Consider the following 102706-nt stretch of genomic DNA (forward strand, 5'->3'; position numbering starts at 1 on the left):
AGTTTAGGCTCTCCAAAGAGGAACAGTGGAGGAGACAAAAAGCTCTGCTACCTGCGTTATCTCAAAATGAGCTGTGTTCAGACGAAGAGCGAGCTGCTGCTGTAGGCTGCACATACAGGCCCCAAAAATTCTGGGAAATATTCTCCTCCTGTGGCGTTCCCTGAAGATTTGTGGTATTCCTGCCCACAATATCCCCAAACCGCTTTTGTGGAATTTCCTAAATGGATGAAAAGCAGGTTTATTTAAATTCTTTAGAAAAATGAAATGCAGATCGGCCTTATCTCTGCATGGCTGTATTATTTTACTGAATTTACCAGACTATGAGAGAGAGAGAGGATAAAAATAGTAATTTTGTGCTGCATGGTTTTATGAGAAGAAGATTGAGCAAAGAATAAAAACTGCCCAGTGTAACACATAATGTGGGCGATTAACTCAGTACAACATCCTTCCAATCCACAAGGCAGGATCATCCTTGTATTATGTACATATATCACATATATATATATATATGTTTAAAACAATGAACTGGGGTTGAAGTCTACACAATTGTGTTCGATTTTTCTTGGCCTACGCTGAAAAGGAACTAATTTCACAAAAAGACCCCATTATATTAATCACATTGTCAGCAAACTCCAACTGTCTCACTGTAAGAGACTCATAGGATATATACTCTAATTAATCTGCCCCTTCTAATGTTGTGGTGCAGATTATTTAATGGGATAAATAAAATATATTTACAAGCCCATGAAAAGATGTGGACATTGGAATCACTGCACAAAGCTGGGTCATATTTGGGACAATGCACCCCAGCAGTAGTTTTAAATCCTCTGCAGATCTTTCCCTGTTTGTTTCAGCATCTGACTGCTGTTCCTCCTGCATAGTCAATACAGCACAGTTAAAAACCACTATATAAATACAGTTAAGTTATCATATGTTGCTTGAAACTTCCCATATCAGAGTGATGATAGCCAGACCTCTTTTATCACAGACGAGTTGTCATTCAGCCTAAAATAACACATAGTAGTAGAAGTATTTGCACTTTTGACTTCAGTTATTTTAAGTCCTTTTCTTTGCCTACAGGATACAGCTTTGCTTTGTTATTATTTCGTTTCCTCACTTTTAATAATCCTGTGGCCAATTTGCAGAGCTGTGTTGTAGTATCAAAGTCTCCTATCATCATCATGTGGCTTGTCATTGTGTCTTTTTTACATTTTCATACAAAATATCATTGCGAGGGCAGCAAACTATCCAAATTATGTCGTGTGACTAATGTTCTGTGACAGCAGTTAGTGGTAGCCCACAGGAATGCGCACGCAGCACTAGAATGACAGTGTTGTGCACCAGGAAGTGTCCACTCTCTTCCTCCTCCTGCCACGACTGTGACTGTGCGGCGGAGGCTGAGGTCATGGGGGACAGGGTTGTGTTAAGTGGAGTTTGCAATAGCGGCAGCCAAACACACTTTTCCCTCAGGCGAGTGGTCAAGGCACAAGTGGTGGCACACACACACACACAAACACATGCAGACACATGCATGCACGCACACACAGAACCTCGACCTATGCATGGACTCACACATCCAAAAAAACGGTTGATTCTGAAGTAAACATCTTGCCCCATCGATACACACAATGCCTTGGGCTACTTGGCCCACTGGCCCACACTGGTGACCCTTGTTACTGTGGTGATTAGATATTGGGAGGCCTCATCTGCAAACATTTAGCCAGTGTCACCCCTAATCTACCCTGTGTCACGCTGCCACTACCGGCTCAGCAGCAAAACACACAGAAACATGCAAACACACACAATGTGGCACATAATTAACAGAACTGATAAATTGTCCCTGTGCCACCACTGCAGAGAATGAGATGACTTGCTACTTGGTCTGATATATCTTTGCTTTTATGAGACAAATTGACACTTTGACTCAATTATATCTTTAAAATAATAAACAGTCACCCATGCTTAACAAGTCCAGCTTGAACCCAAAACTACTCCAGGTTATTTTATTTGTTGGAATTGAGTTAAACATTGCTGCAACATGAAAGCAGTGAATTAAACCTCCTTTTGTGTTGCTTATCTGTACTTTATGCTGCTTTATATCTAAACATCCATCTAAATTTAAAAAGATGCATTTTAATTATAACTTTAGCTTCCGCTGAGCAATTTCATGCTCTCAAGTTTCACTATATCTTTACAAAACCCATCAGGCAGAAGGTACTGAGGTGTTTTTCTTTCAACATTTTCAAAAATGTGAGGTTCCCAGGCAGCAACAAAAGTAAAAAACCTATAACGTGCATTTCCTTCGTCATTAAATTACCAGTTGCTGTCACATTCCACTTCCTGACCTCTGAACTATGACACACCGGTCGTCGTCGTCCTCCTCCTCCAGAGCCCGACCATCACGGACGCCATGCCTCAGGTCAGTCATTGGCTTCCTAAACAGACAAAGTGAGTGTGTTACCTCTGGACATAAGTCAATGACTCCTTTAAGTGACAGATGAATTTTGAGTTGTTAAGCACCTTGCTCAACATATTTTTTTCTAATGAATGTATGCACTGTAATATTGTGTCTTTATGTCTATTGTGTCCATCAAACAAATCATATGAATCCATTCTTATCATGCTTGTGTTTAACTTTTACTTATTATTAACCTCAACGAAGTTTCAAAATCGATCACTGTGTCTGCTCACACTCATAAGAACAACACAGCCTCAAAAGGCAGTGGGCTTGAATTCACTCTATTACAATGGCTTGCAATGGTACATTTTTAGTTTTTAGGGTAGAAAGAATGTTGAAAATGCCCATCAAAACTCTGCTGCAGCCTCTTCCAGTCGATATATTTGAAGATCGGAGAACACTGCTTCCAATGGTTAGATGGTGACAAAGAAACAGTTTGTGATAACAATCTTATTACTTTAATCCTATAAGTGATTTCTGCACATTTAATCCAACATATTTCCTTGCTGTGCTTTTGTACACAGGAGCGGGGGTGCATGAAACTAGTGGCAATGCACAAATTGATTTATTTGAGACATTCCTCTAATAGTTCTCCTCAGACCAGCCACTCTCCAAAACAACTATTCAAGATGGATCAGCAGGGACCTCTAGTGTCTCAGATCAAGCACTGCGGGTTGGAGGCCCAATAGCTGGGCCTTCTATGAAAACTCACACTTTGCTTTGGAAAAAGAACCAAATGGTGCCAAGATGAGCACACATGCACAACTGTTTGATCAGAAGTCGCTAGTATATGAAAAAAATCACTAAGACTTAATTGTTATAAATACTTCTATATAAATATTTTTTTTTTGTACGTGTATTGCTCATGACAGGCTCTGAGGCAGTACAGTAACTAAGTGTGGGTGTAAATTCCACTGTCATAATTTGCCTGTGTGTTTCAGTTGGGTGTGTGACAGCAACAGACTGACAGAGAAAGTTGTAGGAAGACAGAGGGAGGGAGAAAGAGAAACAAGAAACATGAGAAGCCTTTTTCGTGAGCACCTCTGGGTGACCTGTGTGCTCCGCTCACCTGGATGTGGAGAAGCAACAGAGAGAGAGAGAGTGATCTCTTGCAGCTAACAATCTTTTACCATCTGCCTCTTTCCATGCCCCCCTCTTCCTGCTCGCTCTTTGCCAGGCAGTGTGAGGTTCAGCTCAGGTTAATGAAGGTGCCACTGGGCCAGTGCATAATGCATTATCACCAGGTTTGCCAGATAGCCACTGGTCACCCATGTGATCACACTGCTCTCTATTCTCTCCTGCTCTGTCTCTTAATGATACACTTCCTTCAGCCTGTGTGACTAATATCGAGGAGCTACCTTATTATTAAAGCATGTATTAAGAAGTATTGAGATTATTCTCTTACTACTGTATAAAAATTACTTACTAAAAAAAATTGATCTTTTTTCAGATGTAAAGGGAATATTCCCAAAAATGTATTGAAAGTAAAACATTTTATAAGATGCATCAAAATTGATCCTGTGAATGTTGCAATATTTATTTTTTTGTTATTGATGGCAGCAAGTTGGTGCCATTATTTCCACTACTTAATTTTTTAAGTGTAGTGTAATCTATGATCACAAAAATACTGATCATATGAAACTGATCATATTTTTTGTGTGTAATAATTTGTATCAGTAAAGTAACTAATTGGTAATTAATTGAATAGTGTAAAGTAGATAGTTGGTCATAATATTTCATGTTGGCATGTAATAAAGTGTAAAGCATGATGAAAGTACCAAGTAAAGTACTTGTGCTTAGGGATGTTCCACCATTTGGTGAGTTGTGGCTCCTCTGTCCCAATTCCGCCAGATACTCAAATACAATACATACTGCAAATACCCATATGCATATGTGTATATATGTATATATATTCATCCATTAATTCTTATAGTTATTTTGACCATGCGAATAAAAAATAGAAATTATACAGAAGTGAGAAAAAAGCAAACAGTACAAACAGTGATGAGGAAAAAATATCAAAGACTTAATGATTTAATCTAGATTCGAAAAGGAGTGAGAAGAAGTAGAAACTTATTTAATCTCACCCATTCCCGATAAGTTATTTATTAATAATGATCTTATACTTAACCAGCTTCCAGTTGTTTACATGTACTCTATATTGTATATAATTTACAAAAATATGTGTTATAATAAATTCAATATAAATAATAAAAATAAGGTGTATGTATATGTATATACAATGTAGATGTATATACAAAACTCCAACACTTATATACGCATAAATAAATTTACATTGTTGTTTATAGCAAAAAGAGGAGGATAAACTCAGGAACAATATATTATATTATATTATATTATATTATATTATATTATATTATATTATAGTAGATGACGATCACTCTCACTGCACATGTGTCTGTCAATCAGTCACGGGTGTGTTTCTGCGTCATCACTTCTCAGCCAATCACACGGCGACGTCCGGAAACGGGGCACCAGAGACGTAAACCTGGCAAACATGGCGACGTTCCGGGGAGAGTACGGAGATTGGAAATACGAGCGCTTTTAACACGACTAAACAACCTCCTCCTCGCATGTTACAATGTGGTGGGGTTAGCCGCAGCCTCCGCACTAACAGCCTTTTAGACGATGCTCGCAGAGGTAAGCCAGCGCCGGCGAAACCGACGCGTGTGTCCCCGCAAGTAGTTTGTTTTCCAGCGGTGGGCTACACGGCTAGTTAGCTTGTAGCCGCTAGCGTCGTATAGCGCTAACCCCGCAGGTAAACACTCAGCCTGTCAGCCGGGGAGAGGACGGGACGTGGCCGCGCTGCTCGCCTGCTATTACTGGCGGTCAGCCCCGGGATTACACGGCTAATGCTAAGTTAATACGATGATCTAAGGATGTGCGCACTGTCAACACCGTGCTGGAATTAGCTCGACACAGGCAGTGTCGGTAGTATGCGTTTAGATTATGTGTAACGACCCTCGAGAACGAATTTCTACATCACAACAAACACAGGTGAGCTGGGCGTTAGCTCAACGCTACTGAAGCTAACACCTCATGTTGAAGGCAAATGAAAGTGATCTGTTTGGTGCTGGCATGGTTGTGGGTTAACTTGCTACTCCACTGATTTCTCCACAGTTAGCTCACGTTTCACACCGCTAACACGCATGCTGAGCAGGCTAATAGTCTGTGTTTTGTCATCTCCTGCTCATTTCACTCAAACTTCAGGGAAGAGTCAGAGATGTTTACACACAGGAACACAGCCAGTCAGAGTCAGACTAGTGTCCTTCTCCTGTCGGACACAAACAACCGGCCTAACACAGGCCTGTCTTATAATAGTAAAAGTCTTTGAACCATTGCAGCTCGTCAGTGGTTGAAGAGATTAGCTTTGGCTCTGTGGGCACTCGTGTGATTTGCTGTGACATTGTAGTTTTTATGCCACAGCGCTCACTTGATGCACTTTCTCAATGCATGCACTGTTCCCGACTTTCAACATACCCTGGTCATGACACCTGCTGACACGTACTGTAACTCACAGATCCTGTGAGTGTAGCAGGCGCAGTCACTTTTCTCACTACAGTTTCCACCTCACCTGAGCTACAGGTGACCTCCCCACACCCAGGCACCTCTCCAGCAGTCTGAGCACAGGTTTAGCCTCTGTAATGAGGCTTCAGCTGCCTCTGCACTGTTCTTTGTCTCTGACAGGCAGTAGTAATGTCTCTGTGAAGCTCAGTCAGGTGTTAAACTACAGTAGCTCTTTGTGAAATCTTGTTCATGGCTAACCTTTAGTCTGAAGTGAATGATTGTCTTGTGTTGGGTTAGTCCTGCGATTAAGCTATGTATTGTCATTGCTATTATGGACATAGGATGCAAGATTGCAACACTATTGTCTTCATCATCAACCAAGCTCCTGCACAGGAATGCTGTTGCCTCTCAGCTAATAGAAACTCTGTGCTCTGTCTGCTTCACTTCCTAGATTTTGAGTTTCATTTTGTTAGCTTCCTGCTAGTATTTGTATCTATAGGTCATTTGAGTTTAAAAGCATATTTGCACTGTAATTTGTAGCTCAACTGTTGCTCATGTGTTTTTTACTCATTGGCTTGTATGACCTAGCTTAGTTGTAGTCATTGGTATGAACTTTTTTTCTGTCTGGTTGTGATTTACCTGTGAGAGTGAATGGCATACCTGCATAGCTTAATGAATACACTTCTTCAAACTGAGATGGTTTGTTGTAGGGAGGTGTGGGTGCATTGTGTGTTCAACCACGTGCACGCAAAGTTATCTCATTGCCTTTCACCCCAGGCTAAATCTCATTAAGGTGTCTTAATCAAAGCTCGGTGGACAGCACATTGTCGCCTGCTCGACATCTAGTCCACCTCTCCCTCCTTCCTTCTGTCAATAGAAGTGGCCCCTATCAAGAGGTGTGTCACCTTTCATGCATCATACATCTCTCATGAATTAAGCCTTGTTCAGACCTGTGTTTTTAATCCAGATAAATCCTCATTAAATTAGGTCATGCTAAGACACAGAATGCAGCTCACATTGGGCATTAGCATTTGCTGCTAAACTAAATGAACAAATACATTTGGTGTGGCCCGGGTGATGCATCTGCCTACTGTTACAGAGGTCATGGTTGAATTCCCAGTTGGTACATCTTGCTGGGTTTTGTGTTCCAGTTGGTGGGATTTTGCAGGGTGTGTGATTCTGAGGATTTGGCTAGGATCTTTGGTGAATAATAAAAACCTCCACATACGCCCTCCTGGATCCACTTCTCACTAGAAGATGAAAAGAGAAAGCTGGGGAGGAGGCTTGTCTCTGCGGAGGCATGTGGCTGACTTCATCCTCCCCAGGGTAACATGATGGTTAACACTGTTGGACTACAGCTGAAGAGAGCAGTCCATATAAGACTGGATGGAGAAATAAAGGGGTTCAGAGGTCCCAAAACAGAAACACTTAAATTCTGACTATTCTCAACAGCACATTTTAAAATTGTGAAGAAAGATCATAGTTCAGTCTGTGTTGATCTTGATTGTGGATTAGAAAGATTGTTATATGATTTTGTTCAGAAGTAGCCCTTTAGTATGACTACATGTGTTTATATGCACACATTAACACATAAGAAAATCTAGGACTTGTCGGTATAGCTGTCCACTTGTGATCAGGTCGTCTAAGATGCATTGCAAAGTGTAGCAAGTCCAAAGATTACAATCTGGTCAATGTGCTGGTCATAAATGTTTCCATTTTCACTCTGAGCTTTTTGTCCCCACCTCCTGTAAATAAATGCCGGTGCTATGCGTGTGCATAAACTTGCACACTCCACTCGTTACATTATCAAATCTGTTGAAGGTGAAGTACTCTGCTTGACAAACACAAGTGGTTTTACTGCGATTAATGAAGAAGTTTAGTTTAGCAAATTCCCCCAGGTTTTGTTTTTATCAGGTGAGAAGTGCTGGGTTCATCATGAGATTGTTGGAGAACTGATCACTGAGGCCTTCTCTGTTCGCACTCCTGCAGTAGGACTCGTTCAATCAGTCAAAAGGTAGCTAAGGGCTTGTCAGTAGGGACAGCACAGGTTTGGAAATAATGAGCAGCTTGATTTTCCCTGTGTCTACTCAACTCATTGTTATGTTGTCAGTGTGGGATGTAGAAAAGACAGCAGAAGGCTGACCACCTTCAAATGACAGAATAGGTTAGACATGCTAGCAAGTAGGATTCCAGCCAACCTGCATATATGAGCACACAGCAGGGCAAAATCTTCAGCAACATTTGTTTGTGATGTATTGCTCTGTTGTTAAAAGTACCACAGCCTCAGAAAGTGATATCTGTTCTTTAAAAGAAATGAAAAAAGAAAAAAAATCCATCTATGACCGTAAAATATTGCCTCATTTGGCATTTGTGGATCTATCAAATGTAAACTAGCCCCACCTCTATCTTAATCCACCCCTCAGCCACTCACCCGACTCTGTTCATCAAACACATAACCCTTTGTTTGTCTTCTTTTACGAAACTAAGGGTATCAAACGATATAAAAAAGCTCCACTCTGCAAGGTGACTGATACAGTATTGAATTTGGATACCAGACCCCAGCCCATCAAGGCCTGCTGACCTGCTTCAGACAAACATTTTGAAATTCGGTTGCGCTTGCTAAGTTTTCTCTCAAGCTTGAAGGTCCCCGTCCATACTAACACCTGAAAACGCAGGAATAGGACAGCATTTTGCACTAAAAACACTGGAGTAGTGTGGATAGCATTAACATATCAGTAAGGATGTTTTGTAAAGCTAAAATATAATAGTGTGTATGTAGCTGAAGTGTAAAATGTCTCTAGAAATTAACCATCATTAGTATTGCAGTTTTACGAGGTTGGCATATATCTTTTAATTCCAAAGTTTCAGTTTGTATTCCCCTTTCATTCTAGAGATTTCCTCTCAAGGTTAAGGTGGCAGCTCTTTCTATCATTTATTCTGGTGGATTAGGCCGGCATGATTAGTCAGCCCCTCTTACTTTCTCTCCCTCTCTCAGGCATTAACCGCGGATCTCCCACTGGAGAGCTTTAATGGGCTGAGTTAACCTCTCGCCCAGTGACCACACTGATCATGGTTGCATCTCAGCGCTTCAAGCGTGGACTTGAGTGTATGGGTTGCCAAAATAGAAATATCTACCCTTGAGCAGTTTTTAAGTTGTTCCCTGAAATCTGGGAAATGATAAACACTGATAAGAAGCTGTTTGTGAATGCGCCTGGAGTCAAGGACATGCAACAGCAGAAAACACCTCATAAAGCCTTGCTTCTGTGCATATGTAGTCTGCCTCTGAAAATGCTGCTCTATAATGATGTACACTCCTTTCATTGATCATGTATGCTAAGATTTTATTTTAAGACATGGTGTCCAGCCTACACGCCACCCATCCCTTCTTTAGATCAATACTTACTTTTGTGTGTCTGCGTGTGCTCACATTTAGTTTGAAGACTGTAAGACTTCTTGCGTTTACAATTCTATGTGTCTATTTATTGTGGGTTGCGTAAGGATTTGCCTAGATGTTTAGATGTGTGTGTCCGTTGGGCTTTGGTGTTAATCACTGGAACAGATGGTTCATGTTTAAAACCCTGTGTAAGCTGTAATGACTCAAGAGTGTCTGTTATCATGTCTCCTACAAAGCCAAGCCTCCACAGCCTCATCATCTCACCACAAAGCCGTACTGATAGCCTCCTGCTCACTGGCACCATTATTCTCAGACCAGACCTACGTTACCCACCTAAACTACATCCAGATACTTACTCATGGAACTGACTACAATAGACTTGGACAGGATTCATTATGTAATTTGTCACTTTACACTTCTAAAAATGCAAATATCCCCGAAAATGAAAACAGCTGTCTAAACAGTTTTCTTTAGGAATTTTTTCCCTAACCAGAGTATCAGAACCTTAACTCCCCCAGCCTTTATGTTTACAAAAACACTTCCCAGTTTTCAGTTGACTTGCACAAATCCTGCCTACATGCGCTGAATCAGGCTTGAATTAATTCAAAATGTCAAAATAATCTAGTCATCTCTGACTGATGGAACTGGCAGCATGCTCTTAGATTCAGCTGACCAAGGTCTATGGTGTCACCAGATAGGTTTAAGCGAGTATTTGCTGCTGAAAGCTTGTGAACATGGCCAACAGTATAACTGCCCTCTCTTTGATTCCTGTGTGGGTGCTAGCTAAACAGAGTGGATGTGTTTCTAAAGGTCAAATGTTCTTTGAGGTTTGCGTGAAAGTCAGTACCTTGAGTATGTATATATATACATATATACACATATATATACATATATATATATATCATACTTTCTGGTTTCCGGTATGACTTGTACAGTAGTCATACCAGAACAAAGGCTGTAGTTGTGACACACAGCAGAACCACGACGCAGCCTGTGTGGCTCGAGCGTTAGAAGTGTCAGGACATTCCTATTTTTCATAGATGAATCTGAGATTGTATTAGGGTGTACACGTCCTATAATATTAACCTTTGTCTCTACTACTCCTAGCTCAACTGTAATATAAGTCATCTTTGACCAGCCCTATTATCCTCCAGTAGTCACAACCCTACTATTATTGACATTGTCTCAACCTGTTGTGACTTGAGAAAGAGGGTAGTCGAGCCAGTTTGGACACATTCTGCAGCCTGGACACGAATGTTTCAAATATTCTAAAGACATTGGTTACTCTCAGCTGTTTGCTCTAACTGTCTGTCTTTCTTCAACGCTGTAAGATGGGGGGGGGACTTGGTTAACTTAGCTACATTTCTGCTGGGTGGTCTGTTCTCAGACATGTTACATTTTCATTTAACAGGGTCATTAGAAGGGTGGTAAAAGAAATTCAAATGAATATGTCTGAATAAGCTGGTCTCTACAGTGAAGAAAAACTTGGTGTTAGCTCAGATTCAATTAAAAAAAAAAACTACCCAGTCAGTCTGCAACATTTTATACAACTAAATAAAGATGAATTTATCTGTTGGCCAATAAAAAAATTGCAGATATTAGCCTTTGACAGTCATATCAATATCAGCATATATGTTTGCCGACATGTGAAAATATGAAAACACTTTTTTCCCCAGAGTTCTATATATGTGGTTGTATTTGTGCTTTCATTATATTTATAGTTAAAAATAATATATCAATTCACCAAGTAGACTTTATTTGTATTGTGCTTTTTATACAAACAATTAAGTAAGTGCCTTACAGAATAAAAGTAATCAAAACAATACCCACCTACGTCCACACACATAGGAAGCCAATATTGACAGGAGGAGAGGAAATGCTATCGTAAATCTCATAAGTTTGAAATTAGGAAACACCGAGGGCAGATAAAAAGTTTATGGTTAAACTATAAAATGTAGTAATTACATTCCTTTGTCATAAGCATTTGTTTAAGACACCTTAGGAATCATTTTAATTATTTTCTTTGAATATATACATACATCAGCCAATATATCGGTATTGGGACACCAAAAGTTTATATTTATCAGGCTCCACAACTAATATAATACATAAGACCTGGTTCAAGTGGGGTCTAGAACTGAATAATCGTATTATTATTGTTATCTAATCTTACTGCTGAGCAACTAACATGAAGCAACTGATTAGTTTGTCACAAAGTATTCCGAATTTAAAATATTTGCAGTGGATCCTTGTATATGGTCTGGGGTCCGCCACTGTCACAAATAGAATTTCATTGTGTGGGAAGCTGCTGTCTTGTCTCGGCCTGGTCTCAGCCTGTCTAATTGGCTGTGGGCTTCTGGTGAGGAAATAAATTCAAGGTCAGTCGATCCCACTGACAGTCATCAGTGTCAGCTTTGCTGTGTAATCAGTTGTGTGTGGTGATGAACGATGTCACAGGCTGATCTGATCTGAACTGGAGCCAATCAAGTCCAGTGAACTGATATGTTTGAAGCTCTCAAATGCAGAATATAAGGATACCTTTGTAATACCGTTGTAATTCGGTCCCCCCCCACTGCCATACTTTGATCAGCTTGTATCTCTACCACTCATGTTTTTGGAGCTGACAGTTTATCTCCATATGAAATGACCTGAATATGGAGTGGAAACAAAAGACAACTTCATCGGGACATGGTGGTCATGAGGAACGCACGTGTGTGTTGGCAGCAGTTCAGTGTTGCCTCAGATTTTCATGAGATATTCCAAATTGTTGTCATTAGTTTATTAAAACTTAGTTCCTGTATCTGATCAGACATTCAATCAGTGATTAGATTGTTTGTCATCTGCAGTAGCTTTATGCAACAACATGTTTAGTGGGCAATTGTAAGAATGAGTAAAATTGTGGATTTGTATGTTTGTAGAGCCACAGGATGAACTAGATCTGCTTCACAAATAATCCAAATAGTCTTCTCTTCATCACTGACTCTCAATAGCCTGCCTGTGTGCTGTGGTCATGCTGTAGTGTATATAGTGATCTGGCCTTCCCATGCGTCCGACACACTTGGCAGCCAGTTTAATGTGTGTCATCCAATTGTCCATAGTTGGCAGTGGCAGAGAAAACAATGTGTCAATGTCCTGAGGTGGCTCTGTCTGTCCCTATCTGGCTCCATCAGCGGAGGTGCTGAGGAACTCTGGTATGAATGTAGGGCAGCCGAAGATCATCGCTGCTGATAATCATGATGTCTGTCAGTGACACCCCTCTGATGGCTCCACGGCTGAAGTGTGAGAGAGATACAGTGTGTGACTGTCTGACAGTTTTCACATGCCACCATAGTTATGTAGATAACTACATTATTCACATTAGCACGTGACACTGAATATTATAGTACTTTGCCTAGCTTTTCGTAGCCTGGTTTCATTTGTCCAGCCTGTAGCTGTGGGGATGGATACGTTTGTGGAGACTCATCCCTCATGTAACAACCTTAGGACTGTAAAAAGGGCTTCAAATAATAAATCAGCCTATTAGTGACTTATTTTCCAACAAAATTTTTCAAATCATTTTTCTGGTATTTTTGTTTTGTATTTGATAGCAGCAATGAAGATGGACTGGAAACGTGGGGAGAAAGAGTACGGGAATGACATAGAAAACAGACCAGCCGGCAGGCAGTCGAACTTGGGACTCGCTGCTCAGGGCATTTGCACCCATTGGGTACATATAAACATTCATCCATAAATACGTGTCTGTCTGTGTGTGTGTGCGCGTGTGTCCATGTAATTTGTCTTTACCTGCTTATCCTGCAGCATCATAGGGGGCTCCATATATCCAAGAACCTATACAATATGTATAGGGCTAATTCCTGGATATATGAAGCCTTTATAACCTGCTTTCGCTGTCATGGGAGAAAATTAAATATAAAGTCTATAAAGTCTTATCCTCTCTGATGTGAAAGCATCAACAACAGTCATGATAGAGGTCACTTCCAGTTTTAAAACCCTCAGCCGGCACTGAGCTGGACTGAGTGGGTATTAGCTCTGCGGTTTGTGCCAGTGCTATACTTATACAGTGATGGTAGCTCCACTCTGCTCTGTCTTCCTCGACTCTTGTACTCAGATTAAGTTGTCTGGTGTTGTATCATTTCCCTGTCTGCATCAGTGTCACAGTATGGGACTGAAAATGGAACAAGTAATTGGGAAATGTGGGACACAGAGGTGCTAGCAGGAAAAGAGAGTTTGGTTTCCTGCAGTGACAATAACAGGAAAACCATAGGATGTGACTCTCACACACACACACTCACACACACTCACACACACTCACACACACTCCCAGTCTTCATCTGACACTCTCTAACAGTACAGCATGCAACAGTCTGTGTCTGTTTAAATATTGTTTTCCTGTGCTGACATCAAAAGTGTTGAAGTGAGTTTTTGCTGCTCTGTGAATGATGTAATACAATAATAATACAACTCAATATCGATATCAACCAATATTTATTTCCATATATATGCTATGAAGTGTAAACAAATTAAATATATAAATGTATTAAAAAACAGGTTGTTGATTCTACATTTTTCTTTATTTTGTTGTAATTAGTTCATTTGGGATTGCTTTTGATTTTTTTCTTTAATGTGGCTCTTTTCTTTTTTTTCATCTTAATCCAAGTTTACCAGAATAAGATGCATGTTTTTTAAACTGAGGATGTCTATTATTCCCAGAAAGGGATAGGCCAATGTATTGGTGTGACACTGGAATGAGAAATATATGTATGCATTTCTATTTATGCACAAAAAACAATGGGCTAGTTGATTATTAACTTTTCTCAGGAATGCATATTATAAACTAGCAGATCACCATAAAGATCATGCAGCTTGATATCACATGATCACCTGCTCAGCTCTGACGTAAGCTCTGCTTCACGTGCTGAGAGTTTGTAAATATTGGAGTCAGAGCGCACTCTGCTGGACCAATGACGTAATGACACTATTTCAAAATGACCTGCATTTTTTTCTGCATCGGGTTTCTATATTGGCTTGTGTTTGACAATGTACAACTAAACCAATATACACTGTATCTGTGACAAGCCAATAATGGCAGATACAATCAACAAGCTGACATTTCGGGCTGGCTCAAGTATTAATGTAAAAAAACATCTTGATCAGTTCCTTAAAACATGAATAATGTTTGTGACAGGGCTGCAAACTAAAATACTTTCTAATATCAGCGATAGAAAACTTAAATACCTTTATCAGACAGTAGCTTTTCTTTTAACTAACAAATGATCATCACACACATATTGGCATTTATCAACCAGCTAAATTATAAACAGTAGTTCAAGGATTATTCATCCTGTGTTTTGGATTTATGTGCGTTTCAGGCCAGTCTATCCATCTGGGGATGGGGGGGTCTTGGAGTCGTGCTGTTCCTCGTCACCTTTGGACCCTTTGCCATATTCTACCTGGCCTTTTATATCTTCTGCTTTGTTGGAGGGTGAGCATTGACTTTTTGAAGCCATAATTGGATTCTGTCTATAACCACAACACTCTGTACAGAAGCCTGACAGGTGAGTTTAAACTTGCTCTCACTTGTTTTCCAGGGGCTTTGCAGTCACTCTGCTCTATGGAAAGATCAACTCAGAGAAACACCTGGAGAAATGCGAGCACTCTTACCTGCCACCCACACAGATTGGTATAGTGAAGGTAAAAGGAGCTTAAATAAACACAGTTTGGATGTCACCTACACAAACCAATTAATTAGCTGATAATTCGTTTTCTTCGTTGATGGTGTCAGCATGCAGATCAGGCTTTTTGCTGCTATGAGTACTCACATTTCACCACATCTCTCTTGTCATTGTGTATTTCTTTTTCAGACATTGGATGAGATGAAGCTGGAAATGAAGCCTATAAGGATTGACAGGAGATTGACTGGCTCCAGTTTTATAGACGAACCACTACAACAGGTGTGTGTGTGTGTGTGTGTGTGTGTGTGTGTGTGTGTGTGTGTGTGTGTGTGTGTGTGTGTGTGTGTGTGTGTGTGTGTGTGTGTGTGTGTGTGTGTGTGTGTGACTTTGTGACTTCCTGTGTATTAAACACTACAGGATTGACTGTAAATTATAGCATTTATTTTTGTTTTGAAATGCTGTCTGCTGGTGATTTACTCAGTTTAACACAATTGTAACTGGTATGGCCAAAAGTCAGTCCCCTTAAATTCAATCAAGCTGCAACAAATGTCCCCCACTCATTGATATCAGTTCCCTAAATCAATATCCATGAATTATTCCCTGGAGAATAAGGGGAATGTATTAAGAAAGCCTCATGTCACAATGTTAAAGAAAGTGGTTAAATATTCCTGGATCTGCCATTTTGTCTAGATCCACTAAAAAATGTAATGTGTTCTTTCTCGGCCCATGTACCATCCTCGCACCAAGTTCCGAAACCATGACCTCCTTGGCAGATATAAAAAGATCTTGTAAATGATGTCAGGTTGCCTGTCAGTGTTGCCAACACGTACATACAGTTAATTGCTTTTGTCTGCTGGTCACAGTTTCTCTTTCCACCCTGATCTGTGGTTAACGACACTTACAGTAGAAACCAAGCTTTTAGCACGTTCTCCTCAGTAAAAGCCACATGACCGGCAGAGGTACGTGCAGACTCAGCAATTTGAGATGGTCAGATGTTTCTCTACTGTGGTGTCTCTGTTCTCCATTCCTCCCTGGGAATGCACACTAATCATTTCAGCAGCACGTGAACCTCGAGATCTTTCACTTTAACATGACACCATTTATTTGTTTGTTTGTTTGTTTGTAAGCAGCATGACGCAAAAAATACTGGACAGATCACCATAAAACTTGGGTGAAAGCTGTGATATACAGCTTGATTGAATTTGAAGGGAATGTGGGGCCTTTGTGATGGAATGTGATCTGCTCACTAGCATTTAAGTTTTGATCAATGTAATTGAATCAATCTATTTAGCTGCAATCTGTATTGTATTAAACAAATTACATCTAAATCATTGATTTATCCATTCTTTAAACCTAATAGCCCAGTTGTCTTTGGGTGTTATAGACGATGATGATTAACAGGGTTAATTTTCTATCAAAGAAGAGTTATTTACCTTGCATTCAACTCTGTATCATTTATTTAACTTTCCACATCTCTCTATTTGTTGTCCCCCTGAGCCTCTGTTCTTGTTTCCTCTGCAGGTGATCCAGTTTGCTCTGAGAGACTACATCCAGTACTGGTACTACACTCTGAGCGAAGATGAATCCTTCATACTGGAGATCAGACAGACTCTGCAGAACGCCCTCGTCCAGTTCTCCACACGGTACAAGAGGAGCATATTCTGAACCCTTTGACACGTTATGCTTCAATATTTATAGTTTTATACCAAACCTGCTTCGTATTTATTAAACTTTGTGTGTGTGTGTTTATGTGTCAAGGTCCAAAGAGGTGGACTGGCAGCCTTACTTTACCACACGCCTGGTGGACGACTTTGCCACCCATTTACGTGTCTTCAGAAAAGCCCAGGATCGTCTCGCTGACAGAGAGGACAAGCAGAGTACGCACACATTCCTGATCGCTTCCTATCCCTCACTAATCATTAGTATACACAGCAAGTCTCCTGAATTTTCCTAAACACTGATTGCGTATTTGGTTTGATCGTATAAGATTTGATTACAGCTGTAAAAATTGTTTCATAGAGTCGAGCAGAGATAATGACGAGTTATGTCTGAACAGGAGACATAACGGATGAGCTGGTGGACTCGTTCTTTGAAGCCGAGGTGGAGATGGAGAGGAAGATTTGTCGAGACGTAGTGTGCACTTCAAACAAAGACGAAGAAGGTAAAGGCACCTCTTCAATCGTTCTTGTTTTACATTTGACACCAATCAAGCAGAAAACCTAATCACAAGCTGTATGTGTGTGTGTGTGTGTTGTGTTGTGTTGTGCTGTGTTAGGTTTCCTTAGGGACTTGTGTGAGTTGCTTCTGTACCTGTTACTACCTCCTGGAGATTTCCACAACAAGAACATGAGATACTTCCTAAGGGTGAGTACACATACGATGCAATATATAAACATAAAATCTTGAACAATCTCACACACATTCATCACACAGTGTGTCTGTGTTGAGTCACCAGCAAGTCCTGCCAGTTTGGCTACTGGCCACAAGCCTCTCTGAGTCTTACATTCAACAACAGGCTTCTAAATTAGCCAAATTAACACAACAGACAACATGACGTCATGTTTGTAACTGGAAAGTCACTGTGGTGTTTTTTTTTAGGAGGTGTTGGCTCGTGGTGTCCTGCTTCCTCTGATCAACCAGCTGAGCGACCCGGACTACATCAACCAGTTTGTTATCTGGATGGTGAGATTTGACCGTCCATATGATCTATCAATCAGCTGAGTTGAGCTGTTTTTGTGTTAATAATCATAAAAGACAGCTTTCAATTGTAAGTGTGTGTTGGTGTGTTTATGCTTGTGTAGATTCGGGACTCCAGTTGTAACTATGAAGCCTTCATGAACATACTGAAGTTGACAGACAAACCTCCTGAGCTGGAGGCTGTCAAGGACAAGGTGGTGGAAGAGCTGCAGTATCTCCGCTCCCTGGACACTGCAGGAGATGGTGGGCGAACTCACTCACGCACACTCATATGAAAGTATTTCGCCATGTAAGGCACAGAGGACACCTGAAGATGCTCCTGCATTCATCTCCTTTACTGTTTCTTTGTCCCTTAGACATCAATGTGATCAAAAACCAGATTAACAGTCTTCTGTTTGTGAAGAAGGTGTGTGAGACCAGGATCCAGAGGCTGCAGTCTGGCAAGGTGAGAAACAACAAAACAGTTTTCATGGTTCTCACACTGGAGGATTAAATAAAAAAATCTACTTTACTTAATTTTAGTGCATTCAGTTTTGATAGTTGCTTATTTATATTTATTAGTATGATGGTTACATTTTTTCTGCACAAGCATCCGCTGCATTTGCTCAAAGTCTTTCCTGTGTCTGGTGTGTAGGAGGTGGACGCCTTGAAGTTGGCAGCCAACTTCGGCAAGCTGTGTGTCATCCCCCTGGATCACATCCTCGTCCACAACATAGCCCTGCAGTTCTTCATGGGTAATTCTGCGAACACGAGACGCCAATGGATCCTCAAACTCTTTTTGTCATGTTGAAATTTATGTGGCTGTTCTAAATTCTCAAATGTTCGTAATTGAAAGAGTCTGACAAAGCCACAGTTACATTTAGTCATTGAAGTGGCACAATAATTCAAATTATTTATGTAATATGTATTTATGTAACCTTCTAACCTTAGACACCTTCGGTAACAACTGTTATGTATTTGTGTGTTGATCCAGACTTTATGCAGGCAGCGGGGGCGCAGGCCGAGCTGTTTTTCTGGCTCACTGTGGAGGGCTACAGGGTGACGGCACAGCAGCAACTGGAGGCCATGCAGGGCTGGCAGAAAGATGGCAAGAAGCAGCCCAGCGCCACCAAAGGACTGCTGAAGGCCGCTGCACTCGGTGTCTTCGAACAATACCTCTCTGAAAAGGTAGGAGGCGTTTGAATATCACATGTCAAAACTCAGAGGTTTTAACTATTAATTATTATTCCAAAAAAGTAATTTAGAGGTGACACAGATATTTCAATTCACTCTTGTTCATGGTGACCCCCACTGTCTGCATGATCAAGTTTCAGAGGATTTAACTGTAGCATCTTTGACAATATTAAAGGCAAAGTTGGCTACTTTTTAGTTTAGGTTTGGTCCCTCAGATGTTTAACTCTGTATACGTACCTGCTTTGTAGTACTTCTATCCTTATTTAAAAGAAATAATCTACTGACGTACGTCTATTATTTATTGACAGGCATCTCCCAGGGTGCAGGTGGAAGAGGAGTCGGTAACAAAACTTGGGGAGAAGCTGCAGAAGGAAGATCCCACGCCAGAGATATTTGATGAAATCCAGAGACAGGTACAAGAATCTTTTCCACAGATTTGTCTGTGTGACTGAATTTTATGACCCATGCTGACACTTGAAGAAACTTCATTTTAGCTGTTTTCATTGATTAAAGCAGAGATACACATTTTTCTTCTCTCTTCTTTAATTCCATTCTCCACAAGTTTCACACATGATGTGTTTTACCACAGGTGTATGACATGATGCTACGGGATGAGCGCTACTACCCCTCCTTCAAGCAGAGCCCTCTGTACGTCCGCATGCTCGCAGAGCTGGATATGTTGAAAGAACCAAGTTACCGGGGATCTGATGACGGCGAAGGAGAGTCTTTCAACGGCTCTCCCACAGGAAGCATAAACCTAGTATGTTGTCTTCAATGCCTGTTGCAGAGTTCAGAAAAATCCTGATGTGACAGTAATTTTGCAGTTCATCTTCTGGTTGTTTATGATGTACTTGTTCCCTGTGATTTTAGTCTTTGGACGACTTGTCCAACTCCTGCCATGATGAATCTATGCACCTTCATGCCTTCATCTCCGACACAGGTACAGAGACACACAGTCTAAATACTCTTGTTTTTCTGAACGTTGTGTTCAAGTGTCTGTTGGTGAAAAGTTGTGAAGAAATGTAGGATTTGACTCTTACAGTTTGTGTATGCAGAGTGTTTCATACATACCTGTTAGTCTGCTAGTCCGCACCTGCTCCCCCTTCATGTTTTTTCACCTCCCAGCTCTGTTCAGCTGCATGTGTCAGCTGTGTCACTTTCATCCTGTTCCAGTGTTTTCTCTTTATATTTCTTTCATTCCATCACCTTCACTGTTTTTCTGTTTTCTTTTTCCTTCCTCCTCCCCTCCCTCCCCCTTCCTGTCATTTTCCTCCTTTTTTTATCACATTTCCACTCTGTGCATTGCATTCTTTCTTCTGCTCGTTCTTCTTCCCCCACACACACTTTGCTCCTGCACATTCTTTTCATTCCATTCCATTCTTTCTTCTACTTCCATTCACTCCCTCGTACTCCATTCCCTCATGGGATTTATTACCACGTGGCCTAGCTGACGCTTGTCTCCCCGGCTTCTGGGGTGCTGCAGGGGTTTGCAACGACCACGGTAAGACCTACGCGCTGTACGCCATCACTGTGTTCAGACGCAACCAAGATGGCAGCGAGGACTGCTGGAAGACCTACCGCCGCTATTCAGACTTCCACGACTTCCATATGAGGATCACTGAACAGGTGTGTGTGTGTGTGTGAGAGAGAGAGTTTGATAAAAGTTAAAATTTGTGTTAAAATGTGAAGCAGCAACGTTAGTTTGTTTGTCTCCCAATGTTTTGTTTTAGTTTGAGAACCTGGCGTCGATCCTCAAGCTGCCAGGGAAAAAGACATTCAACAACATGGACAGAGACTTCTTAGAGAAGAGAAAAAAAGACCTCAATGCTTACCTACAGGTAATACTTATATACTACTATATATTAGATACATTGCCTTCATCGTTTTGTAGAGTATATATATATATACATGAATAACTTTTTGTGTGTGTGTTCCAGTTGCTGATGAACCCAGAGATGGTGAAGGCTTGCCCAACTCTGATTCCTTATGTCTACGACTTCCTAGAAAACAAGGCCTACAGCAAAGGCAAAGGAGAGTTCGCCCGAAAGGTTACTTGAATTTTCTAAACTATAATTTCACATTTCAGAATCATTTATTTATTACAAGATAACTGCAAATACATTTTGTGATGTTTGTTGCAAGATTTTAAGATTCTTTACATGTTGATACAATACTTTTTATATTATTATTATTAATATTATTTTTATTCCAAGGCACAAATATGTATTTTCAGTCATGAATCAAAGCTTAAATGTTTGTATGGATGTAGCATCATAAAACAAAAGCCTTATACAGGATTGTCAATGTGGTAAAACTAAATCCTGCATCTTCCTCCTTAATTGCATCCGCTTCAAAATGTAATGGGTTCTTTCTTGTCCTACCACTTCCTACAGTTTGTTGAGATATGTTCTGTTGTTTTTGCATAATCCTACTCACCAAAAACTACTCAACCAACAGGTGAACATATAACCTACATGGTGGAGGTAACTAGCACTTCCCCGAACAAGCCTTTCTTTGTATGCGGGTGTTTTGCGGAACATGTTACCAACTTCAGATTTCATCTTTAATTCAGCAGTTATTTGATTATTGTGACTCACTGAGGTTTGTAACTGTCTCAATAAAATACATTTTCGTCTTTTTGTTTCATTGGCCCATCAGATAGACACGTTTGTAAATCCTCTGAAGAGCTCAATGAGGAACGTGTCCAATGCGGTGAAGGCCCTGCCGGACAGTCTGGCTGAAGGAATGACCAAGGTATCTGATAACATGGGCCGCATGTCAGAAAGACTGGGCCAGGACATTAAACAGTCCATACTGAAGGTAACGCCATCAAATACTGACGATATTTTAAAAAATAGATCATGAACCACAAGCCTCCATGTTAGCTCATCCAACCTCTGACCATGTTAACTTTCCTCTGCTCTCCCAGGTGCCTCCACTCCTCCCCAAGTCAGACATCGACCCTGAACACTGTCGAGTCTCCGCCCAGCTCGATGACAACGTGAGTCAGTCAGTCTTGGCTTGGTTGCCACGTTTTTCTTTTTATTGTGGTTTCAGTAAATGTTAAATGTGTGTCCTATGTGTCCAGGTGGACGATAACATCCCATTGAGGGTAATGCTGCTGCTGATGGATGAAGTGTTTGACTTGAAGGAGAAAAATCAGTGGCTGCGCAGGAACATTAAGAACCTGCTGCAGCAGCTCATCAGAGCGACATATGGAGACACCATCAACAGGTCAGAGACACTAGGATATGTATTATATATCCACAGGTACAGCAAGTCCAAAAATATATCTACAATTCATTCATGGATCATTTATTAAGTTGACTATAAAAGTGTTTCTACCCTTATCAAGCTTTATTTTATTTATAACTAATCTCAGCAAAAACATGGTAACAGTCTTGTACATTTTGTTTAAGAGTGATCTGTTGCTTTTGAATGTAAATATGAACTCAAAGTAATTTAATCAAGAGGAGTTTAAATGTTTATGCTGTGTTGAAAAAAAAAAAAAAAAGAAATCACTCACACTTTAAATAAACTGATATCAGGATTAAGATCTTTTGATGATGAATAGAAGTGTTTCCAAAAAACAGTTTGTATATTTATGCACAGTTTGTAAATTTATTACAGTCCCTATCAGCAAACCACAAAATAAGGATTGAAATTCTCAGATGAATATGTGTACAAACCTAATTTAGTGCAGGCAATTTGAGATCTTCAGAAAATCCAAAAGCTTTGAACTCATGCACTGAATAATCTCTGTAGGAAAATCGTGGATCATGTGGACTACTTGACCTCACCAGAACAGGTGGCTGACTATGTCAAGAAGTTCAGGTAATGCCTCCCCTTTTCTTTCAAATCAATCTGATTGGTCAGAGGACTTGGGATTAACCCTGATCAGCTCCTTCTTCATACAGGGATTCCTACTGGCCCAACGGTATACTGGCTGAGACAACGCCCCGCCGGGACAAGAGCATCCGCATGAGGACACGAGTAGCTGCCAAGACCAGCCTGCTGGGTATCATGCCAGGTGAAGGCACATACACACTTAATCATTAGCCAGACCCTGTACGTACAATATAAACTCTAGCTAGCCCTAGGGGGCAGTAATGAGCCCATACTTTAGAATAGGAAAAAGCAGACAAAATAATAGAGAAGTAACTTAAACAAGTATCAAACCATTTTACAAGAAATAATTTGCAGGTATACTCACTTAACCTTCTTTTGCTTTGAGCTTCATATCTCTATTGTCTAACTAAATCATACTATACTTCATTCCCGCCCTAAAGCCTCACACAAGAGGCAAAAATTATCCCATGAGAGTTTTCTTTTTCACCACTTACTCCATATTTCTCTTTCTGCCCCAGATGAACTGAAGCACATCATTGGAGCAGACACCACGAGAAAGGGCATCCTGCGCGTCTTTGACATGTTCCAGTACCAACCCATGAACCGACGACTAGTCTACGTTTTCCTAGAGGGCTTCTTGGAGACAATGTTCCCCCAGTACAAATTCCCCGAGCTCTTTGTCAAGCTGCACTCCCGCTCACCGCGCATCCACAGATACAGCCAGAAACTCAAATCATCCTCTCTCAAGAGGTGACAGGAAAGGACGAGGCAACGGGACCGACTAGACACACACAGACTTGGGAGTAAAGAGTGAGAGCGGGGGCTTGACTTGAACCTTGAGGTGTGTGTGTGTGTGTACTTGATCTCTGCCCTTCCACTTTGCTCACACTCTTTGGTGAAAAACACTCCTACGATCAAGCTGATTGTGTCTTTGAAAACAGAAGGATAAACAACAGACTCTGCCCTCCTCACGCTCTGTGACACACATGCGCAAACACAAGTCCTGTAATTTTGCACCAAGACTGAACACGGCAGTCTTTTCTTTTAGCTTCTATATTTTCACCCTCCTTTTTGGACTTTTTAGTTGTTTAGCTTTATCCTGGTCCAGTCGATGCTGCTTTCACATGGTCCAGAGAGCTGACCACAGATACTGTATTGTTTTTAAACTGCAGGAGTAGATAGCGTAGACCCACACCTTGCCTTACCTTCCCGTTTCTTCTGTCTTTCTGCCAGCTCAGTCTGCCATCATTAGGCTGGCCGTCGTTATAGCCTCCCTCAATGCTGTAGACGTTTGATCTGCAAACTCTGCACACTTGTAAACACTATATTTTGTTTTCACAGCAACTAAATGTCAATATCACTGGGTTGAAGAGGCGCTGTTTTTAAAAATGTGACTGAACAAATGTGGGTCGAAAGGAGGATTTTTAGTTTTATCGTCAGCATTTTTTTTTTTTTCAGCCTCAATGCTTCTCTTGAATCATTTTTTTTTTCTTTTTTTGCTTGTCCGAAGTGTTGCATCATCTGTACCGCCCACCATCCTCAAAGAGTAGACCTCCCCTTTAACGCTAATGTCATGACCTCTGACGACCAAAGCTCATGCTGTTCCTACGTGTGTGTTTGATGACGGGATCCTCTGAACATACTGTGCATCATATCGATAATCGTGTTGGGGAAAGAGAATGAAGTGTTGACCTAGGGGGGTTGATGACACGCTGAAGTGTGTCACAGTAGTTGGAGCTCAGCTTTGGAGCTATCAGAGAATCTAGCTATCAAAGAATGTACTCTCTGGTCCAGTCTGTATTTGGCTTGTGTAGAATTAAGTGTGAGTGTGTGTGTATGTGTGTTTAGCACGAAGATCTAACCCTCTTCAGTCAGAAACTGTGCCAGTCTGAGTGAGTGAACCAGCCTTAAACCTACATCGAGTATAAACTGACCAAGACGCACACTAGAGGGAGCTCTCCTCCACATGACTGAAAGTTACAAGGAGATCGACATAGAGATATGGAGAAATATCCCTAATCACTTTTATTCAGAGAAAATTTAATTTAGTGCAATATTTTTGTTCTTTAATGCATGTGCATTTTGAATCATTGTATACTGAAGCAAGTAATTCATATTGTTTTAAAAGTAAAGAACGCGAGAGAAGCTCCCTGACACGTCTTCTTATCCCAACAACTTAACATTCCGTTGTTGTAAAAAAATACAATGTTTATTTTACAGACTTGTTTTATAAGTCTGATGTTTGGGTGTGAGGGGAGTGTTTTCCACTCATCCCTCACCCACTCGAGAGGGTTTTGGGGTATCGATCTGGGTGGGGGTTTGTGTCACAGCCTGATTGTTGGCTCATCAGGACATGGCTAGCTCAGTCGGAGTCAACTGCTTCTCTTTAACTTGCAAGTGGCGTTTTATGCATTCGAGCTCGTTCTGTCGAGTGTGAACAGGAGTCATGAATGGACAACTGGAGGGACCGCCCCTTTCCTCCTGTCCGACACTCACGGGAGAGCTGCGTTCTGTGACCAATGGAATCAATGCTAATGAGCACTTACCGTAGCAACTGTGTGAGGGCCTCTCCCGTTGGCTGGACGGAGCCTCGTTCTGCTGCAGACGTTAGAAGGGACTCTCTCGTCTGCTGTGATTCGCTTACACCGAGCAGTAATGGTGGACTCTGATTGGCCAAACGGAGGACACGAACTGGAGCCTCTCTTACCAGTAGAGAAGGAGACGTCACCTTTAACTTTCTGCACACCTCTCCATACAGGAAGGCTTGTCGTTTTTTTCCCCCCCTTTTTTTTAACCCCACTATATATGAATCTATTATAAAGAAAATTGTGCATATCTGTGTACAGTATGTGTTAATAGTGTGCCTAAATGTACTGTCAACTCTATTTTCATATTTTTCTTTAACCTAAGAAAAAAAATCAATCAGAATGTCATGATCATTTTACGCAACTGAAAATGACTTTAGGGTGTTTTTTTGCATTATGCTTATCAAACTGTTCCTTGTGAGCAACTGTGCTCAGATCAGTATAACACTAATAAAAAGTTACTCAGACTAACTGACCCAGTGTATCTAGTGTCTTATGTAGCTACAGTACTTGTTCACCTTCAGCTGCTTCAAAACTTAAAGCCACGCTATTTTACTCGATTACCTTAACGTAGCAGCTCCACAGTTAGTTTGATTCCACGATGACTTGGAAGAGGAAGAATGATGAAATGAAGAATGATTCCCACATCTCACCTTGATAGGTCTGCTTGATAGGTCAAGCAGACAGTGATCGCCCTCTACTGGATCAGAGGACAAACTTCATCGGACTGATGAGGTTCGAGACTGTATATTATGAATTTGAACAGGTCTCTACAGTTTGAACTTTCCCACCCACATTCAAATGAATGCTGGAATTCTGAATGAAAAGAGACAGCCCTAATAGAACTGAATTATTCACCGTGTGTGGCTGCAGAGGGCGCTGTCAAAAGGCTCAGTGTGTAGAATTTACTGACATCTAGTCGTGAAGCTGCACGATGTATATCTAAAGGGCTCATTCTACAGTAAAGAAAACAACAAGTTAGATAATTACACACAAGTGAAAACATCACTAGGATTATTTTATATTCAGTTTCTGCCAATAGATCCTTTCACCGTAATCTTACACACTGGACCTTTAAATGGAACAGAGCGACCATCAGTGGCATCAAACCAAACTGCAGGATGTGGAAACTGGTGCTCAGCTGCCAAACATTCATGAGTCATGTGCAAAACATTTCAATGATGACAAACACAACATTGTAATCAAATACATGGCATCTTCCCCTTTTAATTTAAGCAGCTGATAAACTCCAAACCTGCTGGATGCTCTCGGGAACAAAAATCAGACCACACTTATCTGCATAGTTCCGGGAAGCAGTGTCTTATTTGTCTAGGTGCCACATGGTGGTCCTTGTCAGTCTCTGTTGGAGCCATGTGAATACTTTTCTTTAAGTGCTCTGCGTCCTCGCGTCCTTCTCTGTGTTTTTTGCAGTCGGGTCAGCGATGATAACGATGCCCCACGCAGCCAAACCTGAGACACAAATCTGTGTCAGTGAAGTTTCACCTAAATGAACAGAGATCCACTGTGACAGGCTTCTTCCACTCACTTGCAGCGAAGGTGATCTGCATCACTGCGCCAATGGAGGGGGGGCCGCCTCGTCGCATCATGTTCCGGGCCGCCATGAACACATAACCTCCGGCCAGGATCAAACCACCTCCGGAGATGAGCCGGCAGCCCCAGCAGCTCCTGTGCATCAGGCCGGAGTGAGACGCGTGGACAGCGGCTCCTTCCGTCGGAGCCTCCGGTGCTGTTGACATTGTGCTACTCTCAAATGCTAATGCTAAAGGATACCCTAAGTGCTTCCGGGTCACTCGCTTAAGGTTTCCTGTCCTGTAATTTCAAAATAAGGGTTTTGTTTACATTGATTAATGTATGTACATAGACTGCTGCGTTAGGTTGTGTTTTACAGCTTCTTATCGCTTTCACCAGACATGTCAGCTGACTCTGGGTACTTTGACCTGACATTTCTCTGTGATGTAACTGCTCAGTCTGTGTTCCACCATCGTCTCGTGGGAGCAGCCATGTATTTGTCAGTCGCGCTTTGTTTTCTCGTTTTGACGTCGGCTGCTGGTCAGACCGAGTCCGCTCCTGGATCCTCGTACGTCGCCGCCGTGTATGAGCATCACCCGGTCCTGAACCCGGAGCCTCGGGTTCCACTGTCCCGACCCGAAGCTCTGAGACATGTGCTGAAGAACCTGGAGATCTACGAGGAGCAGAGTGAGAGAGCAGCCCAGCTGGTACCGACACACACACAGTAATCATACTGTACTTAGATCTGCTGTATGAGCAGATAACAAAGTGGGGTTGTTGTTTCTAACAGACTGATGAATTTCGTCTCATCTTCCATTGGTCAGGGAGCCCAGATCCTGGTGTTTCCAGAGGACGGTCTTCAGGGTTTCAACTTCAGCCGATCGTCCATCTCTGGTTACCTGGAAACCATTCCTGACCCCCAGCAGGAGAACTGGAATCCCTGCACAGAGCCGGGCAGACACAACAACACTGAGGTGCAGAATCTTAACTTGAATATTAGTCATTAAACAGGAATTTGGGCATTTTTACCTGTTGTGATGAGGTCTGCCCAAAGCCTTCACTCTTCACCTCTGTGCTGCTGTTTCGTAGATTCTGCAGGCGCTGAGCTGTATGGCACGTCGATACAACCTCTACCTGGTGGCCAACATGGCTGACCTGCAGCCTTGCCCCCTGACGACCAGCCCTTCCTCCCCCTGTCCGCCTGATGGACACTGGCAGTTCAACACAAATGTGGTTTTCAGGTGCAGTGGAACCTTAAAGCAACACTATGTCACTTTTGCTAAGCAACAGCGCCCTCTACCTCCACTTAGATATACATTCTCTTTGTGGTTTTCATGTAAAGCTCATCAATGTGTTGACTCACTTAACGTAAACACAACCAGTCCAGTGGATATTCCACGGATCCCCCAGCTTCTTGATCTGTTGCTGTAACAAACACACAAAACTTCTTCATATTTAAAACATTTCTTCCCTGAATATTTGAGATTCGCTGTTTTTTTCATAAATTCTCAAACTTTTTAACCGATCTACAGTTTAGCATTATTCTTGAACTTGCTGAACCCGATTCTAGCAGTTAAGCAATTCAATTTCCAAGCATCAATTTTCTCCTTATTCCCAAAGTTGCCAAACTGATTTTGAAGATGCTCTTTTAGGGGGGAAAAATCACATAGTGTTGCTTTATAGAAGTAATTAAGCTGCATGCACAAATACACACAGTTGATAGTATATTGTTTTATACAGGTCTGATGGGCATCTGGTGGCACGCTACCATAAACAAAACCTCTACTTTGAGAATGCCTTTGACACACCACCGCAGCCTGAGATCATAACATTTGAAACACCTTTCGCCGGGACGTTCGGCCTCCTCACCTGCTTTGACATCCTGTTCCATGAACCCATAATCACCCTGGTGGAGAGGGTAGAACAATGATACTCTCACATTTTGCTTGTGTTTGGTGTTTTAGTTCCTCTTAATCTCAACCTCTCTTGCAGGGTGTGCGTCAGTTGATCTTCCCCACAGCTTGGATGAACCAGCTCCCCCTGTTGGACACGATCCAGTTCCAGCAGGCATTCAGCCTGGGTGCCAACGTCACCCTGCTGGCGTCCAACATCCGCAACAACCATCTAATAATGACAGGAAGCGGTATCTACACGCCTTTTTCTGCCACCTACCACCACGCACAGAGAGGAGATCCAGAGGAGGGCAGGCTGCTGGTGGCCAGGGTGCCGGTCTTGGAGCCACTGGGTGAGGGTCACAGAGTGACGTCAGAGGAGGGTACAGTCAGGAAAAAGTCCACATCATCTACAGATACAGACTCAGGATACTGTCACCAAGAAAGCTGTCTTGATTCCCTTTATCCTGAGGCCACCTCTGCTGTCTCCCCCTCCTCTGTCACCTTCACCTCATCCATGATGTATGATCCGTTTACATTTGTCCTCCTGAATGAGACAGAGGGCCAACTTGACGTGTGTCACGGCACTGTCTGCTGTCACCTGCAGTACCGGCAGTCACAACAGGGCCACAGTAAAGAGCTCTATGCATTGGGGGCATTTGCTGGCACACACACTGTAAATGGACGCTACGCTCTGCAGGTATGTGTAAGAAGATTTTAGATTTGATTTAGGAGACACTTGTCACATTTGTACCTTCTGTCTACAGGTGTGTGCGTTGGTGCGCTGTGCAGGGTTGGAGTCCAGCACCTGCGGACAGGAAGTGGAAGAGGCAGAGACTAAAATGGACTTCCTGTTGGAGGCGATGTTTGGGACCAGATATGTGTACCCATCAATATTGGCGAGTCGTTACGTTCTGGAGCAGCCGGAGCTCCTGGAGAAGACAGCAGACGGCAGAGTGACCATGAAACATTCAAACATGACGGGCGGCCTTGTCACTGCCTGTCTGTACGGACGAATGTACCACCGGGACAACAAATGAACCAGAGCTGCAGGACTTAGTTGGTGGACAAAAAAATATTGTTTTGTCATTTTTAAGCATTTAAAGATGATCTGTCCTTTGCTTCTCCAATGTGAGAGTTGGACATGAATGTAAATAGAATATATTTTAGTTTTAGACAGATAGTTGGACAGATCAAGACATTTCAGGTCAGCTCGAGCTGCAGGAAATTAAAGAGGGAAGTTACATTTTTAAACAAAAAAGGGAAAAAAATTTTAACCAGAACAGCACCCAGTGGAGGATCCCTCTGCAAGGCCCAAGAGTCTACCAGTTCCATAAATATGTTTGATATTTTTCAGCAAGATCTTTGAATTAAAAACAAAAACGCCCTATCTCAAAATGATGTGATAGTGATAGAAAACCCCAACTCATATCAAATTCTTCCACAAATTTTGTGATAATATGTTCAGTAATTTTTACGTAATCTTTTTTACAAACAGATCAACAAATGAACAAATCCTTGGTGGAGGGGACGAAATTCACTTCAAAATTGATTCTTCATCAATAATACTGACAACTCAGCTGCTACACTTTTGTACAAACTGCAATAAATCAAAAACAAATATCTTTATTCCTTTGTTACTTAATCTTTATAAACATTGCACCAGGTAGTTCATCCTCTGCCTGAAAGGTTCTTGGCAGTTTTTATTCATTTCTGTCTCACACACACACACACACACACACACACACACACACACACATACACACACACACGCACACATCTCTTATACACACATTATGCACAGTGTCAGCCACTTTCTCCTGTCTCCAGTACAGTACACAGACATTAAGTAGTTTACAGCATAGCAGGTTAAAAGTTCCTCGGGTCACTCAATTGCACCGTCAATCCGGATTCTTACATCCACCTGCTGTCAGAAACACCTCCTCGAGGATTCGGCCCCCGCTCGGAATAAATTCATATTTTTCATAGGATTCAATAGCGACTTCCTCTCCTCGGAATCAAGAAGTGGTTCGACATCAGTTACGCAGCAATGCGCGGTAGTTAGAGTCTTCGGCGGCTGCCGCAAACGCTCTGAGAAGAATAAAACTCAGAAGCACACAAGAGAAAACAGTTCATCCATCTCCTGGTCCCATAAGATTGTCCGTTTGTTTATTTCTTGAGACAAAATCTGTCCTCTCCAGTTCTCGCTCCTCTGGTGATTGTAGAAGGAAAAACTGTGAAAAGACTTAAAACCATTCGAGGAAGTATCAGCATTTAAAAAGAAAATTACATTGCTTTAAATTTTAAAAAGACACTGGCCATATTACTGACCATGCAGTGAGCCTGTCTGAGAGAAATGCATTTTGTTTTTACCTTATTCTATATTTTAGTACATTATTTCCACCTTAATGAAAACAAACATCTGATACACAGAAATGATTATTATTGAAGAGGTTTACCTATAAAAACTATCCTCCTTTATCTCCCTCTCTGTCCCTTTTCAGTGAACTATTAAGGCTCCTGAGTGTCTGCTTAGCCTGTCAGAACCGCGAGGCTCTGTCCAATAGTTCTCAGTATGTCTCTGAATCCGAGTCATTCATTTCATCGTCTGCAGACACAGTGGACAGCGGGCGCTCTGGCCTGCAGTAGGAGGCATGGTTGGGCCTCAGAGGGGGCAGGGCATCGAAGGCCACGCCTTTGGAGATGTGGTTGGAGGTGGAATTGTGGTTGACGACCGTTTGAGCGAGAGAAAGTGCAGGTAAAGCGGCTATGGTGACAATGGGGGAGGTGGGCATCATGGAGTTGAGGATGAGGGCCAGGCAGTCGGCTACATCACGGTTGGGAGCGCAGGCCAAAGCTGGAGTGTAACCTACGAATGAGAGGAGGAAGGAAGTTTGAGTTTCACTCCAGAACTACATGTGTGAACTGTGAATGTATTGAAACAGTGACATGAAAGCTGACCATTCTCGTCCACCGCTAACACACTGGCTCCTTTCCCCAGCAGCTCCTGGACCACCACCGTCAGACCCTTCCTTGCTGCTACATGCAGCGGCCTGCAGGGCCACAGACAGACATATTGTGTGAACTAATCGTGATTGGTCGAGCAGGAACTCATCAGAGTTGTTTGCTTATGATCAGATCGCCCAGGTAGGAATTTAGTAAATTAATCTGCTGCATTCGGGGAGTATACATACGTCTGGAGAGCAGCATTGGTGCAGTTGATGAGGTTCCTGTCACTGATTTTCTCCATAATCAACAAGGCACTCGTCTCATGACCCTGAGAGGATGACAAATGATCATGTCTTGCAATAAATGAAAGTACAATTGTCAAATTATAACCACTTTCAGATCTATAAAATAAATGCTGCTCACAGATAAGGAAGAAAAAAATCCACTCTGAGTTGTCCACATTATGTTGAAAGTCTTTGATTCGTTACTTCTTTTATCACAACCAACACGTGGGACAAATCTGTTTTTTAATTTGACATGTTGTGACATTGACAAGCTCAGATATCCTTGTTACCTTGCTGCAGGCCAGATGTAATGCTGTGTTTCTGTCTGTATCCTGCAGAGCCATGTCTGCTTTAGCGCTGCTCACCAACACCTCTGTAGCACAAGGAGATGGTTTCACATCAGAGATTTTGAAATCAAAGGCAAACAAAACGTCTATGTGTTAGTGAGTAAGTATGTACTGACCCACAGCGTTGGTCTGTCCGTTCAGAGCTGCCATCATGAGCGGTGTGCTGCGCATGTTTGTGTCGACTACGTTTGCTTGAGCACCATGGCTCAGAAGAAGAGAAACACACTCCACGTGGTCGGAATAAGCTGCAGCGTGAAGAGGGGTCCTGCATCAACACAAACACACACGGGTCACATTAAAGCATCAGAGCTTGAGTTCACCCTGTTTATAGAAACATGACGTCATTCACATCTCTTACCTGCCCTTAGAGTCAGTAGTGTTGACGATAGCTGCGCCCAGGGAGTCAATTAACATCTCAGCCACTCCATCGTTGTCGCTCATCCTGAAACACACAACACACATCGTCACACACTCCCACACCAGTGTCCATGACATTTAAATAAAAGGGTGCAGATGTTGTCTTACACAGCACAGTGTAGTGGACTGAATGAGTTGCTGTTGATCTGCCTGAACACCTCCTGGTCCAACAACACCTCCACACACGCATCATATCCTGGTGAGACAGAGAGATGATAGGTTGTGAGGGTGAATCAGATGTAAATACTGTGACCTCATACAGAACATAAATGTTAACGGGTATCTCAAGAAGTACCGTTATAACAGGCCCAGTGCAGTGGTGTGTAGCCCTGGTTGTCAGTGAGGTGTGTGTCAGTGTGTGGGGTGGTGGTGGCCTGCATCAGGGCACCAAGGGCACCAACACGGCCACAGGCGGATGCCAGGTGAAGAGGTGAGCGGCCCCGGATGTCCTTCACACAAACACTGGCCCCCCGCTGGAGGAGAGCCTCCACACACTCCTCCTGACCTGTCACTGCCTGTGCGACAATTAAAAGCGGAAAACATAAGAAATTATAAATAACTATATATTATGATAAAAACATTTTTAAAAAGATATAATGTCAGTGTGTCTGTGTGTCTGTCGCACCCCTCTGTGTAGTGCCGTCCTCCCCCAGCGGTCCTGATTCTCTACACTGGCTCCTTGACTAAGCAGAGCGTACACACACTCTGTGTGTCCATTCAGCACAGCCAACATCAGAGGAGTCCTGTAAATATGACATTAAACAGTTGTTTATTATTACTAGTTAGGCTAATTAGCAAAATAATAGCATAATTAAGCACTGAAAGCCTCAAATCAAAACCATTTTGTCTATGTACACACATAAACACTCACTGTCCGTTGATGTCTCGTAAGTCCACATTAATGTGTTGGTCATTGTTGCTCATGAGCAGGCGAAGGCACTCTGGGTGGCCATTCATAGCTACAGCAGACACACACAAACATTCCGGGGTGAAACTTATTGCTCTACAGCAATAACATGTTTTAAATGTTTCATTCATGTGATGTGGATGTGCTTCATCTGCCCAGTTAGTGTCTGTGTGTGTATATACATGTTTGTTTGTATACCTGCAGCATGTATGGCTGTCTTTTTGTGTGTGTAGTCATGGGTCATGGGTGAGGCTCCGTGATGCAGCAGCAGGGAGACACACTCCTGATGACCACTGGAGCAGGCCAGGCTGAGGGGGGTGCGGCCCTCTGGGCTGCGAACGTCCACGTCCAGCAGGGATGACAGGAGGACCTCTAATGCTCCACAGTGTCCATGGTAAGCCTGGATGAATGAAAGACAAGCATAGGAACACACACACACACACACACACACACACACACACACACACACACACACACACGCTCACACACACACACACACCCACACACTTAGTAAAAAATGTATCAGATGGTCAACAGGGCAGAGTGAGAGACACAAACTGACCGCCAGATGCAGTGGACTGACAGGGGCCTGGCTCTCCAAGTCACTTAGAATGTCTGTTCCTGATGTGTCCATTAACTGAAAGAGATGAGAAATGCTTCACATATTATCATTTAAGATACATCTTTGTACACATATTAAACCATGGTCACACAACTCCATGTGCTGTAAATATACTGAGACAAAATGATGCAGCTGCACAGCAGACTTTGTAGACGTGTTATGAGAAGTTTAGAAAAAGATGCAAACAACCTTGAGCTGTCAAACATTATCAACCAATAACAAGACAGAGGAGGTTTATCAGTTTGTCCAGCAGAGGGAGCTACTCAAAGAATCATTGTAGGGGCTCATTGTGTAATGGTGGATGATTCAAATGTCTTTCTTACCACATCAAGCGGCGTCTCACTTGCCATCTGAAAGAAACAGACAGAGACTGTTTAGGATAATTGGACAAATGTGCTTCTCAGTGGTTTTCTCTACAGTTCCAGTGCAGTTTCACTCAGCATGGTAGCTGTACGCACCAGTTCCAGACAGAGTGTGCGACCATATGCTGAGGCATAATGCACAGCACTGTAACCCTGTTTGTCTCTCACTGCTGGATCGGCATCATTCCTCAACAGGTATTCCACACACCTGACAAAGAAAAAACAGAGGAGAATCTTCATTTGTTTTCAATCTTCATCTGACACAGGACTCTTTGATGCTGAACTGTAAATCAGTGAAACACAGAGAAGAGCTTACTTTCCGTCAGTGTCAGCAGCAGCAGCGTAGTGCAGGGGGCAACAGCCTCTCTGGTCCAGCTCATTGATGCTTGCCCCGGAGCCCACCAAGGCGAACACACACTGGTAATTACAGTTGGCTGATGCATAGTGTAATGGAGTCCTAGGATGGTAAGAGAAACGCCAGTAATGACTTTATATTCTCTCTCAACTCGCTTAAGTGTTCTCAAAAGTTTACCACAACTTAAAGTCTAAATTAATGCTTGTCTCACCTTCCAAAGTTGTCTTTCCTGTTAAAGTCAGCTCCGATGTTTAACAGCAGGTTCACACACTCCAGGTTCCTGGATGAAGAAACATCTTTAACACTGATGTTTCGTTCATATATCAATCTATCATAATCAAGTGCACAAGCACAATGACAGTGTAAATAAGGAACAAAACAACACATAAAAAAGACAACCAGATGGTAAACAATAGTGCGGCAGTAAGAGAGTATGATGCCTCACCCTCCAGCCGCAGCAGCATGAAGACAGGTCCTTCCAAAGTCATCAGGGGTGTCTATGTCAAACCCTGCACAAATATGCAATCTGTATTAATTTTGGTGCCAACAAGGTGATTGCAGTGACAGGGGTGGTGTCAGCATCAATGTACCTGAGGACAGCAACTTCCTGCAGCAATCTGAGAAGCCGCTGAGAGCTGCCAGGTGTAGAGGGAACATCCCATGAATGCCTCTACTGAAAAGGTAGAAGGCACAGAAGACAAGTCATTACAAGATGTGGGGGATACGTTGTGGGGGTGAAGGGGAATTTCTAGTGGCAGCAAGAAAACAAAGGTTGAAATAATGTGTAACCATCTCTCTTTGTGCTTATTACCAAAACATAGATTTAATTCAGTTGGGCAGATGTCAATGTCACTAACTTGGCAGTGCTGGCTCCGTGTTTGACGAGAGCAGTGATGATGAGCTCATGGCCGTAGCGGGCAGCGATGTGAAGGGCAGTGTTCCTGCTTTTGTCCTCGCAATCAATCTCAGCTCCTGCATGCATGTAAATAAAAAGGTATTTGTGTATTTCCATCAAAACAACACAAGAAAATCAGCAACGACAATAAAAAGAAGTACTACATTCATAGACATGCAAACCAATTTGAATTCAGGCAGGAAACAGACACTGTGTAGGGGCTCTCACCATTTTGAATGAGGACCTGAGAACAGGGGAACCTTCCATGTGTAGCTGCCATGTGGAGAGGAGTCTTTCCATCCTTACTCTGGACAGATTGAGGGATATAGAAGATGTTTATGATTTTCTGAATTAAGCCTAAATATCAATGTTGCAGTACACAGCAGTGTGGGCAGCTGACTCAGCACTGAAAAAAGCTGTGAACGAACAAAAACGATTTCAAACCCCTTGTCAACCACACAGAGACATTTTCCCTGAGCAGCTTGCAGCCTCGGGGAGCCACGACCCCCCCCTCCATCTTCCATATGTCCTTGCATCTTGAGGCTGTAGAGACCTAATATCAGTTTCCATCACTGCTACCCAAGTGTTAACAACACTATGGTTTCATCTTGCTGCTAGATGCCTAGACACTGGTGAGAGCGGAAGACACTGGCTACAGTTTCACAGCTAAATTAGTGTTTCAGTGTTTGTGAAAATGTTTATCTGCATATGGACACACCCGCATGTTGATGTGAGCTCCATGGGCTAACAGCAGCTCCTGGCATGGTGCCCCCTGACGTGAGGAAGAGGCAAAGTGGAGAGCAGAGAAGCCCCTCTCATTCACCTGAAGAAAAATACAAAATAACACAATTTAACATAAATACGTTGACGAAAGACATACTCTCTCACACAGTGAGACATGCACACACCTGGTTGACATTGGCCCCTGTCTCGATGAGCTCGCTGACCACCACTTCCTGTCTATTGTAACAGGCCAAATGGAGCGGTGTGTTGCCGTAGGCATTCACCTCGTTTACCTGCACAAAGAAAATCTGTGTTTATGTTTTTTCAGTAACTGGATTCTTTCAATCTATTGACCTAACAATATTATGTCACTACTAAAATAATAACAATAAAATATCTTGTATGTTGACAATTAAAACTTTCATGGGACAGGGCAGATATTTTACATATTAAGATTGCAAGTGCATGTCTACTAACATGGACACCGAGGCTCAGCAGGTAGTGCACAGTGCTGCTCATGCCACTGGAGGCAGCTGCGTGGAGAGGTGTGTAGGCCTTCTTGTCCTTACAGTCAACCTCAGCGCCGCTGGCCACCAATAACTTCACCACCTCCAGGTGACCTGAAACATGGGAGAGAGAACAAGATGACTCAAGTTGAGACAATGCAGTGCATTCCAGTCATATATACACAGCATTAGTGCTGTCTTACCCATGAAGGCTGCCCAGTGGATGGCTCTCCTGTCCTTCTTGTCAAAAGCATTAATGTTTGCTCCTCTAGACAGCAGAAGCTTCACCATCTAAAACACAAAAGCAAATAAAATAGGCGCCGATGTACGTTTTACTGTGCATGTGGGTACATAAGAAAAAGAGACAAACCTCTACATGTCCACTGAAGGCAGCGTGATGCAGGGCAGTACGTCCTGCCCGGTCTGACACATTCACATTGCTTAGCAGAGGGACCAAAGCCTCGGCACAGCGCACTGCCTTGTTGCTAGCTGCTACGTGGAGTGGTGTCTGCCAGTTCTTGTCCCGAGCATTAACGTCCGCACTGTGCTTCAGCAAGACCGTCACTGCATCCTGGATGATGAGGGAGAATGGGTCAGACAGAGTGTGCAGACAGAGGGTTTATTTTCTAATATGCCTCACTGTTATAGCAAAGTGAAGGCAAGTGTGTGTGCGTGTGTGGGAGGTTATAAAAGTCCTTGCTATTCTTAGGGGGGATTCATGACAACAATAGCTCTGAGAAGAAAAGGAATAAAGGGGCTGTGTTAGTATAGGCACAGTGCCTATGACCAGGCAGAATAGGTAAAGCCATTTACTTATCAAACACCAACACATTAGTTATGTCATTTTGGTGCTTTAAAGCCGGATTGTATAAATCTGTGAAATCTATCACAGCCACAATCATTTTCCCTTGGTGTGTGTGCAAGCAGTGCTAACATTAGATGTAGTACATTTACAAGGATTGGTCTAAGGTGTGGAGAGCTAAAAAAATCATCAGACTCTTTTTATTATTTGGGACAGAAAACAGTGTTGCAGGACTGAAGGGAGTCACCAGAGTACACATTACTGTGTGTGTGTGTGTGTGTGTGTGTGTGTGTGTGTGTTTGTGTAATGTGTTACCTCACTACAAGAGGCGACAGCTCTGTGAAGAGGAGTCAACCACTTGTTATCTTTGGCGTTGACTCGAGCTCCTTGGGTGAGTGAAGAAAAGTGTGTGTGTGCATGAGAGAGAGAAAGTGAAAGAGAAACACAGAGAGAGAGAGAGAGAGAGAGAGAGAGAGAGGGGATATCAGAGAAAATGTCAATAGTGGCAAATATGCAAAAATGTAGAAAAACTGTCTTATCATTAATTCTTAAATGAGAGTGTGAAGAGTTAAAACAACAAACTAAGTTTGAAAAGCTTATTACAACATTACTAATGGGACGAGGGTTTCATGAGCCAATAGTGCCTGGACTATATACAATTCCCATGATCCTCTTTGCACAGCTTAAGGGGTTAAAATAGCCCTGAAGCTGCACCTGTTGCTAGCTCTTCAAATTATTGAGAAACACTGAACACAGACACACACACTCTACTCATGAAAGAGTTGACCCCACCTCCTGACGTGCTCAGCTGACTTCACAGAAAGCCAAGCCGGCACAGATCCTATCAGATGATTGATTAATCTGAAGAAATGTCACCAAGTGTGAAAAAGAGAGCAGCCAGCAGACACAACGACATGGAGACTACTGAGGGAACGAAGGAGATGAGGAACAGACATGGTTTTAAAGAATTTAAGTAAAGCATGGAAGGAAAGAGGATAATGTAAACTGATAGGTAACCAAGTAAAGGGAAGGCTTGGTCACACATACAAGAATGTTTCAGCAAGCAAGTAAAACATTCGCTCCCTGTGGTGAGGCAAAAACACATCATGGCTTTGCATGGAGCTCAACTTTGGTGAACTTTGACCTGCGATATTCACTTAACACTCACGTATGTGTGACCATGACCTAACACTCATGACATAAATTTGCTGTGGCACTGAGACTCAAATAAATAGACAATTATCTTGTTTACAATATCGTTTCTTGATTTGTTTGACACCACACACGTCATCTTGACATGAGATAAATAAACTAATGATTTAAGTTTAAAGTTCAGATAATTGTATTTCTTGGAACAAGCTTCCTTGCATTGGAAACAAATAAAAATTATTTTCAGATAATCTTGATGCAAAAATATAAAAGAATCATGATTTGAGCCAACCAATTCATCAGTTAGCTGACAATTGCAGCCGATAGGAGCCTTTCAAAGACATAACAATCTGAGTTTAAGTGTTGCCATATGAATTTTAACAGAAAAGATCTAAAAAAGGAGAAAATATGTACTTGATGTCAACATTATATGTACAAAAATATTTTCTTAATTTAAGTTTGATTTTGTTGTATTTATGTTTTTATAATAACATTTATGGTTAAACTGCAAAATATAAAGTCTCTATGCATTTTATTGTCATATGGATTTGATAACAACATGTTTTTTTTAACATATATATATTTCAATCAGTCAGGCTCAAATCAAGACTATAATAGGGGGAAGTGAAATTAGTAACCAGCAGAGCTGATCTGTTGTGATTACCTGACAGGATGAGCAGCTCAATGATCTCAGCGTCTCCCAGGTAGGCTGCGGCGTGCAGAGGCGTCCGCTTCTCATTGTCCTGACAGGAGATTCCAAAACCAAAGAAAACAATAAACAACAGCAACATTTCACTATTTCATGCAAACATGGGCCTTGAAACAGACACTCAAACACATCATTAATGGATGAGAGCATTACATCACATGCCCCTGACAAAATCCATAGCCTTCACACTATTGCAGACCACAAGAAACATGAGACTCGGGCCACAAGGGGAAAAATGTTCATCATCTGGTCGCTTGTATTCTTCACTTTGCTTCATCACTTCCACTGCACCCCCCACCTCTCTCCTTCCTCCAGTGAAGTAGCGGGCAATCAGCAGAGTGGGGCTATAAACAAATGTCACGTGATCGCAGCAGGTCTAAGCCAGTGTTGCTGACTACAGGAAGATCCAGTGTGATGACCCCAGCAGTATGGAACCACAGAAAGAAAAACAAAGAATAGAAAACAATGGGATGTAAACTGAGGAAGCGTGTACAGAGAGATGAGGGGCAGAGAGGGAAAGTGATGTGAGAGGGAGATCAGGTAAAGGTTATGTCCTTAAATCCGAGAGGGTAGAGTGTTATGAGCAGTTTGTGTGTCCTGCCCTGGTTGACAGCTTTATAAAATGGGGAAGGTAAGAAGCTGCCAGAAGGCACTCTTACTCAATGGATCAATAGGTACCCAGATCAATTGTAGCCTGCTGGTTGATTGCTGCTCTCCTTGTTATGTTTATACTTCATGTTGTGTGAGTGTGTATGAAATCAGAATCCACAGGGTTGCTATCAATGCAGAAACATGTATATTGAGAGAAAATCTGGGTAATCAACAAGAAGAGTGCCACTTGCCTGAATGTTGACATCCTCTTTCTTGAATATGAGGGAGCGAACTTCATCTGGGTCCACGTTGAAGATAGCTCTTAACAATGACGGCTACAGAGATGGGGGGGGAAAGACAGAAATGCTGATGCACACTTCTACATCCTCGATTTGCAAGGCAGCAATTGTCCATGTTGACAACTGTGTTATCAGTGAGAGTTGCGAGGTTTCAAAATGGGAGAGTCTCACATAGAGACACTATAATCCCAAGCTGGGAGAGAACCACAGGTCAAACGACTGTATATCCCCCATTTTGTTTATGGAAGTAGCAGCAGCACCATACAGCTCATTAACACACATATACTGTTAAGTTAAGGTTTGAGTCTTTTTGTGAGGGGTTGGAGCTCTGCTCTCTGCAAGGTCACATAAGAATGTCAACAGCGATGTAAAAGACAGGTGCAATGTGGGAAAAAATGACTTTTTAAAAAGTAAAGCATTTCCTCTTTCTACAACTATTAATGAGGTCAATGTAAACCAGTTACACAAGGTGCGGCTGTTCCTGGGAAAAAGACATCAATCTCCCCAGAAGGAAGCTTCAGATGAATGAGACATAAAAACAACACTGGGGCACATCTCTTATACCAGCTCTCCCCTCAGTTTTATTTACGTACATCTGTGTGTGTTTATAGTTGGCATGACCATGAGCACATGGTGCCGCCTGATACTGGGTGGGATTTTGTTGCCCAGCAGACATCATAAACCTTCCAGAAGTATTGGTGGGCAACAGAAGGGCAGGAGTCTATTCAAATTAAAGGCTATGGGAAGGAACTCTATGTTAAGCTCACAATTAATTCTGGATACTGCGTTCTCTAATGATATTTTTTTCAAGTGAATACTAGCAGAAAGCAAGGCCTACATCCAGTGAGTCAGATGTAAACAGGACATTTGGTTGGACGTGCCAAATTTTCTTTCTTTTCCACAATTTCTTTGGCTCTCCAGTACACGGTAACCTCATTCATCTGTGCTTCTGGTTATGTCTTTAGGGGCTTTCACTGAGTTTCGAAACACCCTCAGCCTGTTCAGGCAACGGCTTCCTGAGAACATGAAGGGATGGGGAGTGTCTCTCAAAACTTTTGTTTTGGTCCAAGATGCTGGTGCTAGAGCAACATGTAGCCACAGTCAATATTGTGTATATATTTGTGTGCAAAGACCACAAGAGTGATGTTATTTTTACGTGAAAGTCTTCTAATTACTTGCTAGTTACTGTGAACAACAATATAAATCACTTTGTCTCTTGCTCACAATGGTCTGTATTTATGATCTGTATTTATATAGTGCTTTTCTAGTCTTGATGACCACTCAAAGTGCTTTACAGTACAATTTTGGGGTTCAGTATCTTGCCCAAGGACGCTTCGGCATGCAGAATGTGGAGGACTGGGATTAAACTGCCAAACTTTGATAATGACATTACTCTTCCTATAAAAAACCATTTCCTGAAAGTTATTTCTAACTGCTTCTTTGTTTGAATATTCATTTTTTAATGATCTTATCTGAGGGATGGTATTCATTTTTTACTGGAAGCAGTGCTATTCATTTTGTTTAATAATCATTGAAAATGCTCTGAAAATTTAAACAGACATGATGATGCAGATTTAGGGTAGGTCCTACTTGCCATAGCTTATTTTTCAATACAACAAGTAATTCCAGTGATGTTCTGAGTCTGTGTCATTGATAAAACATTGTCGTGCAGGGTCACTTTTCCACAGAAAGCACTGCCAAGGTTGAGAGAATAAAGTAAGTTAAGTAAGTATTTAAGTTATGCCATTCACTCTGATGTGACCTGCTTGTTACTCCTGTGCTCTCTCTGTTGTCCCCATCCCTCTCTCAACTAAAAATAAGTGGGGCTCTGGCATGTCGGCATCTGTCTCGTGCCTATTAAACTGATAAACACAGAAACTATGTCAAAGATTGGAGAAGGCAGACAAGGATTAAGAGCACAGACCCTGTCATCAGAACTCACAGATCTTCTCAGTGTCCTCTTCAAAGAGCAGCCTTCACAGAATGATAAGTGTTATTACCATGTTTCAAATGGAGTCTTCCCCTTCACACAGCCAACACTGCAGACTACAAAGGCCTAGGCTTTGCTGATAATCTATACAAACCAGCAGTCATCTCATATGGCACAGCTATATTGGTGGACATAGTGGTGCTATATTTAGCAGTGACGAAATGTGACGGCAGTGCATTGTATTCTAATGCAATGGGACGTTTAACACAAGGTTTAAACTTCAGGACAGGCTTGAGAAGTGCAGTGGTACTGAATATTGTCTCTTACACACAAACCTTTAAATAACAAACCCTCCACTGAAACAAAGATTCAACAAACAAATGAACAAATGAATAGAGCTCCAGGCACCAGTGCCCATCTCACCTTGTCCTCCTGTGCAGCAGCCCTTCGAGAGGCATGATGGGATCTGTGCTCTGGAGGTGATTTGGGCCGGGGAGGTGGGGGCGAAGAAGAGGGCTCATCTTCCTCCACCTCCTCCAGCACCACAATACACACACGGCTAGCCCGCTCAGACCGCATCAGGAACAAACACTCACACACACCAACACTATCATACACTCACACACACAAACACTGTTCCCTCTTACATACGTCCACAATTCAGGATCACGAGGGTCAGCAAGAAATCCCACAAAGGCGAAAACAAGCACTGTACATCTTCATGTAAAATCCAATGTGAAATCCAGTTCTGTCCTCTATCGGTCAGTGTCGCTCTGCTGCATGTCTCCTCTCCTCCTCTCTCTAACCCACACTCACACTCTCTGTCAGCAGCAGCAGCTGCAGAGACGGCAGGGAATTCCTCTGCGTAATGGTGGCAGCAAGCGGCATGCGGCAGAATGAGCTTGGGCTGCCTAGCAGCAGACAGGAAGCGACATATCCTCACTGCTCTGCTGCAGCCAGGAATACACACACACACACAGACCCTGTGATTAGCGCGTACAGGGGCTGTATCGCTCAATCTATGTGTGAGTATGCATTGCTCGTTTCAGGCAGAGTGCTGAAGCCAGCTCATTCAAAAGGAGAGGTAGAGGAGGGGGAAGGGAGAAAGGGAGGGAGGGAGGGAGAGAGAGAGTGAGATAAAATAGATGGGGGCTATCATTGTAGGCAGGTACATACAGGGTTACAACACAAAAAACTGAGAGGTGGCATATGGTAGGATTGGATATCAACTGATTGGAGAAAGCTGACTGAGGAATGTGACCACTCTAAAATATAATATTTAAAGAAACAGACATAAAAAGGGGAGAGATAAAACGCAGAGGGGAAAAAAAAATAAAAGGAGAGAAACCAAAGGACAGTTAGTTCCCTTTCTGGATAGTGTCAAACCATTAGTCAGCTCAGTTCATGTGTGATCAATTATCTAAGTCTATCAACTCAAGTGAAATTGTGGTTTAACATTAGAGAATAAGGTGCAGTTCTATTGATTCTTAATTGAAATCGTGGCTTTCTACAACAACCATTCACTTTCTGATTGTCCACATCCTCTGAACAGTGCGTTCAATTAATGATGTGACAACTTTAAGTTGTACAAGGTCTCTCGATACAAGGTGTATTCTATTAAAGGTCCAATGAGTAAGATTTAAGTGAAAGGGAACTATTGGCAGAAATTTAATGTAGAATAATCCTCATGATGTTTTCAATAGTTCGTTTCATCTAAATTGTACAAATTGTATTTTTCTTTACCCCAGAAAATGCCACTTATATTAAAATACTTTATATTTACATTGAGGGGACCCTCTCTACGGAGGCTGCCATGTTTTTTACATTAGTCCAGACTGGACAAACTAAACACCTTTTAAGTTTTTATGACAACTGAAGGCTGCCACCAGTTCTTTTTCATGTTTGGAAGGAGAGGGTGAGGTGAGGGGTGTTCAGCTGCAACATGTAACTTCAACACTAAGATATCACTAAATTCTACACACTGTAACTTTCAACAGCCAAGCTTGAGAAGAAAACTGTAACCCACAGCATGGAGGAAACAAAACCATGTGCACTACAATGTTGTGTTGTTTTTAGAATTTGCTAAATAAGATTTAAGTGGTCTGCATCTTTGTAAAGCTGGCGCTAAAATAGAAGTGCCCTTTCCTTCCAAATGCAAGAGAACAATGGATAACAGATCAGGATGCGTGTGTGTGAGTTCTAGTATCCCCTTTGGTTTATCTGTGGCATAGCTTCAAAAGTTCCCATCTCCTCATTATGAAACTGGAACAAACTGGCTTTGCCAGAGAATGCGAGGGTAGCTAACAAGACCAGTTTGTACGTGCATGACTCTGCGTGTGTGTGTGTCTCAGTCTCCTTCATATTCAACACAGATCCTAAAAAGAGCAATCTTGCCAAGCCGCACAAGCCTATTAACTCAGAGGGAGGGACAGAGTCAGAGTGAGGGAGGACGAATGAGAGAGCAAAATTTGGATGGAGTTTTCCAGCAGACCTAAGTTTTGAGTCTAATGGACTTAACATTTATAAACTTGATGTGAAACACAGCTATAATCTTTCTCCTCCTGCAGCAATTGAGACACAGCTAGAGATTTGAATCAAATCAAAGGCACAAATAAAAAATTATGTTTGGGATGCAAAGTACATAAACATCCAGAGTTTTGTCTATCCCACTTGCTAGCACTGGGGGTATTCTGAACAGCACAGCCGAAAGATGTTTACAAAGCTGATTTGTTGCCACTGTAATATAGTTTTATAGATGTAATATGGACACAAAACCAAAGCCAAGAGCTAACAAGGATGGGCATAGAACTGACAACAAAAACTGCAAAAATGAATCTTTAATGAGTTGGACGTGTTTTCGTGAGACAGGCACAGGTCAAATGCCTGCTTCATTAATCCAGAGCTGGTGCTCGCATAGCAATGTGACCCCAGCAAAAACACAAAAGATGAACCCAATCTGACCACAACAACAAGAGAATGCAGGCACAATATCATCACAAATACCCACAAACAGAAGCACAGCACTGCCTTAGAGCTTCACTTCATGGGAGAGAGCCTTAACGTGACAGTGAGAGTGCATGTATTAGCCAAAGTACGCAGGTACAAAACTGACCTCTGCTTTGACCCTGTGACAGGATGCACTGTGTGTAATGTAATCCCAGTGCAGATACACAAAGGCCAGCACGTGCAGGTCTGTGCATGTGCCAGGGACAGCAGCAATGAAGACGCCGACATCCAGAGAATTCAAAACATTTAAAGACCAAGAGATAGTGATCTGTTATACAGTTTTACTCTCATCGTTTAGCATGTTTGGTATGCAAAGTCTGACCAAAACAACACATTATCCATTAAATATGCTAAGTAAACTGAGGCTGATGAGTCATTAATATCACATGGTTCTGAAGTGATCTAAGTACATGTGATATTAAATGTCAGACTGTGACAATGTAGATTATCCCTCAGGGTAATAGCCATATCCAAACAATGCAGGCTATGTGTTTTATTTTGTTCAAATTATTTGGCTGCTGTTTGGGATTTGTTCTGATCTTTATTTGACATTTTGAATCCACTTTGTAAAGTCTGATGACCAAGAAGTGTTCGCTGGAGAGAATATATCCTAATGGCATACTTGCCCATTGAGCATACAAGTAAATCCACAACTGGCAACCTATAGCATGTGCTCCGTGTTTTTACTGTACACAATTCAAGAACACAAACAGGGGGGCACATAAAGGCTCTTTGGACACTGTCCATTAACAGCTGATGTATGCACCCTGGGCACAACTGAAAAGCCCTGAGCAACTTAACCCACACAAAACTACAACACACTCTCTATTGTAAGCTTGACGTTCTGTTTTCATTATGTGTGTTCTTTTAAATGCGTATCTCCCCCCCCCCTCTCCTCAGGCAGGACTGTAGCCTGGTTAGGACACTCTGGTTCCCTTCTAAGAAACACAGCACCCTCTAGAGGACAAACATAAGCCCTGGCTGAAAATGGCACACACTCCTGTCTCCATTCTTGCCCTGTCTGGTCGAGTACTTCTTTCCTTTTGTCCAATTCTCTGTCACCGAGCACTACAGAGAACAATGGAGGGGAGGGGTCGTATCACTAACACTCTTCCGTCTGTTAACTGTACAGAAGAGTGGACAGTCCTGGACAGGCGAGAGTGCGGCGTAATCATGAACCCACTTTGACCTAAGTTTTAACAAACTCCAGAAAGCTAAAAAATAGATTCTTATTAAAACCATTTATGCCTATTCTGAAACAATGCATAAACAGCTGCAGCAGCCACATTTACTGCCATTGTAGTTATTATTGTAGTTAATTACAGATAAATCACTTAATATGTAAAGTGTAATATATAATGCCAAATGTCTTACCAAACCTCAAACTATCATTATATTACCATCTTTTCTCATGAACAGTCACAAAAATTGTAATACATTTACAACCATGTGAAAAGAAGCAAAATATGATATTCAAAAATAAAGCTTGACTGAGATGTATTCATGAGGTGTAATGGGTTACAGATATATCAGCCAAAATGTATTTCAGTCAGACTGAAGTGTTTATTTTGCTGTAGCAGAAAATAGAGCTTGGCACCCAGGCTCCAACTTTATCACTTCTCCAGATATGATTACATAAATAAAAAAGGGGCGTGATGAGCACATACTGTATCTTTAACCCCCCTGTCAGGACCGACAGGTATACTGGGGTGGTGGAAAAGCTGAACTGACAGACATATAGACGGATGCAGGGCAGCAGAGGCATTGACAAGCAAAGGGAGAAATAGAAAAATCTTTGCAGCTTCAACAGACCGCCAAATCCAGAGGGTGTGGTGTAATAGAGGATTATGGAGAGTGAGCCATGTCACATGCAGCGGTGCAGCTTTAGTTGACAGCCTGAACTGAAGAGTCTCTTCATGAATTCAAAAAGACTTGGCAATGCAAAGCTGGCTTACAACAAAGAAATGTAATAAAGCTTGGTGTTTTCCAGTTTTAACAGTAAATAATAAATATAAAGAAAATACAAATACATTTAACTTGAATCAATGTCTATCAAAAGTGTAAACATGAATGCACATCTTTTTCTGCATTGTTTATTCTGCAGTGTAAGATTTTATATGCAAACAAACAACGAAACTATAGCTCATATTGTCTTATATTATCAGCCTACAGAAAAATCATTCAGGCTCTAGTTTAAATATATATTTTGGGGTGAGACAAAATAAAAATACAATATATAATGTCATCTGAACGGGGTCAGAACTCATGAGACAATTATTGACGATTAGGATTATTGATTTATGCCATGATTATTGAGATGCTGCACTTTACCTGTTTAGGGGCATTTTGTATTATTCAGTTAAACAGATATCACAATGCCTCATTTTATGATTGCGTTATAATATAGATTATCGCAGAATCGCTGTAATATTACCGTGGGCCATGCATTGCGTATTATATTGTAAAGTAAATTACCCTAGGATTCTCTCTGACAAATCACAAACTCAGTGTGACGCGAACTGCTTTCTTAAGATACTGTTTTTACTGATGAGACTAATGTGCCTGTCGATCAGAGTTCAGAGGAGCTGCTCGGAGTCTTTTTAATGTGGACGGTGTCTGGACAGTCAGCCCCACCTGCTATTTTAGTCCGACAGCCTTTTCTTGTCTCCCGCAACAGGTGACCGTGCACAGCTGCCCCGGCCAGACCGTCCAGGGAGCCCGGGACACACAGCTGACACAGCACACCCCGGAGAAAACCACCGCCCGGTCCTCCGACAGCTAACACGACAACACCCAATCCAAAACGATAGCTTCCCTAACTTCACGTAAATGACCTAAGAAAGGAGTGGAACCATACTTGTGTTACAAGAGCTCAAGTTCCCTGACTACACAGGCGAAGGAGCTAGCCTCCCTGCTAGCTACCATCCAGCTGTGCTCAGCAGTCCATCACCACCAGGAACACAAAGTATCATCCACACACACATGAGAATAAAACCCCAGAAACAACCAACAACACACCGTCGCTGCTGCTCTGACACCAGGTAGCCGCTTTAACGCAACAGCGTTACGGTGAGCCACCGGCGGACCGGGCGGTTTTTGCGTTAACTGGTTTTCTGTTTACCGGGGGGGGGGGGGGGGTTAACGCTAGCTTCTTAGCTAACATGTCAAATGTCAGATAGCAAACATTAGCTTAGCCACTGGAAACTTCATTTTTATTTTAACCAAGTTACCCAACTGGTTTAAACCACCATATAAACTTTTTTTTTTAATGTCGGCAAAGTGAAGCTATCACTCAACTAGTCTTTTGACTAGTTACGGGTAAACTAGCGAACTAACGTCGGTCGTGTGACAGCAGAGAGGTGAACCTGACGGAGAATGTTAGCTGGTTAGAGAGAAAGACGAGGTTACCTGCTCTTGTATCTTCAACACAGCCATGTTCCCCGTGTGGAGACAGGAGGAGGCGGCGAGTAACTCGCCCTGGAGTCACTGTACCTAACCAACTAACTAACGGGGAGGGAGGGAGGGAGGCTGGGTGAGGACACACGCTCCGGAGGGTGCTGCTGCTGCTCCCCCCCCCTCTCTTCCTTCCTTCCTGCGCCGGACCTTGTGTACCACATCATGGGACAAGTTGATGGACTGATCATCACCATGACCCCCAGCTAACTCTGCTCACACCTGATGGACTCACAGTCCATTCTACTGCCACAATATCTCTTCCACACACAACCACTGGACCTGTGCTGGGAACCTAAGAAGACACTTTATAATCATTTAATGATAATTTCATCCTCGTGACACAGTGTAGGTCTCCTTGAAGGGCTTACTTCAGTTGTATTGGAGTTGGCTGCAGGGCTGTTTACGCCCCCGAGACTCCTTAAGTGTTTTGTGGAATCAAAAACTTCACCCACCCCTCCATCAGCATAGAGGTGAGTAGATAGTGAATTTAAATTTTCGGTGAATTATCCCTTTAAAGGATCTTCTATTGAGTTACATCAGAGCCAAATTATATTACTTTGAACTTAAAATACGAGGGACTTTTTACCAAATAAAAACAATAGCATCTATTGATTTGTACAGCTCATATTCACAAATCAGTTTGCTTCATAGGGCCATAACAATCTGCAAAAGGTGTGACATCCTAAAGCAAACAACCCTAAACTAGGGTTAGGAAAAGCTACCCTAAAAAACTAAGCATGGGAAAAAAACAAATAAACAAGTGACTTACATGCTGGGGTACAAGAAAATAAGTATTTATTTTTTTAATTTCAATTTAAATGTAATCTTGCAAATATTTTGATATTGGAGGTCTTGTTTTTTCCGTTTTCATACTCAGATCTTATTTTTTCAGATTCACATCTCATTTATTAGAGACCATAGATCAGAAAATCACACATTTGAATTTCATCCATCAGTAACTTTTTTGTGTCATTTGTAGAGTTTAGATATCTGTCAATCCCCAGTGCAACAGATACATGTTCAGCCTTAAATATACAACGACAGAGGGTCCATGTCAATGAGTCCAGTTAAAACTGTGCAGGAACACCAAGATCTGACGATTACATAGCATGGAGGCAACAACTTTTTCCAAATGAATATTATAATTATTTAACATAAACTACAAAAAGATACATAATTTCTTGAATCTAGACTACGTTTAATTAGGTCCTGGTGAAATAAATTTTTTGTAGTATCCATCGAAAACTATCACTTCCAAACTGCTGAATTATGAAAGAAAAACACACAACTCTCCAAATTCAATATAAAAAACAATACAAAAATATTTACACACTGCTGAACACTATAACTGTCTTATCTGTAGATGATCAAATTCCACTAAGACAGCAGTTTTGATGCATTATGACATCTGAAGGATTTTGCCCATCTGTGTTTTTTAAGCTGATGACATATCATTTAGACCCTTTGGTCTGTGCAATCTCCAATGCCGTTGCAGATTGGAATTATTAGAAAACACTTTTTTGCATATTCCGCATTGGTTTCTCTTTGGGTGGCTTTGACGGTGATGGACTAAACTTACTTTAGACAATAATCGTTTTCCACAGACTTCACAAATGTGGCTTTTGTCCACTTTGTGTGTTTGCACATGTTTCTTCAATGTGTGCTTCGCATGAGCTTTACAAGAATGACGACCTGTGAGATTCTGAAAGGTAGATCCTCCTGATGATTCCTTTTTAATTAAACTTGAGAGGGGCAAAGTCCTTTTCACATTCTTCTTCTTCTTTGAACCAAGTGCCTTTAAATTCGAACAAACTGTGTGGCTCTGCGACTCTTCAGTATTGTGGCTGCTGTTATTCTCAGTGACAGCACCACCTCCATTGGTGTTCTGACAGTCTCCATCAGGCTGCCATGTTTTACCAAACCAACCGTCAGGCTGAGTGTCCAGGGGTCGAGGAGGCCCCTTCGTGCTTTGCACACAGTTGATTTCACTCAAATCTTGGATAAAACTGTTCACATAAATGATGCTGACAGGTGAATCTTGGTCACTGTCTGCCTCCAGACTTTGTCCTCCCATTTGACTGTCGCCTTTTTGTATCAGCTCCGGATGCTTACAGTCCTGATGACTCACTGAGGATCGGAGAAAATAATATGCAGTCATTTAAATCACAAACTTTTAAAAGTGCTGTACATACTAACTACAGCGATGATCAGCGAGGTGAACCTGGAGATGATGGATGTGTTTCTGTTTAAAGCAGGAGGCGAGGCAAGCCTAGTATACCTCACACTATAATGACTATATGAAGAGGAATTCATATTACCCTACTTTCCTGCCAGAAAGCACATATCAAAAAACTGTGGTATCAACTGAAGGGTATTAGACATATTGTGAACTTACCTGCATCTTGGCTCTGCAGTAGTATTGCATCACCTGTAATGTAAAAAGAAACAGAGGTCATACAATTAGGCGGTGGTAATAAAACTATCACAATGTTATTAGTGGTGGCTGGAAAAAAGGTACTATAAGGATGACAATGAGAAATTGCACATACCATGTTGTTTTGATAAGTGCACCTCAAAGTTACATTTCCGATGAATGATCTTTACGCAAAATGGGCAGTGCCAGTGACTTCTTCCTTGGCCATTATCGGTGCAAAAACATGGCACCACAAATTTTTCTGAAAAGAGAGAAGATAGCCTGCTAACCACAAGTATACACCTTACAGGGCTGTATGCCTTTCAAGAACATTGTTTTAGAACATTTCCATGCAATGAAAATCAAGACAGTATACTTGAAAATTGATCACATGTGGTATTTCATTATAATGCACATTACATTGCCTCCAAGTTTTCAGTTGTTGGTTTTGAGATTTCCAGGGTAGTGTGGCTTTGTGAAATTGAATGTATTAATGAGATTTTTTCAGTGAATTAAATAAAGAGGATAAACAATCAACCTGAAAGACTTCAGTGACATTAACTGGAAACAGTGACCCAGAATTTTTTTCAATCTAAAAAGCTATGATTTGTTTTGGAACGGATTGTAATCATACATGTTTTTTTAATAAATGGATGTAAAAAAATACCAGTATGGTCCTTTCTATTTTTGAGAAGCCAGCAACAGCATCCAAAAGGATACGATAACACACCACCCTCACATTCAAATAGTGTTTAAAAAATGCCAACAGTGACACTGCACATAACAGTGGCTAAAACAAATTATGGTATAGAATTTAAATCCATGATTGTGTGCTTCAAAGTTCTGTGTTTTGATGTGATGCTAAGAGAACGTACCTGTGCCCCCCTCATTAAAATGAACAGCGAATCGATAATGCCTCTTCATCAAATGTTTCTCAGTGGCCTGAACACTCTTGATGCAGAGGGGACAATTGTCATTGGCTGCAAGCTTGAAAAAGTTGTCGTGTGAGGTGAAGAGACACTGTGCATCTGGAGAAAAAAAGGTTTAATGTAGATCATCAGATTTAGTTATAAAGTCAACACTGTCATGTTTTTACAATGAATAGACTGATCTAACACGTCACACTGGAGTCATTAATAGTTCTCAATGATGGTCACAGTTCATTTATGCTCAAGGTCAGATATGCTTACAGAAACAGGTGGGGTCTTATGTCCCTACTCCAGTTTGTACAAAGAACTGAATGCATTGATTTTACTGAAGAGGAGTACCTATTGTTAAATGCAGTCTTACCACCAGAATAACAGGAAGGTCTTTCGGCCGTTTGTGCAGAACTTGAATCTGAGGCTACCAGGCTGGCAGAAGCAGTAAGGGTACTTTTGTTGACATGACCTGCTGGAGAGAAAAGAACAGAACATAAAATAACACTATACTGAAATCATTTCTACTTTCTTTTGGCAGAAAAAGGCATGGTTAAAAAAAAAAGCAGTCTTACCATGAGCAATGAAAGTTCTTTTGATCGTTTGTGCAGAACTTGAGTCTGAGGCTACTGGACTGGCAGCAGCAGAAGGGATACTTTTGATGGCGTGACCTGCTGTGGAGAAGAAGAAAAAAACAGATCATAAAATCACAATATACCAAAACTCACTGCCATTTTCTTGTGGCAGAAAATTACATTGTTCAAAATTATTGCCATTTTTCCTCTTGAGGACGTCAGTGGCATCGCGGAAAACCAAGGAACATAAGCTATCACTATCATTATGTTCAACACTTTTTTGACCAATGAATAATATTTTGATGAGCTTTACAAAGAAGCGGAGAGCATTGATTTTACTGACGACAACAGTCTTAAGAAAAGCAGTCTTACCATAAGAAGAGGAAGTTCTTTCAGCCGTTGAGTTTGAGGCTACCGGGCTGGCAGCAGCAGCAGCAGCAGCAGCAGCAGCAGGTGTACTTTTGTTAGCGTGGCCTACTGTGGAGAAAATGACAGAACATAAGATCACACTATAATAAAATTATTGCTCCTTACTTATGACAGAAAATGGCATTGTTAAAAATGATTTTTCCCCTTGAGCTGCTTGTGGCATCATAGAACACAGGAACATTAACAGTTCAAGCAAAATTGATGCTGGTGCTGACATTGGTGAGCTGTGGTCTTGTCAGCTGGCTACTGACTGCCGTTGGCAGCTGCCATTCCTCCGTTGTGGGGGACATGCCAGTAAGCAGCTGCCAGAGTTGAGTCACTGCTTTGAACATAGCAACCATTGTCCTTTCTAACATGGAGTAACCATGCATTCAAAACGTGTGATAGTAAAAATGTGTGGTATAACACAATTTGCTGAGATTTTTGAGGTGTTACTGACAAAGCTTTGAAAAGATCTACTGAAAGCTGAGACATCTTACTCTAATCTCCACATGTCATCTTTTTATCAACACATGCTCAATTTATAGATTGACAGGGCCAACTGAATAAGCAGCATGAAATATGTTGGAGATTTGTTAAGGCATTTCTGCCACTGGCTCTCCTGAAAATTGCTCACTGCTTCAGCTTTAACACATCACAGGTAACAAGCTCACAATTTCTCTTCACTAGTACTTTTTACATAATATCAAAGTGGTGCCGAGGTGAAATGAGAGAGACGTTATGAGACAATAAGGTCAAATATGATGAGTAACTTGATTATGCTTTCATTTCCAGTGTCGTGCTGTTGATGTGTGTATTATTTATTTTGTACAATGTCTTGCTTTTACATGTGTTTGAGCACAAAGCAGTGTGACTATGAAGCAGTGAATTAAAATTGCTATAATCGGTCACTGGTATGCTACTGTTGTTTCAGTGACAATTTCCAATTCCATCACCATATTGTACATCCACTGCTGACTTCAGATATTCACTTATTTTACTGTCATACTTAAAAAGCAGCTGCCATAGTTGAAACTTAACTAACAACAGAAGATACACTGTTTATGATACTACTACTAATGATAATAGAGCATTTTATTTCACATACATTTCTGCTCAATAGGGGCGTTGTGAATACCAAACACATACATTATCCCATTGTTTTTAAAGGTTCGGTGTGTAAGAGTTGGGTGAAGGGGATCTTTTGGCAGACATTGAATATAAAACAATCCTATGAATGTTTTCACTAGTGTATCATCACCTAAATTGCCCAACTTGTTTTCTTTACCCTAGAACGAGCCCTTTATATCTAAATACTTTATATTCACACAGGGAGCAGCTCCTCTCTACGGAGGCCGCCATGTTTTTAGTAAATGAACTAACACACACCTGACACTAATGTAACTGCTTTCGTCATCAGCCCAAAACTTTACTTTGGTGAGTTGACATTGTTTTCTTCAAAGCTAACAGCATTTCAACTATTTCAGCTAAACAAGCTAGCAAACGGAGGAGCCAAACCAAGCTGCAGAAAAAAAATCTATTTATATATTAGTTAGCATCTTCAGTGTTGTCTGGAGGTTTACACGTGCATGTGCTGAACAGCGTGTGCGTGTAGTTGTGATGAACCGACCCTTTGTTTGCGGTAACTTGGACAGGAGCACGACATCCAGCAGGGAGCGGTAGCGGTTGTTTTCGTCCTTCAAGCGGGAAGTCTGCTCCTCGTACCCCGCTAACGTTTTCTCAAAGGCGCCTAAGACGTCAGAGACAGCCGCCTGCAGTCGCTCGGAGACAAACACCTTTAATTCTTCCACCTGACTCATGTTTCCAGCGTTAGTCTGCGTCTGGGACTCCGCTACCCCCAGGAACCATACACATGTGGCGTCGGCGGAAGTGACGCAGTCAGAGTGAACAATTTCCGTTCGGTGCTTTCAACGTACAAGTTTATAAAAGAGCAGATGAAAAACATTTCACTCACATATTTATTTATTCATTTTGCTTTGTAATTTATGACCATGACATTATTTAAGTCGTTCAATTCACCATTAGTTGGCCGTATATTAAAAAAAAAAGATTTACTATTAAACTTGATTTTTTGATCTGATTTATTAATGCAAAAGTTGTTGAACGTAATCAGTTGCAAAAAATACAGAGATATGACCAAAAATGTAATGCTGATTTATAACTCAAACCAAACATGCAATACCAAAACAGAACAGACAATGAGTGAAATAAGAACAATGTTATATGCAGACTATTGATCTGTTAGTGAGAGTAATTCTAAACTTATTCCAAACTTCCTCTCCTCATGGTAATTCTAATTCTGTTTCTGTTAAAGGTCCAATGTGCAAGATTTAGTTAAAAGGGATCTATTGGCAGAAAGTGAATATAACATAATCCTTGTGATGTATTTTACTACAGTGTAAATCATCTAAATTGTACGAAAAGGTTTCTTTACCATCGAATAGACCCTTTATATTAAAATATTTACTCTGGAGCTGGTCCTGTCTACAGAGGCCACCATGTTTTTTACAGTAGTCCCAACTAGACAAACTAAACACCTTCTGAGTTTTTATGAAGTACCACAGGTTCTCATGTTTGGAAGGGAAGATGAGGTGAGGGGTACTCAGCTGCAATATGCAACTTCATGAAATTCTACAGACTGAACCTTTTATTGTCTTTATGGGGGGCAAGAAGCCATCATCAATTAAATCTTAACTATGCATCAAAATAATGTAGAGAAACAATGAAAAAGCTGCCATAGGGCACTGCAACAGCATGTCCTCACTCTGTTTTCAGATGTTCGTGTGATCCTGAGGGGAGCACAGAGTAAAATGCCCTGCATGTCAAGGAGGCGTCGCAGGTATATCCATATGGACAGCAGTGCAAACCATCTGCGCAACACTGGCCCTGAAATCAACACAATGATGTTACAAAACAAAATAGACAAGTAAATGAATGCATTAAACAGTGATAAACAGGAGGTAGTTCTAACTTTTATAGTGTGGTGGGTATAATTATGTATTCGCATTTCCCCTGGGTTCTTACCGAAATGCTTACTTTATTATTCTATGTGGCTGTCTCTTTTAAGATGTGATGAAAAGAATAATGTTTGCAGAAAAATGCAAAATCCATACCAGTGGGTGGGGGCAGCAAGTCCACTTGTATATGGATCCTTTGCAGCAAGTCATCCCATTTGGGCAGTAAAACTTGGAATCACAGCGAATGACTCCAGCCTCGGGGGAACTGTCACTGGCCTCTGTCAGAGCTGTCATAGGAGTCTGAAATATAAATATAAATACAAACAGACTATTATACTCTATTATCGACTCTATTATTCATTCATATGTTAGACAGTGAAAAGATATTTCTCTATAACATTAAATATTAACAACTTCACAATGGATTTTCAAAATCTGAAAAAGTTGTGAGACAACTGAGGGTTCATGTTTGTTGCCAATGCTTGTGTTCAGAAGCTGAAACTTTTACAATTTTTCTCCCAGTGGATGATGAATGAGAAAATCAATCCCAGGATAGGCTGCATACAGAGAACGTGACAAGAAGTGTGTTGTGTCCCACCTCCTGAAAGCTGACCTCCTCGTCTGGAGGTGAAATGAGAGTGGCAGGGACTGATGACAGAGCTTGTCTGGGGGTGAAAGGATATCTCAGGCCCCTCCTCACACAGTGGGTGTAAGAGTAGTCACAGTCGTAGCCATACGGGCAACAGTGGTAGCCATCAAGACAGCAGCGGCCCTGTAAGCCACACATTATATACAACGATGAATGCAACCATTACTCCATAGAGACGTCTGTTTGGAGAATTACTCAAAAAGATGAGTTGCAAGTTAATGTTGCGTCAGTGTAGTTTATAAAAGGAATTCAAAGTCACTCACAGTCATGTGTCTTATTGCACATCAGCGAATAAATCAACTCACAGGAGAGTAAGGGCAACAGAACCAGGCGCCTGCTGGGTGTCTGCAGCAGGTAGTGCTATCAGGGCAAATATAGTAGCTGTCACAGTGGACGACTGAGCTCTTTGATGCCTCTGGGACTTGGTCGTTTCTGGGCTCCTGCAGGGAAGACATAGGTAGAACAGGAGGGGCCTGCTCCTCTGCAGCCTCCTTCTTCACCATAGGTATCTGCATCCACAGCTGGCCCTGTTTCTCACACATCTGGGTGGCCAGGTTACAATGAAAGCCAAAGGGACAGCAGTGAGCCTGGTCTGAGCAGCACACGGCCTGGAGACACATGTGAGAACAGACAAGTAGAGAATTAGTAAGAATTAGAGCCAAGGTTATGTTATTGTTGTGTTATTAAGGATGCAGAGTGGGCTGGGGAAGTTACCCATTGACTCTTGGTTCAGATTCAGAAAACCTTTTTTAAAACTTTCTCTAACATTGCGAGATATTACATTTGTCATCTTTTCTTGATTTCTCACAGAATGAAAAAAAAGTGGGATGTTTAGGGGACTAATATCCTTGGGTCCAATTTGGTGCAGATCCAAACTACAATTTAAAGAGCAACTTGCAGGTACACTTTTTAAAAACTTCGAGCAAGCAGATGTGAACTCAGTGAAGCTTTGACAAACAGGATTGTGTCATATTACGTCACAAAAGAGAATCTAGTTGGCAGTTACTTAGCATGTAGATTAATCAGACTTACATTTGGATACTGACAGCAGGTAAAGCCATATTTAGTCATACAGCAGGTGGCATGATCGGAGCAGACTGTCCCATCAGGGCAGTTGACGGAGCAGGATGCAAAGTCCCACACAAACACCCCGATCAACAGCCACACACTGATCCTCAGCATCTGCAGAAGAGAAGAGAAACAGAAAGTCTATTTGATTGAGTTGATCCAAAACCTAATGTGCAGTTTGAGGATAAAAATCACCAGCCTGAGTTTCCCTTAGGATGAATAAAGTATTTCTCTCTCTAGATTTGATTCAGATAATGTGGCTTCACTGTAAATCAGTACCCACAACTTTCTTAGCTTGTACTTCACTTTCAGTTTCAGCCAGAAGTAAAAGCTTCCTGTTGTCCAGAGCTGCTTCATTGAACACTAAGAAGCGGCAGGTCTGAGAGTTTATGAAAAAAATCTACACCGCAACTTTACTCTGGTTATAGAAATAAATACCTGAATGTAGATTCAGTGCTTTCTGTTTAAATCACCTACCTTCAGCGAGTGAAGTGATTCGACTCCTTCCTGTACTACGTCTGGCACTCTCTCCAACTGAACAACAGACATATCAGTCTTTATATGGAAGGTTGGTCCCTCCCACCCAATAAAATCTGGAGGCTGAAGTCGAGGTTACCATGTTGCATGTATCCTGTGACTGTCAAGAGATGAGGACAGTCACGGGTTTCAGTTCGACCACACCTTGACTTTTACAGGAAGATTTGAGTAATCATTGTTAGGCTGCAACGTGCAGAAGAAAGATATATAATATGGAAATAATAAAAATAATACCCTAGCCTAGCACCCCAAGCTATTTCAGGAATGTGTCTTCTCTTCCAAAGAAAGTACGATTTTAGCTGAGACACCGTCTCAGACAGCCTCAATTCTTCAGGACTCCCTCCAGAGCTTTGGGGGAGTGCTTTAAATTTCTTTTTCTAAAGCTTTAACAAATTATTTGACAGTGGCTCTTGTTTGTTCAATTGTTTCATCCTCAATTTTTGTTCTTATAAAGTACTTTGTGACAATGAAATCTAAGTGTGTGTGTGTTTTATTACTATTATCTATCCTGTATTATATCTGAAAAGGGCAATTCTACATAAAAAGTGCCTTTGCTTTTCAATAATTAAAGTGTATTTTCATAATTTACAATTTTTACTTGCAAAAGAGCATTAACGCATGTTGTATCGTGCATTTAATTTAAAGAGAGAACTGTTTCCCTCCATTGAATAGACAAAAGAAATCCTTAAGCTGTAACAAATGAAGAGGAAGTGTACTGAGACAAGATAAAATACAATATCAACAAGCTCTAGTGCTTGTTGATATTAAACCAAAACTGGGTCTTTGAGCCTCATCTAGTCATAAAGCTATAGCTATTTAGCAAATTATTGCTTTGATCTGTGGTTGGTTGATTGTACAGTGACCTCACTTTTAATAAAGTTCAAAACAAGATGTAGTAGTAGAAGCAACAGAAACAAAGGCTAAAACAACACTTTATTAGTTCCCAGTTTATGCATTTCCATAGTAGTGCAACAACCCATCTAATGGAACAATCATCCCTTGTATAAATATTGTGACTGTGCAGCTCACATTTCTTATCACAGGTCCAACTTCAATATGAGGCTGGCGAGAGACAACAGGTGATCAGTTCTGCATGCATAACACAGGCACAAGCGTATCAAACTCATCTAGCAACAAGAAATGTCAGATCTCAGGTGTGACGCAGAGGGTGTGAACTCCTTACAGGGGCCAGCGCACTGTCGGCGAAGGCCAGTGCCAGCCAGAGATCTCCAGAATGAGGGACTGGAAAGATGTGGAATTCACTTCAGTTCTGTCGTTGACTGTAACTCAAAGAACAACCATCTATGAGAAGCATGGCGATAAAAGAAAACAAAAGATATGTACTGGTAGTTGCCAATTTGAGGGACCGGTGGGTCACCCTCGTCTTCACCCCAGCATTCCATGTCTGTACGTCTCCTCGATCAGTTGGATGACCGAGGCAGGAGGGGAGTTTTCGGTGGTCGAAGGCATAAATAACACTACTGGTGACCAGCCGGGAGACCGTGACAACGGTAAAGCCACAGTTCTTAGTCGAGCTCCGAGTCCGACTGAGATGCTGCCTTCTTTTTCTTTTTTCTGCCATGTTTCTTGTGCTTTTTTTTCCTCTTCTTCTTGGATTTGTCCTGAAAACACAAAACAATTAAGCACAAGCTGTTTTCTTTTGCATATAGCATCTACTTCACAGCTGGATCAACAACACTCCGGAGGAAGTCCAGACCTCGTTGTGCGGACATTTTCTGGAGTTTGAGTCTGAAAACGCCTACAAAGGCTCAATGCTTTCTCCTCAACAGCTCTATTGTGACATTTTAATGCAATTAACTGTTAATAATTGAAATTCTTCCATCCCAGCTATTAATCAGGGTTAGTCATCCAATAAAATCAGCATCCTAATTGTACTTGATCAAGCTTAAATCTTGTTTGTACACTAGTGTGAAAATAAAATAAAAATGCTCACTGTGATTTTTTCTCTTTCCTCGCTACTTCTCTTTTTCTTCTTGGCTTCAGCCTGTTGGTGGGAAATGTTGAAATGAGACCATGGAAAGAAGAAACTCTTTTAACCAAACCAAATTCAAAACAGCCCATTTCATGCAATAGCATTTCTCAATATTGGTATTTCTACAAGTACCTGCATCAACAAAAGTTGGTAGGTTTACAACAGACTTCTAAAACTGACCAAATTAAAAAGGTATGATTTCTTCTCAATTGTTGAGCAAGACTAGTCAGCATCTCATCTTCACGGTTAATATCGTGGTAACTTTTCCTCTTGGTAAGAGTGTAGGGAGGAATAAAAAAGGGCAACCTGAGGTAAATCTGCGGTCACAGTTTCATATCAGTCTTAGATGGTCTATGATAATATTTGTTTTTTATTCAAGACCCAATCGATTAAAATATCAAGTGTCTCGTAGACTAAAATCTATTCTTTCTGTGGTAATATGGGGAAATTCGTTCCTGTGACATTTGACTTACAAGATAAAAAACAGGAACAAAGTAGACGATGGCACAATGACCGATGATCGTTATTCACTTTCACTTGTGTGTGTGTGTGTGTGTGTGTGTGTATAATAAACTTTATATCATAATAATACTTACTGCCTCTTCCCCCTCAGACTCCACAGAGGACTCTGAAGACGAGTCTTTATAACTTCGCTCTACCTTCCTTCTTCGTCTGCGGCTCTTGTCATCCTGATTAACATAAGAAATGCAACAACTTTAAATTCCAAAGAAAAATGTATCTGTAGAAATAAACAAGTGGTCAGCAGAATTATTTCAATCAAAAGGTTAGGGACTATACAAGTCTAAATTACCTTGTCTTTGTCCCCTTCTTCCTTGATTCTTTTCTTTTTCATCTTGGAGAAAAACATTTAAATCATCCTTATTTCTTTTTTGTATCAGTATCTCTGTTGCTCAATCATTTGCTATAACTTTAAAGCACGTGGCAAAGCACATTTAAAAATAACAGTATTTGATCCAAATAAATGGGACTTTACTTAAAGGTTCAGTGTGTGGAGTTTAGTGATATCTAGAGGTGAAGTTTCATGTTGCAGCTGAATACTCCTCATCTCACCCTCCTCTTCCAAACATGAAAGAGAACCTGTGGTGAACTTCAGTTGTCATGAAAACTCAAAAGGTTTGAGTGTGTCCAGTTTGGACCTCCACAGAGAGGGACCCCCCCCCCCCCATGTAAATATAAAGTTCTTAGATATAAAGGGCCCATTCTAAGGAAGAGAAAACAATGATTCATACAATTTAGATGAAACACACATATATTCAATTTCTGCCAAAAATTCCTTTCGCCTAAATCTTACACACTGGACCTTTAATGCTGGTTTTGCAATTCAAATGCATTGTTTTACTACCAGAACATCCTGCATTTCAAAAACAAGGGAAGCTATAAGAAAAAGAAACCTTGCATTCAGCATCTGACTCTTCCTCTGAGCTGTCCGACGCTCTCCTGGCTGCCGACTTCTTTCGCTTCCGTTTTTTCTTCACACTCTTCTTTTCGTCCTGTTAACAAAAACAGAATGCTATTGGTGGAAGAGAAACTTGTGATGTTGAGACTGCTCAGAGAGGAGATCAGCCTTTTTAAAACTGATCAGTTTGTATTCAAAACATTTTTAAACATCAACCCATTTGCTCACACCACTGCTCTTCTTTTCAAACCCCTATTCTTCACATTAACTACATTATCAACTGAGCAGTCAAGAGATTATTTGATCCGTCAATATTGTGCCATCAACTTTGGGTATTAAATTTAATTTTTTTTGTCTTTGTTCACAAGAACGATGTCTCTAAATCACAAAATCCAAATAATTTCAGACTCTTTCTGAACCCATTAAGTATAGAAATTCCTTGGAGGTGTTGCTGAGATATCACGTTCATGACACGGGACAGATGGACATTGGTAAATACAAAAACATGATGCTTCTGGCCATTGCTCTTGCAAGGACATAAAAACTTGATCAGGATATCCCCAAGTTTGATACAACTTACCTCATCTTCAGATTCGGAAACAGAACTGCTGGAGGAATCAGAACTCGATGAAGAAGAGGAAGATGAAGAATGCTTGACCAAAACACAATGAAAGCAGGGTTCATTAGACTTGAGGTTATTTGCTTCTTTGAAATTGGAACATTACATTTTCAGGATTCAACTGAGGACCATTTCAAATGCAACAATATGTGTGTATGTGTGTGTGTGTGTGTGTGTGTGTGTGTGTGTGTGTGTGTGTGTGTGTGTGTGTGTGTGTGTGTGTAATATGGCAGAGTTGGCTTTAAATATAGTGGAGGTCTCTCCTCACCCTGTTGGATTTCTTCTTCTCTTTCTTCCTTTTCTAAACACAAATGAAAAGACAAAGTATGTAAAGACAAGTTTTGAGAGTGAAATCATTCAAATGTCAAGGCAAATAAAATTACACCATACCTCTTTTTTCTCTTTCTTCTCCTCCTTTTCCTTGTCCATCATCTTTTTCTCTTTCTCTTTATCCTTGTCACTACCACCCAACAACTTCTCTCGATTTTTTGCGAGTTCCTTCCTCCATTTCTAGATAAGGAAAACAGTCAAACATTTTAATCAATATATATTCTTCCAAAATGAACTATAGTGATTATTAATAGTCAATATGTCAAGTGATTAAAAACATACCTCATTCATTTTATCCTCAAAGTCAGCCAGGGCTCGAGAGCCCTTCTTCTTCTTTTCTAACTGCTCCTTTAACTCTTCCCTAAATTTGCATCAGACAGAATACAAGTTTTTCATGTCAACATTTCACTGTTCTTTCTCAAGTAATGTTCAAAATGGATACGACTTAATAAATAAAATGTAATTCCTTTTTCAAGAGATCCGAGTTGATTCTTGTGATTTTTCCCTTTGACTGTTTGACAGAGAATTGAAAACACTGGCATTTTCACACTGTCAAATAATGCATTGAAATGTGCCCCCTTGTGGCTAAAACTGCAGATATTTTCACAAAGGACATTCCAATCATCAGAAGTGTATATATGATCATTTCCATGCAAGGCTTCAGAAGATGCAAGAAAGATGTCATATTTTATCTTTTGTTACCAAAGAGCAAATGTTTGCGACTGGGAGGGTCCGTCTGTAACTCACCATGTTGGTCGAGGTCTGCTCAGATAATCCTGGATGCTTGGACCAGCGTTCTGTGCCGGCCCCCGGGCTCGAGCAGCAGCAATAGGGTTAATATAAGCCTGGGACCAAACAGAGGAAAGCATGTTACACACTTCTCATGGAGTTAAATGAAATACAATCTAAATGAGGCACCGTGATTAAATAGTATAATGTCATAATACATCCATATGAGGATGCAACTGAATGAACGTGTGTTTAAAGTAAGTCAAATAAAAACTGATGCATTTAATGTCACAAAGGATTGTTTCATGTTCCGGAGCAATGAATGAATTGAGCGCAGCAGATTTGGTAAAATGAAGTTTTTTCACTTTCAAAGGAGATTCAAATCCTTCATCTGAATATATATATATATATATATGTATATATTTTTTTTAAAAGCAGTAAATAATGAAAGAAAAACACATGTGCAACAAAAACAAGGTGTTAACGTGGCAACTCGGCCACGCAAACCCACAGGGCTAATATTACACCAAATGTCATTAGCTCGCTAGCATTAGCTTCTCTTGTCGTTAGGCTCCTGTGTTAAACGCACTGCGGTGTTCGGGTTTGTATCATAGGGTGTAAATAAAGAGTTTGTGTGCGGCTCCGCACTCTTCGATAAACTGTGCGCAGCGTCGCCACGTCAAAACACTGAGCTAAAGCTAGCATCCACTGTTAGTGCAGCTCCACTGGTGCTTGGTGACGCTAAAGCTTCATTTCAACATGCAACGGAGAGTTAGAACCTGCATTAAGTTGCATCAACCGAAAAACATGTGGTTGCATTTCCAGAAGACTTATTTTAACTGAAGGTTTAAATGAGCACTGACTAGGCCCAACACAACAACACCTGGCGGACGTACACATTAGCCGCTGCGCTAACGCTGCTTGTGATTAGCTTCGCTTGTTCACCGGACGTGACGGTTCGTAGGTAATTTTGCGACAGATCTCACCACTCGATTGTCTCTCTTGCCCATGTCAGGTCAGTGATGAGGAGAAATGTCCAACAGAGAGACAAACATTAGTGTCACCTTGCTAACATTGACTTAGCCACATCAGGCGCTATGTTTATTTCTCTTCTTCGGCTGCTCCTGCTTCTTCCACTTCTTCTTCTTCTTTTTCTGAGGAGTTCTGCACCGGCTCAGGTGTCGCTTTACTGCCACCCTCTGGGCACAATTGTCACTGAATACAATTTAAATGAGAAAAATTGATTTATTTAAAATATGAATTTGTTTAAAGATGTATTATAATATATACCTATATATATGATGATTATTGATATTCTTCTTCTTCTTATTGATATTATTATTAACAATACTTTTAACAAATAGATATTCTTTGGAGCTTGCAATAATATTTGGTAAAGCATGTCGCCCCTACATACAGTATATAGACAAATTATAGATTTACATATTTTATTTACCACAGGAAACCCAGTGGGCTTATTTTGAAGCCTCAAAATATTGTTAAATTGTCACCAAATTAGAAAATACAAATTTGACGTACAGAAAATAATACAACCACAACAGAAAAAGGTTTGTCTGTGCTCGGTTGAGATGAACTATTTTGCCTCTGGTGGTAGAAACCAAATCCTAATGCCAACCCTAACCCCCTAACCCTAACCCAAGTCAATTCCAGAGTAAAATGTCATCTTCTGTATTTTAATCATGTGTTTTCTAACTGCGCAGCACTTTGTATTTTAACAATTTGTTTTCTGTTGAGCAGCACTTTAAAATCGTTGAAAGGTGCTCTATAAATAAATTATTTATTTATCTGTGAGATCTTGGAGAGGTAAAAAATGAAATGCACTTTTTGTTTTATTGTCGATTTTAACACACAGGCTTATCAGTAAACCGCCTGCAGAAAATCTTGATTTGTTTTCAATTTCTGATAAATGTAGACAGTGGTTCACTCACTGAAAATGCTTTGTTTGATGCCTTTAAGACAAAGTTATGTTTCAAAAGTTTAATGTCTACGGAGAAGGATTGTGCTGTAATTGATTAGTGGCAGTCCAACATGTATGAAGGTGCATCTGTTCCTTTGCTGTGACTGGATGAAACCATTAAAAATAAATTACTTACAATTACAACAAGTTGCTGCATCTGGCTTCCACTCATCCCCCACAGTAAATGCATTTGAACGATTATCAAGCTTATAAATGAGTCGACAACCTTCATAAAAAGCTGCTTTTTTATTCAACTGGTGCAACACAATAATAAGACACCAATGCCTGCATTCATACATAAGTATAATGCCATGATTGTGGTGTTCCTAGTCTCAGTTTAATGTGTTAAAAACAAATGTGACACAGGAACGTGTGTGTGAGATGTGAGTTCATGTGGTGGATCAACACGTCGGTTTCAAACACAGTGAACGTTCTCAAAGCTCAACAGTGGACTTCAGTTGTGTGTTATCAATACGAAACTGAATTGTTATTACAAGCTGATTAACTCATGAGAAAAGCTTTACAGTGATTGTATCAAGTGAGACGTAGGAAATCTGTTTTTGCTAAAAACCTCTACGCCTAAAATATTTGGAGCTTTCGTTGCATTGTACGCACCACTGACACCAGATATGAGTCTTTATCAAATAGAAAAATTCACACAGTGCTTAAGTCAAAGCAGACAGTTATACATGGATCTACATCGTGTTCGCCATCTAACAATTAAAACGCTTTCTGGCAAAAACAGTTCATACAGGCAGTTATCTTCAGACAGTAATGACTACAGTAACATATATCTGATAAAACAGGAATGACAGTAGACGACCATCGTGATCGAGGAACAGCTTGAAAAAGAAAAACCTGGATGATGAAGGTGATGTGGTCAGTTAGTAGCCCGAGGATGTGCAAACTGTGCCCGAGAGATTCGGACGTCCATAACAAGAACCTGAGAAAGTTAAAGGGATGTGTGTGTGTCTGTGAGTGTGTGTGTGCTAGCAGCACTACCTGTTAAGAAAACCAGTGTTAAAATATGTTACTGTTCTGCAAGAACTACTACATACAAAAATACAACTCTGGATAACTTGCTGTTTTTTCCTTTGCTGGTAAAAATTTAACTTGAATAAAAGAGGACAAACTGTAAAATAAAGCAAAAAAAAAAAAAAACTGTACAGAAAATAATTGTGCATTATTTCATTATAAAACCACTGTAAAATTGGTAGTCACTCTGAATCCAAAGTAAATGAAGTTCAACAAGCACCCACAGAACCCGCCCGACATTTTCAATAGAAAAAATACTCTCGCCGTACGACATTCCACTGACCCTCGCTACTCTACGTCTATTCCATTATTTCTCATGACATTTCTATGGGCCGACGATGCACGTATCAAAAGTTGTCCATCGTTACAGCTTGTTCTTAGCACTACATACTGTACAGTACCAATGCCTATCATTTATACATTCCTTACATTGTCATACTATTCTTACACAAATTCTATAATCATCTAAAAAAGTTGGTGTAATTGGTGTAAGAATATTATATGCCCCAGCATCTTCAAAAAAAAAGAAAGAAAATCAAGTAACAAACTTGACAAAAAAAAAAAAAAAAGCATATAAGACTTGTCAATAAAATTAAACTTAAATACAGAATATTGGCGACAATACTATGCCAAATGTTTTCATGATGAGTAGTGCTGGTGGGACTTTCTCCACCTATTGCAAGCCTGTGCATTACTGTATCATTCAAATAGTAAATAATAATTGTATTTCATAAGGATAAAAAAGCCCATGACGGCAAAGACTAAAAAGCAAGTCATAAAACACCGAGTGAGTGGCAGGAACTTTTCTATAAGGTTCTTTCATCATTGTCTCAGCACCGATATCAGCCCAAATATAATGACGACGACGACGAGTCCCTCGAAGAGTGCAGAGGCCATTAGAATCCCGCTACTGGTCTGCTGTTACTCAGGACATCCTCAAGGTGGCAGTGATATAATACATATATGACTGGAATGATAAGTCACGACAAGGCAGCGAGTGGTTGGCTTGTGATGCCTTGTAATGGTTCAAAATGGGCAGGCGTGTGCAGGAGTGCGCCAATGTCAGTGGTGGTGCACATGCCACATCCGACGCCATCCACACGGGCTCCCGTATGGTCTGGTCCCCCCCTCCCCCCCCTCAGTCGAGAGAGGGCTCTTGCAAGGCTGAACACTGGTCACAAAGAGGCCTCTGCGTCGTGGCCTAGACGGTTTGGTCCATCCACTATCACCAGTCAGTCTGCGATGCAAGTGTCTTTGCATTGTTTAAACACAGTCCATCATCAACATTTTAAACCTAAAAGCAGCAATTACAATCCATCAGTTCATGGAAGGAGGATAGCTTTGTGCATTGTTCAAGGGGGCGAGAGCGTTTGAGTCGTCGTTCCCGACACAATCGCTCTTCTTCTGAGGACTTTCCCAGAGCGCCGTGCATCGACTATAAAAAGTATCTGCCCCCTGTGGGTCTATTTCATGTTTCTGAGTTTATGCGCAACATGGAATCACAGTCGATTAAGCTTCTTTTGATGCTGAATTTTAGAAAAACATCTCCCCTCCTTGTCAAAGAGAAAACAAATCTCTGAGGTTGGATAGTAGATAGAATCCTCTGTGGTTAATCAAAATGTGATTTTAAATGCATCTGCTGCAGCAATGGATATAAACTACACCATGACAACAGAGACATTATTTAAATGAGGAGTCATTGGGAGGAGATCAGTCAAATGTGGAGGCAGTGAGTATGGAGCAGACAACCTTTCAATCAGTTAGTTTGTGTTTTGTATTTGAAATTTCATCCTTTTCTACAGGTTTTGTTTTCACTTCGACATTTGAAATTCACATGCCAAACAGTGTCCGGAAAATGTTAATCAACGCACTTTGATTTCACGGCGTAAAACCAAACATGAAGCAGACGGCAAGAGCAGCGAGCTGAACGCCTTTCATAGACGGTGTGTTGGATGACTGAGGGCGAGGGACGACTATCAGGCGCTCCTCTCCTCCATAGTGGGCTTGTTGCTGGGGATGGGCTGGGCCGCGTACACACTTCTACTGTGGCTGTCCACGCTTTGAAAGTAGGGGTGGCTCAGTGCCGCGAAGGCCGATATCCTCCTGGAGGGGTTGAAGGCGAGGAATTGCTGCAGAAGACAAGATGACACGAATGATCAGTTCATGTTAAACCTAATGAGAAAAACTCATATTTGGTTAATCAAGTTGAAAACAATGTTTAAAAAAAGGTGTCCACCATTAAGAGGGCCCGTCCTTGCTCGTCCATGTCTGGAATCAAGTCTTCTATGGGCTTAGGGGGCCGAGGGGGGAAGGCACTCTGTGGAAGGGCCACTTCCTGGGGCCAGTCCTCTACTGAAGGTACCCCGACAACACTGTAGGATGATAAAGATCATGAGTGCGGCTCCAGTTCAGATCTTAAATATAATATAAATGCTTACATAACTGGCAGCTTGCTTGAACGTTAATAATATAAGTAAGATAATGGTTCAGTTGAGGAAAAATGAAATGTAAAGTGTCCACACGTGATTTAAGGTCCCGAAACCATATCAGTGTGAGTCTTGACGGACTTTTCTGAGTATACAATAAAGTTTTTGGAATCTTAAATCAAGTCTAAAGAAACGTACAGGACCTCCGGAGTAGTCAGAGAAAACAGGGCCGACGTTACTTACTCAAAAATCTTTCCCAGCTGATCAACATCTGAGTTTCCTCGAAGCAGCGGCCTGGAAAATGGAAAATAAAAAGCAGTTGAGTCTGAGTACTGCTGCTGAAACATTTCCACAAGTCTATGTCTATATACAGAATATTGCACTGCTATAAACTTAATGAATAAGTTTAAAACACATATTGGCGACAGTGTGCAGCATTAGTTCAGATGTGAGCGTTGATGCCCACAGTGCACTGTGGATGACCAGACTTAAGATATAAGCTTTTGGCCCAAGGCAGAGAGGAATGTGTGACTCCGATGTGAACGTTTGAAGTGGCCGCACACTCGCCGCTCGCAGATTGCGAGGCGGCGCTGGTCGTAGAGGGGAAGGAGGGAGGGATGAAAGGAGGGTGGAGAGCGACAGCGGGGCTGCTGGTGGTTCCTGTGGCTTTGGGCCGTCTTTTGCATGCCCGTGGGCGGCCGTGCCTGCCCTGGCACCCGCACAAATTCCAGTAGTCATCATCAGCACAGGGCTGCCGGGCCACCGCACAAGGCAGAAAAAGCCTATTTATCCCTTATGTGTGTGCGTGTGTGTCTGCTTTTGCTCTCTGTGTGACTGTGTGCAGGAAAGTGGGAGGGAGAGGCGTGTGAAAGAAGAGTTGGATTATTCGAACAGAGAAAGAGTGATGGGAAATAGGCCTTCATGCTGATGTTCCTCTAAAAGGAAATGAGGAGGTGTTGCTGTTAAAGAGACAACTTACTTTGACCAACACAACTTTTAACCAAAATGAGATGAGAATCTTTAAACTAATTTCTTTCAAAATAAGAGTATGAAATGGTCTAGAAAGTGACCGACATGCCGTACACCTTTTTTCTATTGTTCTGTTTGTTTGAGATAATGAGTCACCAGCAGATGTCAATGTTATGCAGGATACTGACACCTATGTAGGTGTGCTTGTATGCATTTGTGTGTATGCATTCTGTATCCAGGCCTCAATACAGCCCAAGTGCAACCCCACTTAACTTAAGTCAGCAGCGGCTGGCTCGCCACCATGTGTTCCCTGTGTTGCAGGAAGCTTCACATAGCTGAACACCCACACTTTCCTACAGACTCAGACATTGGGATATTAGTCACTCAGGGGTATTTTGCACTTTTTTTTTAGCAACTCAATTACGTGCTTCAGATCAGGGGTGGACATGAGTTTTGATTATTCAGAAAAGTCTCAAACTAATGGAAGTCTCTGTGGGTTTATTTCTGTGGGTCTTCTTAAAACATCTGACATTTAAAAACAGGACCACACCACATACGCAGGTCTTTTGGGGTAAAGTGCTGCACTGAGGTTTGAAAGTCACTCAAGATCAGACCAAACCAGTTTTGACTGTTCCAAAGCATGTATGAAGAAGAAGAGGAAAAACATTCACCTACAGCAAAGTCATCATGCCAAAACAAGTAGGGCTGATAATTCCGAGAGGTCCATTTTTAAACCTGGAGCTGTTTGAAGGTTTGTTGGAGGGGGGATGACTGGATTCACATACAGCCGACCACTGGCATGCAAACACAATCTACATTGGAGTGCAAACTCAACAGTTGCATGCACTCAAGCAAGCACACACATGCACGCACAAAAGGGGGATCTGCACGTGCATGTGTGTGCACATACAAATGCGCATACACCCTTAGACGGATGACAGTTAAAGGAGGACTGAGAATGGGTTGGGATAGGCAGCTGAGTAACGCTTCCTTTAGTGCCAACATGGCTCTGTCCCACATTCCACTGAGACAACCTCTGGAATGTGAGCATGTGTGCATGTGAGCGTGCGTGTTTGCACGTGAGAGCGTCAATCTGTCTGGGTGGGAAATGGAGAGAAATAGAGATTGAGATTGGCTTCTTCATGTGTTAAAGCTCGAGTCAGTGTGTGGACATGTAAGTTTGTGTTTGAATTACTGTACAAATGAGCGCGTGTGTTTCTTTGTGTGCGCTGTAGAGGATTTATCAATCGAGCACCAAACTGTGAGAAAGTCAACACGGATGTTGAGCCTTTCGCGGACCATTAACGCAAGACATTCAACCTTTTCGATTGGAGGAATGTCAACAAGCATGCGCCCTCTCCCATTCACTGGAACCATGACTCACCCTGACACTATCCCAGTCATGCAGATGCAGACTTGTATGATATTTGCTCAAATTCCTTTGACAACAAGTTTCCAACTTCTCTCTACAGTACATAGTCATTAAAAGAGGTTTTTTTTACAATGGCAGGTTTGACTGTGAAAGTGGAGAAGAAGGAGCTTGAGGGGAAAAAGCTTTTGAAGTTTCATGAGTCATAAGAAAAATGTTTTGAAGTCAGATTTGCACTTTTCTGACTTGCAACTTTAGATGACAGGGTGAAAGGGGTCTGTCGCTGCTTTAATGAAGCTGCGACGTGCACTGGACAAAATATGCTTCATATATTTCAGGTTGCCTGTTTAGTCCGGTTGACAAAACCGAATATCAAAATAAAGAAAAGCAATGATGTCTACTTTGAGAAGGAACCTGCAAATTTTTGCTAAACTATTTTTTCTAAGAAAACTAAATCGGTTGTGCACCTGACATATTCACTCATTCTCACAAAAAGGACATTCAATTTTGTCATCGGACCATTTCCAGTTGGCAGTTACAGTCGGGGTTTTTTGTACTTGAGCTGTCAACGATTCTAATCTCCACTTCAACAGAATTGCAAATCAATAAAACCGTGTTTTTCTCGTCTGCTCTTGTTCCGCACTTTCCCCTCTATCGCCTCTTTCTTGTGCTTTTTTTCACTGCTGCTCCCAGGTGCCCTTTAATCTCTAACAGGTGGCCTTTTAAAAAGCCATCTTAATCACCTGCAGAGAGAGAGAGAGAGAGAGAGAGAGAGAGAGAGAGAGAGAGACTAAGAGAGAGAGAGAGAATGTTCTGTTTATCACCATCAAAGGGCCCTGCCTTGATTCCACCTTAAGGCAAAGTTGGACACACACACACACACACACTTTTTGCAGCTCATCGTGTCAGGGTAAGAGAAGAAGTACCCTACCCCAGACAGCACACACATACACACACACAGGTTGCACAGCTATCCTTATTTTCCCACTGACTTCAATTTATTGAGGACAGCCAAACCAAAACCTTATACCAAACCATAATCAATTCATCAACATCTAACCACTAAAGTTAATTAAATTAAGTCTTGCCACATTAGAGCTAGGCTTTAGTCCCCATGAGGTCTACTAGTCCTCACACACACACACACACACACACACACACACACACACACACACACACCTCTCACTGCTATCAGACAAGAGAGGATTGCCGGCAGGTTCACTTTGTGTCTGCTTTTTACAGGAACACTATTTTCTCTTTGGCACATATTAAATAGACGTTGCTGGGGTTTCATATCAGTCCCTTGTTGGCAGAAAGGAAGGGTGTTCACTTCAGGTGCCAAACATGTTATATGAGGTTTGAATGGGATTAAACATGTCTGAATATACACCCAGTCACCTTTCTATTGTATTAAATGTGAATGTGACTGTGAATACAATGACCATACTCTTACTTAACCCTACGCTACTGGAAAAACAAGCGACACAGTTAAAGAAACAAACAGGCGAATTGTAGCAACAACATTCGCAGAAAAAATAATATATCTGATAAGTTTATTACTGTAATTCATTATTGCATCTCTAAAATATCAGAATACATGTCAGTTGCTGAGAAAGACGACCACACAACTGTGAAGCTGGAGTCAAAGAATGAAGGTACGGTTGTAGTGGGAAGTGACCTATACAAGTAAAATATTATCAATAGCTTGTTTACTTGGATAAAAATCCTGCATTAAAAATCCTATATTCTATTATCCACACTGAAGCATCAGCAGCATGTTACTGTTGTGGCAGCTGGAGGTGGAGCTAGTTAGAAACAGACCTGGTCTTCTGTTAACCAATCTAAATCTACTGTAAGAGAAAACTGTCATGTGTTATCATTTTTACAGCAGGCTGCCACACATTTGCACCAACTCTGTTTGAGAAGGACAGAGTGGGGAAGGATGCACCCACATTAGTTTCCAGTGGAACAGGTTCTGTCTGGATGTCACACCGACACCAACGACCCGACTTCCAAAGAGGTGAATGTGGAAAATACTGAGAGCTAATTTTCTGGCCAATAATAATAAAAAAAACCTTTGTCTCAAATGGCTGAGAACAACTTCAATTCACCATGTTTCTGTAAGAGATTCCCTTATTTGAAGTTTTGCTAGTTTCCAGCAAGTCAGACAAAACTCTCTGATTGAGACTGACGATGGCAATGTACATTTGAGTTTAAGGGCCATATAGAATTAAAAAAAGTAAAGTCAAAGGGAAGACAGTCATAATATTACAAGAATGCTGTTTAATCAACTGTGATGAATTATGTCATAATTAAATTTAAAAAAAAGTTACATTACAAGAATAAAGTTATAATTTAACAAGAATAAAGTCATAATATTACAAGAATGATGTTTAATCAACTGTGATGAATTAAGTCATAATTAAATAAATAAAAAAATTATATTACAAGAATAAAGTTATAATTTAACAAGAATAAAGTCATAATATTATGAGTAAAGCCGTGATAATTCAAGATTCAAGTCTGAATACTATGAGAGTAACGTCAAGATTTTATGAGAATAAAGTCATAATATTACAAGAATAAAGTTATAATTTAATAAATATAAAGCCGTCATATTACAAGAGTAAAGTTGTAAGTTATTGAGAGAATGATATTTCAAGAACAAAAATGTCAGAAATGGATCCAAACTGGATCTAAGATCTCACTGTTTCTTTAGAAAGCGTCTGCTGTCATTGTACTGCACCTCTCACGTAATTTTCGCTCGTCTGCATTCTGCATGACAACACAATCGCTTCACCTCGTGTTGCCCTTTGCCTCTTTACATTCCCACTGAGCTCCACGTGCACAGTGCAGAGTGCTGGCTGAGTGTGGCTGTGCATGTCTGGGTGTGAGGACGGTTTTTAGAAGGAAGCATAAACTACAGGCAGGGCTGCTCTTCCTGGCACTAAGCCTTACCTCAAAGAAACCGTTCTTATCTGCTCCAACAGCACACCAGCATAAGCTGGCTGGGTCCCCGCTCATTGGATTAAAAGACACATTTCTAAAACACACAATGCGTGATAGAACGTTAGATTGATGCCACAATGTTAAGATTTGTCTCTATGCCCTGGAGGAGTCCTTTTTTCTTGCATAAGCAGGCAGTTGAAGTTTTTTTTGGTACGTTATTAGCCTGGCTCTCCAGTGTGAAGTTCGTTAGACCACAAACTGACAAATACCTAGACCGAGAAGCTGAATGGTGACTCGCAATGCTGCGACCACAGCAGGCAGCCTGTCATTGCTGGAGTGGTACGATAAGGCAACTGAAATGTGATTCCTCAATGCTCACAGGGGCATCTGACAGGTGGCATTTAAGGAAACGGCGACAAGTTTAAGCAACACCCAAATAACTGATCCTGTTATGATGACAGTTGGGTTTTTAACGGGAAAATACAAGTTTAAGTGATCCGATCAGAGGAGGGCAGCTCTGAGGACAGCTGTGAACGCAACCAAATGCGATCCGATCCCCTTCATGGCTGGTCTGGGACACACGTGGCAAACACAGACTGTATATGAAGATGGACGACATGACAGTTCCCGAAAGTGAAGCCAGAGTGTTTCGATCGCCACCTGGTGGCTGATTGCAGTAGAGGTCATAAATCCTGCCTGCCCCATGTTAGTTGATGGGGCATGGACCAAACAGAAAAGTAAAATAAATTTTCATTTTTTTCCCCCCATTTTATGATAGTTTGGGTCGTTCAAGTAACCATTTTCTGGCAAATTTGGTCTCAATTAGTTATTGGATGCTGTAAGAACATGGTAAAACATCATGATTGACAACTGAGACTGACTCCCTATTGGTCGAGCATGTGTATTGGTGGGACTTCGCTATCGCAGCTCAATTCTCTGATCAACACTGTGCAGAATCCAAAATAAAAGATAGTGACTTTCGAATAAAGGGTGTTTTAGCTTCTCTCTGGATAGTGGGGGGGATTGGATTCATATCGTTCATCTTTATATACAGTCTTTGATGGGAATATACTTTCAGCTGCGTGAATGCTAATGCATCCCGACTCAGACGGGCCACAAACAGCATAATTTGGTCATTGCAAACATGCGTTCTTTTGCATATAGAGCAAGGAAGTGGAATCCTATCACAACAGACATACTTAGGGCCATCTACAAGTGATTGGTTCACTCAGGACAGACGTTAACACTGCGTCTGAACTGGGCCCTGGTCTCACTGATATGAGTAGGTATATATCCAGTGTATGGACATGCCTTTGCTAGATATAGAGCCAGCTTGTATGTGGCAGACACAAGTTTATGTATGTTTCGTTTCCCAAAAATCAGTCATCAGCAGCTGAGGTGTAAATGTCAAGTGTAATTGTGAAAGCAGAAGACAGAGGATACTGCAGTGGGGGACTGAGGGGGTAATTTGAAAACAATGGCATGTGAATAGTGAGTAGTGGTAGGTGGTTCCAGACATTTTAAATCTCTGCCCGCATCTCCAAGTTTTTCTGCTGTATTTCCCCAGATCTAACAGGTCTGGTGTCTGAGGGACGCTTTCCCCAATGGGAAAAAGAGCCAAGGCAAATCGGAGCTTTCTCTAAGACATGTTTCCATGTTTTCCTCCTTCATCTTCTTGGGCTTTCCAAGAAATCCATTCTAAATTCACTGATAAGACCAAACGGGTATCAAACTGTGTCTCTGTGATTTTTTTTTGTTTGATATTTCAGTCAAAATAGTTTGCTCTGTGTGTTCCCTGCAGCTCTCACCTTCTCCTGAACATCTCAGCAAAGATGCAGCCAACGCTCCACAGGTCCACTGGTGTAGCGTAACTGGACTGGAGCAGCACTTCTGGGGCTCTGTACCACAGTGTCACCACCTACACACACACAGCAGAAACCAATTGAGACACAATTGTTAAAGTTTACATGCAGAGACACACACGGACATCTCTTATAGTAAGTCACTGTCTAGGAAGGGGTCTTTCTCTCACTCCCTCACACACACACACACGCCCTCACTCACACAGTAATGCTTCTCTGTTCCCATCTTAGGCTTATGCAAGATATGAAATCATATCTGGCAGGACACAATTCCCTGCTCCTGTTTTGGTGTAACCACATCACACAGTCTTTCCACATTTATCCACCAGGGACACGCAATACTGTACATATACAGCATTATATATAAGTTTATTGAATGCGCTTCCTATTACAACAATGAACAATATATATCAGTTTACTGGTCTTCTTGAAGAGATAATGGATCAACTTTGGCATCAACAATCCCATCCTTCCTCTTCCTCCTGCCAAAATAGAAAAAAAAACTTCCTGTTTTGCATCAAGCGACCGCACACCCACCTGAGGTATAACGATGGCCATTTTGTGCCAATTAGCCCTGAGCATGGTTTCCAAATTTGTCCCTGTAACTCTATTTGGAGCTATGTGTGTGTGTGTGTGTGTGTGTGTGTGTAGCCATGGCCTGCAGGAAAGCAGCAGCATTGTTAACAGCTACAGTAGGGAAAGCCTCCAGACAAAACTCACTGACCCCTAGTATGAGAGTGGACCGGTTCCAGGTGCTTTCCTTAACTCCAGATTTTTCCAGCAGCTTTTGGCTGCAGTCCCCCCTCCAGGCTCTGCAGAGCACTTATCGGGATCTCAGAGTCGGAGGTGAGTGTTTGTAAGCAAAGCGTGTGTCGTGTCACATAGATATCTTTAATCAGAGGCTCGGACTCTCTGCAGGGATATGAGGACACGGTGCCCTCATTAGATGTTATCCACAAGCTCGTATGGGTAATGTGAGGTCAGTATCTTGAACAGGATGTTCATGGCCAAATATGAACTATTAAAGAGGGAAGCAGGTCCTCGCTTATGTGCTCAAGTGCCTCATGAGGAGTTAGATGGAGTCAGCACTTGCATAACTTTATGGTTCACAGGCTTTTGGACATGATTCTTTCACTAGGGGCGGATGATGACTTCAGTATTACATGTGTTGATCAGTGGTTTTAATCCTGTCCAAAGAACACGTGTGTGTGATTTTTCTCCCTGGTCTTTAATAAGTGTACTTGTTGGTCCTTCCCATTGGCAGAAAGCAAAGCTAGCTGTGCTGCTCTATGGCAATACATGCATAGTCAGGTCGTCCACTTTGTTCAACACTGAGACAACAACTATAACATTTATTGCCAAATTATTTATTTTTCCCCAGACATTTGTCTTTTTATAGACATAAAACCCTTAGGTAGGGTTAGTTCTTGTGCACCAGTGGTAGCACCATAGACTGTGTATAAAGACTTCCTCTCAATATCCAGACATAAAGCCTAATATTTGTTTCTAGTAGCTATCAGAGGATGGAGCCACTGTCTCAAAGTACCAACCAATCGTGAGTCAGTCTGAGCTGTCGATCACGTTTCACCCCAAATTCTTATGGCATCGAATAACAAAATATTACCAAACACCTCTTTTTGAGTACTTTGCTCCATGTCCCATCAACATACATGAAGGAGCCAGGTTTTAGAGCTGAAGCCAGATCAAAACACTTTGGCTTCACTTTTGGAAAGCCCTCATACTTTATATACAGTTTATGGATTGTGCCCATGTTCGAATAAAACACTCACATTTGAAAAATATTAATATTTAATCCATTGCTAAAATAATAAACTTAAGATGTTTGCTTTACAGTTTCAGAGCAGAAACACATCATTGACCGGCATGGAGGGAGATTTGGTAAAAATTTAAATTGCATGCCAAAAAGGAACCTGATAACATTTATGTCTCAATGTGCAAACTGTGTGATGAAGTTAAGAGCATCTGGTGTTGATACTTACATCAGCATTGTGAGGCTGCCCGCAGCAAAATCTAATGTTTGAGATCAAAGTAAGCGCTCTGCAGATATTAAGCGTCTTGTAAAATGTCAGGTGTAGTCTGGATTAATGTGTGCCTGCATCATTATCTGTAGATACTGAGCAGAAACGTCTTTTCTAGCACATTTACAGTGTAATCGGTAACATCGGTGTTGTTACAAGGTTCATACCTGGTGGGAAGTGTTCCACGCCGCAGCATCCCATATTGTCATGAGCATGATTTCATTCTGATGTTAACATTACGTTTAAAGCGGCACTGTGTCGTGCACCACAGATAAGGAAACTGAAAAAAACAAAACAAAAAGAATACAAATATTTCAGGATGAAAAAAGAAGAACACGCTGAAGATGTCAACAAGACGATGGGATTCAAGAGCTCTATGGCCTGATGCCAGCTTCGATGTGCTATGAACAAAAACACCTGATTTCTGCAGCAGAAGTTTTGTATTCATTTGTGCATTTCGTCAGACAAGACATGTGGTAGTTAAACTGTCTGCCCTGATCATTTGAAAGTAAAAAGATTATGTTTTTTCACAGTAATGTCAACAATACTATAAAAGGTAAAGATTTAATAAGCCAAGTGACAAAGAAAACATTTATTCTTGCAGTATACTCCTAACGGCCTTTGGCAGCAGCTTAAGTACCAACAATGAGTTAAGTTACCAGGCTCTGGGGCATTATTTTATTACCCACCTGCCCCAGAATTCAATGCAACAGGGGCTCCATTCATAATTACAGAGTAAGGGGGGAGTCATTGAGTTAAACCTACAATCTGACCAAACATTACCCCAAGCTGGAATTCTTGAGCCAGGCGCTCAACACACACTGATAAGAAGAATAAAAAGTTCAGTCATATTTCTTTTTTCTTCTAAACTGAATGACGCTATTAATAGAGCCCGCGGGCTGCAGTTTGCAGATGTGTGACACTTTCTCATCTCCTGCTTCCTGCTTTAGTGGAAATAGCCGCGATGTGTCGGCCGAGACACGTGACCAGAAGTGAGACGCACGCTCTCAGAATGAACAGAGAACAGTAAAACCTCAAAGAAAAACATGAATGGGAGTTGAGTGGCTGGCCCTCAAGTCAGGCAACGAAAACTGAAGACTGCATAGTTTAGATTTTATTACACTTCTTTGATTTTATCTGTAAGTTTTCTGCATGTGCTTAACTTAATATCTATTTTGAACACACAACAATTTGTTTCAATGTTACCAGAAAAGACATGGCACGTGAAAATGATGCCTTTTCGTCTTTTAAAATGAGGATGGAAGCATAAATGACTCTATGTCCCAATCGACAGCTTCCTGTGAGTCTTGCAGCTAAATGCATATGACTTCAGTTAAGTGCACAGATGCTGAAGCTCTGCACGGTCTGAGGTCAGGGCTCTTACGAACACATGAGCCTTCTAGGAAGAACCGCAGATGTAGAACTCGGGGTATCTTCAACACAGAGTTATTCGAAAACCACAAGTGCAGATTAGGGCATGTATACACACACACACACACACACACACACATATATATATTTATATATATATAATCACGCAGTCCTACAAGTGCATGTACTCATATGCTGGAGGACAGACATGTTTATTGCAATCTGAAATGACACCCCAACTATATATATAATATATATTTATTTATTGTGTGGGGCTCATTAAGATTATTTTATGAATGAGACATTTGAGGCTCTAGCTACACAGACACCACTATAGTAATAATAAAAGTAATAGGAATAATTTGGTAGCAGGGGATAATGAAACTAGAGGTCATAAGCCTTTGTGAACACTTCTCACTTACAGAAAAGTACTAACCATTAACTATCTATGAACAAAACTATTTTCTGAGGAGGGAAGTTTCAGGGTGATCAGTTTCATTTCCAAAAAGTCTCACCCTTTTCTCCCCACCTCTCTCCTGCAATCTCCTGTTCATTCTCTACACAATCATCCTTCCCTGTCTGTTCCTCTAAGCCGCTGCGTCTGTAAGCAGTTGGACAGCCTCTTATGTCTACGAATGCACTTTGATCATACACTCACATCTGTTATACCAAATATCTGAAAAGAATATTACCCTGGCAAAAAGAACATGCTCCGAGCTAAGGCCTAACCACACGTCCTCTTACAGGGAGATGATAACAACACGTAGAAGGATATAATAAGAAAAAGGACATGCTCCAGTTGCAAAGTTGCTTTTCTCTGTCCTTTTCCTTCCTCTTCTTCTGACCACGTTTGCATTCCTTCTCCCTCACCCCTCTGATTCTCTGTTCTGCTTCACATATCCCTTCATTACCCTCTCCCTCCTCCGTCCATGCAGGCTGCATGAACAGACACACATATAAGTGTGCAGGACAGAGAGACAGTGAGTCAGCCTTAAAAGTGCACGACACAGCATTTTTGCTCCCAGGTCATGCAGCCGCTTTGCATTTTCTCCCCCCCACCCATCACCCTCTCTTCCCCTCCTCGTGGCTAAAGTAAAAGCTGGAGGTGGTCAGATAAAGCCGGGGGAGGAATAAAAAAAGGGAGAGTTGGAGTTGAGGGAGAAGGAGAGTGTGAGAGGCTGACTCCAGATTAAAGGACAACATTCTGGAAATTCCTTTCTGCTGAGAGCATCCTCCCCCTCCTCCCCCGCACTCCCCCACGGCCACGCTCTCCTCTGTTTTGTGGAGGAAATGGCCTCTCCTGCCCCAGAGGACCTCCAGACCTCCTGGGCTGGACCTCCAAGCCTGCCTGACATCCAGCATCCGGACCTGTGCCACCACCACTGACGCTAAGGGAGGAGCGTGTGACAATGGGAGTGCATGCATGTGAGCGTGGGGGCATTTGGTTTGTGTTATGTGCATGTTGCATGTGACTGGGAGAGCACCTGCTTTTTGCCTGGGTGAAAGTGCATGGACACCAAATGCTTTTGTTAGAGTGTCTGTGAATGTATGCAAGTTATCTGGAGCATGTGTTTGATGTTTGAAAGGGTCAAGTTAATTTTATTGAGGATTTAGTTCAGTTTAGTTCAATGATTAGAAATTAGTTTCCCTAAATTATTGAGGTCTGGAGCACACGGCAGCATCTCAAGGGTTTGGCTTAGTTATTCAGAAGTAGAACGACAATAAAGACTTTTCTATACTACTCTGTAAGAAAACCAAAAAGCTGAGACAGATCAATCAGAATCAGAGACTCCAAAAAGAATGCTTTTATGGTTAACATCCAATAGAAGAGAAACATCCAGCCACCTTGCAGTCCAAAGGTAACTAAATCTATGTAAAGCTCACTAATTGTATGTTGTCTTTGTTTAAACCAGTAAAACCAGACTTTTTCAAGCTTAAGGTAGAGATAATTTAGATGTTGTCTCCAGTTTTGAGTCTTAAAGCACAGCCAAGGCAACCACCTGCTGGCTCCAGTTTCATATTTAGTGTACAGACGTGTTAAACAATTAATTTGAACTGCTTCAAACTCATTATCAATTCTGCTTGTCTGACCACTTGTATTTTTGCAACAGCGATTATGTAAGTAAGTAAGGTTTCTGATGTGTTGGTTTCTAGTGCGTCTGTAACATCCCACATTTCTCACCAGGGGAAACATAACAGAATGGCAAACTCATACACTGGCGATGGGATAGAAGTCCATCACCTATTTAGTGGATATACCCACGTTTAAAAAAAAAATTGTATACCTGCTAATTTTGGTGTAAATGAAGTAAAAGAAAATAAGACCCATATTGTAATAAGTATGAATTATTCTTAAAATCATTGGCAATTTGTAAGGAACACACATTCCTTCACCCCCAGTGCCGTGACAAAAGAGTTTTCCTGTCACTCTCCCTTCTCAGTGACCCGATGCCACGAGGATGACTGAGGCCAGGGCTCAGGGCTGCAACACCGGAGGCTCTGGGGCTGATGGAGCTTGGCCAGGGGCCCATGTTTACATTCTCTCTCGCTGAGGAAAGCCAGGATAAAAGAGCACCACTGCACGCATGCACGCATGCACGCATGCACACACGCACACGCAAACGCAAGTACTTTAAATGCACCGGAGGCCAAATTGTTGTTGTAATCGAATCAATGAGAGCATGATTGGAAGTTTCAACTTAAAGCAGTTACTGAATAATAAGGAACAAAACTGCAGATCGGTTAATTCTCTCAGATGAATAGCTCCACTGTTCCATGCTCCGAGTCTTAAGCTGGAATTTGATAACATTTCTGAAGGAATCCGCCGCTAATTAAATTCGTCCTAAGTGAATCCCAGGAGAAAGACTACGGACTGTATAGGCAGGCCACATATGGGAGAAGCAGCGGATGTTATAATAATAATATGAGCAAAACTATGCACTCTGAGAGTACAGTGGAGCTATGGCTGTGATGTTGTGTCTCCTGAGAGGCCCCATTCGACGCTCCAGCAGTCAGCCATGTTGTAAACACCATTATTCCACTCCTCCCCACACTTTCCCCTCTTTTTCTGCAAAAAGGACAATTTACAGTCGCAACAATGCCGCTGCACCGGGCCAAGAAAGGACATAAGTTGAGAAAAGAGGGACAGAGAAGATTTAAGAGAGAGAGAGCAAGATGAAGGGGGAAAGGTAGACTGAGAGAGGGGGGGGAACAGAGCGAGAAGTGCAAGAGCAGCACACAAACTGTATACAGTAAAACAAAAAAAAGGGGCACCACAACTGTTGCCAAAGTATGCACAGCGTACAGGAATGCAGCATGGGGCCCTCGGCGAGCGAAACAAAGACAGCACAGTCAGAGGCTCTCTCTCCCCAGTGCTACCACATCCGCACATCATTAGCTGGAAAATTCCTGATATATGCTGTAATTTTTTCTCTTTTTTTTTTTCTTCCTCTTCCTCTTGCCGTTGCTGGTACAGACAAGGCTTTAATATCCAGATGCAGTGTGTGTGTGTGTGTGTGTGTGTGTGTGAGAGAGGGAGAGAGAGAGGGAATGCACGTGCACACACTGATCAGTACCCTCTCTGCTGCCAAGAGACGATCAACAATTAATACAGTGTATTGTAATGTGAGTGTGTGTTGGGAGACACAGGTTCGGCTCTGTGCATGTGAGATTGTGTGTGTACGCATTAACATTTATAACAATGTATGTGATTGAATGTGCTTATGTGCAGTGTATCCCTGTGTGTATGTGTGTGTTTGCTCATGTCAATTTGGGGCCAGCCCCTTTGCTCCAGCCGGCTGCAGTCAAAGCATAGAGGATGACTTTTCCTTTTTTTCCCCATGCAGAGCCATTTGAGGAGATATCTAAACATTCCCAGAGAGCGCTGCACGTGCTCCCCTGCGTGCAGTGCAAGGGTTTCCCCCCTCTCCCTTGCCCTACTGCTGCCTTTCTGTCTTTCCTCCTTCCTTCTCTTTCTTTCCGCCGGTAGAGTAGAAACACATTGTATAGCAGAAGAGCAGATTCACAGACACGAGTGTCCAGTTCATCCTTGGTCATCACAAAGAAGCTTTTTTTAAGATGGTAAAAACCTTAATTCCCGAGAATGCAGTTTGCCCTTATCTGCAATATTGTCACTTAATTGTAAGATTTTCAAAACACGCCACAAGTGAGAAAGCACAAATCTTTGTTTTCCCCGAACACTGGTCTTTGTATTTAAACAAGAGCCCAAAAAATAGGAAACACCTCCACGGTGAGAACAGAGATCCAGAGTGAATCAGATCCGACTCTTGAAAGCTTTGTATTGTTGCTCTGCTGCTGGCATGAGGGCAGGAAATCTGGTTTCAATTTGTTTAATGTCGTCTGAGATATGAGTGTCTTATTTTGTTGAACGTGGTGGGAGGGCTTTAAGTAATGGGGACGTGGGTGGAAGAATTGGGAAAATACCGTTGATAAGGTGACAATCTAACTCCCCGGCTTGTCACCAACCTACTGGAAACTATGACAGTGAATAAAAGAGGTTATACCAGGAAATACTACTCAAATAGATAATAATGGAGATAATAATATTTGGTTCTGTTGGTCATACATAGGAAAACAAGATTTCAATGAGTTGTAACGATCTCTTTAGCTATCATGTCCCTCCATGACTTAGCTCAGATGCAAAATATCAACAATTTATCAAAATAAAAGATTATTTATTAAAATACATCTCGTCATCTCTTGCTAATTATGGCAACCCCTTCGTTTACTTCGGCTCCAAACTAGAAAAACACAAGTCACTAACATAAGTCTGCTGGCATTCACCTTGAGTTTTCTAAATCCAATTTGACAAGCAAATCAATGCACATGACATGCATGAGAGTAGGACCTAATGGGTTTCATGGGACCATCCATTCATCTTCATATTATAATGGTTGCCAATGTGTGAATGGTGGAGTGTGTTTTGAAACGGACACATGACCTAAACTTTACTCCGTGTGAGAGTTAATGTGAGACTGTAGCAGGAACATATCCAGAAAATTCAAAGCAAACCCATGGGCGTGTTGATGACGTCTCTAACATGCCATGGACGTGAAATTTTTTAAAATTAAAAGTATACAAATATGTCAGTTTGAAAAAGAGGAGCTGTACACGTGAACATTGAAAGAAGATGAGAATCGAGTCTTTGGTGATAAGGGCCTGGCATCAATGTACTGCAAACAAAAACGTGATTCCCGCGGCAGAACCTATGCGTCATGTCCTGCCTCCTGAATGCTCCAGAAATATTCCTGATGTTGTGAATGCGTCTGACCTGCACAATCTCTTGCTGCTTTCCTCACATGTTAAAAAACAAATGCTGGAGCTAAAAGTCGAGACATGGTTCATATCTGAAAACGTCATTAGATACATCTTCGAAGAGCATCTTGAAGAAAGCTATCACTGTTATTTACATACTGTTCAGATTAATATCTTTGCTGTGCACTAATGTGACGAGTGGCAATGCAAGAAGCAGCTGACTGGTTGGAAAGCAGGGCTTATGAACTTGAGTTCTCGGGACGACATCCTAGTTAATTCTCACAAACCTAAGAGCAAGTAATCACTCTTGGACCAAAAGCTTAGAAACCCTAAACATTAAGCTGAGTCCAATTAAGATGATGGAACGTTAAAAAAAATGAATTGATCAAACCCAATTCTGCAGCAGTATTTAAATAATAAGTCATGTTTTAACTCTTTACACAAAGGAATTTCTTTGATGCGGCAAACTCTTGGGTTGTATTTTGAACAAACATTTGCTGTAGCATTTACTCAGAATTCAAATGACATCAAAAGAAAATGTTTTTCCCTCAAGTGCTTTAGCAGGAATGGGGCCTCGGTGAGACGGCCCGAGAAAAGATCCTTCTCCACTCTTATTCTGGTATGTCACATTAACCCATCAGCTTCTCCCATCTGCCCGTCACTCACGCCAGCACAATGAAGCTGTAGGCCAGACTGGGGTCATTAAAAAACCATCAACAAAGCAACAAACCCTGAGGGACTTGGCAGGGGCCGCCTAATCTGGACCCCTGTACCAACCCAATGGGTGGTCTCTCTCTCTCTCTCTCTCTCACTCTCTCTCTCTCTCTCTCTCTCTCTCTCTCTCTCTGGGAGGGTGAAGTATGTAAAACATGGCAGGTGAGCGGTTTCGATAAGGCCATCAGTGAAACACAACCATAGCAAAAGCACCACGACTCCACAGGTTTTTTTTGTTTTTCTTATATATACACACCCAGACCACATTTTTTGTCAGTGACATATGAACACACCAGCTCGCTGCTATGTGAGAAAGCGAATTCATCACAAAACGAGAAGTTCAACAGTCATCAGCAGAAATGTACGGGTGCAACTTTAAGCAAGAAGAAAAATAAATGAGAAGAGAGGAGAAAGGGACAATTTCTGGTAACGTTATGCAAATGCTCTCTCCGACTGTCACATCATTCTAGAGGTGCAAAATGATTCACCATGAAAGTGAGACAGAAGAGTCGCATTCGCTTAGGCAACAGCATTTCTGCAAAAGCCCATCTGTCTGCCAGTAACGGTGGCATTAGGTGACTAAATAAGTAACTGCTGGGCTGTTGGGCAAAGGGGAAGATCCTCTTAAAAAGTGTGTGTGTGTGTGTATGTGCTCTGTTTACAGTGTAGATTATAAGCTTTTATTAGCAAGAGGAAACAATGAATGGAGACTGTGTGTGTGTGTGTGTGTGTGTGTGTGTGTGTATGTGTGTGTGTGTGTGTGTGTGTGTGTGTGTGTGTGTGTGTGAGAGAGAGTTGGAGAGATAGGGGGATTCCAGCAAGAACATTCATCCGGAACCAAAGATCCTGTGCTCACGTTGCATGCATGCATGAAATCACACTCACACACACACACACACACACACACACACACACCCTCCATCTAATTTTTGTGGCCCAATCTGTATGACCAAGGAAGGAAAAAAGTGTGTCTTTATATGTTTTGTGCGATATCTGTCACTCATATCCAAAAGGTGAAATCCCGGGTAAGCATTCTTTCCTTGACTAAAATAAAATGTGTCCCCTGTTGATTTATAAGCGAAGTAGACACAGCACTTGTGCTGAATATTGTGTAACTCTACAAACTTCTGGGTTAGGTACCACTTCCTCTGAGACGGAGTTGTGCATTATCACCAATCAGAGTGATGAATGACTCACATTAACAGGGTGGATACAAATCTTAATCATAAAAAATTACCCTTGATAATAATACTGAGAAACTGCGACCTGGACTAAAATCACACGTTATTCAAACTAAGAAAAAACTTGAAAAAATGTGAAATAAACAACTGACAATCAATGAATCATAAGATTTGTATCAGTACAACCCGTCTTAACACCTTAGCACCTGCTGTAATATTCATTTCAGACAGTAAACCAATTTTTACATTATCACACTTATCTTTCAGTAATGTTTGATTCAAATGTGTGTTTTTTGTGATGTGATGTTTGACTTGGCTTCTTAAGATCTACAATTAGATATTTACAGTTCATTAGAGTGTAAAACAATGTTATTATATGTGTATAATAAACAGAAATTAGAAAAAATGTTTTTGTTTGCAGTACATGGACTCCAGCGTAACTTGAGCCACTCTGGGTCTCTCATTCAAAACAATAAAAAAAAGACCTCATTTGAGTCGTGAGGCAGTGTGGGATCGTGGGAGTTGTTGTCTTCACCACCATTGCCAATAAAAATATACGTGATGTGAATGGGGCGCAAATCATGTTCTCAGATGAGCTAACCCATTTAAGTTGTGTTCATGTTATGCAGCAAACGACAATGAATAATCGTGACCCATAATGAGGGACCAATAAAAAAGTTGAGTTAAAAAACAGCTGACTGGCTAACTGGCTAGCAGCGCGTTTCTCTTTCTAGACTGAAGATTTTCACTGCTACTGGATTTCATGATGTCACCCGCACCTAAATCGCTGTTTTTGAATTAGACATGTCAAGTCTTCAAATTCTTTATGCTGTGGTTTTTTCGTGTATTTGCTTGAATGTAATATGCCAATTATTAAAAGTCCTTATGTGATTCACATAGTATAGATGACCACTTCTGTGAATATGAAATGTCCACTGCCTCAGCTGCTTGTCAGTTGTTGTGCAGTAACAATGCTACTAACGCTTGTCATGTTTGATACAGAAATGAAACTTTCACTTTCGTTTGTGGGACAGATGCTGCACAGGTTGATGTTCTCCTGAGTTTCCTGAATAACCTGCATGGTCACCAGCTATAATCCTGATCTGAAATCCTCCCCAGTTACTCTGATGCGTCATCGGTCGATTGAGTGGGTAACATTAACTATATTATTTATTGCAGTTGTGGTCAAAGTTGAGCCGCTGATTGGCTACCACTAGAGAACACGTCAACCTCTGCATTTACTCAAAGCCAATAACATCTACTCCTGCCATTAACATTTACATCTCCATCTCAACTTGTACCATACTGCGACAACTTCAGACAGGCAAAGCACATCAAAGGTAAGTTGTCTCTGAAACACTTTATTTTATATGTTGAAATCTTTGCAGGACTGTATCAAACCACTCATAGCAGAGACGAGGTAACAGAGCGAGTCATGGAAAAGTCGCCTTCTAGCAGCTGTCAGGCAGCATGCGTTCATATGGGTGTAGCTTTGAAAAAAGGGGTGATGGGGGAGGGAGGGATGTATCAGCTCAATATTTTTGCAACCGATAGTCGAATCTCTGACTAGCTTTTCCAGGATATCAACCCTACCTTTACTGGAACATTAAGAGGAAGGCCAACAACAAAAGATAATAAAATTTAAAACTGCACCCAACTGGTTTGGTCAGGCTTATCAGTGAAGGAGCTAAAAGGCATACTCTCTGTGTGAGCATGAAACAGATCAGGAAAATCTCTATGCAAATAAAGGCTTATAAAAAAGGTATGGTGCTACTGCCTTCATCCTGAAAGTCTCATTTCAAGCTCCTCGAAAGACTCCTTTCAGTCCCTCTCTATACTATCTGGTCATCAGAGCCCAGAGTTCAACAGTTGGACATCAAAGTACCAACGCTGGAGTGGGAGGGGGATCTGTCTCTCCTCGTCTGTTCCGTCCCTGTCTGCGACAACCACTGAGGGATTCCTGAGACGGGCCATGGGGGCCCTTGGCTCTCACTTTACACAGAGAAACCCTATCATTTGGCCCAGCGCCGCCACAGCTACCCTCCGATGCCCTGTAAGTGCCCGCTATATCACATTAGGCGCTTTTTATCTAACTCTCTGGAGATGGGAGGGTGGTTCAGAGCGATGTGTTTCTCTGTGTGTGTGTGTGTGTGTGTGTGTGTGTGTGTGTGTGTGTGTACAGGACTAAATGCGTATATTTTAACTAGACTTGGTGGGAATATTGCATGGGATAGTATCTCCAGACGATTGAGCTGATTAAAAGGTCAACATCAGAGAAAACAATACGGTCCGAAAACACATTTTCCAAGAACCAGCTAACAATCTAAAGCCTATATAGTGATCAGGAAATTATTCCAAATCATGTACAAAAATAATATCATGCTCTTCAGGATTGAAGGACTGAAGGACGTGCAGCTGGTGGAAATTATGACATGTAAAAACAAGTAACCAATTAGACCAAACCTAATTATGTATATGATAATTATTACAAGCATAAAGTGACAATGATACACAGTACAAAAATTATGCTATATATAGCTAAAAAAGCTTTTTCAAGGTATATCTTCACCTAATATGTAGACTCAACCTAAAGTGTCAATAAATACAATTTATATTGATCTTATCTACTCCATGAACTTTATATTACCTTTTATGCATGGACCTCACTTGACGTTATAAGAAACTAAATATTTGCACCCAAAAGCACTGCCGCTGATCCAGTGCTGATTGAATAGTGTGGGAGCTGGTGGAGGGACCATGAATGATGATAGTGGTAGGACCACTCCTGAACTCCTCGGTCAGATCTCTGCATCACAATATGGTGATTATTCGGCTGTATCTAGAATCTGATATATTCTAGATTATGTTCTTAGATATACTCTTTTGTTATTTTTGTTATATTCTCTGTTGTATTTCCTGCTTCAATAATATCATAAAAGACAGGTCGATCCGAGAATTCTTATTTAATTCCTCTCACAAACAATTTCCACCACAGTCATTACCCTCCATTTATAGATCTTGTAATTTTCCCTTGTCCAGGTCTATTTGTGTCTTCGACCCAGTTTAAACATCCTGCGACCCACTTTTAGTCTTCTGTTCATCTGCTGTGAAACCGTGGGCTGACAGAGTTTGGTGCAAGGAAAATAAGTCTTGCTGTGTTTTAGATATATGAACAACATATAACTCACCACAGAGGTGAGCGCCATCTGGAAGCTGTAGATGCGCGCCAGGCCGAAATCTGCTAGTTTGATCTGTCCTCCGCTGGTGACCAGGATGTTCTGGGGCTTCAGGTCGCGGTGGACCACACGGTGAGAGTGCAGGAAGTCCAACCCCTGGAGCAGCTGGTACATCATATCCTGTGAGACGACAAAATGGAGTGAGGATCTTTTATATTATTTTGTGGAAAAAGTTTGACCAGATTTTTATTTATGGATCTGAATCATTTAATCTGATCTGTTAAATTGAATTTCCTAAAAACGTTCGGCCTTTATTGTCAGAGAAAAAGTCAAAGACAGATGGTTTTCTGACCTGGCACCTGTAGAACAACATTTGAAGTCATTCCTCTGTCAGACCAGTGAGAAAAGAATGAGAATGAGACCTGCAGTGAGAAGTTAAGTAGAATGGCTGAGACATTTAGATAGAGAGGGAGTTAACTTGAGGAGGCCTGTGTCTTTTTTTTGTTGACTGTGGCAGATGTTTGATAACTGACACACACACACACACACGCTCGATAGAGGCAAAGAGAGGCCCCGCTCTGTGTGAGCACGGATCTCTGTTCCTCGGCAGCTGTCCTGCTTGAGTTAATTGGCGCCGGTTTTCTTTTTATGCCCATACGCTGACCTCAGAGATGGCCACAGGCGCTGCATCCATGACAAACTGACAACACAAACTGGTGCGAGCAGGAACCAGCTATGTCAACCTGCATCGACATGTTCTTTTCAAACTGAAATGCTCCAACCGGCGCTGCACCTGTACACAAATACAGTAAGTAATTGTGAAGTAGCATAACCAGGTTTTGGCAGAGGTAGGAAGTGTTGGGATGATCTCTTATAAGATAAGAATTGATATCAGAGGGTGATTTTTGTCTGTTTGAAAAGGAAAACATGTAGATAAAGGAGAAATGTTGGTGCAGTGAAATGCTGTAATGCCGGGTGTGCATTGTACACCATACACTCCCCCTTCAAAACACACACACTCTCTCTTATACACACACACACACACCCCAAAACCCTCCGCCAAGACCTCACAAGTGACATGGACCCGAGCCCGCAGCTCTATTCACTAGCCGACCAGCTGGTGAGTGAGTCAAAGGGGTCTGCACAGTCAAGCAGAAAACATTAGCAAACGGCGCGGGGCAGGCTGCTGCGCTGGCCGCAGTGGTGGAGACGGGAGCCCCCAACACAGCACCGCAGAGGTGGGGAATGATGTGAGTGAATGCCCCCTCCCCCCTGGGTTTGTGTTAATGTTACTTTACATCTACATTTTCATTTGTGTGTGTGATTCCCAGGCTGAGCAAGTGTGTGTGTGTGGGGGGTGGGGGTGCCCTCTGACCAGGAACAGGCAGGATGCATAAACAGACCTTCCTTTCTACATCTCCATCCAGCCATGACCTAGAGAGCAGGGCAGCAGACAGACAGGGCCATAGGACAGAGGCGGGTAGTTGGTTATTTTTTGTATGTGTGTGTGTGTGAGTGTGTGTGTGTGTGTGTGTGTGTGTGACACAATAGTGCACCCCCCCCCATTAGTTCCTCTCTGCTTTAAATAGCCATTTCACCGTGCTTCCTTTCAGCAGCATTTCTGAGTAAACACCAATTATCTCAGAAGTGTGACTCTTGGACAAACACACAAACAATCTTGGCCCTTTGGCCCGGGTGCCATCCTCCTCTCTACCGGATCAATTACCCTCACCTCACAACTGAGTGATGAGAAATATCCCAGCTGTGTTCGACTGCATGACATACAGCGTGAATCTGTCTGAAATCCAAAGTGCCGAGGTTAAAGTGGTCGGCCGAACGATGCCTCAAAGTTTAACAGCCACATGACACAAGGGGGTGAAAGAGATCCTACTCGGAGCCGAAGAAAAGCTCCAGCACCAAGGAGACTCACATGAGTTGTTCAACGCACAACTGTCTTCAACTGGCAACACTTCAACCAAAAAGAAAACCCCCATAAACAACTTGGCCAGGAGGAAACCAAATCACACAAAAAGGCAACAGATCTGACCCTAAAAAAAAGGAAAAAGGACCAGGGAAAAAAGTAGTCAGCCCTCCGCAAGATGCAGTCAAAACATGGCTTTCTCAGTGCGCCTCCCTTTCTAATGCAAATGGACCAGAGGCAGCCATATTGTTTATTGTAGCCAAGCACAATATGGGACATCTGCCGGTTAGCGTTAGTGTAATTCCCTCCCCATGCTTCATTAACCTCCCCCTTTATGGGCCCTCAGAATGGAAGAGTGGAAGCTTGGACAGTGGCGGCGCAGGAGGGTGGGCGAGTCTCAAGCGCCGGCCCGGCCGAGGAGCACCGAGGCTGGGGCAGCCCGGCCGCTTGATGTCCTTCCAGCTCATTTGATTGCTGGAGGAGGGCCTCTTTCATCAATGAGCATGTGGTGGGTCTCGAGTCTGAGGAAGGCCGAATGGGTGGTGGAGGGTGGGGGGGCTGGAGTGGACAGGGGTGGACCAGGGTGGGGTGTCTGGTGCTGGGGGTAGATCGGCGTTGAGAAAAAAGTATGTGCCTGTTCTTCTTTGTTAAATGTGGATGAATTCAAAAGTAACACTGAAGAGGTAGGCATTTAATCCGATAGGTAGAGGTGAGCCAAAATCGGGATTGTTGGAAAGGGATTGGTTATCTGGTGGTAAATTATCAAGGAGGGGGAGGGCTACACTGGGGGTTACTGTGCAGTATCCACTGTCCTAGAAATAACAGGGGATGGCGCCTGGGCCATCTTGTCACTCCATCATTGTCCTTTTGTCCACTCAAGACTCCAGCTGTATGGATGTGAGGAGAAAGCAAAAGGAAGGAGGTGTGCCGAAGGGGTCACCATGCTTCAAACAAAGTGCTTGTTGCATTGTAGGACAGCGTCAGAAACGTCCGCTCCCAACGTCAGAATTGTGTGTGTGTGAGCTATGGGGGGGTTACGTCCACTAATTTTTGTAACATTTAAAAGAAAGGCCTCCAAGCAAGAGGCAAAGGTTTCAACTTCTATCTCAAGCTCTTTTGTTGTCTTTTTTTTTTTTTTAGTTCACTTCAATCTGACCACCACAGAAATGTTTTCAAAAAGATATAGGATGCAAGATCCATGAATTAAGACTGCAGCTATAATGATTAATTCCTTCCATTAATCCATCAGCCTGTATTGATCTACTGGTTAATCACCATTTATATTGGAAAATGCTCAACAAATCAATTGTCCGTTAATTTTCTGTTGATGGAATAATCAACCAGCTCATCCCCAACACACTGCTATTAATTAATAAAGGGTTTCAAATTCATAATTAAAGAAAAACGAAATTGGTTAAAATTACTGGAACAAGAACAATTATTTTAATAAAGCTAAAGGTGACATGTTTTTTTGGTTACACTCTAAATCCAAAAGAGATTCAGTTGAAAGTTATACAAAACAAAGAAAAGAAAATCTTCAAATTTGAGATGTTAATGTTAAAAAAGATATTCCGCAGACAATTCAGTAAGTTATTTCAGCTCAGAAAAATAACAAACAACTACAATGACACTTGGTAGAGCACACACAACCTGATCTTTTTCATCTAGATCCATTCATAATTTATTGGGACATTTACAAACATGTAGAAAAACACAGTACCACTGTTAAAGTAAGTGAAAAAAATATATATATCAAATAATCTCCAAAGGTTAACAGGCCCAAACCCCACCCTTCCAACAAGTTTCAAAAAAATCGGTTTGGTAGTTTTTGCTTAATCCTGCTGACAGACAGACATACAGTAAAGAAAACATAACCAAACCTCATGTATAAATTTGTCTTAAAATGTGTTTTGATTTTTGAACAAACAAATCAGATAACTGGCTGTTTTGTTCTTATCCATAGTGAAAAAAATCTTTCAGAGCATTTTGAATTTGATTTCCTTGAAGCACCTGCTGATGTGAACCAGGCGTCCGTCTTACACTGGTGATTTGCATAAAGCTGGGAATGTGAACAGTCATTTTAAAGAGTGCAGATATTCATCAGTACACTGTCAGACAAATTATAAATGAGGGTGATTTAGCAGAACGTTTAGTGAGGTTAAACCCCCAGAGCTAAAGGCTAAACTGAATCGTATTCATATCCTCTGATCATATGTAAATCATGGAGGAAGCTGCTCCTGAACAAACATTTCTGAGGCCAGACGTTTGGACAAGAGAGCAACACTATACAACAGTACAGGGACTATGTTTTCTGACTAATGAAAACTACATGGGGTAAGAAGAGCATTTTATACCAGTGTCATCACACTGAGGCTGCATCTCTGTCTCTGGGTCTTTATCAGAGTTTCATATAGGACGTCAGGGTGATTGTTCACCAGCTGAAGCTCAAAATAAATCTAATCAGAAAATGGAAAATAAAGAGTCCCAGCGCACATCCGGATGCCAGGAATGAATTATTTTCTATTTATTCAATAAACATTTCACAAAACATTGAAATTGCTCAAGCCCCGCTGTGCACAAGGATCTACACCTTTCACATTAGGCGGCCTAAAACTAATCAGTGAGCTGAAATAGTTCTGTAAGAAGAAACTTATCCTCAACATTGGGCAGGTCTGTTCAAGAGTTCCAGAAAGTAGTTGTATGAGAGTATTGCTACCAAAGGAGGTTTAGTTTTTTTTTTCCCACCATTACTGTACATATTCAATAAAGACATGAATCTCATCTATTTATGCTTTATTAGGTTAAAGCTTTTTGTGTTTACATTTGTGACTGACGTGAAGATCTGGTCACATTAACATTGCTTTCAGACAGGCACTGAAGCCCAGACATTTTTCTGAAATTTTCCAGAGGCTGTATGTGAGAACGCAAATATCAGATGTTCTGGACATACACAGTTCTGTTCCTGGCCCTGAAAATGAGTGAGCCAGTGAGAGAATACAGCCGGGAAAATGTCCAGAAAGATCAGAGCGAGCCAGTGTTGGTGTTGATGCTGTTTCTAACATACAACGTACACAAAAATGGAACAATAGATGGAATAGATTCAAGAGCTTTTGGTGATAAAGGCAGAGGAAAAGATTTCCGCAACAGAATTTATATGTAATGTTCAGCATTCTGCATAATCTAGCCTCCTGTCATCTGAATGTTCTGAAAACATTCTTGTTATTGTGAATGCATCTGATGTGAACAACCTCCCGTTGCATTCTTCAAATGTGAAACTCCAGAAAATGTCACAGGTTCACATTAGGTAAATAGGGTTCAGTATTGCTGCAGAAGTAAAATATTTGAGGTCTAACAATCACACCACTACACAGGCACCCACAGAAACTACAGCCCCACATCCTGTATCGACTTCAGCAAAAAAAAGAAAGAAACGCTGGGAAAGCCTCGGGTGGGATCTACCTGACTCGTCTACGCTTGCACAGCATCTCGCCAACATTACAGCCTGACACAAAACTTTCAAACATAAACCCAGCCCTGGGGTGAAAACCGATGGTTACTCTAGCTCCAACAACTTCTCCGTTTCAAACATGACACTTTAAAATCGGAGGTCCCTCTGTCCAAAAATAGAGGCATACCCCTACGGTTATGTCCGCGGTGTATCGACAGACCTTTGGGGTGAAACACGATAAAGAGATTTTCAAAAAGGGGTTTGTGTGGGAAAGATTAAAATAAAAGAAGACGGTTACGGAGGAAAGGACCTGGCGACAAATCCACTTCCGAGCTTTCGGCAAAGGTGTAAGTGGACACTCTGTGGATTTATTTAATGAATTGGAGAAACTGATAGCAGTGTTGAGTGAGAAGGTTTTGTACCTTCAATAGAATGGTTAACACAGAGGAGGAGTGACCATGAAATACACTCTTGGTTTTTTAAATCCATTTTCTCACACACACACATTTTCTCTGTCTCCATCTGTAACACAGTGTAGAGCAGCAGTGAGAGCTCAAAATGAAAATAGAGAAGGAGCCTTTAATTTAGAGCCCATCTGCCACATGTGCTGCCCTTCAAACGGTCTGGTACCTCTGATGTTAGAGGGAGCTGCACTCTGTCCTCCACGTCTCCGGCCAAGAAAGCGCACTCTGTACCATACAGACATGCAACAGTCATTCCAGAGAGGTTTAGCAAGTAGCTTTCCTCATATTTCAAATAGAAATACTTGAAATTGAAATGTTTTGTAATGTGTGACTGTTTGCACAGAAGACCAGACATTTTCCTGGAAGTTTCTCTAGGGGCCTATGCAAGTCAGTTTCTCTTGCCATTTTCAGCAACTTAATCGTGCCAGCCCTCAGTCAAGCAGGTGATTATGTTGATGAACTTTTTTACATGCCACAGACACGAAACTGAAATAATACAAATATCTCAGGATGAAAGAGCAGCACCCTACAGATAGAAGATGCAGACGAAGTCGTCAACTTGTAAGGACGAGATTCTAGAATCTTCGTTGAGAAGACGAGTGATTTTGCAGTGGAATTTCCACATCATGTCTGGACATCTCCTGCTGCGGTGCACCCTTATATGTGAAAGGTAAACTCCGGGAAATGTCTGGACCCAATTTTTGGACACTTAATGTCATGTCTGAAAACGGCCTTGCTGACCATTCAAAGACTCCAGTTTCCAATTCACCACTTTCATTATCTGGTAGTTGTAGAAAATAAGGATTACCTTGATGGTCTCAGGTGGTACTCCAGGGTCAGGGGCCTTCTCCAGGTAGGTGGTCAGGTCCTGATCCACGTGCTCAAAGACCAGGGTGAGTTTGGTTTCTCGGTCAGTTCGAGAGACTGTGCACACGTCAAACAACCTGGAACAAGAGGGTAGAGTTGTACATTGTGCTAAAGCTTCAACAACATAAAGACCACATCTCCTCTCTGATCAATGGTGGCCTGGACTTTTATACACACATACATATATATAATGTTATATAACAATATTCCTTTCAGACATATTGAGCACATGAGCAAGGCACTACTTAAATCCAAGTCAGCTGCAGTTTCACATCATGATAATGACTCTGACAAAGACAGAAAGACGACTTCAGCTGTGATTGGATCAATGCCTGGGTTTAAAACACTGATTTCCGCAACAAAATGTATAAGTCATGTCCTGCCTCATGTCCATTTTTTCTGTAATGAATGTATGATTTACATATAGTCAACTCATGTGCTGCGTTCTTAATATGTGTAAGGCAAACTCCGGAAAATAAGCAGATTAACAATCTCCTGTGGGTTGAGCTGATATCGCTCTCTCAGGTTACTCTGAAAAAGTCAACCAGTTCCACGCTAAATGCTAAACTTCAATGGATTCAAGACTATCGAGCCCCAGACCCCAATGTTCTTGGTTGTGTTTCACTGGGCAACTAACTAAGGCCAAGAATCCAGATTATGTCAGCAGACCTGCCAAGGGAGGCTTTAGTGAAAAGCCGGGAAAAAAAATCTATCCAGTATGTCGTCTTCAAAGAGCTGGGAACAACAAGTAACATTCCTCAACCGGTGCCATGACAACTCCTGATGCTCTATAGGAAGTGGACCGAAGTGAAGGCAGCATCTTTCATTGGGATAACAGAGGAGATGAAGGGATATTGGATGGATCTCCATCTGACGCATGTTGTGCCAGTGATATATTACTGTAATCACATTACTTTTCCTCTATAGCATAATTATTTTTAACGGCAAATGAATAAAGAGGTAAATATGTTTTGTATTGTTAAATAGGTCCATTTACATAACAGAAGTGGGATGATTGTGTCCCTCATCACTTCACCAACACTTCACCTACAATGTCTTTTTCGACAATGTGTAATCCCAATGTGCTTTCAAGGCATAATGACTGATTGAGTATACGTTTTACTTAGCTAACTATGCTAAGTAAGATAGAAGCTAACAAAATAATGACACCTAAGAGATTGAATCGATGATTGTTGCTGCTAATGTGAATTCAGAGTGATGCTACTCAATGCCACATCAGTAATTCCAATGCATGATGCTATTATTCAGACAGGCTAATCTACATTATCTGTTTTAAATTGAAGCATGGAAAGGGCTGACTAAATCTGTCCAGAAACCCTTTCATTCCCATCCAACAAGACATCACGTGTCCATGCCAACACGCTTGTAATCAGCAGACTTGGAAATGCTACAGTCAGAAAAGTGTGTGAGAGGCGATCCGTTCAAGATATTAGTTCTGTGCATGATGTCACAGCAAAGACTGCGCCCTCCTCTTGAAGTTCCGGGGTTAAACGCCCCTCACTGCTCGATTGTTGGGCTACAATGTGGGCTCTCAGCAGACACTGAACATGTGGAATGAATAATGGGCCGCATTACAAACATCCAGGGGTTGCCTGGAGTCACACAGAAAGCCCACAATGCACTCTTCCTGGCCTGAGCTGCTTGGCAATGCTGCCTGGCTAAACCGGAGGATAGTGGGGTTCCTCTGATGGTTCAATGAGCCCGACAGTTTGCACTCTTACAGCACATTATCGCGACAAATGCTACTGCATATTCTCACTCAACTCATGATGTCACAGTAGCAAACAAAATTAATTTAACCACTGTGTAAAATTGACCTAAGACAGCTTCAATGTACACTGCCTTCCACTGAGAACAAAGGCCATTGTGATTCCTTTAGGAGAAAACCATAACCATTATCCTCCATTATTCATTTATACACTAGAGAATTATTGTTAGAGGCAAACTGGTACTCGCCATGCTTCTAAAAGTCCACTTAGAACTTCCCCTTCAATCCCAAAGCACTCAATATCCCATAATAAAACAACTTCCAAGGTCAGGCCTTGGCCAGTGCAGGCATATGACGCCTTATCTGACTATTGACCTCAGTGAACAACTCAATACAAAACTGAAAGAAAATGTCCTCTCTGTGTCCAGCAGTGAAGACATGAACTATAAAAACTGGGCTCTATGTAACTTTACTTCAAATATAGTCAGTAAATCCAATCTGGCTTTCCACAGCTGAGCAAGGAGATTGTTGCCGTCATGCTCGTGGGCACTCTGGCAGAGTAAAGTGTGATTGGGGGGCGCACATATACAAAATGCATCGAATCTGTGATATGTGACTAGTGAATTTAAATATGGTGACCGTCTCATTGTTGATCTTGGATCTGCCCCCCTGCTTGGGTCAGCATTTGCTTTGGAACTGAAACAATTTGTCAATATGTTGATTCGCTGCTCAATGATTAATCATTGAAAATATGTTTTATTAATATATAATTCAACTTCAAATCAATCATAATTTATGAATGTTAGATATTTAAATAATCATTGACTGCAACTTTTCAAGGGTATATAATTTCTTTTCAGTCTTATTTTGTGAAAGTTGGTGAAAGCAAAACAAGCTATTTGATGACTTATAATACACTTTGACTTTTTATGAACAATATAACTATTGAAACAGATTTATCGGTATTTAAATCCTAGATAATTGCAGCCCAAGTCCACTTGAACTTAAATTGTCAATTTGGTCAAATTGATTTAGCCAAAGGTTTTTAAAAATGTAATCAGTGAATATTTAATTACAAATAATGAATATAATCAGGTTTATAATTATTAATAATATAAGTTATAATGATCTTACGGAAAGGTGAAGGTCAAATCATTAGGAAGGTCAACTTTGAATTGAAACTGCAATTTTCCCACGCTGAGAGGTGCTATCACTGCGAGAAAAGAGATCATGATGTCTTTTTTAAACATATAAAAATATGTTTTTAAAACATACATACTCTGTTCCACTTTAACATATAAACCAGAAGCATTTCCCAGGGAAAAGTGGGACGGGAAGTGACCCGTTTTTAAGGATGTTGTGGCTTTAAAGCAGAGAAGACTTATGTTGAATGCTGAGTGGGGTTGAGTGTTTTAGAGATACATACATGAGCTCAATCTGTGTGACTGGATTCAACCAATGACTGTAGAGCAGTAACCAGTAATGGGAAAAGGTGAAAGTTGGGGTCTGACAGGTGTGCATGCATCAACTGTCAGTGACAGCAACAGGCTAGTTGTTGTGCTGCATGTTTTCATATTGTCAGCAGTAAAGTGTCAAAGACGGACTTCTGCTGCAAAAATGTGTCTACTGTGGGACATGTGAAGCACCAGCTGGGCCATAAAAAATATAAATGAGTGCATTATAATGTCCTTCAATATTAATGTGACAAACATCCAATATATATTGATATATTGCTTCTGCATAATGCAAGCAGAGTGAAGAGGTATAACACAGATCTAACTCAGATTTGTAAAATGGGTTAGCTGTTTATTAAGTGTAACTTTCTACTCATAAAGAGTTTAAAACCAGAGCCTTCACTCAGGAGCAAAACATCCATTTTTAAAACTTTAAACAATAACGTACATTTAACGCGATAATTATCGATATCGACTGATGTGAAAAAGTAACGCCTTGATATAATTTCCAGCCATATCGTCCAGCCCTGTGAGGCACCATGATAATCAACAGAGATCATCAAAAACGAAAACACAACATTTCACACAGACACACACACTGGGCTGCCCACCTCTGCCCTCTCACTTACCTTACAACATTGGGGTGCTCGAAGGCCTCAAGCTGCCTCAGTACCGCCACCTCCCGGATGGTGGAAAGAGGCATCCCTTCTTCCTCCGTCTGGACTCGAACTCTTTTCAGGGCTACAAATCGGCCCCCGTTCTTCAGGTCCCTCGCCTTGTACACTTTCCCATAAGCGCCTTCTCCGATCTCGGCGACGGGCTCATACTGAGTGCCAATACTCTCTCTGTCCATTTTTGCAGAATATTTTTTCCCTTTCCTCTCTGTCTCTCTGCCTCCGTCTCTTGTTGAAAATATTGCGGGGAATCCCGGCGAGTGTTGGCGAGCCAGAGAACTTTACGAAGGCATATTCACAGAAGAGAGTCGGCACATGCCATGCCTATAGAGGAGAGGGAGAAGACACAGATGGAGGAAGTCACCATCTTTGTCAGGTTATTGGTCAAACTATGCTCCAGGTAGGCAACAACAGCACTGTCATGTTTTATTCCGACTATCAACACAAGGGTAGCGCTGCTTCCCTACGTCCACTCCTCCTCCTTCTCTATTACGCACAGCGGCTCATGTCCTCCAACCCCTCAAACACAAAATAATGTGAAATAATTCAAATAACACGCTCTCTTTCTTATCCGCCTTTAAGTTGAATAAACTGTCTTATTGTCAAAAATAAAATAAAAAGTTTCCTCCACGCGTGGTGTTGCTGAAGTTATGTTCATGTGAGGCTGCAAGTCTTAATCTGTTAAAAGGGGAAATTAAAACACAGTTTTAAAAGAGAACACGCACATACATGACATATCCAGCTTGTGGGTTGGTTAAGTCACTTAACTAACAGATCACCAGCTTAATCAAAGTTTATGTTTGAGGCGACAAAAACTTTGGCGAGCACGTGGCTGTCTACTGATTGCATTGTCTGAACTTCCTACAGCAAAAGTCCTTTAAAAAAACAGTAAAACACGCCTTTTGGTCCGGAAATCGCTATAAATACGTCAAACGGTTTCATAAAGGAGTTTTAGACGTGTTTTCATCAGCTTCGGCTGCTTCCTTTAATTTATATTAATTTAATTGCGCGCAGCCCAATTAAAGTTACACTAACAAATCAAAGGAGTTGCACGTTTCGCTCGCTTTAAAATGATATTGAATTTTAAAGCGGCTCCTTAAACACATTTTGGCATCACATCCACCACTAATAACCCCCCACACCCCCACCGTTTGCAGTGTTTACCTTATTTTTACGTTGTCAATAAATGTCCGATAAAATGCTGAGGAGGCGCTCGTCGCTGTTGTTGTCTCGGGGATAATAAGACCTTGTCTCCGCATCAAACGCATCCCCGGTCCGCTGTCCTCTTTCCTCCACATGCGTGCATGCGGGGGCCACACAGGTAGTTTTTTTTGGGGGGGTGGGGGGGACGGGTGCATGCAGTCCTCCTCTTTAACCCCCCATGCCTCAGACTCGGCACCAGCCCCGGCAGAGACACTCACACAAGGGGAGGAGGGCGGTGGTGGTGGAGGGCTGTACTAACACACACACTCTCACTGCAAGTTAGTGTGTAGGGGAAGGGGATGAGGCGTGTTGGGTGGGGAGGGGGTCACAGCACAAAGGCAAACGCGTGATATAGCCCCTCCAACAACAACAAAAAAATCAAGCTCCTCTTTTGGATGTTTCTTTCTCTTCCCCTCTCTCTCTCTCTTTAGTGCATATATCCCCGGATCGGCCCTATGTATATATGCAACTGCAGCCCCGCTCCTGCCTCTGTGTGTGTGTGTGTGTGAGCTCCGGCTCTGCCTGCCTTTCCCACGCCGGCTGAATGTGGCCTGACCCCCTTCAGAGAGGTTTGACACGGAGCGGGGACATTTCCGCATTCCTCCCCGACTACAAAGGCCTCGCCGCCTCCCTCCTCGCTCCGCCTCGGCCTCCTCGGTGCTCCGCCATTCAGACGCGGCGCTCCGCTGCGGGTTTCGTCCCCCCAGTGTCAGCACCGGGAGCGCCGCGGGTAATCGGGGGAAGAAGAGGGGGGAGAGAGCTTGGGGGTTTACGGACGGCCACTCTATCTATCTATGTGCGGAACTCCCCCCGTGGTAACAAAAGTGCCAGCGGGAATGCGATGTGACAAGCTCGGCCTCAGATGGTCCTGAGGGGTCAGGTT

The 102706-nt window shown here is 41.7% G+C and overlaps 7 protein-coding genes across 32 annotated transcripts; 2 read left to right on the plus strand and 5 right to left on the minus strand.

Moving 5' to 3' along the window:
- Window positions 1–4941: 4941 nt before the first annotated feature.
- snx13 (sorting nexin 13) lies at window positions 4942–25831 on the plus strand. Of its 16 annotated transcripts, none has more exons than XM_069516183.1 (26): window positions 4942–5119; window positions 12968–13086; window positions 14750–14862; window positions 14969–15071; window positions 15242–15331; window positions 16574–16695; window positions 16811–16929; window positions 17109–17213; window positions 17328–17416; window positions 17651–17734; window positions 17854–17992; window positions 18106–18194; window positions 18384–18483; window positions 18723–18916; window positions 19231–19335; window positions 19512–19682; window positions 19793–19862; window positions 20370–20548; window positions 20653–20760; window positions 20860–20970; window positions 21581–21742; window positions 21852–21923; window positions 22011–22156; window positions 22688–22756; window positions 22840–22952; window positions 23290–25831. In XM_069516183.1, exons 1-26 carry the CDS (start codon window positions 5053–5055, stop codon window positions 23523–23525), a joined length of 3075 nt encoding a protein of 1024 aa, XP_069372284.1. In that variant the 5' UTR covers window positions 4942–5052; the 3' UTR covers window positions 23526–25831. The 16 variants fall into 16 exon arrangements, with proteins under 16 accessions (XP_069372284.1, XP_069372282.1, XP_069372283.1 ...); XM_069516181.1 differs by having other exon boundaries at window positions 20860–20969; window positions 21571–21742; XM_069516182.1 differs by having other exon boundaries at window positions 12971–13086; window positions 20860–20969; window positions 21571–21742.
- A 1324-nt stretch (window positions 25832–27155) lies between these two features.
- btd (biotinidase) lies at window positions 27156–30407 on the plus strand. 2 transcript variants are annotated; one of them, XM_020107552.2, is made up of 6 exons: window positions 27156–27593; window positions 27711–27860; window positions 27976–28127; window positions 28627–28804; window positions 28879–29478; window positions 29546–30407. In XM_020107552.2, exons 1-6 carry the CDS (start codon window positions 27288–27290, stop codon window positions 29816–29818), a joined length of 1659 nt encoding a protein of 552 aa, XP_019963111.2. In that variant the 5' UTR covers window positions 27156–27287; the 3' UTR covers window positions 29819–30407. The 2 variants fall into 2 exon arrangements, with proteins under 2 accessions (XP_019963111.2, XP_069372300.1); XM_069516199.1 differs by having other exon boundaries at window positions 27346–27593; window positions 27677–27860.
- Window positions 29920–49227, minus strand: LOC109631863 (serine/threonine-protein phosphatase 6 regulatory ankyrin repeat subunit A). Of its 4 annotated transcripts, none has more exons than XM_020090892.2 (29): window positions 49040–49227; window positions 40648–40731; window positions 39761–39839; window positions 38263–38333; window positions 37516–37716; window positions 37349–37436; window positions 37117–37259; window positions 36825–36932; window positions 36635–36739; window positions 36145–36223; window positions 35879–35993; window positions 35612–35694; window positions 35467–35530; window positions 35233–35301; window positions 34983–35123; window positions 34763–34874; window positions 34628–34654; window positions 34245–34319; window positions 33881–34082; window positions 33647–33734; window positions 33401–33518; window positions 33071–33290; window positions 32884–32971; window positions 32717–32800; window positions 32475–32623; window positions 32302–32384; window positions 31973–32055; window positions 31740–31831; window positions 29920–31647 (listed from the first exon to the last, which is right to left on the minus strand). In XM_020090892.2, the coding sequence occupies exons 1-29, from the start codon at window positions 49064–49066 to the stop codon at window positions 31349–31351; spliced, it is 3177 nt and encodes a 1058-aa protein (XP_019946451.2). In that variant the 5' UTR covers window positions 49067–49227; the 3' UTR covers window positions 29920–31348. The 4 variants fall into 4 exon arrangements, with proteins under 4 accessions (XP_019946451.2, XP_069372281.1, XP_019946450.2 ...); XM_069516180.1 differs by having other exon boundaries at window positions 35233–35349; XM_020090891.2 differs by lacking the exon at window positions 49040–49227 and adding an exon at window positions 43049–43541.
- A 633-nt stretch (window positions 49228–49860) lies between these two features.
- On the minus strand, window positions 49861–55362 carry LOC109631871 (uncharacterized). Of its 6 annotated transcripts, none has more exons than XM_069516200.1 (8): window positions 55031–55362; window positions 53365–53466; window positions 52993–53088; window positions 52791–52892; window positions 52376–52528; window positions 51637–51762; window positions 51483–51515; window positions 49861–51214 (listed from the first exon to the last, which is right to left on the minus strand). In XM_069516200.1, the coding sequence occupies exons 1-8, from the start codon at window positions 55218–55220 to the stop codon at window positions 50523–50525; spliced, it is 1494 nt and encodes a 497-aa protein (XP_069372301.1). In that variant the 5' UTR covers window positions 55221–55362; the 3' UTR covers window positions 49861–50522. The 6 variants fall into 6 exon arrangements, with proteins under 6 accessions (XP_069372301.1, XP_019946460.2, XP_069372302.1 ...); XM_020090901.2 differs by having other exon boundaries at window positions 52993–53091; XM_069516201.1 differs by having other exon boundaries at window positions 52791–52889; window positions 53365–53469.
- Window positions 55363–55484: 122 nt separating this feature from the next.
- Window positions 55485–58732, minus strand: LOC109631872 (progranulin). The gene is made up of 6 exons (XM_020090905.2): window positions 58573–58732; window positions 58060–58209; window positions 57333–57635; window positions 56977–57150; window positions 56535–56678; window positions 55485–56307 (listed from the first exon to the last, which is right to left on the minus strand). The coding sequence occupies exons 1-6, from the start codon at window positions 58642–58644 to the stop codon at window positions 56182–56184; spliced, it is 969 nt and encodes a 322-aa protein (XP_019946464.2). The 5' UTR covers window positions 58645–58732; the 3' UTR covers window positions 55485–56181.
- An 814-nt stretch (window positions 58733–59546) lies between these two features.
- On the minus strand, window positions 59547–64888 carry fam133b (family with sequence similarity 133 member B). Its single transcript, XM_020090355.2, has 11 exons — window positions 64707–64888; window positions 63739–63836; window positions 63274–63352; window positions 63052–63171; window positions 62930–62962; window positions 62623–62694; window positions 62038–62136; window positions 61437–61478; window positions 61222–61314; window positions 60587–60637; window positions 59547–60254 (listed from the first exon to the last, which is right to left on the minus strand). The coding sequence occupies exons 1-11, from the start codon at window positions 64728–64730 to the stop codon at window positions 60159–60161; spliced, it is 807 nt and encodes a 268-aa protein (XP_019945914.1). The 5' UTR covers window positions 64731–64888; the 3' UTR covers window positions 59547–60158.
- Window positions 64889–65925: 1037 nt separating this feature from the next.
- cdk6 (cyclin dependent kinase 6) lies at window positions 65926–102322 on the minus strand. Of its 2 annotated transcripts, XM_020090956.2 has the most exons (8): window positions 101785–102322; window positions 100576–100944; window positions 96705–96840; window positions 90076–90243; window positions 76255–76364; window positions 69403–69453; window positions 68970–69105; window positions 65926–68862 (listed from the first exon to the last, which is right to left on the minus strand). In XM_020090956.2, exons 2-8 carry the CDS (start codon window positions 100797–100799, stop codon window positions 68710–68712), a joined length of 978 nt encoding a protein of 325 aa, XP_019946515.1. In that variant the 5' UTR covers window positions 100800–100944; window positions 101785–102322; the 3' UTR covers window positions 65926–68709. The 2 variants fall into 2 exon arrangements, with proteins under 2 accessions (XP_019946515.1, XP_069372304.1); XM_069516203.1 differs by lacking the exon at window positions 101785–102322 and having other exon boundaries at window positions 100576–101298.
- Window positions 102323–102706: the final 384 nt, after the last annotated feature.

Source organism: Paralichthys olivaceus, chromosome 20 (genome assembly GCF_024713975.1).
Source record: "Paralichthys olivaceus isolate ysfri-2021 chromosome 20, ASM2471397v2, whole genome shotgun sequence".
NCBI lineage: Eukaryota > Metazoa > Chordata > Actinopteri > Pleuronectiformes > Paralichthyidae > Paralichthys > Paralichthys olivaceus.

Bases quoted from the DNA above. Each gene is read 5' to 3' on its own strand.
- snx13 (XM_069516181.1), top strand. From the start codon at position 5,053: ATGTTACAATGTGGTGGGGTTAGCCGCAGCCTCCGCACTAACAGCCTT. The intron at 13,087-14,749 runs GTACATATAAAC...TGTGCGTTTCAG, and splicing joins AGGGCATTTGCACCCATTGG to GCCAGTCTATCCATCTGGGG. The intron at 22,757-22,839 runs GTAATGCCTCCC...TTCTTCATACAG, and splicing joins GACTATGTCAAGAAGTTCAG to GGATTCCTACTGGCCCAACG.
- btd (XM_020107552.2), top strand. From the start codon at position 27,288: ATGTCAGCTGACTCTGGGTACTTTGACCTGACATTTCTCTGTGATGTA. The intron at 28,128-28,626 runs GTGCAGTGGAAC...TGTTTTATACAG, and splicing joins AACACAAATGTGGTTTTCAG to GTCTGATGGGCATCTGGTGG. The intron at 28,805-28,878 runs GTAGAACAATGA...CCTCTCTTGCAG, and splicing joins TAATCACCCTGGTGGAGAGG to GGTGTGCGTCAGTTGATCTT.
- LOC109631863 (XM_020090890.2), bottom strand. From the start codon at position 43,204: ATGCGGTCTGAGCGGGCTAGCCGTGTGTGTATTGTGGTGCTGGAGGAG. The intron at 36,224-36,634 runs GTGTGTCCATAT...CAATCTGTCCAG, and splicing joins GAGCTCACATCAACATGCGG to AGTAAGGATGGAAAGACTCC. The intron at 33,735-33,880 runs GTATACAAACAA...TGTCTGCTGTAG, and splicing joins GACAGCCATACATGCTGCAG to CTATGAATGGCCACCCAGAG.
- LOC109631871 (XM_020090900.2), bottom strand. From the start codon at position 55,220: ATGAGTCAGGTGGAAGAATTAAAGGTGTTTGTCTCCGAGCGACTGCAG. The intron at 51,516-51,636 runs GTATGTGCAATT...TTTACATTACAG, and splicing joins GCACTTATCAAAACAACATG to GTGATGCAATACTACTGCAG. The intron at 51,215-51,482 runs GTAAGTTCACAA...TCCGATCCTCAG, and splicing joins ACTGCAGAGCCAAGATGCAG to TGAGTCATCAGGACTGTAAG.
- LOC109631872 (XM_020090905.2), bottom strand. From the start codon at position 58,644: ATGTCTGTTGTTCAGTTGGAGAGAGTGCCAGACGTAGTACAGGAAGGA. The intron at 56,679-56,976 runs GTGGGACACAAC...TTTATATTTCAG, and splicing joins AGGAGGTCAGCTTTCAGGAG to ACTCCTATGACAGCTCTGAC. The intron at 56,308-56,534 runs GTATGGATTTTG...TGTTGATTTCAG, and splicing joins CTTGCTGCCCCCACCCACTG to GGCCAGTGTTGCGCAGATGG.
- fam133b (XM_020090355.2), bottom strand. From the start codon at position 64,730: ATGGGCAAGAGAGACAATCGAGTG. The intron at 63,172-63,273 runs GTATGTTTTTAA...TTCCTTATCTAG, and splicing joins TTGAGGATAAAATGAATGAG to AAATGGAGGAAGGAACTCGC. The intron at 62,695-62,929 runs GTGAGGAGAGAC...GTTTTGGTCAAG, and splicing joins AGAAGAAGAAATCCAACAGG to CATTCTTCATCTTCCTCTTC.
- cdk6 (XM_020090956.2), bottom strand. From the start codon at position 100,799: ATGGACAGAGAGAGTATTGGCACTCAGTATGAGCCCGTCGCCGAGATC. The intron at 76,365-90,075 runs GTGAGTTATATG...GTGTGTGTGTAG, and splicing joins AGATGGCGCTCACCTCTGTG to GTGGTGACACTGTGGTACAG. The intron at 69,454-76,254 runs GTGAGAGCTGCA...TCCATTTTCCAG, and splicing joins GCTGAGATGTTCAGGAGAAG to GCCGCTGCTTCGAGGAAACT.